The sequence below is a fragment of the Schistocerca serialis genome, chromosome 8 (assembly GCF_023864345.2).
Source record: "Schistocerca serialis cubense isolate TAMUIC-IGC-003099 chromosome 8, iqSchSeri2.2, whole genome shotgun sequence".
Lineage (NCBI taxonomy): Eukaryota > Metazoa > Arthropoda > Insecta > Orthoptera > Acrididae > Schistocerca > Schistocerca serialis.
Window position 1 is genome coordinate 160,903,933 of NC_064645.1, and position 144,179 is coordinate 161,048,111.

The 144,179-nt window shown below is 42.4% G+C and overlaps 1 protein-coding gene and 1 pseudogene across 1 annotated transcript; both read right to left on the reverse strand.

Annotated features, from left to right (window-relative positions):
* Positions 1–28,409: 28,409 nt before the first annotated feature.
* LOC126416900 (uncharacterized) lies at positions 28,410–96,910 on the reverse strand. The gene is made up of 4 exons (XM_050084783.1): positions 96,893–96,910; positions 90,147–90,340; positions 28,705–28,990; positions 28,410–28,538 (listed from the first exon to the last, which is right to left on the reverse strand). Exons 1-4 carry the CDS (start codon positions 96,908–96,910, stop codon positions 28,410–28,412), a joined length of 627 nt encoding a protein of 208 aa, XP_049940740.1.
* Positions 49,449–49,566, reverse strand: LOC126417354 (5S ribosomal RNA; annotated as a pseudogene).
* Positions 96,911–144,179: the final 47,269 nt, after the last annotated feature.

Sequence of the window (144,179 nt, forward strand, 5' to 3'; positions counted from 1 at the left end):
GTAATTCGGTACCTGTCTACTTTACGTGTTGTACTAAACAAAAAATGCCCGCAAGTCGTGGTCGTGCGGTAGCGTTCTCGCTCCCCACGCCCGGGTTCCCGGGTTCGATTCCCGGCGGGGTCAGGGATTTTCTCTGCCTCGTGATGACTGGGTGTTGTGTGCTGTCCTTAGGTTAGTTAGGTTTAAGTAGTTCTAAGTTCTAGGGGACCGATGACCATAGATGTTAAGTCCCATAGTGCTCAGAGCCATTTGAACCATTTGAACTAAGCAAAATTAAATTGCTGTATAATTGGCTTCATGTGCACGTACATTTTTTCGTTTCAGCGTAATACGAAATTACCTATCGTCTTTCTTCGTATTTCAGTCCGCCCCCGGTAGCTGAGTGGTCAGCGTCACAGAATGTCAATACTAAGGGCCCGGGTTCGATGCCCGGCTGGGTGGGAGAGTTTCTCCGCTCAGGGGCTGGGTGTTGTGTTGTCCTAATCATCATCATTTCATCCCCATCGACGCGCAAGTCGCCAAAGTGGCGTCAAATCGAAAGACTTGCACCCGGCGAACGGGCTACCCGACGGGAGACCCTAGTCACACGACATTAACATCTTCGTATTTCAGATAAATATACGCCAAAATAAAAAAATATCGAAAATATCAAAGAAGAATTGACTAGCGAGGTGCCTGTGTAAGTTTCTTAGAACCGAGCGTGGAGTACGGAAAAACGGAGGTAGTTTGGTTCAATGGCTCTGAGCACTATGGAACTACTTAAACCTAACTAACCTAAGGACATCACACACATCCATGCCCGAGGCAAGATTCGAACCTGCGACCGTAGCAGCAGTGCGGTTCCGGACTGAAGTGCCCAGAACCGGTCGGCCACAGAGGCCGGCCGGAGGTAGTTTCGTTATACAGACAGTTCAGATAACTTTGTGGTATTTTTTGTTAACTCACTGCGACATCACGTGTTGGAGGGGCAACGCGCCACTTTGGCGTGTAGTATCTTGGAAACCATTGTTGGTAGGTATTGTTGACTTAGGTTCACTCTACTAACCGCCTTAGAATTGCCACGAAACTACGTTACAAGCATCACGAAATCATCTTATACTTATCACGAAATTTTCTGGCCACATCACGAAATTAATTACACTATTGGCTATAAAAATTGCTACACCACGAAGACGACGTGCTACAGACGCGAAATTTAACCAACAGGAAGAAGATGCTGTGATATGCAAATTATTAGCGTTTCAGAGCATTCACACAAGGTTGGCGCCGGTGGTGACACCTACAACGTGCTGACATCAGGAAAGTTTCCAACCGATTTCTCATACACAAACAGCAGTTGACCGGCGTTGCCTTTTGAAACGTTGTTGTGATGCCTTGTGTAATGAGAGGAATGCGTACCATCACATTGTAGCCTATCGCGATTGCGGTTTATCGTATCGCGACATTGCTGCTCACGTTGGTCGAGATCCAATGACTGTGAGCAGAATATGGAATCGGTGGGTTCAGGAGGGTAATACGGAACGCCGTGCTGGATCCCAACGGCCTCGTATCACTAGCAGTCGAGATGACAGGCATCTTATTCGCATGGCTGTAACGGATCGTGCAGCCACGTCTCGATCCCCGAGTCAACAGATGGGGACGTTTGCAAGACAACAACCATCTGCACGAACAGTTCGACGACATTTGCTGCAGCATTGAGTATCAGCTCGGAGACCATGGCTGCGGTTACCCTTGACGCTGCATTACAGACAGGAGCGCCTGCGATGGTGTACTCAAGGACGAACCTGGGTGCACGAATGGCAAAACGTCATTTTTTCGGATTAATCCAGGTTCTGTTTACAGCATCATGATGGTTGCATCCGTGTTTGGTGACATCGCTGTAAACGCACATTGGAAGCGTGTACGTGGACGTTGCATTTCAGATGTGTTACGACCCGTGGCTCTACCCTTCATTCGACCCCTGTAAAACCCTACATTTCAGCAGGATAATGCACGACCACTTGTTGCAGGTCCTGTACGGGCATTTCTCGATACAGAAAATGTTCGACTGCTGCCCTGGCCAACACATTCTCCAGATCTCTCACCAATAGAAAACGTCTGGTCAATGGTGGCTGAGCAACTGGCTAGTAACAATACGCCAGTCACTACTCTTAATGAACTGTGGAATTGTGTTGAAGCTGTATGGGCAGCTGTACCTGTAAACGCCATCCAAGCTCTGTTTGGCTCAATGCCCAGGCGTATCAAGGCCGTTATTACAGCCAGAGGTGGGTGTTCTGGGTACTGATTCCTCAGGATCTGTGCACCCAAATTGCGCGAAAATGTAATCACATGTCAGTTCTAGTATGATATATTTGTCCAATGAATACCCGTTTATCATCTGCATGTCTTCTTGGTGTAGCAATTTTAATGGCCTGTAGTGTACCAATGTCTGTGGCACTTGATCATCATTTAAAATTCCAATTGTTCTTGTAACATAACAACTGTTGCATATAGTTGATCACGTTAATATGATAAATATATAACTGTATAAATTGTTACATGTCGGAGAGTGGAAAAATGTTGTATATAAAAAAACTACTACAGATATGTCTCCCTTTACGTTATAGGCGGATCTTTTTTATAATTATCCAGGACCCATGTTAAAATCCACTCCTTCTTCCAATTAGGTCAACGCCGTCTTCCCGTCTGTCCGTCTTCAACTGGGAAATATTCGTACGATATCGTGATCTATTAGGCTTCACAAACACATCCAAGGAGGTAGTGTTATACTCCCAGCCCATGAAGTGGAATGAAGCTAACTAGGACTTGCCACATATCACTGGTGCATAGTTTGGTAATTTAGAACTTCACAGATCCGCTCCGTTTACCGACCACATCTGAGTTATGTAAACTCAGCCAGCGACGTAACACGAATCGGTTACATCCGGATCGAGACCCTTGCATTTGTGTATATTTCAGCGTCCTCGACAACAGAGGTAGGTACAAGAAGGCAGATAGTGCAAATTAATTACTAAAGACTGGATTACTCATTAGCGTTATCTATTATGTCTATTAGCTATCCAGCTGAGGATTGTTTTTATTCACGGTTTAGTTGTAGGCTGTGCCACTGGTAAGAGTTAAAAATCATATTAACTCAACTATATTCTCAGCTCTTCCAACGTCCTTGTAACCAACTTTGGCGTATAACTATGATAAACCACCAGTGCGAAGGTTGTACTGCTATTTAGAAAATGTTAGTAAAGTGACTACAACGCTTCACGAAATATGTTTACCCAATGACCACCCTCACACCCCCAACCCTGTTTCTTTAACGAATCGATCTCCCATGTATAAGGTAGTTCCACACGTGAGATTGCTTTACATATGAGTTAATGTGTTGCGTGTTTGAGGTTAAGGATGTAAAATCTTTATGACTGAAGACGCAAGATATGTTATAAATAGAGTTACTAGAAAAGAATTAATAAATTTACACGTCATGTCTGAAACTGAAGTGTTATCGCATAATCAGCGAAAATGTAGTTAATGAAACTTTATTTCTTATGTTATTTGTGGGTGATGTCAGCGAGAAAAATTTTCAGAAAGATTTGAAATTGTGTGTACAGTTTTTTGGCAGTCGATAAGTGCTCTCAGTCTGAAACACTGGATGAATATAGTCTGGGTAAGTTGTGCACCATGACTCACACTGCCACAGTTTCTAACTTCAATACTTGACTTTCTGTGTTAAACATTTAACGAGTAGATTATGATAGCATTTTAAGATCATTCTGTGTTCATTTAATATCCTGTCCTAAATTACACAAAAAAATTGTGTACTTCGCGAAGAAAGTCGATTACAGACAATCAGACCTGTAATTGTATTAAATATTGTTTAGACTGATGGGATTATGTATCGAGGTAAAGTTCAGCAGTGCTGAACGTCATATTTAAGGACACACATGTTGTTCTGAAGTGATACATCCCTTCCAGAAGCTGTCAGCGATCACAACTTCGTGTGCAGTAGCAACACATGAAGAACTGTTGAATAATACGGTATCTTAATGCGGTTCGAGTTCACAGGGCATTATCTGTATGGTATCATCCAACGATCATGGAGCCACATCAGCGTGGGCATCATGCATCAGTTTCACAGACATTAGTGACGTCTCGTTGCAACCCACAACAACGAATTGGATGTTCCTGGAGACACGTCCTCTCTCTCAGCACAGCAGCAGCATCACACGAAGGTCAACATAGAGATATGCATGGAAGCACTATGGCCCAGTTTGTGACCCCCGATGAAGCAGTCAGCATCATCTAGTTAGGACACCAGTGCTGTTCATGTCTCAGATGGAACTGTACTTTTGTAAATGTTGACCTCGTACTTAAAGAGAAGAGTTTGCAATTATGTGAATCAAGTGATGCTTTACTGTTCAAAGATAGCCATAAATATTCGGCTCGTTCCTACAGTCTCCCAGAGCAATCGATTGGCCATAACTATCTCAAGGGGGAGGTTACACCGACTTTAGGACTGATTCAAATAATTTTAATAAAACAGCATTACTAGGGCTTTCCCTTGTTATATGGTCTCATGCTAATGGTCAGAGTTCAACATGAATATGCATGCCTTTACAGAGTAAACTGATGACACAGTAGATGCTTCAGATCGTACTTACTGTCCATCAGAGTGACGAACTGGCACAGGCCCTTTCACAGGAACTGAATAGACCGCAAAAAGAGGTCTTGACCAACATCCTAGAATTAAAAAAAATCACTAACGAGCGTTTCTGAAAACTGGTTATTACGTCCACTGTTAACTGTTGTGTTGCTGTGGAATATTTTTGCCACGTTCTGTTTCCAATTTTTTTCTTATTTATATGAAGAGCGCAATGCTGTCTGTCGAATGTCTTGTGACATAGTATCATCTCATTCTGTAACCATTCTGATAAGCTGTTAAGGAAATACGTTCTTATTTCTTAGTTACACGACAAAGTAGTTAAATACCGTCCTCTACTTGTTTCTGTAGAAACTGCATTTCCTTCATTGTTATATTCTGTACTTATATTTGCTACAAATCATGGTGGGAAGACCCGCATATCAATCAACGCATAATCATAGACGGTTCTCTAGCAAAGAGATTGATCAGGAAAGGGTATGTTCCCCAACTGAGACATTGTAACACATAGACAGGGCTAACAGATACAGCTACACTGTTGTCTTCTAGGAAGACAGTATCCCTGTTCGGAAATAACATTTGCAATGTAAACCGAGCTCATCTTCGGTAAAACCTGCAAATAAAAAGTGGAAAAAACCAACGCACAATAAAATGGAAAATCCAAAATTTGATGTATCAGACTGAAACTATAATATTAAGTCGTGTTAGAGAGAGAGATTACGGAAAGATTAGTTGTTCGCCTTGCCTGCTTAGCTTCCTGTACTGGTCTTGATAGACAGTTTCGTTAACGTATTTTGCTGGACTGAAATTCATTTCAAAAGCAGCTCATTCGAATCCTGGTTTGTTTCTGTCATCGGCGTTAGTTAAGTCCTGTAATAGTAAACAACTCAAAATAGGTATTTACTAAAGTTCCAAATGTGTATTTTTAAATAGTAGCTTACGTACGGTTCATTTATCGGAAACTGTATTAGTCTTGTAAGAGGTATTATTATTAGTACGGAACTTACATTTCGGAAAGTGGCACATTTTCAACTCTTTCCCTTTTTTCCATTCTCTATCGTATAGTAGATCCACAGCAGTTCATATGCAGGATGGATTGAGATCTCAGACATTCTCATTAGAATGATATGAAATATCCAGAATGAGATTTTCACTCTGCAGCGGAGTGTGCGCTGATATGAAACTTCCTGGCAGATTAAAACTGTGTGCCCGACCGAGGAAGGTAGGAGACGAGATACTGGCAGAAGTAAAGCTGTGAGGACCGGGCGTGAGTCGTGCTTCGGTAGCTCAGATGGTAGAGCACTTGCCCGCGAAAGGCAAAGGTCCCAAGTTCGAGTCTCGGTCGGGCACACAGTTTTAATCTGCCAGGAAGACTGATATGAAATATCTCCAGGACCAGACAAATGTTATGGACATGATTTGCTGGGGCATAATTTACAAATAAGCAGTGCGCATCAGTTGCGTTGTTTTAGCAGCTAAGAGCACTCTATAAGGGGCCGTGAGATTGTTATACAACCATGTAAATTATTCTGAACAAAAGAACGTCTGTTTGGGCTGTACAAATTTCAGTTTATTTTCTATTGCTCAGTTTCAAGTTTTTAGTCATCATCAAAACATTCTGCTAAGCTCTATGCTTCACATGGCAACTTATAAACATTAATATGATCTGCAGTAAATAGGAACAGAATGCTTGTAGTAAATGGAAGAACGTGTGTGAAATCTTATGGGACTTAACTGCTAAGGTCATCAGTCCCTAAGCTTACACACTAATTAGCCTAAATCATCCTAAGGACAAACACACACACACACACACCGATGCCCGAGGGAGGACTCGAACCTCCGCCGGGACCAGCCGCACAGTCCATGACTGCAACGCCCTAGACCGCTCGACTAATCCCGCGCGGCTTGTAGTAAATGGGAACGGCCAGGTACAAAATAACTTACGTAGATATTTAACATACAACCACCGAGAATCAACATCATCATAGTCATGAACATCAGCTTATTCTCTCGATAATTCCGCAAACAATACATACGGACGCAAAACCCACTGCGCTGAAGGACTAAAATGCTGTTGCAGACTGTTGTAGCTGTGTCAGATTCGGGTCTGTTATGCTTTCCGACTATCATCGCGAGGAATGGGAAATGTTTTAACAGTTTCGAGAAACTTAGTCAAAGAAAGTCGTGGCAGGAGAGACAGGAATCTCTTGCCGCTTTAATTTTGGATCATAGATTCATTATGGTGGAAAAACTTGATATCAACGTTCCTATTGGAATATTTGTGCCTTAAGCAGAAACATCTGTAACTATTTTATATTATTGCTTGAGACAAGGTAACATTATCTCCAGAAAACAACTCCCGTGAGTCTAAAGGGAGATGTCGAACACTCGCGAGCGAAGAGAGCGCAAGGGTCTTTGTTCTGTCGGATTCGCACCTATCTCAATTGCCACTCGTAAAAAGGCGCGAGTCTACACAAGAACACAAGGCGTACGTCATCCATCTATCTCTGTGATAGCGTATGTTCTTTGAGAGCGAGTGCATGAGTATAATCAACGATTCCATGTGTGCGTTGGCTCTTTCCCTTTGGTGGATCCCTTTCAGACACGCAACATCGGGCGGACGGAGATACATTGTTGTAAATTGTCACATCGTTTCTTCTCTCGGACAGAAATAAAGTTTTATCTCATTTTTAAACCTTTTCAATTCTTTTGCATCTCATTTTTACGCTCAGATAGCTCGGATTTTTCTGAAAAATAAGTGGGACAACCACGCTTAGAGAATTTGTAGCCGCAATATAAAACGGTATTAGTCTCACAAGGAAGATCGAGTATTTTTTTGTTTTGTGTCACATGGAGCAATATCTAATGAAACAGGTTATGGAAGGGCTTGCATTATCAAAATATCTTATGTTGACACGCAGTGTCCGTACAGAAAATGTTGAACATTACTTGAAAGAGATCGCATGTGATATAGACCGTGCCTTACAGTTCATAGAATTACCACAAGCGAACAAAGGGAAAGGGTGGAATAGCGGGGAGTGAAAATAATGATTGTACTTCACGTAGTATACATAATTCCAACTCAGTTTGTAACACATAGCAGGGGATTAAAAAGCGATTCTCTTGAGTATGATATTCATTTATTGACCGATAAATTTTACGGCTTTGTTGTACAAAGAATCTGATAGTCCTCCTGTTCAAGAAAAATTCTGGAATAACAACTCATGAGTATGTAATCATTATTCTTGCGCGAAAAACTGAATAACAAAATAGTCCAGGAACTCAGTCTTACAAAAGTGAAAACAGTCCACTGAGCATTCATAAGTTTGTTTACATCTGTCCAAGACTTATGACAAGAAGGCCGTTGAACTAAGTCGTTAATTAATATCCAGGTGGGTTTCTTTTTCAGTTTAAATCCGTGCAAAGAAGAAATTAGAAGATTCCACCTTTATTATTAACTCTCCCTCTTTACATCGTACGGAATCCGTTGTTTCTGTAGCTTGGATAAATTTATACTGCTTGACAATTGAAGTGATGGTCATAGGTCACAGGGGTCAGCACCCAAGGCTGTGGAGTGGGAAGTTCAGGCCAGCAGCAGCAACGTCCTTCACAGTTTGCAGCATGAGAATTTATTTGTACAAGTTTAACCAGTGAATGCATGAACATAATTACGCAAATTTCTTCCTGTATGAAATACTCGAATGAAATGCTGATTACACGGTAAACAATGTACAGTTAAGAAAAATGCACCGCAACACTCAGTAAAGCGGATGTTCGTAAGAATTTAAATAAATTTCAGATTTTAGAAAACCTGCACCTAGCACTTACTAAACTGTCAATAACAATTTATCTTTTCAAAACAATTTGAACCAAATGCTCAATCTTAGAAAAACAGACACCTGGTGCTTAACCATCTATCAACAACAATTTATCTTACTAAAATAATTTGAATAATATCTGCAATTTTAGAAAGATGCGCACCTGGCGCTTACCAAACACTGTTAACAACCTTACAGTTAACGATTGCGATTACGCAACGTGCGCCACCTTGCCCACTAAGTCTTAAACTGTAGCAATTCAGGTTACAAGATATTTAGCATCAAAACGCACCACGGCCGTCAATAAATGATTAATTACATATCACTAGGTCACTGCTAAGTAGGTTCGGAATTTAAATGTTAACAGCCATCACAATAAAACCAGGGTGTCTTTAAGAAAGTAAGATACTTATAGTTAAGTTATTACTGCTTTACAGCTCCGGCCTCGAACCGTCAACAGACCGACATGAGATGGCTCGGCCTTTTCTAACAGCGGCACACCGATCTGTCGCTAAGAGAGCGGCGCCAAACCCGTGGCCGACCAGGGCAGCGGAAACCTGCCCTAAGGTCTCGCCTGTTAACTTCGGAGACTACACAGGCCATGGATGGACTGAACCATACCAGAGTAAGATTCTAAATTAACAAATTGTTAAACATGAGGATGAACAAATACAAATGAAGAACAAACCAGTTCCACTCAGTGGAAGTGAGAGTGGGGTTCCTACATTGGCCAGCACGCAAACAGTGTCTATAAACGTTAGCAGTGGCTTTGAATTTAAGCTACAATTGAAACCTTCCCGTCTCCTCTATATCTCTTTTGTTACGCAACCTTCCCTTCTACAACAACCTATGAAACCTTCCCTCAGGATTTCTATCTCTTGCTTAATAATAACAAATTAAATCTACCCTTTGAAATTAATTCTCTTTCCCAATAATAATAAGTGCAATCTTCGCATACAAATTTAAATGCTGCTTATTAAAAGTGATTTGCTGATTATTTCGACGAAACATAGAATGTGTCGTCGCCGTAGCCCTCAGTCGTTACCTGCAATAAACCAAAACTGTTCCTTACCTTTTTTACTGTCACTGGATCGCCATCTGACTGCTACATCGAACTGCGACATAAATATACTTACTCTGTTTTACTATACTGTATCAGCTGCTGGTGGGTTGTCATAATAAGTGGCTGTATTTATTACCAAAGCTGACGTTATTCTTTAATGGCAAAGCTGACGTTATTCTTTAATGGCAAAGCTGACGTTATTCTTTAATGGCAAAGCTGACGTTATTCTTTAATGGCAAAGCTGACGTTATTCTTTAATGGCAAAGCTGACGTTATTCTTTAATTAATTTGACTGAAGTTACGTAATTCATAATTAAACTATTTCTTGACAACAATAAAATTTTGCAAAGTTTTACGTTGATGGTTTTTGGGATGGATTATAATCAGTAATGCAATATTGCTGGCAAAAATTAATTATATTCTGCGAACGATGCTTCAAATATTTACTGTTGGTAATGAAATGATTTTACAAACGTTAAAATGTGACTTACTTTTTACAATAATCTTACAACTAGAGTTGCGCAAACATACCTTCAGTAGTCTTGAGTTTCTCAAAAATAAATAAATAAATATTAGTTCCTCTTATGATAACAGTTAGCTGATGTCTCTGTACATCCGTTTATAATCTCTTGTAAATCATAGCTGGCGGCTGGCAGGCACACCGCTCCTCTCAACCTCTCGCTTCAGACCTGCTACCGACTCGCTTCACACCTCACTTACTACTGACTTCCTACGAACGCTAAAGTGCGGTCTCTCCCGCCAACAATGGTTTCTGGTGCAGACAATCCCTGCTACCATTACAAAATGTATCAATACTCGGTCTTTCCTGCTCTTTTCTTAAAATGTATCCATACGTGGTCTCTGCCGCCCTTTTTAAAATTATATCAATGTGCGGTCTCTCCCACCAACAATACTTTGGTGCAGACATTCCCCGCTACCACAATTATTTTCAAAATGACAAATATTAATTCTATTAATAAAATATAAACATCTTTCATAAATTGTGGCTTGACGATAGACGATAGAAATATACACGTGTTACACAATAAATTGGGAACTCAGGCACAAGTCAGGCAATTAATGCTGCTCCCGTACCACTGGTCACCGCACTCAGGGTAGAATATTGGGCTTTAAGGGCACAGCGATCTGTCTAATAGTCAACACTAACGTTTTGACTGTCACATGTTACACTGCTCCGGAAAATTGGCTGTCTTAAATGGAGCTTATTGCACCTCAACAAATGGTACAATTCTTGTACCTAAGCTCCACTAGAACTTCCAAGCAGTGCAAGACGTTGTCCTTTATGTGTAAACACACACTTATCTGACGAAATGTCTCACCATATTCAGAAATCGCCACACTGCCGTATCACCCGGCGTGATGGTATGGGGTGCCATTGGTTACACGTCTCGGTCACCTCTTGTTCGCATTGACGGCACTTTGAACAGTGGACGTTACATTTCAGATGTGTTACGACCCGTGGCTGTACCCTTCATTCGATCCCTGCGAAACCCTACATTTCAGCAGGATCATGCACGACCGCATGTTGGAGGTCGTGTACGGGCCTTTCTGGAGACAGAAAATGTTCGACTGCTGCCCTGGCCAGCGCATTTTCCAGATCTCTCACCAATTCAAAACGTCTGGTCAATGGTGGGCGAGCAACTGGCTCGTCACAATACGCCAGTCACTACTCTTGATGAACTGTGGTATCGTGTTGAAGCTGCATGAGCAGCTGTATCTGTACACGCCATCCAAGCTCTGTTTGATTCAATGCCCAGGCGTATCAAGGCCGTTATTACGGCCAGATGTTGTTGTTAAAATGTAATCACATGTCAGTTCTAGTATAATATATTTGTCCAATGAATACCCGTTCATCATATGCATTCCTTCTTGGTGTAGCAATTTTAATGGCCAGTGGTGTAGCTCACATATGTGATGTCCAGCTTACTGTGGGAGCCACTGGAGCGAAACGTGTTAATGTCAGTTTAGCGCCTGAAACAGACCTCGAAGTTACAGTGAAAAGCAAAATGCATGGTGGTGTACAAAGCTGTAGTCATACGCTTATTGGATGTATAACAGCAGAAAAAAAACAATGTATCAAGCTGCTTGTGAAAGAACAGCTCAGAGGCTCTCTCTTGCGATTGATAGTCTGTGGGATATGGTCCACTTACTGTACAGGTGACGAAACTTTAAACTGGTCTGTGCAAGCGACTTCGATGACTGCCCTCCTGCTCCAATGGACCAATACCTGTATATTTAATAGGATGGCAACATATGCTCGATGTCTGCACGCAGGTGGTATTTGTTTTCGATATATTGGAAGAGAGAGACGTGGTAATATCTTACTGACTTCTCTACCAGCTGGCGTTAGCAGAGTTTTCATAGTTCACAGTTTTTCTCTGTTGGATGCTACAAAATAACGAGGATAGGGACAATATTTGGGCGACAGACATGAATGCACCCTGAGAGATGCAGATCTCCTTTGGACTGCAGTACCTGTATGTAGTTTGGAGATGCACTACAATGCAGTAGCAAAATCCTCATCCTTCTTCCAGTTGTCATATGATGTGGAGTCTTCCTAATCTTCCAAAAAGAAATACAACTGTAAGTGCCTATGCTGTCTTTTCTACTACCTCGTTTTGCAGGAGAAAGCTTAGTATGGCGCTAGCCTTACACATTGTACATGATTGGTGGAGCTAGGACCGGCTCACCCTGTTTCTCCACAGGATGCAGAAGGTCTTAGATATAGCGCTGTCTGACTTCCACTCACTTCCGACTTAAATGAGACCGATCACAAGGACAAAACTTCAGGTAGGGCGGGGCAGAGACTGAGGGAGAGTTACAAGATGCAGACACTCTAAATCTACGCTGGAGTTCTGCTGGATGGGGTCTTTAGCAGTCAGGTTCGAAAAAGGTGACTCCTATCGAGATATGAGAGTGCCACAAATGTGATTCACCAGTGACTGTAATCACTAAAAGATATCTCTATAGGATCCAACACAGGTACATGTTTGAATGGAAAGACTTGATTCCAAATCGCTGACAGCATCTGTACCAGAAAGCCTAACTCTTTAGATCTGAAAATCCAGTGTAGTGGTCTAGGATTTTGTACATATTTACGACTTCAATCTGGCGTTGCATTTTTTGATTCCTCACATAGCACACCTTCTACTGTACGTGGTCATTCTCAATCAACTATCATCTTCCCTCGCCTATAACCCTGTGGATATATCGTGTTAAACCGTCTACAAGATAGAATAACCTAAAATACTGCTTGTTAGCGGGTCTAGACGCTACAGTCTGGAACCGCGCGTCCGCTACGGTCGCAGGTTCGAATCCTGCCTCGGGCATGGATGTGTGTGATGTCCTTAGGTTAGTTAGGTTTAAGTAGTTTTAAGTTATAGGGGACTGATGACCTTAGATGTTAAGTCCCATAGTGCTCAGAGCCATTTGAACTATTTTTTGTTAGCGTGGGAAATATCTGTCAGCAGTAAGAGGGAATTGCAAATATCGGCCTAATACCTCATTCCTTAACCGAATCACTTTCTAAATTCTGTGATAAGGATGATTATATTACGAGCTTACACCTCTGGCGACGTGTACACGCACTTTCGATCTGTTAATATAAACCCTGCGATCACTATATTCGGTGTCGCAGGATCTGTGTGGGAGACCTCTTCATTCGGAAGCAATACCATACCTCTTATAAAGCATGAATATTTTTAGCATGAAGATCATTAGTGACACTTGCGTGTGTCTATAGAACCAAGACCGCTTTTTTAATGCAGGATGACAGTAACATCGTCCTTGCGATCGTCTTTTTAGCATCCTGTCGCTTATAAGACGATTACGTATCTCTTCCTAAGTCACACTGGTACCACTCATAAGAAAAGCAAATGAAGCATGTCCATCCATCGTGAATTCTCGCCCAATATCGTTTGGTGCCAGCACCATTCAGTTATTGGTGAAGTATTATACTTAGTAGATGATTTGTAAAGTTTGTATTGGGGTGTAAAGTTACTCTGATCATTGTGCCAACATGTGCAAAGAAAATTACTACGTCCGGCCGTAAGAGAGGTATAGATTTGAAGTGGGAGAATGAGATTTCAGTGCACCGATAGCCGTAAGGAGGATGAAGGATTTTGTGTGCGAAATTATGTCCAGTCGTAACAGGGATATAGATAATGATATTTCCAGTGCCACAGCTGTCAGGAGGAGGTGTTTTCGATACTTTGCTCATTGTCGACTGTCATAATTTGTGGTTGCAATCATAACATTTAATTGTGATTACAGTGATAAATACTTGCCTACTTTCCTAGGACGACACCACTTCCATGTAGGGCGCATGGCTGATGTAGCCTGTGGCTGGAACGAATGGGCATTTCCAGCTTAAGGCTCTCCCAAGCTGCAGGTATAAAAGAAAAGTTCCAGTCAGGCCGGCTGGTCGGTTCTTGTCTGCAGCTGCAGGGAGCAAGTCACAATGGTGGAGCCCTCTCGATAGCTAAATAGCGAACTAATACTTAGTATGCATTGGGCGGTCTCTGCAATCGCGTGTGTTGCATGTATTCTCCATGGAAAATTGAGCGATTCAATATCGATCACTGCCAAGTGTTGGTGCTGGACATATTGACAACATCCGAATTCCTACCACTGCAGTCATCCCCAACTTGAGGTGCACTCTGGCATTATCAAGCATCCATGACTGGTGCCATGGTCAAGGCAGCTGTTTTCTCTCACCTCTGAGTGTTGGCACTGACAGTGTATGAGGGGATATGCACGCTGCATGTGGACATCGGTCCATGGTATGCAGGATATTTGGGTATTTCAAAGATCTCCACCTAGCCATGACAACTACTGCTATGGACTGGATCTTGGTTTAGTGCGTCGTGTTTAGTGCTTCTCAGTACGTCAGTGTGGACACTGTCTTGCAGTGGTAGTTGCTGTTGTCTCTACCCTCGTTCTGAATGTAGAGAAGAGAATCGATTTAGGAATTCTATAGCACTTCAAAAAGCCAATCGCAATTCCCGACTGATCAAATTACTGTTTCCAATAGTGGTAGTGCGAGCACGTATCTGTCGAGCCACTCCCGCAAATTGTTTAAGGATGTAGCATGCAACTGAGCTGAAATTTGAAATTTTCAGCTGTCTCCAACATAATGGACTCCCTACCAAATGACCTAACTCGTCCAGTATCCACCAATAGGAGGCAAGTGAAAAAATCCGGATGGATGTAAGCGTAGGCTTCCGCGGCCGTTGTCTTCTTCAATAAAATTCTTCAGGGTATCAGACCGCATCGTCATAATTTAAAATGCGCCAACGTTTCGGCCAGCGTTGCAGCTAGCCTTCATCAGGGCCTTACGTTAACCAACGTGCCAACGTTTCGGCCAGCGTTGCAGCTAGCCTTCATCAGGGCCTTACGTTAACCAACGTGCCAACGTTTCGGCCAGCGTTGCAGCTAGCCTTCATCAGGGCCTTACGTTAACCAACGTAAGGCCCTGATGAAGGCTAGCTGCAACGCTGGCCGAAACGTTGGCGCATTTTAAATTATGACGATGCGGTCTGATACCCTGAAGAATTTTATTGAAGAAATCCGGATGGATTTGGAAACTGGGTAGTTGTGGGATCATATCCCCCAAATATACCAGCTCTTAAATCCACCAATAGGATGCAAGGAAAAACTGGCTGTACGCAAAGGGTATAAATTTAATTAATTAGTCAATCAGTAGAGTGAGGTAATATTTCCAAGACATAAACAGCTGGGGATTTACCGGGTATCAACTACTTTGTTCAGGACAAAGATGGGGTTAGTGTGGCACATGGTAGATGCTGCCTACTCCTTCTTGAATGTCTTGTCCCATCCGCTACAGATTTCCATAGCAGTGGAAGTGTGAGAACAAAGGGAAGTACTGACTACCAACACCAGGTCTGCATGAGTGTTGAGGGGGCATGGGGGGGGGGGGGGGAGGAATGGAAGGGAGGAGGGGTGGGTGGTACATCTTGGTCTGTGTGTGTTTGCATATGTTGGTTCACACAAACAGAAAAAATGCACTTGAGAGAGAGAGAGGGGGAGGGGTGGAGGGGGGGAGAGCATGTGTTTTGGCAGGCGTTTCTCAGGTACCAGTACCAAAGGTATGCTGCTACCAGACACTTTGTTCAGGGATTAGTGAAGCATCCGGTATGTGGTGCACCCAACAGCAGTCATGGGGCCTGGGTGGTAGTAGCGTGGCCTGCCTGTGCAGGAATACATGAGGCAGTAGGCGCAAGGTGCAGACCGGTGAACAGTGTGTGCTTCATGATACAGCGATTTTTAACAGAGTGTGAGTTAGTTTTAACAGTGTGATGAATCATGTTGATGGTCCCTTGTGTGCTCAGAAGAAGAAAGCGCCACAATTGAGAAGAAGAGGACTTTACGACGACAGCAACTGTGTGCCACACATGAGGCATCCTTCTGGGTTCTCTGGTGACGATGACCAAGATCTAAACAAGTGGCTGAAGGTATATGAGCGTACAGCCAAATTTAACAAATGGAATGACACCGTGTGTTTGGCTAACGTATTTTTCTACTTGGAGGGCACTGCCAAGCAATGGTACGAAAACAACGAGGAGAAGTTCACAAGCTGGGAAGTATTCCAGGCGGAACTGCTCAAGTATTTCGACGACACACAAAGACAGAAGTGCAAGTCTGAAGATAAATTAAAGAGCAGGGCAGAGCATCCAGGAGAAGCTACAGCATCCTATATTCAAGACATCTCGGAGCTGTGTAAAATAATGGATCCTAGAATGAAGGAGGAAGATAAGGTTGCACATCTCATGAAGGGTGTTGCTGAGGACATGTATCAAGCCCTACTCCTGAAGGAGGCTTCGAAAGCAGACAACTTCATAAAATGGTGCCAGTATATCGACACAATGCATCAAAAAAGAATTACATGCTAGAATTTTGAAGGCTTCCAAAGGTCGTATCGATGTCTGTGATAGAGGAAGCAACTGATTTCACAGGCATTTTTCGTTAGATAGTGAGAGAGGAAGTTCAGAAGGCACCTGGATTGCACGGCGAGCAAAACACCGAGACGCTTCAAGAGGTCAAAGGGAGGAAGTGGAACAGACATTGAACACAATCTCTCGTCCTTTATTTCCCTTTAAAACGGTGAAAAAGTCGAGACCCAGGCGCAGTTACGTTCCTGACATTTGGAGGATCCAGGATAACCAACCAGAATGTTTCCACTGCGGACGACCGGGACATATGGTGCGCTATTGTCGAGAATTGCGGCGGATATTTGATGACGCCCGCGCCAGAAGACAACAGACCGATCTTAGTCCAACGCCAACTCCGGGACGAATAATATGAACAAGAAGATGGGGGTGCAGGACGACGTAGGTACCCATCGCCGCAAACTAGCCGCTGAAGAGGACGCTTCCAAACACGCCGATCGAGGTCTCCATCGCTGTTAAGAATCTCGAGTCGGTCATCTAGCCGCCGCAACCTGGAAAACTAAAGGGTGCGACTTTCCTTGGAAGTGAGACCGACGAAGAGAAAAATCCTCCGCTGTCGATCACTACAAAAATGATAGGAAACTACGTCGATATCCTCATGAATGGCCGACCAGCCCAAGCTCTTGTGGACTCTGGAGCATCATATTCAGTCATTTCGGAGAAGTACCGTTGCCAGTTGCAGAAAACCGTATTCGTCGGCAGCAAAACATCTCTTCCGAAGGTGGCTAATGGGAAATATGTAAAAGTGGCCGTGCGGTAGCGTACTCGCTTCCCACGCCCGAGTTCCCGGGTTCGATTCCCGGCGGGGTTAGGGATTTTCTGTGCCTCGTGATAACTGGGTGTTGTATGATGTCCTTAGGCTAGTTAGGATTAAGTAGTTCTAAGTTCTAGGGGACTGATGACCATAGATGTTAAGTCCCATAGTGCTCAGAGCCAAATATGTAAAACCTACAGGAAGATGTATCATTCGTGTGGGTATAAGGGGCCCAACACAGCCCTTAGAATTCATCATCTTACAAAAGTGTAGTCATGATGTCATTCTCGGATGGGACTTTTTGAAAGCTTCTCACGCAACTATAGATTGTCGTCGCTCGACGATAATGCTAGACGGGATGAGATACTGTGGACAGGAAGACGTGCATCCGAGTCCGTGGAGACTGCTGGATGAAGTGATCATTCCTGCAGTGAGCGCTAGAAAGGTAACTATCACGTGTCATGCCATGCATCAACCCATGGATCTTGTACTGGAATGTAAGAAAAGCATTCCAATGAAGATTAACTTCGTCATCCCAGCCTCTGTCGTCTCGTTTAAGAACGGATTCGGTGAATTGTGGATAGTTAACTGTCGCCGAGAACCGCAGATCCTTCTAAGACGCTGTGCATAGCAAACGCTGAGCAGTTAATTGAAGAACAGCTGAGCCTAATAGAAACCTCCCATGCTGAGTCTGCGGGCGAAATTAGCGCTACCACTACGAGACAAGATCTTCTAACTCGACTATCACCAGATCTCACTAAGGAACAACAGAAGAAGCTACCTGCCATTCTTCAAGAGTTCTCTGAATCCTTCAGTCCTCAGGTGAAGAGCAAATTAGACAAATCGACGGTGAAGCACCCGATTAGCACTGGAGACCATCAACCAATAAGCCAGAGAGCATACCATATGTCAGCAACCGAACGTCGAATAATTCTCGGCGAGGTAGAGAAAATGATGAAGAATGCTATCATTCAGCCGTCGCAGAGCCCAGGGTCGTCACCATTGGTCATCGTCAGGAAGAAGGATGGAAGCTTAACGAGATAACTAAAAAGGACGTTTACCCTCTTTCACGAATTGACGATACACTAGATTGTCTGAAGGGGGCTAAGTTTTTCTCAACCATTGACCTGTACTCAGGATACTGGCAAATCGAAGTAGATGAGGCTGATCGTGATTAAACTGCATTCATCACCCCCGAGGGCCTGTATGAATTTAAGGTAATGCCGTTTGGTTTGAGTAAAACACCAACAACTTTTGAACGGATGATGGATAATCTTCTACCTCACCTGAAGTGGACGATGTGTCTTTGTTATTTAGAGGACATCATAGCCTTCTCAGAGACATTTGATGAACATATAAAAAGACTGAAGGCCGTTCGTAAGTGTCTACAACAAGACGGATTGAAACTTAATCCAAAAAAGTGTCTCTTTGGAGCAAAAGAAATCAAAATACTTGGACACCTTGCGTCAAACGAAGGTGTGCGGCCAGAACCAGAAAAGGTGAGATCTATAACGGAATTTACTATTCCTAAAAGTATTGGAGATGTTAGAAGCTTCCTCGGATTATGTTCTGATTACCGTCGTTTTATCAAAGACTTTTGTATCAAAGCCAGACCACTCCAAGAGTTGTTAAAAGCTAATGCTAAATTTATCTGGGGTGGTGCTCAACAAGATTCTTTCGATGTGCTGCGAAAAGCTCTGACGGCTGACCCTCTACTTGGTCTGTACGATGAGAGAGCACCTACAGAACTACACACAGATGCCAGTGGGTATGAGATCGGTGCTGTTCTGGTGCCAATTTCGGATAGGAGAGATAAGGTTATAGCCTATGCTTCTAGGACACTTACAAAAGCCAATAGAAACTACTCAACTACAGAAAGAGAATGTCTTGCTGTGATCTGGGCCGTGTGCAAATTTCGACAGTGTCTCTATGGAAGGCCATTCACAGTTGTTACAGACCATCATTCACTTTGTTGGCTGACAGGTCTTAAGGATTCAACAGGACGACTCGCCAGGTGGGCACTACGTCTTCAGGAGTATGACATTACCATAGTGTACAAAAGTGGAAGGAAACACCAAGATGCCGACTGTCTCTCAAGATACCCTGTTCAAGACCATCACGACTTTGATGAAGATAGTGACTGTCTCGCTGCACTCCAGGATCTCTCTGCTGAGCAGAAGAAGGACGCCAAGATATCTCAAATTATGTTTGCCTTAAATCGGTCAGAGGATGTGAAAGGACAATTTAAGATAGTTAATGGATTACTTTGCAAGAAAAACTTTGATCCGTTTGGAAAGAGGTGGCTACCAGTGATTCCTAAACATATGCGCTCAGATGTTCTACAGAAATTCCATGACACGCCTGAGGCTGGACATTTAAGCTTTATGAAGACATACGATGCAATCCGCAAGAGATTTTTCTGGCCAGGTTTATTTAGGAGTGTCCGTCACTATGTGTCGCACTGTTGAGAGTGCCAGAGGAGAAAGGCAGTTCCACAGAAACCACCTGGCCGACTCATACCAATTCCACCAGCCGAAACACCTTTCCAGGGTGTTGGGATTGACCTCCTCGGACGATTTCCAACGTCTGCTAGTGACAATAGAGGGATTATTTTTTGCACTGATAATCACACGCTATGCCATTACAAAAGCCATGAAAACAGCCAAAGCATTCGAGGTAGCCAAATTCATCGTGGAAGACATTGTATTAAAACACGGTGCCCCAAGGTCGTTATTTACGGATCGAGGGAAAGTTTTTCACTCGAATCTTGTGAGAGAGATAAACCGTCGGCGCAACATTACTTATCACATGACGACTGCCTACCATCCGCAAACTAACGCGCTTACTGAACGCCGTAACAAGACCTTGGCCGACATGCTATCAATGTTCGTCAGTGTTGAGCAGAGCAACGGGGATGAGGTGCTATCTTTCATGATCTTTGCCTACAACACCGTCAAACAAGGCACCACAGGATTTACGCCATTTTTCCTGGTGCATGGGCGTGAGGCGACTAAAACGATGGACACTGTGTTTCTGTTACATCCTGATGACGTGGACGAAGACTGCATCGGCCAGATGTTAACTAGAGCTGAGGAAGCTCGGCAGTTAGCTCGACTCCACACGCTGCGGGCTCAAGAAGACGATCGCCGAAGGTATGATGTGAGCCACCGCCCTGTTGTCTACCAGCCTGGTGACCTTGTCTGGATCTTCACTCCTGTTCGGAAGGTTGGTCTCTCTGAGAAGCTCCTCAGGCGCTACTTTGGACATTTTAAGGTTGTAAGACAGTTGTCTGATGTTACTTATGAAGTTGAAGATTTCGAACCCGACGCAAGACGACGAAAGATCAGAGATAAGCTCCACGTCCTTCGAATGAAGCCCTACAAGGATCCTGCCACCCAGAGTAAATTCGAAGCTCCAGCGGCAGGCAACAAGCGGAGAGGTGACGAAGAGCGTAGCGGCAAAAGAAGTTGTAAGCAGATCACCGCCAGGGCGAGTATTAGTCATCGAGGGTCGGAGTATGCAGGACCGATGACTCATTCCAGGACTAGGACGACATAACACCGAGACGCTGTTCTCTTAAGGAGGGAGCAGTGTCGCAGAAGAAGCGGAGTAGCACCGTGGTGCAGTAGTTATGATACAAAACTGTTACGTGGAGGGTTGTGAGTTCAAAGCTTACCTGGACTCTACAATTTTAATTTCTATATTCAGTTTGAGTACATTCTAGAAGTATCCAAAAATGTCAAGAATCATTGTACTGGAATGTTTTGCAGCTGTATATACACTGTATGTGTTCTGGTCAGAGGCAGTTTGCTCCGCGCTCTTGTATGTGCAAGTCATTCATCTAATTACACCTTCTTCTACGTAACAATATTCCACATATTGCCTTGTCTGCCAGAAATTCTTTAAACGATATTTCATACACTGCAATCGATTCCCTGCCAAATAGCCAATCACCTGTGTCTTTTTCCCGCCAGTTTCCAGGTGGGGGATTTCGCAGAGGGAGAGGTGTTGACATGGAACACCACTTAATAAAACTATTGGTTAAGGGGGATTATAAATTTGGTAACCAAGCAGAGTTTAATGAGTACTGAACAATGGGTTTAAGGGGGAACTATAAATTTGGTAACATGCAGGGTGGCGTGATACCGAAATTCCATCTTGAATAACTTTGGCAACGGCAAACAGTGAGGTGATGTCCACTTTGCCCTCCTACCTGTACTGACCTAGAAATCTTTCAGCATGGGTTAGTGAAAGGTCACTGTTACTGTGACAAAGCAGTCCTTCCCATATACGTCTTTTCAGAGGTGCAATCGATCTTACATTCATTTTTTTGGATGAAAATGTGTGATCGCTTTGGACAATGTTGGTGTTGGTGGAGGAGAGACTGCAACGATAGAATATTCGTCGAATGGACTGGCCTGCCTATTTCTCCAACTTAAATTCAATAGAGTAAGTGAGCGACGTATAGGTGAGAAATATTTCAGAGCATCCACAAACACCAACGGCCATCCAACACTTCTCAATCACACTTGTTGAGGAATGGAATGCCTGGCACAAGAACTCCTTAGACTTGTGGCCAGCATGGGAGGAGACTATTATGATTGCACTACCGTCTGTGCTGATTACCCATCCTATTAAGAGCCACTTCCCACCTTTTGTAATGCCCAGAGGACTATCATGAATCCCAGAGACTTCAGTGCAATTATAATCTTTAATTTCTCTTCTTTAAGGCCAGTAACATAATGTATGTCAGATAATGAAATGATTATTATTAGAAAGGTACACCAGACTAGCTACTTATAATAACTAATCTTCATTCATGACAGACTGTCTCAGCATTTATCGCCATTGTCAAGTACCGGCAAATACAATTTTGGAGAGAACGTATATAAATGTGAATTTATCTCAAATCTAGACAGAGGGGACGTGCATATTACGTGGTTAGTAAACTGTCTTATTACTGTCACTGTTTTAATAAGATGGTAAATGACATAAAAATATTGAACATAACTTGTTAACTATGGTTTGACAGTAGTTTGACTGTTCCATCCTTTTGAAGTTATAAGTTTACAAAGATTATACATATGAACAGTAATATTATTTTACTAACTAAATTTTGCCAGATAAATTATGTATGCTCGTTTAATATTCCTTGTGGGTATTTTGTCGTGTGTATATGCATTTCCAGTTCTTCTGTAATGTTCACTGCAAAACCGTTTGGTATTCTGTGCAGAATTTGTAGTGTATTTTCTATTGTATCAGCAGTGTGGTTTCGATTTTACAAATGTAGAAATAAGTTCAACTGATTATTCTTCCTGTCTCCAATGTATTCCTTATTAATGTTCACAAATTTATTCCTTTTTTGCCAGTGTAAAACCTCTTACAGCTGCCACATGTGAATTTATATGTATATGGGTTATCATATTGGGCTGTTCTGTTGGTGGTGAAAAGTAATTTTATTGAAAGGTTATTATTGGTTTGATAGGCTAATTGACTATCTGTGGCTTTAACAAGTGCATTAATTCTGGTATAGATTCTACCAAGGCAGACTGTTGACACGTAAATTATATTTTGTTTATGTGGTGTTTTTCGATTAATGTATATGTCGCTATGCATTGTGTTCTGCTTTGGTGTTTTACAGTTGCAGGATAATTTTCTATGTTGGAGCCAAAGTTATTTGTATAGGCTATATAATGGAATGTGTTAAGTTCTTTTTCAATTCTAATGATACGTTGAAAATATCTAACCAAAATTGTTTCCTTTTTAATTCGTGAAATATCAATGATAAGATTCTTCCAAATTAATTCAAAAATGGTTCAAATGGCCCTGAGCACTATGGGACTTAACATCTATGGTCATCAGTCCCCTAGAACTTAGATCTACTTAAACCTAACTAACCTAAGGACATCACACAACACCCAGTCATCACGAGGCAGAGAAAATCCCTGACCCCGCCGGGAATCGAACCTGGGAACCCAGGCATGCAAATTAATTATTCAACAAACCTGCATCTGACTGTGTCTGTGAATTTGTTTTGTCGTACTCCTCCTTTTTGCCAGTAATGAAACATGTATTTGACTCAGCTATCAAGTTTAAGCAAATAATGCCGTTTGTGCAATGGCATAAGTATGGTACTGAAAAATTAACTTTTGGCCCTGATTAATGAAATTATATCTTGACTTGAATAATGCCAGTTGTGCAATGGCATAAAATTAGATATTTGAAATAACTTTGCTCTGATAACTTTAGTTATACCAAAATCGATTTCAAACCATGAACTGCACATATATATTACATAGAGGCCTCATTTTCTTTACGTTCTTTCATTGGTGGGTAACTTAACTTTACTACTCATTTTCACATTCAGTACAAGCAAAGGATGTAGATTGTGATTCAGGCTGTTAGATTTAAACGCAATGTTGATCTCTCATATATATATATATATATATATATATATATATATATATATATATATATATATATATATTATTTATCGCGAATGGACCCAGAAGGATCACGCAAAGCTTTCTGACGTCGTTTCTTCCATACTTCTTTCATTCGTTCTCCATGTTTTCTTTTTCTTTCTTCTGTCCATTTTGTTCCTGGTCTCTTTAGTGCTTCCTTCTCCGACAATACAATCCACTTTTCCACCTTATTTCTAAAAGTTTTTCTATCTTTGACATCTTTAAGTTCAATATTTGCTTTTTGTAAATCTAATTTTACTTGGCTAATCCATGGTGTTGTTGATTTGACTTTTTCTATGTAAGTGAGAATTCTGTTGGTGAGTCGTGTGGGGGGAAGTCTAGTGACATGTCCATAAAATTTTAATCTTCGCCTTCTTATGTCTGCTGCCAGGTTTGATATAGTTTCTGTGGTTCTTCTTGATTGTATCCGGTATCCTTCTTCTGTTAATTTTGGACCTAAAATCTTTCTCATAATTTTGCGTTCTTCTTTTAGTATTTTTTCTAAATCACATTTTGTGTGGAGTGTGAGCGTTTCACTAGCATATAGTGCTGCTGGCTTAATTACTGCGCAGTAGTGTCTGATTTTTGTGTTCGAGGAGATGCATTTTTTATTGTATATTTCATGTGTCATACCATATGCTCTCTTCATTTTCTGTTGTCTGATCTTCTGTGCAACTTTCTCTCCTCCGGTTGGCTCCAAAATTTCACCTAGGTATTTAAAATATTTTACTCTATTTATTTTTCCATATTTTGTGTTCAAACTGTGTATATGGAATTTCGTACAGAAAAATTCTGTCTTTTGAAACGAAATTTGTAAACCTACTTTATCCGCGCATTCCTTAAGGATCTCTATTTGTTTGGTGGCGATTTCTTCATCATCTGCAAGTATGGCCAAGTCGTCCGCGAATGCTAAACAAGATATCTCCACGTTGTCTTTGGTTCTACCAAGATGGATTGGTTTCCAGTAGGATTGATTTTTTAATTCTTTTTCCCATTCCTTAATGACTTTATCCAGGACTATATTAAACAGAAGTGGAGATAGCCCGTCACCTTGACGTACTCCAGTTTTTATGAGAAAAGGTTCAGAGATTTCTCCCCTGAATTTAACTTTAGATACAGTGTCTGTCAGTGATTCTTTGATAAGCCTTAGTGTTTTGGAGTCAAGTCCAAGTTCCTCTAAAATGTTAAACAAAGATTGCCGGTCAATTGAGTCATAGGCTTTCTTAAAATCTACAAATGTACAAATTATGGGGGCATTTCTAATTGCTTTGTGTTTTAATATTGTCTTTAAATTAAATATTTCTTCTATGCATGAGCGACCGGGGCGAAAGCCTGCTTGATAATCACCAATTTGGCGTTCCAGCTGCTCTTGTGTTCTTTTCAGCAGGCATGTTGAGAGAATTTTGTAGGTGACTTGTAAAAGTGAGATTCCCCTGTAGTTATTGACATTTGTTCTGTCTCCTTTTTTATGTAACGGGTGAATAAGGGCACATTTCCAATCCTCTGGTAATTTTTCTGTTTCCCATATTTTTGTTATTATTTTTGTGAGCTCTTGCAACGTCTTTGGTCCTAGGTGTTTTAATAGCTCTGCAACAATGCCATCTTCGCCAGATGTTCTATTAATTTTTAAGTTTTTAATGTGACATTTGATTTCTTCCTGTGTTGGTGGTAATGAATCCGGTTGAGCGTTGGCACTGATTTCTTTGGGAAACCTTAAACTAGGTTCTGGGCAATTTAGTAGGTTAGAAAAATATTGAGCCAATACTTGACAGTTTTCCTGGTTTGTTAGGGCTAATTTACCATCAGGTTTTCTGAAACATAAATTTTGAGGGATATATCCCCGTATTTTATCTGCGAAAGTTCTGTAGAAGTCTCTTGTATTATAGTTTTGGAAATTTTCTTCTATGGCATCCAGTTGTGCCTTTGTGTACTTCCTTTTTGCTTGCCTAATGGATTTTGAAACCTGTTTTCTAACCTCGTTAAATAAATGTAGACTTTCTTGTGATTTTTTACTGTTATATTCTTGAAATGCCTTTTTTCTCCTTTCCAATGCATTTTCACAGTCTGAATCCCACCAAGGGTGTTTGAATATCTTTTTCAAGGGAATAGTTTCCTTAGCTATTCGCGTGATTTTAGAATGAAATTCTTCCCATGTGTTTGCCTTTTCCTTCTCCCATTCTTCTTTTACTTTAGATTCTTTAATCTTCTTGGTGTCATATTTCTGTATTTCTGTTTTCTTCTGATGACTTCTTCGTGCTGTAAACTTGATTTTAATTCTAGTTAGGTAATGGTCTGAATCAATGTTTGCTCCTCTGCGTACTTGGACGTCGTAAATTTCTTTTTGTACTGGGTATGAAATCGCCACATGATCTATTTGAAACTCGCCAATTTGTTGTATAGGAGATCTCCATGTCTTTTGTTTTCTTGGACATTTTCTTAGAGATGTTGACATTATCTTCAGGTTATTCTGCTTACATAGTTCGACGAGCCTTGCACCATTTTTATTGGTAAATTTATGTGCAGGATATTTGCCTACGGTTTTTTGGTGGATTTTCTCTCTACCAATTTGGGCATTAAAATCGCCGAGTAGAACTTTTGTATCATCTTTTGGAATCTTGGCCATTATATTCTCCAAATTTTCCCAGAACTTTTCTGTTTCTATGGGGTTTTTCTTGTTGTCTCCGTTTGTGGGAGCATGAACATTAACCATTGTGTATGTTTTGTTGGCACATTGTAAGCGCATCGTCATTATCCTATTATTTACGGGAGTAACTTCCTTGATGGAGCTGAGCACGCTCTTGTGTATGATAAACGCCATCCCGAGATGGGGGGCTCCTCTTCCGATTCGTTTATCCGTCTTGCTCTTAAAGATGCGATAGTTGCCATAATCTGATGTTTCTTCATCTGTAAAACGTGTCTCCTGTAAAGCTAGTATTACTATCTTTTGCTTTTCAAGTTCTGTTGTAAGGTTTAGAAGTTTTCCTGGTTGGATTAATGTATTTATGTTAAAGGTTCCAATGTATGTAGGTGTTTTAAGTGGAAGTTTGCCAGAGAGCTCCGACTTTCTCTGGTGTAATCGTGTAAGTCCAGGTTCCCCAGAATCCGAATTCCTGGTTGCCATCTGTTGATGGGTGGATTGGTTACCACCTGGGGTAATGTTGTTATTACTTGCACGAGTCATACTTGCTTGTAATCAAGTTGGTCCAGTGTTTCCACTGGGTGTTTAGAACCAGGGATTGTTAGTTCCTGGCGCATTATGACCAGCCGCACATTGTGTGAACAGACGCTGACCAGGATGCCGATGGTTCCCACTTCAGACGCGTCCTGGATTTGGGTGTTGACAGTGCTTATTGTAATGGCGGCACTTACTCGCCATGACACAGCAACGTCTTCGGGTTCTGTGGTTTTTGAATGAGTGTGACCCTTGCCAAAAGTCACCCTCCCACACCCTCGTGATGCTGCCGCCTCGGTCCGGGACTGCTTATTTGGGTTTCCCCTTATTCGCAGCTGTCCACCATATCTGATGGATCGTTCGCTATCCGCCACCTGCGACCCGCCCTGTACCTGAGGCTCGGCTAGGGTATATATATATATATATATATATATATATATATATATATATATATATATATATATATAAAGTCATACACAAAAACTACCATTCGCAACATTTTTGTAGCACAAATTACTCTTACAAAATATTTTACAAAACGCTTACTGTTCAAACCTTGGACATACAAATCCTAAATCTAAACCATTTTGAAATCATTATATATCTTCTCTCACTTAAGTGCTAAAGTTAGCTGAAGGTAACTGCGCAGCGAGCGTGAGTCCCAACTTAAAGCTGTCACCACACGTCTGCTTCCTAGCTGCGACTCACGAGTTTTTTACTGCGCGCGCCCGGCTCTCTTAACCATCAAAGATCCTCCTACTCAAAGATATTATACTCATTCCACCTTGCGGTTGGCAACTACTGACTCCATTTTCTGGATCGACCCTGATCAGACCTTAGCACATACCTTTCAACGTTATCTAATCTCTTAATCATTGAATAGAAAAATGTTACTTATGAGACATTGGATGACAGGAACTGAGATTAATAATATTATCAGAAATGGACATACTGTCTTTGAATGAAAGCGTCATTTCTGTTCGTCTCATTGCTTTTTTCGGTTACCGTCTGTACTACCTTCTAACAGTTCTTTCTATGTAAGGTCCAAGTTTCATCGAGCTGTTTTACTTGGCAATAACACATAAAGCGAAACCTGCTTTCGTCTTTAAGTTTTGCATACCCGTGTATTATAGCAATGAACCTAAGTCTACCACGAGTACCGGCCGCGGTGGCCGTGCGGTTCTAGGCACTTCAGTCCGGAACTGCGTGACTGCTATGGTCGCAGGTTCGAAACCTGCCTCGGGAATGGATGTGTGTGATGTCCTTAGGTTAGTTAGGTTTAAAAGTTCTAGGGGACTGATGACCTCAGATGTTGAGTCCCATAGTGCTCAGAGCCATTTGAACCAATCTACCACGAGTAGTACACACGACTCAGCCTGTGCGATCGTTCTATTTCGTATCCTCACTGATGGTTTCACCCAGGTATTTGTATGACTTTACCGAATCCAGTTGTGACTCGTTGATGTTGCAAGCACTGGATACAAAATTATTTTGTTATTCAGCAGTAGTCGTTGTGGCGTTCTGCTGTTGCATACAGGCGTGAAACTAACTTGTCACCTTGTATATGGTGGAAGCCACATTGTTCGCAGTTTTGAACTCCTGAAGCAGACTTGAAGAGCAATGCCGTCTGTTGTGACAGGAGAACTGGAGTACTCAAACTCTCTTTTCAGTATAGCAGTACTGCAGGGCAACGTGACTTCAGCGGAAAGTACGGTAAAGATTTTCCATACGCAGTGAGTGAAGACGGTAGATTGCGGCCATTGTAGCAAATACGCTGTCCGGGCGGCACCTACCTTTAAAGTATCGCCGCGCTGTTTGCCTGTGTTTGTTTGGTTTGACAGCGGTGGCCCGGAAGAAGTCCGCCCCCGCCAGAGCCGCAGGTCCGCTATTTGCATGTAAAGAGGGCAGAGGGCGCCCTCATCAACATCCTCTTGTCCCGCCGTGGGCTCCGAGGGGGGCCGCGTCGAGTCTGTGAGCCCTCTGAGGAACCGGCTGCGTACAAATGACAGCCGCCGAACTGGAACGGCCCGCCGCCCTCCGTGGTCTACTTTCTCAAAACACCCAGGAAGGGGAAGAGAACTGCAAAGAGCAGATACAAATTTGTAGAGAGCACTGCGCCGTCTCCGTAAACACGAGAAAACAACACACGTTCGCTGTCATTAGCCAACTGAATAAAATGAAATGACAGGATACAATGAGAGACGAGACCAGTGAAGATGCAATGACCTGAAGTGATATTAGCGCAAACTGTGCAGATATTTATTATTTATGAATTTATTACACTGTAGCCTCTGAACTACTCTACTGGCTATTAAAATTGCTACACCAAGAAGAAATGCAGACGATAAACGGGTATCCATTGGACAAATATATTATAATAGAACTGACATGTGATTACATTTCACGCAATTTGGGTTCATAGATCCTGAGAAATCGGTACTCAGAACAACCACCTCTGGCCGTAATAACGGCCTTGATACGCCTGGGCATTGAGTCAAACAGAGCTTGGACTGCGTGTACAGGTACAGCTGCCCATGCAGCTTCAACACAATACCACAGTTCATCAAGATTAGGGACTGGCGTATCGTAACGAGCCAGTTGCTGGGCCACCATTGACCAGATGTTTTCAATTGGTGAGAGATCTGGAGAATGTGCTGGCCAGGGCAGCAGTCGAGCATTTTCTGTTCCAGAAAGGCCCGTACAGGACCTGCAACATGCGGTCGTGCATTATCCTGCTGAAATGTAGGGTTTCCCAGGGATCGAATGAAGGGCAGATCCACGGGTCGTAACACATCTGAAATGTAACGTCCACTGTTCAAAGTGCCGTGAATGCGAAGAAGAGGTGACCGAGACGTGTAACCAATGGCACCCCATACCATCACGCCGTGTGATACGCCAGTATAGCGATGACGAATACACTCTTCCAATGTGCGTTCACCGCGATGTCGCCAAACACGGATGCGACCATCGTGATGCTGTAAACAGAACAAGGATTCATCCGAAAAAATGACGTTTTGCCATTCGTGCACCCAGGTTCGTCGTTGAGTACACCATCGCAGGGGCTCGTGTCTGTTATACAGCGTCAAGGGTAACCACAGCCATGGTCTCCGAGCTGATAGTCCATGCTGCTGCAAACGTCGTCGAACCGTTCGTGCAGATGGTTGTTGTCTTGCAAACGTCCCCATCTGTTGACTCAGGGATCGAGACGTGGCTGCAAGATCCGTTACAGCCATGCGGATAAGATGCTTGTCATCTCGCCTGCTAGTGATACGAGGCCTTTGGGATCCAGCACGGCGTTCCGTATTACCCTCCTGAACCCACCGATTCCATATTCTGCTAACAGTCATTGGATCTCGACCAACGCGAGCAGCAATGTCGCGATACGATAAACCGCAATCGCGATAGGCTGCAATTCGACCTTTATCAAAGTCGGAAACGTGATGGTACGCATTTCTCCTCCTTGCACGAGGCATCACAACAACGTTTCACCAGATAACGCCGGTCAACTGCTGTTTGTGTATGACAAATCGGTTCAAAACGTTCCTCATGTCAGCACGTTGTAGGTGTCGCCACCGACGCCAACCTCGTGTGAATGCTCTGAAAAGCTAATCATTTCCTGTCGGTTAAATTTCGCGTCTGTAGCACGTCATCTTTGTGGTGTAGCAATTTAGTGGCCAGTAGTGTATATTTTGCGGAAAAAGTCTAGATACAATAAAAATTTTCTTTATTTATTACGTCTTTCTGCTACTGCTAAAAGGTATCCTCGTACTTGAATATGAAGAATAAACTATTATGTGGGGTATCTTTACACTTCATCACGAATGGTAGACTTTTGCGCCAACATAACTGTCATGCAAAAGGAATGCAGTAGGATGTACCCCATATCAGACCTGGCTGAAGACTGGAGTAGAACTTTAGCAGTGAAGGCTCAAACACAAATTCTGGCAAAAGAACATTTATCTGATTCGGTAAATTTAATTCCACACATGGGTATGTATAGCAAGTAATATGATGGTCGCTGTTCCCTGCGACCTATTACGTTGCATACTAATGAAATCTGAACTTTACTTCGGAGTCGCTCACAAGGTTTACATTCTGTAGAAGAGGAATAATCAAAGGATGGTTTAATCACGAACAATTATATGCACACGCACTTGAGAGACTAACAGGAAGGAAAAGAACTAAAACCCTTCACCACAGCACACGTGGTTAGCAAGATGGACTGATCCCTTGATTTTAAAAATCAGGATAAAAGAGCAAAAATGCTACTACGAAGGATTTCTAAGAAAGTAAAGCATAAATGAGAATCACAAATAAATTAGGTATTCTTTGGGGGGAACAATTACAGACACTGTGGAACTGTAGACTTTGTCATTAGAACATGACCACGTGGTCCTCATAAACAAAGCCGTGCACAAAATAAGTGTGGGATTTTAAATGAAGGAATGAGTCTGCACAGAATTCAGTATAACGAAACGAGATCTACGAGCTTCATGCTCTTAGGTCTAAGTGCTGACGCGTGATGATCAGAACAAGCAAATACCGAAGAAGTAAATTATCAGGTGAGACGAACTGCAGAAAATTCAGACACAATATCAAGGAAATCATACGCAATGCAGATACACACGCGAAAGGATCAATGAACTGAATCAGAGATACAATAAACAGTGCTCCACATATTTAAGTAAACGGTTGAAATGAACCTTAGCCTTCACAGCCCCTGGATTCTAATGCATCTGATGCTAACGAACTAGAAAGTAAAATTTCTCACACGAGGAAATAAACTATGAACGATGAAACGAATCATTAACGTTGACTGGATCTGAAAACTTAGATAAACACAACATTAACATAGTACTGAAGAGGAACTCTCAAGCGCACCCAGACTTACCCATCTCTCATCCCTCCGAACAGTGGCGAGCTCCGTCTGCGAAAAACGGGATTTGTTTTCCAGCGAAAGAAACCAGAGAACCAGCCTTCTGTATTGTTTCAACCTACACAAAAGGTTTGACCAAGGTAAACAGAAACCTCTTTGCTTCCTACTACGCTACCCACTACGTGTCTCATGAAGTTGGCTACACTGTCACAGGAGCAGACTACATTACTCCCGCGAATAACCAATTGAAATCTAATTTCCACACTCTCATTTACCGAGCGAGGTGGCGCAGTCTTTAGCACACTGGACTCGCGTTCGGGAGGACGACGGTTCAATCACGCGTCCGGCCATCCTGATTTAGGTTTTCCGTGATTTCCCTAAATCGCTCCAGGTAAATGCCGGGATGGTTCTTTCGAAAGGGCACGGCCGATTACCCTCCCCGTCCTTCCCTAATCCAATGAGACCGATGACCTCGCTGTTTGGACTCTTCCCTCAAACAACCCAACCCAACTCTCATTTATACTTCAAATTATTCAAATAAGAAGAAAAAAGGGAATGTGCAGTGGGATATAGTACGTAAACAGCTTAAACACGTGTTTTGGCCTCCGAGGATCAGCAATAACGTACTGAACTTCTCACTACTTCATCAGGATCGGACGATTACCAGACAAATATAATATGAAATATTGAAAATATGTACTAGATTGTCGTCGATGTGAATACATTCAGCTCCTCAGTCTTTTTTTATATTGGAGACAATTGACCAGCTGCAACGAGAACTGAGGTACGAGAGCTATAGAAATGAAGTTATTTTCACTGCGAAATCATGAAGATGCTCACATAGAGACCCTTTACTGTCACCATCAGATATCTGAAATGATGAGTAGAGGAACGTTTGTTATATAACAACAAGCTACAAAAGAATGCAAAGGTAAAATTTAAAGAATATTTTTGAAAGTTCAGTCACGAAAGAGCTTATAAATTGCTGAATAAGGTTCATTGTCAGTACTGAAACCTGTATATAATTGGGGTATGAAATAACAGCTGGTCCAAGAATTTGTAGAAAGGTATAAGTTCTAGCCGCCAGATGGAGCCAGCGTAGGGGATGATGCCTTCAAATGTCGACTAATCAAAAAAATCCGTGGTAAGTGCCACAACTGCTGTTTTGAGGAAATCGCAAAAAAATCTTCCAGAAAGCATTCCTTTTTGATATCCTTATTTTTTGTAGCCTAAAAAATGAAGAAGTTGATCTACAAACATTTTTCAGAGTAAAGTTACTGTAAAACATTTAACAACAAAAACAAAAAATTGTTGATGGAACAAAATAAAACCGGGTTATGTGCCAACCCCTCTAACGTAAAAACTAGGCTAAGTCTACCATTTATATCTGTAAATAAAGGGGTGTGGGAAGGATAATAACAATAATAATAATAATAATAATAATTATAATTTTACTATTATAAAAACCTGGAAACTACTGTTTACAGTTTTTCTATAATAACTGTATTACTATGAAAAGTCAGTTGAGGGCAGTGTTAGCAAACAAACTGGTTAAAGAACAAAGACAAAAACCACGTTACTGTGTTCTTACAAGTTTTGCTTCAAAATAAATGCCTTTTACAGCGTTTAAAAAGTTGAATTTTGTATTAATTTACCACTATTTTACGAACAAAATATTACAATGATGCAGTCTATAAACAGCAGCTATGTTTACTCAGTCAGATTTTGATAAAACAGTTTGCTTTCTTGTTTGAGATAAGGTATCATCTTTTTTAAGTCCTCCTTCTTCTCAGTTTTCGCCGGCTGCTGTGGCCGAGCGGTTCTAGGCGCTTCAGTCTGGAACTGCGCGACCGCTACGGTCGCAGGTTCGAATCCTGCCTCGAGCATGGATGTGTGTGACGTCCTTAGCTTAGTTAGGTTTAAGTAGTTCTAAGTTCTAGGGGACTGATGACCTCAGATGTTATGTCCCATAGTGCTCAGAGCCATTTGAATCTTCTAAGTTTTCAGTCTGTCTGTTGGTTCAAGCTGGGGTGGGTCTAAGATTTTATGGTTTCCTTCTTCACACCTTTTTTGAATAAATTCGTTTGCGTCTACGTTTCAACTTCATTGGATCTTTTTTTTTAAAACACTTCTCATGGGTTGGTTTTGGAAGCTTTGTGCCAAACGGCCTTCGAAATTTGTAACTTTTTTGTGATGAGTGATTTCAAAAACGCTAGCCCAATGCAATGACACGGCCGAACCATGAGTTGAGACACACACTGCCAAACCATAAACGACCCGACAGAAAAGATGAAACAACTCACAGACACTCTCGAAAAATTTCAAATCAAAGTATGTGCACTGCAAGAAACACGATTCACAGACGAAGACCATTTCAACATGGAGAACTTTAGAATATACTAACGAAAACCTTCGAGGCAATCGAAAAACCTACGGCTTTTTGGCACAGGATTTTCAGTACACAGGTCCATCACGGATAGCATAATCGACTTTTCGTCACCAAACGAAAGAATCAGCACCATCACAGTGAAATCAGCCAACAAATCCTACACAATAATCAACGCACGTGCACCGACCAGTGACTACAACAGAAAAAACCCGGACGAAATTGATGACTTCTGGACGACAACGGAAGAACTATCAGGAAAAGTCCTGCACATAGAGTCAAAATAATACTGGAAGACTTCAACGCTAAACTCGGAAAAGAAAAGGGATACAGACATAAAAATCTTTCAAATGGCCCTAACCACTATGGGGCTTAACATCTGAGGTCATCAGTCCCCTAGACCTAGAACTACTTAAACCTAACCAACCTAAGGACATCACACACGTCCATGCCCGGGGCAGGATTCGAACATGCGATCGTAGCAGCAGCGTGGCTCCGGACTGAAGTGCCTAGAACCGCTCGGCCACAGCCGCCGGCGAATACAGACATACCACATGAAACCATCCTCCACACAAGGACACAAACAAAAAATGGAAAACACCTGATAGACTTTTGCAAAAAACTCGCCACTATGTCAACAAAATTCAAGAAACCAACAAGGAAACTTACCACATGGAAATTCTCCAGCGGAAAGAAGAAACCACAAATCGACCACGTAATAGTCCAGAAAGACTCACATAAAGGAATTTTGAACATAGACACACGTAAAGGCTACTTCGACTCAGACCACCACCTACTACAGATCATGATTCGTCTTTTGCCCAAGAAAAATCTCCGAAAGAACAAAATTGTTAGACCAGATCCAGAATACCCTACTTTAAACCAGGTACAAATATTTTACAAAATTAAAATGGGGAAAACGACAGACTGGACACAACTTTCAGGAAGAATCCGAGAGGCCATGAAACTAGCAGGAGCACTACGCACAAGGAAACACCGTTGGTGGAACCACACATGTGACCAAGCTATTGACCAACTAATCAGTGCATGGAAAAAATTTAGTAGCCATAAATCCACAGAAAATTGGATGAACTTCCTGAAAACACAGAAACAATCAAGCAAAAATATTCGCAGTGAAAAAAGACAATATGATAATTGGCGACTGACGGAGATCGAATCGGCCTTCACGAAGAACAATACAAGAAACTTCTACAGAACGTTTCGAGAAAATATGACTGCATATCAACCACCTAACTTGCGCTTCGGAAGACGGGATGGAACCCTAGCAACCAGTACCAAAAACAATTGTGACATTTGGCGAAGTACTTTGAAAAACTCCTCAACATGGACCCCCCTATGGAAAAACTGATGAAAGAAACGAACACGTACATTCCAGATACTGAACCTCTAACTCGAGAAGAAGTTAAAGAAATAATCAAGAATCGTAGAGCACCAGGAGAAGACAGCATCATCGCAGAAATCTGGAAGTTACAAGACCCAGAACTCATCAAAGACATCCACAGGATCTTGGAAGATATCTAGGAGACATGAAAATTCCTGACGGCCGGAAAACTGTCCTGATACACCCACTACACAAAAAAGGTGATATGACTCACCCGAACAACTACAGAGGAATATCCCTACTACCGATCACCTACAAGATCCTCTCTAAGGCTTTACTAAACAGACTAGAATGCCAGACCGACAACTTGATTGGGGAATACCAAGCAGGCTTCCGTAAAGGGCGGTCTTGTGCGGAACAAATTTGGAACATGTAAATGATTTTACAACACAAACAGAACCTGATCATTACCTTTGTCGACTTCAAAAGGCATACGACTCTATCGACTAGAAAACTCTCTTCAAAATTCTAGCTGAATACAAAATAGACAACAAAACACGGACTGTCATAGAGCAAATCTTGACCAACACGATCTCCAAAGTAAAGTTCTGTGGGGAACTATAAGAGACCTTTGAAATTCGCACAGGTGTCCGACAAGGCGATGGCCTCTCACCTCTCCTTTTCAATCTAGTGTTAGATAAGTTAATAAAAGAATGGGAAATATCATATCAGGGGATAACCTTAGGAAAGCTACAGATTAAATGCCTGGCTTTTGCAGACGATTTGGCGATTGTCACGAAAGGTATAAGCGAAACAAAAGAAGCTACTGAAAAACTACACGAAATCTCTTCCAAAACTGGACTACAGATCTCTCACGAAACGACACAGTTTTTGAGCACAAAGAAACCCTCATCTCTAAACACAAAGTACGGCACTGTTTACAAAACGGCAAACTTCAAATACCTCGGTGAAACACTACAAATGAGCGGACATAACAGAGACTCAAACGAAGAAAGAAAAACTAAACTGGACAAGGCATACAAAGTAGTGTGGAGTCATTACAACAAGAAGTCTATCGCACAAAAAGCCAGATTACGCCACTCCGACACGGTGGTGCTCCCCGAGGCACTATATGCAGCAGAGATCACACTAATCCTAGGGCATACACGTACCAGACAACTAGAAAAAGTAGAACGGAAAATACTTAGGAAAATATTTGGCGCAACAAACAATAATGGAATATGGATCAAGAAACCTACAGAAGAACTATACAAATATACGGAGACAATCACAGAAAAGATTAGAAAACGCAGACTACAGTTCTATGGACACCTATACAAAAAAACATCACACAGACTGACGAAACAGATCTTTGACGGGGTAACCACTAGAAACAACAAATGGGTGGCATAGGTAAAAAACGACCTGAACCGACTCAACATCACACCTGACACAATAAACGACAGAATAAAATTAAGAAACATCATCAAGAAAAGTAAACTACATGAGATACACTGTGACAAACGAACAGGCGTAAAATGGACCAAAGAACGCAAACAAGATCACAGCCGGGAATTGAAAGAAATATGGGCAACCAGAAAGGCAACCAAGATGAAGCCGAAGACACGAAGCATGGAAAGTGGACCGGAAACAGAAACACAGCGAGCGAAAGAGGGACGTTTGGGCAGCAAGGAAGGCAGCAAAAGAAGTTGGCGATGTAGTTTAGTCCAGTTGCGCTCTTTAAGGGCAAAACACCAATAATATATATACAGGGTGTTAAAAAAGGTACGGCCAAACTTTCAGGAAACATTCCTCACACACAAAGAAAGAAAATATGTTATGTGGACATGTGTCCGGAAACGCTTACTTTCCATGTTAGAGCTCATTTTATTACTTCTCTTCAAATCACATTAATCATGGAATGGAAACACACAGCAACAGAGCGTACCAGCGTGACCTTAAACTCTTTGTTACAGGAAATGTTCAAAATGTCCTCCGTTAGCGAGGATACAACCATCCACCCTCCGTCGCATGGAATCCCTGATGCGCTGATGCAGCCCTGGAGAATGGCGTATTTTATCACAGTCGTCCACAATACGAGCACGAGGAGTCTCTACATTTGGTACCGGGGTTGCGTAGACAAGAGCTTTCAAATGCCCCCATAAATGAAAGTCAAGAGGGTTGAGGTCAGGAGAGCGTGGAGGCCATGGAATTGGTCCGCCTCTACCAATCCATCGGTCACCGAATCTGTTTTTGGGAAGCGTACGAACACTTCGACTGAAATGTGCAGGAGCTCCATCGTGCATGAACCACATGTTGTGTCGTACTTATAAAGGCACATGTTCTAGCAGCACATGTAGAGTATACCGTATGAAATCATGATAACGTGCACCATTGAGCGTAGGTGGACGAAACTAAAATGAGCTCTAACATGGGAATTAAGCGTTTCCGGACACATGTCCACATAACATATTTTCTTTATTTGTGTGTGAAGAATGTTCCCTGAAAGTCTGGCCGTACCTTTTTGGTGTGTGTGTGTGTGTGTGTGTGTGTGTGTGTGTGTGTGTGTGTGTGTGTGTGTGTGTGTGACATTCAGTTATGACCTGAAGATGGCATGAGAAGCCGGAAGCTGGCCGGCCGGGGTGGCCCAGCGGTTTTAGGCGCTACAGTCTGGAACCGCGCGACCGCTACGGTCGCAGGTTCGAAATCCTACCTCGTGCATAGATGTGTGTGATGTCCGTAGGTTAATTAGGTTTAAGTAGTTCTAAGTTCTAGGGGACTGATGACCTCAGAAGTTAAGTCCCATAGTGCTTAGAGCCATTTGAACAATTTGAACCGAAAGCTGGTTCGAGACCAAATAAATGTAATTTTGCATATCATTAGATGTGTTCTCGTTTTTTAATACCATTATCATGTTCTTCCACGTACCGACAGAACATTCAGTTAATGTTAAAAACATTAGTGTTGATTCAGGGAATTAAAGTCTCTCAGAAAACTTCAAGGTCGATTTTTTCGAGAATTTTTGAAAATTCGATGGAACTGCCTTAAAATATTGATATTTGACTTCCAAACTTCACGTACCATATAACCGCTCTCTTAATTAACAACGTTATTTTCAGGCTTATGCTTATATAGGGGAGAGGTGATCGATAATATCGGAAATAATTAATAGCATTGAAAAAGTTTTAATTAAAATTATTGAGATATAATCTCTCATCAGAATAATGCCCGCAGCAAAGTAGAGCTTCAGGAAAAACAAACAGGGTTGCACGCGGCTACTTCAGTTTTTAAATTCTACTATATAAACCATGCGCGGATATTGTTAGTTCTCTTGTTTCCTACGTTCTGAATAAGCTACGAAGCTGCGGCGTGCGATATAGCGGGCATTTTCGTGTGATATGCTACGGAAGGCATCAGGGCACTTTTGTTAAACTGCAAGAAAATTTACTATAGCTTATACGTGACAGACTTTTGCCGTAAGGTCACGGACTAAGAGTATCTGAGGAACTGTGTGCGCGAGAAAATTAGCACTCAGTATTAAATTCTATTACATGCTGAATAACTGATAATAGAATCTGTGTACTATACGAAGGGACGTTAAATTGAATAGAAGAACGGAACTGGACACTTAGCTTTGTGAAAGTAAAAGCGTACGAAGTCTGAATGACTGTATCGATGTATAGTAATGGACCATAGTCCTTGCTATAATGTCTTTGAGTGATGAACTATAAAAATCACGGACATTTTAGTTGCCGTAATTACTGAGAGTAATCGTAGCGTCAACCCTCCTTTTCCCTCTATACAAAACGTAATCATCCATAATCATTTAATTATTATTGAATGTTGTTAATAAAAAACTAAAGTGATTTTCATAAGTACGTGTTTATTAGTAAATAATAACTAACATCCAAAGACGTTGTTAACTATCTTGTCTTCGGTAACGCAGCAACAAATGAAGGGTGATCGACTGAGCAAAAATTTAACATTATTATTATTATGAAAACTTGAAATTTAGTCGCCGTTACAGTGAAGATGTTTGTGTCTGCTCCATCTGAGGTATAGATACAACGAACAGTCGGGCATATACAGCTGATAACAACAGCAGTAGCTTACGTCAGTGAAGTCGACGACAGCAAATCGACGGAGGGCGGCTACAACCATAAATATAAACAACTACAAAAATCCGATTGCCGTGTTGTCTCCTTGCAAGTCTGAACAGGCTTAACACATGTAAAATGCAGGTTCTACTGAACTACTGACCACTTGTCCATTAATCAGAGTTGAATAAATCATATTTTTATTCCAACGATCAGTTACAGTCTTTCCTCTTTGCATCTTTACTAATTGTGTACTCACACGTATGGCGCCTCTTTCTTACAGTAAATGACCTGCTCTTTCACGTATCTCTATCCATATTTTAATTATGGGCAAAAGTATGTCAAATATTGAATAATTAATTAAAACTGACAATTAAACATACAGTTTATATACTTAATCTAAATATTGTAGCTGAAGCGTGTGTACGTTCCTCAATACACTTCGCCATGATGGTCGTGTACCTCTTTTTGCATATTAGTTAAACTGACTTTAAATGAGTATCCACTTAAATTGCTTCTCACTGGTTGATTACATATGCAATCAGACGCGAATGTATCTAGTGCATGTCGATGAGCGCTATGAAGTCAAGAGTAGATGTCTATTACGGATATAAAACTACAATTGTTGTTAATTATTTACTGACAATTCTTACAGAAACCTACTTTGCTCCGTATCTAAACATACACATTCCTTGCATAATATATGTCCATATCTGCTGAATCATCTCTTTCTCCACTTTAACCATGTTGAGCAAACCGTCCACTTCTTCGGGGTTTTCAGTCAGTGGTGAGGCTGCAAATGCACACTGATGTTGAGCTCTGCTTGGATTTGCAGCCTCATGACTGATAGAAAGTGCCAGACAGGTGACCACTGAAAGCTGTCCACTGTATTGAGAATCATGCCCCGCGAGGTGAAGATGGTGCTTCGAGCTTTACGAAAGTACAGTGATTTGCGCCACAAGCGTGCAGGTATGTACAATGCCACATAGTTCTTCGTGAGCATTGAATCATAGCGAGGAACCACGACGCCTCTCCTGCATGCCGTGAGTGCAGCAACAGCCGGCCCCTGCGCTAATGGGTGCGTAAGCCAAACGAAGCTCACTACTGAAATCAGTCCCATCTGCTCTTTACAGTTCTTCGTGTCTCAGTTGATTACTAGCAAAAATGTTTGGAGCCATTTCTTTCGATAGTGAATTTTCTGAAAGCGGGCTGGTTTTATTCAGGATTCCAATACTCCATATTACACTACTGGCCATTAAAAGTGCTACATCACGAAGATGACGTGCTACACACGCGAAATTTAACCGACACGAAGAAGATGCTGTGATATGCAAATGATTAGCTTTTCAGAGCATTCACACAAGGTTGGCGCCGGTGGCGACACCTACAATGTGCTGACATGAGAAATGTTTCCAACCGATTTCTCATACACAAACAGCAGTTGACCGACGTTGCCTGGTGAAACGTTGTTGTGATGCCTCGTGTAAGGAGGAGAAATGCGTACCATCACGTTTCCGACTTTGATAAAGGTCGGATTGTAGCCTATCGCGATTGCGGTTTATCGTATCGCGACATTGCTGCTCGCCTTGGTCGGGATCCAATGACTGTTAGCAGAATATGGAATCGGTGGGTTTAGGAGGGTAATAGAGAACGACGTGCTGGATTCCAACGGCCTCGTATCACTAGCAGTCGAGATGACAGGCATCTTATCTGCATGGCTCTAACGGATCGTGCAGCCACGTCTCGATCCCTGAGTCAACATATGAGGACGCTTGCAAGACAACAACAATCTGCACGAACAGTTCGATGACGTCTGCAGCAGCATGAACTATCAGCTCGGAGACCATGGCTGCGGTTACCCTTGACGCTGCATCACAGACAGGAAAGCCTGCGATGGTGTACTCAACGACGAACCTGCGTGCACGAATGGCAAAACGTCATTTTTTCGGATGAATCCAGGTTCTGTTTACAGTATCATGATGGTCGCATCCGTGTTTGACGACATCGCGGTGAACGCACATTGGAAGCGTGTATTCGTTATCGTCATATTGGCGTATCACCCGGCGTGATGGTATGGGGTGCCATTGGTTACACGTCTCGGTCACCTCTCGGTCGCATTGACGGCACTTTGAACAGTGGACGTTACATTTCAGATGTTTTACGACCCGTGGCTCTACCCTTCATTCGACCCCTGCGAAACCCTACATTTCAGCAGGATAATGCACGACCGCTTGTTGCAGGTCCTGTACGGGCCTTTCTGGACACAGAAAATGTACGACTGCTGCCCTGTCCAGCACATTCTCCAGATCTCTCACCAATTGAAAACGTCTTGTCAATGGTGGCCGAGCAACTGGCTCATCACAATACGCCAGTCACTACTCTTGATGAACTGTGGTATCGTGTTGAAGCTGCATGGGCAGCTGTACCTGTACACGCCATCCAAGCTCTGTTTGACTCAATGTCCAGGCGTATGAAGGCCGTTATTACGGCCAGAGGTGGTTGTTCTGGGTACTGATTTCTTAGGATCTATGCACCCAAATTGCGTGAAAATGTAATGTCAGTTCTAGTGTAATATATTTGTCCTATGAATACCCGTTTATCATCTGCATTTCTACTTGGTGTAGCAATTTTAATGGCCAGTAATGTATTCCCCACTCTTTTGGCTATAGTAGCCTATTTTTCAACATAACCACCGTTCAATGTGACGGCCTTACTCCACCTAACTGAGAGGGTCTGTATGCCCACATGGTAAGACTCTACTGGTCAAAGGCCGCGGCCAACCATGAGGGAGAACATCAAACAGTATAACCCCTTCAGAGTCCCAAAAGACAGTCACCATGACTTTACCTGCTGAGTGTGTGGCTTTGAACTTTTTCTTCGAAGGATACGTGGTGTGAGGCCACTCCATATATTGCTGTTTTGTCTCCAGTTCAAAGCGATGACTCCATGTTTCATCGCCTGTGACGATGTTCGACAAAAATTATCGCGATCAGCTTCGTAACGCGCAAGCAGTTCCGCACAGATGGTCCTTCGTTGCACTTGACGGTATTCTGCTAGACGGCGGGGAACCCAGTGCGCACACACCTTTGCGTACCCTAGCTGGTCGGCGACTAAGTCAGCGCTACCAGCAGAGACGCCCTACCGCACAGCGAGGTGTCTGGTTGTGATCCGACGATCAACTCTTCTGAGAGCGTCAGCGCGCTCCAGCATTGCGGGAGTCATACCTGCAGCAGTTGGGACAGGTTTGCACGACCTTGTTGTAATGAAGACAGACGCTTCGCTCAACGACTCACCCTGCTTTTGTTCACTGCCAGTACGGCGTAAATATTCCGCACTGGCCTATGACTATCTGCGATGCTCTGGTATTCCGACAGAACAAACTCAGTGACAGATCTCTACCTGAAAAGCATCTCCGTTGCAGACGCTATTGCGAAAGCTACATGTAGCGGCGCCCCCTTTCGAAAATTCACGAAACTATAGAGGTTGATGGCGGAATATTGCACGATGTCTGGCGTTAGGAACTTGCTTATTAATAATAGCTGTGACTGTTGGTTGGTAATATTTACTGGCAAAATGCAACCTAACGCCAGATTGCGTACTTACGGCTATCCTGTGTGGCCGTTTTTCAGTACGACTTAAAAAGAGAAAGACATTATTAATTGACCGCCGATGCGTCGGTTCTCGATTGTGTTCAGGAGACGTACGGATTGATTGCGCGAATAATTGACCTTTTGACTCGGATAGCCTTCACGCAATCAGAATCTTCGATGAAATTACCTAAGGGACCTATTTGAATATAAAAATGGAAATGAAAGCAAATTAGTGGAATTTCGTAAGAGAAAGATTAACAGATCGGAAGCTGAACACATTAGTGGTCTCCCAAATACAATCGAGACACCGCGATAAAGAGCGAACCTGTAACAAAGCTCATATACAATTTGAACATCATTTTTGGTTAGTGAAAGAAAAGAATAAGAAGAAAATTACTGCATCCTAAAATATTAATATATTTTGTACAAATTGGCTTTAAAATTCTACACATTGACAAATACACAATAAATTCATGACTTACATCTGATATTTCTTTTGTAAATGGCGCAGTCCAAAAATCGCTGCTTTGTCAGTCCGCTCCTTCTTAAAACTAAATGTCCTTGCGTGTGAGTACGTACATTGTATCCACACCCAAGGTTACCGAAATGTTTGTTTGTCGTTTCACATAGTTTTTACACAAAATAAAAAATACAACTTGTAGCAATGCTATGTAGTACGTCTTAACACGTCGGCGACAAAAAGTACAAGGGATAATGAAGACTCCAGAATATTTCTTAACAAAAGATAGATTGTTCTTTCTTCTGTCTCGCAGCTTCTTGCTATCAAGCGCTGCGGCAGTGATTTTAAATATCTGCGCCCAGCGGGTCATAGTGTTTATTTAGAGTACTTAAACGCTGGACGCTCGTTTGGTATAGGCGTACATTAAAAAAAGCCACTCTCGCGCTGTGATGCTTAGCATCTTTACGAACTACAGCTCGTTGGCTGTCCTTTTCTTTTATGGCAAATATCTCATATGCAAAGTACATGAAATCCAGTAATATTACAGATGTCAGACAACAAATTTCTCCGAAAAAATGCGTTGCATTATTTGTTGGCTGCCCCTCGTTTAATGCCTCAATTACGTGGTTTTAAAACAGTCATGCTGTTCGGGGACAAAAGTATAAGCTTATAGCTTTTAATTTTCGAACGCGGTGTGTCGGATAATGTTAATAATAACTCTTACATTAGGCTTTTTTTTTCACGAGAATCTCTCAGCAAAATTGAGAACTCGGTCGGTGAACATTGCTGCGCACCTCTCACGCTTTTTGTTCGCCGTATATTCGGCTGGTCACGTTCTCAAATTTTTAAAACACCACTCTTACAAACATTTTCCCACGAAAAAATAAGCGTAGCTTTTCAGATCCATCCGAATCACATTCTACCAATTCTGTAATTCTTTCCTTCAGACGTATTCCCTCCACGCGACTCTCCCTTAAACGATAAATTTTCGTTAAATGCGAAACGATAAGCAAGTGTCGTCGGCAACGAAGACTTCTCTCGCATAATATTGCTATAGTATTGAAGGCAACGCAGAATATAACCAGTTTGTAGTCACAGAAAAACTGGATAGCTTAATCGCAAATATTTTTGACACTCTACCATTCCTTTTGTTCGATCCGTCCACCAGTTTGAAACTGCAGAAAAATCAACACCTAACGGTTCTGGAAATTCATCGGGGTTTTCCCAGTTGCACAGACGCTGACATGGTAGTATTTCGTAACCTACTTTGTTTGAACTAAACAAGGAATACAGTCGCCTCATATTCATGTTTGCTAGCCATTCTCTTGCTTATTCTCTCTGGTTCGAAAATACTGTGCTCAAGCATAGCTGTTATTTGATTTCTATTCCTAATTATTTTCAATACTTTACAGTTAGCAAGGACAAACTCTTTACAGCTTTCTGTTTTCAACCTCCGGTTTTCATCAAATGCCTTAAGCAGCTCCATCTTCATTTTATATGAAAAAGCTATTTTTTCCGTCTCGATTTCTCTGCCATTACGCGTGATACAAGTAATACGAACAATATTGACTCTAAATTCGCTGATTTTGACGCATGATTCATTGACTTCAACACACCATCCCGTAATTCTACATGCTGAAGTGTTTTGACAGTGGCAGTAGCCAAAGAAAAGCTGTAAGAAAACCAAAAGATGCAGCAGCAACTATTGTTTACTTTGTTCGATCTAAGAACAAAAAATAGAAGCTACTGAAACTGTATGACGACGTGGCTGCAGAAAGTAGGCATTTTTGGTCGTTCAAGAGGCAAAATATACGAAGGGTCTTCAATAAGTAGTGCAACACATTTTTCCCTCGATCAATTTCGTTTGAAAAAAACGTGGAATATTCCTGCTATAGTTTCATGAAGTTCCTGGTGATGGTAGCGCTACATGTACCCTTTTGGCGGAGGACCAGAACATCAGAGATATTCATAGACGCTTGTATAATGTCTGCGGAGACCTGACAGTTAACAAAAGCACGGTGAGTCGTTGGGCGAGGCGTCTGTCAACATCGCAAGAGGGTCGCGGAAATCTATACAATTTCCCGTGTGCCGGCCGACCACACACAGCAGTGGCTCACGCGATGTTGGAACGTTCGGACACTCTCATTTGAGGTGATCGACAGATCACAATCAAACACTTCGCTGCTCTACTGGATTGTTGGGGGTACGAAAAGGTGTGTGCTCGTTGGGTTCCTCACTACGCAAAAGAAGACCATAAAGACCAACGACGAACCATCTGTGCGGAGCTGCTTGCGCGTTACGAGGCTGATTGTGACAATTTTTTTATCAAACATCGTGATAGGCGATGAAAATGGTATCATCATTTCGAAACGGAAACAAAAAGGCAATTCGTGAGATTCTGTTAGAGCAGGAAACACACAGGGGATGTACTAAAAACCGTCCAAGAATTGCTAGTATGGAATTAATACTGTGAAGGTCTAACGACAAATACGGCAGTGCCATCTTTGGCAGATCTAACGTGAATATCGCATTAGCCTCACTGACTGAAGACAACAACATCGAGCTCCTCACAAAGTGAACTCCATTCTTCTGTGAAACATCGGTCTACAAACCAACCGATGCCATTTTCAGCATTAAAATACCAGTCAATTTCAACGATCAGGACGTGAAGTTTGTCATAGACGATTTCAATTGTAGAAGCACATCATGGGGATACCCAGATACCGACACAAAAGGAACGAGTCTAGAAACTTGGGCTGAGGCTCATGACCTACATCTGATCCATGATCCGAAGCTCCCACCTTCTTTTAACCGTGGCAGGTGGAAAAGAGGGTACAGCCCAGACAACATCTTTGTTTCTTCAAAGGTAGCTGTACAATGTATGAAGACTGTAGGAGAGCCCATCGCCTGTACCCACCATAGACCTGTGAATCCTGTAGCAGCGCGTGAAAAGGTACCATTCAAGAGGAGGTTTAACTTCAAGAAGGCTGACTGGCAGAAGTTCAGTGAAGAGATGGACTCAAAAGTGATGAACATTCCACCGCAATCTGAAATGTACGAAACCTTCATCAAATGCGTCCAACAAGTTTCATGTAAAACCATTCCGAGAGGATGCACAACTCAGTATGTTCCAGGCATGTCCAGTGACGACAAAGCGTTGTTAGAAAGATACCAAACTCTCTATGAAGAGGATCCATTTCTGGAAGAAACGCTCCAAACTGGTGAAATATTGCTGCAAGCCATTTCAGCAACTCGCAAGGTCACGTGGAGTAACTTGGTAGAGAACCTCGACATGAAGCTGAACAGTAGACAAGCCTGGAAATTGCTTAAAAACCTGAGTGGCGACCCTGTAAAATCACAAGACAATTTTACGGGTGTGACTCCTGATAAAGTGGCAACCCAGCTCCTGCAGAATGGCTAAATAAAAGTAAGGACGCCCAAAGAAACTCTTCAACGCGACCCAGAAACAGAGCATTATTTTCTTAGGGATCCCTTGACCATGGCTGAACTCGAAGCTGCCATCTCCAGCTTGAAGTTGCATAAGGCTGCAGGTGTCGATGACCTTAGAGTTGAACAGATAAAGAACTTCGGCTGTAAAACGATGGGGTGGCTACTAAGCCTAATGTGTCGCCAAGCTACACATCCGCAAAATGTGGCGTAAGTCTCGAGTCATTGAAATACTTAAGCCTGAGAAGCAACCAAACGATCTAAAAAATTTTCGACCTATCTCCGTTTCATGCCACACCTTCAAGATATTAGGACGGCTGGTACGTAACCGAAGCGGTGCCACCCTCTAAGTGAAGTTTATCCCACAACAAGCAGGCTTTCGTGCTGGCAAATCATGCAGTAGTCAGATCTTGAATCTAACCCAGCATATCGAGGACGCCGGCCGGGGTGGTCGAGTGGTTCTAGGCGCTACAGTCTGGAGCTGCGCGACCGCTATGGTCGCAGGTTCGAATCCTGCCTCGGGCATGGATGTATGTGATGTCCTTAAGTTAGTTAGGGTTAAGTAGTTCTAAGTTCTAGAGGACTGATGACCTCAGAAGTTAAGTCCCATAGTGCTCAGAGCCATTTGAACCATATCGAGGACGGTTTTGAGCGTGGTGAGATTACTGGAGTCGCTTTGTTGATCTAATAGCTGCATACTACACTGTGAATCATAGGAAACTGTTAAATAAAGTGTATGACCTTACTAAGGACTACCAATTAACATCCCTTATTAGCACCTTCCTTCAGAAGATTCTAAGTTTCATTACAAAGTAAGAGGAGTAGACGGCGAATGCAGAAGAACGGTGTCCCTCAAGCAGTGTGCTCGCTCCAGCACTGTACAATATCTACACAAATGATCAGCCAATACCAGCAAGTACTAGGCTCTTAATCTGTGCCGAAGACACAGCAGTAGCTGTTAGGGGCCAATCTTCAAAGGAGGGAAAACTGTCTCTAGCAATGGATGAACTCTCCAAGTACTATGACGCGAACCACCTGAAGCCCAATCCCAGTAAAACTCATGTGAGCGCCTTCCACTTACGAAACAGGGAAGCGCAGCAAAAGCTGGACATCAAATGGCGAGGAGAGCAACTGATACATTGCCCGACACCAGTCAACCTAGGTGTGACACTGGACAGGGCTCTAACGTACAGGCAGCAACGTCTGAACTTGAAACAGAAAGTCATTGCTCACAGTGGGGTACTTAAGAAGCTGATTGGCAGCAGCTGGGGAGCCAACCCGCACCTCCTAAGGACTTCTGCACTTGCGCTTTGTCTATCAGCCACTGAGTATGCTGCTGATGTGTGCTCGTGCTAAGCAAGTCGATATTGTGATCAATGATACTGCAAGGGTCGTCTCAGAATGCTTGAAGCCAGCACCAGTGCAGAAATTGTATCCGATTGTTGGAACAGCCCCACACAACATCCGGAGGGCATTGCTGCAGACAATGAGAGAACAATGCAGGAGACTGACCGCCAACATCCTCTGTGTGGTCATCAGGTAGCAATATACCGCCTTAAATCCCTCAAGAGTTTCCTTGCTAGGACTTCGCCACTGGAGGGAGCACCAGAGGCAGTTCTTCTTGCAACATGGAAGAGCTCACTGCCCGTAGACTTCTCACCCAAAGAAGAACTAGCTCCTGGCGCAAACCTACAATATCCTGTATGGAGGTCCCTCAACAGCCTAAGAGTGCGCGTCCCCTGATGTAAGACCAACCTGAAGAAATGGGGAATCCTTCCAGCGAGCGCTGACACCTTTTGCGACTGCGGGGCTGAAGAAGATCCAAACCACCTACTTGTATACCCCCTCCTGGACACAACACGTGCACAATAGAAGATGTTTACATAGGAAGTGAAAAAGCTATCACAGCTGCTATTTTCTGGAAATGCTGACCGGACACAGAAATGAAGTAAATGACCTCTTCTCCGAAGAAATAGTTCAAAGCCGCACCATCAGCCGGTAAAGTCGTGGCGACGGTCTTCTGGCGCTCTGAAGGATTATTCTGTTCCGTGTCCTTCCTCATGGTGCAGCGATTAAGTCTGAAGTGTATTCTGCTATCCTCAGGAAATTGAAGAAACTTCAAACGTGGCCTTCGTTACAAAGCAATCTGAAGGCCACAAGTGGCCCATCGGGACCATCCGACCGCCGTGTCATCCTCAGGTGAGGATGCAGATAGGAAGGGTGTGAGGTCAGCACACCGCTCTCCCGGTCGTTATGATGGTTTTCTATGACCGAAGTCGCTACTATTCGGTCGAGTAGCTCCTCAATTGGCATCACGAGGCTGGGTGCACCCTGAAAAATGGCAACAGCGCATGGCGGTCCGGAAGGTCACCCATCCAAGTGCCGACCATGCCAGACAGCGCTTAACTTCGGTGATCTGACGGGAACCGGTGTATCCACTGTGACAAGGCCGTTGCCCTCTTCGCTACAAAAGTGCCAATGAATTTGTCCTTCTGATTGAGAACGCAATGCCTCACACAAGTCCGCGCATCCTAGAGGAGCTCACAAATCTTCCTTGGACCGAATTCCACCTGTTTGGCCCAGTGAAGGATGCACTCCCGTGGGAAGAAGTTCGTGGATGGTGGGGAGGTTACTGCTGCAGCGAGACGTTGCCTGCGACGTCGACCAATGGTACCATGAATGCATACAGGCCCTGCCATAAGGTGGCGTAAGGCCGTCGCATTGAACTGAAATAATGTTCAAAATCAGGGTGTTGTAGCCAGAACGGTGGGTAATAATGTGGTGTATTGGAATCCTGAATGAAACAAACAGGCTTTCAAAATAAAAATGCATTACTTATTAAACGCCCCTGGTAGTAGAGGAAGGGCGGGCATAACACCACCCCAAAGTTTGGCGATTATTTGTGATAAGTTCCAGTCGACCCAGAAATTCCGAAATCACGGGATGTACAGTCAAACTATCCTCCTACCTTCCTGACTTATTCATTCTTTTAGGACAAAAGGAAAGTACCTAAATAATCCATAATCTGAAAAATACGTGATTGGCGATTGTGCACGACGGAGTAGGGCACGGAGTAGGGCATAGTGGCCACATAGGTGAAAAGGGCTGAATAAAATGAGAAAACAGTTTTAACTTTGAAAAACTGTACTGAAAGAAAAAGCTAATTTACTGTACGAATTACGCCATGAGAGTAAAAAACTAGTTACGTAATATATACTACTTGCCATTAAAATTGCTACACCAAGAAGAAATTCACATGATAAACGGGTATTCATTGCACAAATATATTATACTAGAACTGACATGTGATTACATTTTCACGCAATTTGGGTGCATAGATCCTGAGAAATCAGTACCCACAACAACCACCTCTGGCCGTAGTAACGGCCTTGTACGCCTGGGCATTGAGTCAAACAGAGCTTGGATGGCGTGTACAGGTACAGCTGCCCATGCAGCTTCAACACGATACCACAGTTCATCAAGAGTATTGTGACTGGCGTATTGTGACGAGCCAGTTGCTAGGCCACCATTGACCAGACGTTTTGAATTGGTGAGAGATCTGGAGAATGTGCTGGCCAGGGCATAAGGCGAACATTTTCTGTATCCAGGACCAGCAACATGCGGTCGTCCATTATCCTGCTGAAATATATGGTTTCGCAGGGATCGAATGAGGGGTAGAGCCACAGGTCGTAACACATCTGAAATGTAACGTCCACTGTTCAAAGTGCCGTCAATGGGAACTAGAGGTGACCGAGACGTGTAACCAATGGCACCCCATACCACCACGCCGGCTGATAACGCCAGTATGGCGATGACGAATACCCGCTTCCAATGTGCGTTCACCGCGATGTCGTCAAACACGGATGCGACCATCATGATGCTGTAAACAGAACCTGGATTCATCCGAAAAAATGACGTTTTGCCATTCGTGAACACAGGTTCGTCGTAGAGTACACCATCGCAGGCGCTCCTGTCTGTGATGCAGCGTCAACGGTACCCGCAGCCATGGTCTCCGAGCTGATAGTCCATGCTGCTGCAAACGTCGTCGAACTGTTCGTGCAGATGGTTGTTATCTTGCAAACGTCCCCATCTGTTGACACAGGGATCGAGACGTGGCTGCACGATCCGTTACGGCCTTGCGGATATCTTATCCGCCTGTCATCCAGACTGCTAGTGATACGAGGCCGTTGGGATCCCGCACGGCGTTCCTTATTACCCTCCTGAACCCACCGATTCCATATTCTGCTAACAGCCATTGGATCTCGACCAACGCGAGCAGTAGTGTCGCGATACGATAAACCGCAATCGCAATAGGCTACAATCCGACCTTTATCGGAAACGTGATGGTACGCATTTCTCCTCCTCAGACGAGGCATCACAACTACGTTTCACCAGGCAACGCCGGTCAATTGCTGTTTGTGTACGAGAAATCAGTTGGAAACTTTCCTCATGTCAGCACGTTGTAGGTGTCGCCACCGGCGCCAACCTTGTGTGAATGCTCTGAAAAGCTAATCATTTGCATATCACAGCATCTTCTTCCTGTCGGTTAAATTTCGCGTCTGTAGCACGCTATCTTCGTGGTGTAGCAATTTTATTGGCCAGTAGTGTAATTATTAGTTTTTTTCTTTTAAAAAGCTGCAATTTCTATTTCCTGCCATTCTTATATCGTTATTAAAATCATGCGTACGATTCCTGCTCTCGCACAGTTCAAATACTGTGCGTCGCGTATTCGCAAGTCCCATGTTGAAAAATTTTTCCTTCAGCAACAAAGATGATCGTAAATTTCCTTTTCTTGAAATCATGCAGCTCTGGAAATATGTACCTTCTTGTTGTTAGTAGCATTTAAATTTTCCTTCATATCTCTCCTGTTCAACATATTCCGTAGAACTCGATAGGTGCTTGCAGCAGTTCTAAAAGCCAGGCCCACCATCAAAGCCTCTATTGCTCTCTCCACATCGTATCGATCGCATGAAAGACTCTTTCTTCTGCGCTTATACTTGTACACCATGGCTGAATGAATAACATAAACTATTTTTTATTTAGTATTAAAAAAATCCTCGGTTCAGAGTTTAAACACAGCCCCTGTTTAAATTTTGAATAAAAAGAAATGACAACCGAAGACTTCTGGCACAGGCAGTCACCCTCATTTAGCCAACGGCCTTGTCAAATAGGGCGGACGAGTAGACGCAGGTGCAGGACACTCTCTGGCCCTTGGGATAGGAAACTTCACTAAATTGCGGAAGAGTTAGCAATGATCAATGGTAGTGAAAACTGCTGTATTAAAGACATAATATGTAACCACAGGACAGATGGCATGTAATTGAAAAGTGACATGATAATCTTTCCATAGGCAAAAGATTCCGGACTAGTCTCACATTCGGATCTCCGCGAGTGGACTGCCAGGGGGAAGGTGAACATCAGAAAAAGATGGAATAACCAACGAAAGGATAACATTCTTCGAGTAGGGCCGTGGAATGTCAGTAGTTTGAACGCAGTAGGGAGGCTAGAAAATCTGAAAAGGAAAATTCTAAGGCTCAGTCTAGATACAGTCGGCGCCAGTGAAGTGAAATGAAAAGTAGACAAGGATTTCTCGTGAAACGAGTATAGGGTAAAATCATCAGTGGCAGAAAATGGTAAAACGTGAACAAGATTCTTTATGAATAGCAAGGTAGGGCAGAGAGTGAGTTACTGTGAACAGTTCAGAATCGACAGCAAACCAACACCGACAACGATAGTCCAGGTATACATGCCGACGTCACAAGCTGAAGATGGGGAAAGTATAAGATTGGGAAAGTATAAGAAGGTATTGAAAGGGTAGTTCATTACGTTAAGGGAGGTGAAAACCTAAGGGCCATAGGGGACTGGAATGCGGTTGTAGTAAAAGGAGCAGAAGAAAGGATTAAGGAAGAATGTGGGCTTGGGAGACGGAATGAGATAGAAGAAAGACTAATTGAGTTCTATAATAAGTTTCAGCTGGTAACAGCGAACGCTCTGTTCAAGAGTCACAAGCGGAGGAGGTATGCTTGGAGAAGGGCGGGAGATAAAGGAAGATTTCAGATAGATTACAAGAAGGTCAGGCAGCGATTCTGAAATGAGGTGATGGATTGTAAGGCACACCCAGGAGCAGATATCGATTCACATCACAATTCCTTAATGTTGATGAGTAGGCTGAAGTTTAAGAGACTATTCAGGAAGAATCAATACGCAGAGAAGTGGGATACGGAAGTACCAGTAATGAAGAGATACTCTTGAAGATCTCTGAGGCTAGATATACTGCGGTACTGAGTAGCTCAGCAGGCAGTTCCTTTGAAGAGGAATGGATGTCTCTAAAAATGGCAATCACAGACGTTGGAGAGAAAACCATAGGCACAAGGAAGGAACTGCAAGAAAATCATGGGTAACAGAAGAAATACTTCAGTTGATCGACAAAAGAAGGACTTACCAAAATGTTCATGGAAATTCAGGAATACAGAAATACGAGTCACTTACGAATGAACAGAAAATGGGAAGTGCAAGGGAAACTAAGAAGAAATGGCTACGTGAAAAATGTGACGAAATCGAAAACGAAATGATTGTCGGAAGGCCGGATTCGGCATATAGAAACGTCGAAACAACCTTCGGTGAAATTAGAAAAAATGGCGGTAACGTTAAGAGCGCAATGGGAATTTCACTGTTAAATGTAGAGGAGAGAGGGAATAGGTGGAAATAGGGCTTCATGAGGGAGAACACTAGATCTGATGACGTGATAGAGGAAGAAACAGGAGTGTATAGCGAAGAGATAGCGAATCCAGTATTTGAATCAGAATTTAGAAGAGCTTTGGAAGACTTAAAATCAAATAAGGCAGAGGGGATGGATATCATTCCAACGGAATTTCTAAAATCATTGGGGGAAATGGCAGCTAAACTACACTCCTGGAAATTGAAATAAGAACACCGTGAATTCATTGTCCCAGGAAGGGGAAACTTTTTGACACATTCCTGGGGTCAGATACATCACATGATCACACTGACAGAACCACAGGCACATAGACACAGGCAACAGAGCATGCACAATGTCGGCACTAGTACAGTGTATATCCACCTTTCGCAGCAATGCAGGCTGCTATTCTCCCATGGAGACGATCGTAGAGATGCTGGATGTAGTCCTGTGGAACGGCTTGCCATGCCATTTCCACCTGGCGCCTCAGTTGGACCAGCGTTCGTGCTGGACGTGCAGACCGCGTGAGACGACGCTTCATCCAGTCCCAAACATGCTCAATGGGGGACAGATCCGGAGATATTGCTGGCCAGGGTAGTTGACTTACACCTTCTAGAGCACGTTGGGTGGCACGGGATACATGCGGACGTGCATTGTCCTGTTGGAACAGCAAGTTCCCTTGCCGGTCTAGGAATGGTAGAACGATGGGTTCGATGACGGTTTGGATGTACCGTGCACTGTTCAGTGTCCCCTCGACGACTACCAGTGGTGTACGGCCAGTGTAGGAGATAGCTCCCCACACCGTGATGCCGGGTGTTGGCCCTGTGTGCCTCGGTCGTATGCAGTCCTGATTGTGGCGCTCACCTGCACGGCGCCAAACACGCATACGACCATCATTGGCACCAAGGCAGAAGCGACTCTCATCGCTGAAGACGACACGTCTCCATTCGTCCCTCCATTCACGCCTGTCGCGACACCACTGGAGGCGGGCTGCACGATGTTGGGGCGTGAGCGGAAGACGGCCTAACGGTGTGCGGGACCGTAGCCCAGCTTCATGGAGACGGTTGCGAATGGTCCTCGCCAATACCCCAGGAGCAACAGTGTCCCTAATTTGCTGGGAAGTGGCGGTGTGGTCCCCTACGGCACTGCGTAGGATCCTACGGTCTTGGCGTGCATCCGTGCGTCGCTGCGGTCCGGTCCCAAGTCGACGGGCACGTGCACCTTCCGCCGGCCACTGGCGACAACATCGATGTACTGTGGAGACCTCACGCCCCACGTGTTGAGCAATTCGGCGGTACGTCCACCCGGCCTCCCGCATGCCCACTATACGCCCTCGCTCAAAGTCCGTCAACTGCACATACGGTTCACGTCCACGCTGTCGCGGCATGCTACCAGTGTTAAAGACTGCGATGGAGCTCCGTATGCCACGGCAAACTGGCTGACACTGACGGCGGCGGTGCACAAATGCTGCGCAGCTAGCGCCATTCGACGGCCAACACCGCGGTTCCTGGTGTGTCCGCTGTGCCGTGCTTGTGATCATTGCTTGTACAGCCCTCTCGCAGTGTCCGCAGCAAGTATGGTGGGTCTGACACACCGGTGTCAATGTGTTCTTTTTTCCATTTCCAGGAGTGTATTATTGACGTTGGTGTGTAGAATGCGCCACACTGGTGATATACCATCAAACTTTCGGTAAAACATCGTCCACACAATTCCGAATACAGTAAGGGCCGACACGTGCGACAATTATCGTACAATCAGCTTAACAGCTCAAGCTTAACAACTCATGCATCCAAGTTGCTGATAAGAATAATACACAGAAGGATTGAAAGGAAAATGGCCCACCTGTCAGATGAAGATCAGTTTGGCTTTAGGAAAGATAAAGGCACCAGAGAGGCAGTTCTGATGTTGCGGCTGATAGTGGAAGCAAGAAAAATCAGGACAAGTTCAAAGGATTTGTTGACCTGGAAAAAGCATTCGACAATGTAAAATGGTGCAAGATGTTCGATATCCTGAGCAAAATAGGGGTAAGATATAGGGAAAGACGGGTTATATTCAATACGTACCGGAGCCAAGAGGGAACAATAAGAATAGAAAAACAAGAACGAAGTGCTCGGATTAAAAAGAGTGAGAGACAGAGAGGCAGTCTTTCGCCCCTGCTATTAAAACTATACATCGAAGAAGCAATGACGAAAATGAAAGAAAGGTTTAAGACCGGGATTAAAATTCAAGTTGAGAGTATATCAATGAGAAGATTCTCCGATGACGTTGCTATCTTCAGTGAAAGTGTAGGACTGCAGGATCTATTAAATGGAATGTACAGTCTAATCAGTTCAGAATATGGATTGAGATCAAATCGAAGAAAGAGAAAAGTAATAGGAAGTAGCAAAAATGAGAACAGCGAGAAACTTAACATCATAGTAGGTGATCATGATATAGACGAAGTCTAGGTATTCCGCTACATAGGCAGCAAAATAATATGTGGCGGACGGAGCAAGTAGGACATCAAAAGAGGACTATCACTGGCAAAAAGCACATTTCTGGCCAAGATAAGTCTACTAGTACCAAACATAGGTCTTAATTTGAAAAAGAAATTTCTGAGAATGTTCATTTGGAGCACAGCATTTTATGGTAGTGAGACAGGGACTGTGCGGAAAAGCGTTAGAGATTTTGTGCTACAGAAGAATATTGGAAGTTACATGGACTGATTAAGTAAGGAATGAGGAGGTGCTTCGCAGAATCGACGAGGAAAGCAATATATTGGAACACTGAAAAGAGGAATGGACAGGATGATACGGCATCTGTTGAGACATCAGGGAATAACTTCCATGGTATTATAGGGAGCCATAGAGGATAAAAAGTATAGAGGACGACGGGAATTGTGATCTATCCAGCAAATAATTGAGGGCATAGGTTGCAAGTGTTACTCTGAGATGAAAATTTTGGCAGTGGCGCACCCAATTGTGACAATGTCATATTTACAGAATATGAAATCGATGTGTGCTCTCACCATAATCAGTATTTCGCTTCGGACAACGGTTGTGAACTAGCAGACTTTGGCTATGAGACGGAGTAAATGGAGTGACGAGCATGTAAAGTGTTGTGACTTGGCAAGACAGCCAAGTCACTATGAGGTGAAGCCGAAAGGCACGCGTTAAGCTCACGCAGGCTGGCGTGAGGTCTGGAAAATGACAAGGTGTTTATAGTAGCAAAAATAGTACGTAGCTTCTGGAATACTTAACTTTAATCCATAATTGGTGAACATCGGTCTGACGGTACATGCATCACAAAATTGATAGCAAATGATAATGGCGCCTTGCTAGGTCGTAGCAAATGACGTAGCTGAAGGCTATGCTAACTATCGTCTCGGCAAATGAGAGCGTAATTTGTCAGTGAACCATCGCTAGCAAAGTCGGCTGTACAACTGGGGCGAGTGTTAGGAAGTCTCTCTAGACCTGCCGTGTGGTGGCGCTCGGTCTGCAATCACTGACAGTGGCGACACGCGGGTCCGACGTATACTAGCGGACCGCGGCCGATTTAAAGGCTACCACCTAGCAAGTGTGGTGTCTGGCGGTGACACCACATAAAGTGTTCTTCCTCAGATGAACGTTGCGAAGCTAGACTATCCTCATGCACATCACGGTCTGTTCAGCCACAAATATCTTAAAGCATACACTCATTTTTTCGTGTACACACTAGCTGTTTCAAGCCAACACTTTGTTTTGCGAAAACAAACAACAGCTCCACGCAGTCCTCCAGCTCTCTGACCGGTGCCTATTTCTGCTGTTCCGGCCAGCACACCAGACACCTGTGTCGCGCGGTTTTCACGGCCGCTTCTCATCGACTTCTCGAGTCGAAGTACAGGGTTATTACAAATGACTGAAGCGATTTCACAGCTCTACAATAACTTTATTATTTGAGATATTTTCACAATGCTTTGCACACACATACAAAAACTCAAAAAGTTTTTTTAGGCATTCACAAATGTTCGATATGTGCCCCTTTAGTGATTCGGCAGACATCAAGCCGATAATCAAGTTCCTCCCACACTCGGCGCAGCATGTCTCCGTCAATGAGTTCGAAAGCATCGTTGATGCGAGCTCGCAGTTCTGGCACGTTTCTTGGTAGAGGAGGTTTAAACCCTGAATCTTTCACATAATCCCACAGAAAGAAATCGCATGGGGTTAAGTCAGGAGAGCGTGGAGGCCATGACATGAATTTCTGATCATGATCTCCACCACGACCGATCCATCGGTTTTCCAATCTCCTGTTTAAGAAATGCCGAACACCATGATGGAAGTGCGGTGGAGCACCATCCTGTTGAAAGATGAAGTCGGCGCTGTCGGTCTCCAGTTGTGGCATGAGCCAATTTTCCAGCGTGTCCAGATACACGTGTCCTGTAACGTTTTTTTTCGCAAAGGAAAAAGGGGCCGTAAATTTTAAACCGTGAGATTGCACAATACACGTTAATTTTTGGTGAATAGCGAATTTGCTGCACGAATGCGTGAGGATTCTCTACCGCCGAGATTCGCACAATGTGTCTGTTCACTTCACCATTAAGAAAAAATGTTGCTTCATCACTAAAAACAAGTTTCGCACTGAACGCATCCTCTTCCATGAGCTGTTGCAACCGCGCCGAAAATTCAAAGCGTTTGACTTTGTCATCGGGTGTCAGGGCTTGTAGGAATTGTAAACGGTAAGGCTTCTGCTTTAGCCTTTTCCGTAAGATTTTCCAAACCGTCGGCTGTGGTACGTTTAGCTCCCTGCTTGCTTTATTCGTCGACTTCCGCGGGCTACACGTGAAACTTGCCCGCACGCGTTCAACCGTTTCTTCGCTCACTGCAGGCCGACCCGTTGATTTCCCCTTACAGAGGCATCCACAATCTTTAAACTGCGCATACCATCGCCGAATGGAGTTAGCAGTTGGTGGATCTTTGTTGAACTTCGACCTGAAGTGTCGTTGCACTGTTATGACTGACTGATGTGAGTGCATTTCAAGCACGACGTACGCTTTCTCGGCTCCTGTCGTCATTTTGTCTCACTGCGCTCTCGAGTGCTCTGGCGGCAGAAACCTGAAGTGCGGCTTCAGCCGAACAAAACTTTATGAGTTTTTCTACGTATCTGTAGTGTGTCGTGACCATATGTCAATGAATGGAGCTACAGTGAATTTATGAAATCGCTTCAATCATTTGTAGTAGCCCTCTACTTAAGTGCCTCACGATGCTATCAGATCTTCGAAGGCGACAATGGATTTTCTCCTGTCCTGTTAGCATGACGAACTGTAGGACTGAACTGATGGCAAGTTACTTTCTCTGTTCCCTACGAACACCCAAACTCGTTCTAGTCCCAGAATCATGCTTGAAGATAATGACTGTGAGGTATTTGGCTCCTGCTTTTGCATTTAACTATGGCTTGTCTTGAAATTCGACGAAATATGGATAAAGATGACAAATTTGAACAAGTAAGTCAGCAGCTTGCATTTATTTTACATTTATTTAAACGCGAAAACTCAGTCTTCAAACATCATTTTATCTTTTATATTTAGTCTTGGATCATCCTTTTGAGTTTTATTAACCCGTAAGAGAGCTTCACGTCATAGAGGGCTCAACTGGAAGATTATTTTTGATCACTACACTTTTCATTCAGCTATTTGCACAGATAAAATAAGCAGTGCATCTGAATGCATGGACAAAACTCTACGACTCACCGAGTATGCTGTAACGCTTACAGGCGATTGAACAAGATTGGACAAGATTCCAGCAATAATTTCACCTGTAACTGACAATCCTCTACATTTACTGTACAAACAACTATTTTCTCGTCGTCTAAATTAAGAAAAATTTTCAAATGTGTGTGAAATTTTATGGGGCTTAACTGCTAAGATGATCTGTCCCTAAGCTTACACACTACTTAACCTAAACTATCGAAGAATAAAACACACACACACCTATGCCCGAGGGAGGATTCGAACCTCCGCCGGGAGCAGCCGCTAAATTAAGAGGATGCCTTTTAAAAGTTTGGACCTGAGGGGAAAACCGCCACTTTCAATTACCTCCAAGAGGATGTTGCCTGGATCAGTCTCATTTCTGTATTTGGTTCTCTAGACTGTTAATATGTAGTGTAAAGTGCCATCCACTCTTTTCTGGTTGTTGAGACACATTACAGTGGAAATCTTCACTGATCCTGCAATATCTGTTCAGAAATGTTTCTTCTAGGGCTTCGAAATCTCTCGACTATGTGTTAGCATAAGTTCGTCATATGGTTGTTACCGGGCAGACTCGGCGTCTTCACTACAATGAACTGTGATCCGTTTCAAAGGTCCCACTACGAACGCACTATTCGTTAGAAGCACCACCTGAAACATATGTTCAAGATGACAGATATTCTAGTAAAATACCTGAAAGGGTCCTTTAAACAGTGTGAACGATTGCAAATGGGGAATTGGAAGTCATAACGGTACACGGATAGTTATCCTGCTGGAAGATCTCATCGCTGTCAGGGAAGACATCAAGCATTGAGGGACGCAGGTGCTCTGCGATAATGTTCACTTATTTGTCAGCTGTCACAGATCCCATGGAAGCCCCCATACCTTGATGCAGCTCCCTTTGGCCGGCGCTGTTCATGTTTCGCTCACCCATTCTGAGGGATTCCGCACATGGCCACAGACCAAGTGTAACCAAAAACGTGATTCATCCAGGCGACACGTTCCCAGTGAATCACGGTTCAGTCTCGATGCTTCCGTGCCCACTACAGTCGTAACTGACGAAGTCGTTCTGTCAACGTGGGAACACGTGAAGGTCGGCTGCCGTGGATGATGATGATGATGATGTTTGGTTTGTGGGGCGCTCACTGCGCGGTTGTCAGCGCCCGTACAAAATCCCAATCTTTGCTCACTCCAATCTCGCCACTTTCATGAATGATGATGAAATGATGAGGACAACACAAACACCCAGTCATCTCGAGGCAGGTGAAAATACCTGACCCCGTCGGGGATCGAACCCGGGACCCCGTGCTAGGGAAGGGACAACACGACCGCGAGACCACGAGCTGAAGACGTCTGCCGTGGAGCCCTGTACAACAACAATGTGTGCTGAAGCGGTCTGCACCTAAACAGATTTGTACTCTGCCCTCAAATCAGCCACATATCGACGCCTGTCCTACTTTACAGTTGTATAATGAGGCGTGACCGTCCAAAACCTTGCAGCCCACTCGTGATATCACAATCTTTCAGTCACTTTTCACAGATTCTTGCGACAGTTGCACACGAACCGCCAACCGTTTCCGAGGTGGCAGGCCAGAACAACCTGCCATTAGTGAAAATCGATTGTGTCAGTGGATATACCCATTTACGGCCCGTATCGTCGTTATGATCACTCTACATTCGTCTCCTCTACGTTTATGTACTTTATTTACGACGTCAGATGAACATAACTGCACCAAACAGCATTTCGTCTTATTGTTGTCGTTGATAATAACGTTTTGGCTCTTCGTTTAGCTCAAAAAGCGCCACACTACTTTGGACAGAGTGATGGGACACACTCGGATCAAAAGCATACACGAAAATAATGACCGCTGATGAGGCGCTTGAGACACCTGAGCATTATTTGTGGACAAGTTATGTTCTCGGAGTTTAATAATTGTTTCATCGGGTTCATTGCTTAGCTCAGAGGAGAACTCTTGTTATAACTCAATAAACAGACACCTTTAGGTCATCATCCTATGGCTGAATCGATTTAACTTCAGTGCTGAACAGTAAGGTTATCAGCATTCATTCTCAATATAGGGGAAAGACTTGTAACAGAATTTGTGAAAACTAGATGTAAACACTACCCATGTATAACTCTTGTTGTACGTGAAATAGTTAGTATCTCCGAACGTGCTGTTGTCAAGCATTCAAAATACTAATCAAATAGTTATTGAGTGGTTATGTTGGGCTACTTGAATACCACTTGGAGCTATTCATGGACTTCATGTTCCCAAACAACGATGGAATTTGCACCAGGCCACAACTGATTCGCGATTGCTTTGAAGAACATTCCGGAGAACTCGAGCGAATGATTCGACCATTCAGATCGCCCGACATGAATCCCCTGTAACATTTATGGGACATAATGGAATGGTCATTTCGTGCACAAAATCCTGCACCGACAACACTTTCGCATTATGGACGGCTGTAGAGGCTTAGCTCAGTATTTCTGTAGGGGACTGCCAATGGCTTGTTGAATCTGTGGCTCGTTGATTTGCTGCACTGTGCCGGGCAAAAGCACGTCCGACACGATATTGGGAGGTATCCCATGACTCTTGTCACCTTAGTGTATACGAGGTGCGACAATAAAGTAATGAGACTGATGTGAAAAAAAATTTTGCTTACGGTTTTCGTCAAGTTTAATGTTGTCTCCAAATTAGTTCGCAGGCTAGGGTGGCCGAGCGGTTCTAGGCGCTACAGTCTGGAACCGCGCGACCGCTACGGTCGCAGGTTCGAATCCTGCCTCGGGCATGGATGTGTGTGATGTCCTTAGGTTAGTTAGGTTTAAGTAGTTCTAAGTTCTAGGGGACTGATGACCTCAGAAGTAAGTCCCATAGTGCTCAGAGCCATTTGAACCAAATTAGTTCCCTTCTGATTGCACACACTTTTTCCAGCGCTTCTGCCATTGGTGGTAACATTTCTGGAACTCGTCTTCTGTAATATTCACCAAGACCCTCGTCACAGCTTCTTGGACATCTTGTGTTGTTTAAAAATGGTGTCTCTTGACCGCCGTTTTGACTCTTGGAAATAGAAAAAAGTCGCACGAAACAATATCTGGTGAATAAGGTGGCTGTAGTAGTACTGAAATTTGTTTTTAGGATAAAAGTTGCTGTACTGACAGAGCATTATGGGATGGCGCTTTATCGTGATGCAGAATCCAATTATCAGCAATGTTGGCATGGACACGAAGAATTCTTTTACGAAGTCTATCTAAAATTTCTTAGTAGTAATATTGGTTAACTGTTTGTCCAGGAGGCGTCCACTCTTTATGAACAATTCCCTTGGAATCAAAGAGGTTGATGGTCGTCCACTGCGGTGTTCGTCTTCAACATTCGTTCTGCCTTCACTAAAAATTTTATGCCAACGAAAAACTTGAGCTCTTGGCGTAACCTCCTCTCTAAAAGCCTTCTGAAGCTTACCGTAAGTTGTCGTCGCGCTTTCACCCAATTTCATCAAAAAGAAATGGCATACCGTTGCGCAAACTTATTACAGCACAACTCACGACTGAGTAGTCGCATCGATATGCCGCTTGGAGTAGAAGCAGTTTATGGACCTAGGTCAAAGATATTGTGCCTATGCAAGCCTGCAGGGTTGCCACATCTTGCAAAGAAAATCAGTCTCATTAATTTATTGTCGCTACTTGTATGTTAAAGAAACAAGCGTTTACATGCGTATCTGTGCATGATTCTTGTATCGTGACTGAACTACTCACTGCTATGAGCATAGAACAACACGATTTTTTTTTTGACACAGTACTTTGAATACGATAATACGTTTGTCCTAACAACTGTAATTGATAGACATACAGAATAAACATATACTGCAGCAGAAAGTAATCTGAAGCTGCGCTAAATGAATAAACACTCACTGTTCTCTCAACGCACTAAACAATTTCTGAACCTGACTCTTAAGAAATGCCATTCACTAACAAGCTGGGCAACAACGGAAAGTTCCATGCCTACTTTCATCTCCAACAGGAAGAGCTGGAAGAAATCATGCTGCTTTAAAAAAAAATGGTTCAAATGGCTCTGAGCACTATGGGACTCAACTGCTGTGGTCATAAGTCCCCTAGAACTTAGAACTACTTAAACCTAACTAACCTAAGGACATCACACACATCCATGCCCGAGGCAGGATTCGAACCTGCGACCGTAGCGGTCGTGCGGTTCCAGACTGTAGCGCCTTTAACCGCTCGGCCACTCCGGCCGGCCTGCTGCTTTAAAAAACTAAAATAAATATCGCTAGGTGCAATACGAGTTAAGCCAAGCGCCATTCACTAACAATCGGATCACACAAGCTGCAATGCGTGTCCAGATAGTCACGCTTAAAAACTTCTGAATAAGTAAGTGGGATGTGGAGGTTCAGTAAGGAATAACGTGAGTACTAGTGTGGATTAGTTGTGTAGTAATCATAAACGATTAACACGAACAGAATTAGAAGATATAAACATGTCAACATTGATGACAATTGTTTTAAACAATCTCTGTAAGTTGCAAATAAAACAGATGGCTCACGAAGTGATGACTTTCGACAAAACTTCCTCTTCAATTCAGTACTTTAAAAGAAAAGGGTGAATAGTGATGTGACGCCTTCCTGAGCTGATACGTATTATGAAATGCTTAACTGATTACGTTCTGATAGTCAAGAAACAAGTTTCAATACTTAAAAAGCTTAAACTGAAATCGCTCCCTAAACAGAACATTTCGTTTCCGGCACTTATGCAATTTAGGGGGTACATGCGCTGATCACGAGAAAAGTACCTGTTTGTGAAGGAAACGCGTATTTCTGAAGATATAAGCATATATATGCACGGAATACCAAAAAAGTACTTATTTTCATATGGATGAAAAAAAAAGATCAATTAACTGTCTGCTTTCACCAACTTGTTCATGTTGCTATGCCAATATGCTGCAGACACTTAAATATATTTCTTCAGAGAGTTCTTTACCCATAGGTAATGCTCACAGTTTCATATATCCTAACCATGATAGCTGTTGTTGGCTTTGCATATTGTTGCATATGGTATGTGTCCCTGTTGCTCACAGTTATGTATCTTGATCAGTGCGCCCAACAATCTATATTTTTCTGTCGAGGCTGTCTGTTTTGAAGTATGGTATATTACTGTGTGTGCCAAAATGGGGAGAAATTTTCCAGATTTGGGTGGCTTTGTAATGGAAGATTTATACCGTGTTACGTAGAACACACAAAGCTCTATAAAATGGGCTAGGCAACAAGGTCTTTTGAAGAAAGATTTGGTGTGTGAAAATGGGAATTGTGTTGGATACAACGAGATGAAGCTGGAGAAAACTACAGGGAAAGATGGCGAAATTTGGCGCTGCTCCGTTGGCAGGGACTGTAGAAAGAAATGTTCAATCAGGAAAATGTCATTTTTTGCTGGCAGTCATTTAGGCATTTCTAAAATTTTGCGACTGTCTTACATGTGGGCTTTCGAACTCAATAAGCAAAAGTTTTTAATGAGGGAGCTCAAAATTGGCAGCGAGCACACTGTGGTCGATTGGTGTCAATTTTGTAGGGATATCTGCCATGAATATTTCTTAATTGAGCCAATAGTTTTGGGCGGCCCTGGCCATACTCTTGAAATAGACGAGAGTTGCTTCGTCAGGAGAAAGTACCATCGAGGTCATACGGTGCGGGAGGAATGGGTCTTTGGTGGTTATGACGTTGAGACAAACCAAAGCTTTATGGTTGCTGTGCCACGATGTGATGCTACCCATTTGCTGCCAATTTTGCAACAGTATGTTTTGCCTGGAACCACAGTAGTTTTTGATTTGTGGCAAGCTTACAACACCATAGGTAACTTGGGATACAATTATCTGACTGTTAATCATTCGCTTTATTTTGTCGATCGCTTTACAAACGCAACCACAAATCATGTGAAGTCAGTCTGGCAAAAAGCTAAAGAAAAAAATAAAAGGCGTTTCGGAACTCACCGTGCTATGCTGAATAACTACCTGGCGGAATTTCTCTGGCGTCAACGTTTTGGGGAAAATCCATTCCACAATTTTATTGAGCATGTTCGAAAAATCTATCCTAATGCTGCAAATTAACTTGAGGTAGCTGTTTTTATCTTATTTGTGATTCGAGCTTTAATGTATATCTGTGCAAAACAAATAAATATGATTTTTTGAGAAAATTTTGTTATTAATTCTATCTTTTTTGCAAAAAAAAAAATGTTTTTGAAATTCCGTGCATACATATGCAATACATCATTTTTGATGAAAAACATTTTTGAGACAGTTAATTGATTTTTTTTTGCATCCATATGAAAATAAGGACTTTTTTGGTATTCTGTGCACATATATATGCTTCTATCTTCAGAAATACGCGTTTCCTTCAAAAATAGGTACTTTCCTCGTGATCAGCGCATATATCCCATAAACTGCATAAGTGCCTCATTTCCTTCAATATTATTGCACGCGTATGCACATCCAGATATTACCTCATGTAATGTGTTCCAATCTGCTCTATAGCAGCACCGCCAAGGCAATTCATCCGATTCTACTATCATTCGACAAAGAAGTGCTAGCTAGTGCGGATTAACAACACGACAACAGTATGAACTCTGAATTCCAAAGACTCTCGTCTATATATGTACTCGTGAAATGCGCTATCTGTGGCAAATATTATAAACCAAACTGCCACCTCTCATAATACATAAAACTTACATACATGGGGAAAATAGCGGAGCACCCGATATTATGCTCCTTCTTAGACCCCTCTGAAAAAATCTTTATTTAGTTGCGATATCCAAATAGAACACTGTTAAAAATCTAAAGCCAACAGGTTGAGTGCTTAACATGCTATGCTCCATCATGTCCAAGTTTAGTTTGGGACAGACATTGAGGGAGCATATTTATTCCATCCCCATTTAAGGATTCGAATGTGTGCTTACTATACCAATTTCCTACAGGTATTTCTTTTGTCGGACAGAAAAGAGCTTTGTTACACGGGGGATGTTAAACCTTCCACGGTTAAAATTTCTTTTCGCATATTTGAAAAATAGGTCAAAATTGTCTTACTTTGTGATAAACAATACACTTTCACTACCAAAAAACTGTGTCACGCTTACGTAACTAGTTCCATGTTTTCACATGAACCGAGGATTTTCAGAGTTAAAATTTTAATTTCAGAGTTATTTTATCAAGATGGCAATTGTGGAAAAAGGTATAGCAAATCAGTTTATCAAAATTTCTTTTCCCATATTTGAAAAATAGAAGGTCAACTTTGTCTTACTTTGTGATAAATAATACACTTTCACTACCAAAAAACTGTAACTCTTACGTTACTAGATAGATGTTGTCAACTGTGTCACACGCACGTGACTAGTTCTGTGTTTTGATATGAACCTAGGATGACTTTGGAAAGGACCATAACATATAAAGCCCAATTACGTAAATCTGCTGCGAAACTGAAGAGCCGTAATAACCTTCTTCAGCGTCTAGCTGGTACATCATGGGGAACTGACGCCAACACACTGAGAACATCTGCTCTAGCACTCGTCTACTCCTTAGCAGAGTACTGCTCTGCAGTATGGCCTAATAGCTGCCATACTCGCCTTGTGGACATTCAACTTCGTCACACTATCCGTGTCATATCTGGAACATTACTTGCTACTCCAATCCAATGGCTGCCGGTGTTGTGTTACATACCACCTCCTCACATCAGAAGACAAAAACATCTTGGTCATATGTGGTCAAGAATACTGAATAACTCGTCACTCCCAATTCACGAAGATGTGAGACAGATAGAATCACCAGGTTGAAGTCCCATAAACCGGCATGTAAAACGGCCATGGAATTGTTAAGCAACCATTTCGACCCCAAAGACAGCTGGCGGAAAGAATGGAGATCTTCTACTCCACAGGGCATCTTGAAAGTTGAAGATCCAACAGTAAGGCTCAATGGTTTCAGCTTGCCAAGATACACTTGGAGCAGGCTTAACCGTTTCAGATGTGGTACTGGAAGTGTTTCGATTCTTCATAAATGGGGTTGGGTGGACACCCCATACTGTGACTGTGCTGACGTTCCACAGAGAATTAAGCATATAGCAGTGGACTGCCCCCTCCTTACCTTCCCTGGAAATCTAGTGGATTCGAACCTGGTTACTTCCGGAGTGGTTGATTGGATCAATGGCTTAGATATAAAGATCTAAACCGTATTTTAATGTAATGATAATTAAATGGACACCCTAGCTGCAAACAGGCGTTGATGTACTTGATTGGGGACATGTTGAAAATGTGTGCCCCGACCGGGACTCGAACCCGGGATCTCCCGCTTACATGGCAGACGCTCTATCTGGGTTCGAGTCCCGGTCGGGGCACACATTTTCAGCATGTCCCCAATGAAGTACATCAACGCCTGTTTGCAGCTAGGGTGTCCATTTAATTATCATTTCATTTCTAGCAAAGCTGCATGGTCATCCACGGTAACTGTTCTTTCGGGAACAGGTACTACCGTCATATATAGTATTTTAATGTGTCTGTGGTACTGTATTTTATGTGTTATAGTGATTGTTATGTATCATACGCTAAATAAATAAATAAGTACCAAAATACATTTATTCTCCTGTCAACGAAAAACATGTAGTATCACACACAAGTTTTCAACATTACATTTGATGGTGGTTTTGACATATTATTGGACTGACGGTTTTCCAGAAGTTTAATAAACGAGACAGATACACATAAGAGAGACTTTATTGATCAGTTATATACTCTCCTTCATTATTTACAACAGCCTGCCAAAGCTGGGGTAACTTTTCTATTCCGTGAATATAGAAATCATGTGGTTTTGAGGCGAAGAACTCACCAACCCATGTTCGGAGAGCATTTCCTCCGGGAAGGAAGTTCCTTGAAGATTGTCCTACGGAGAACGGAAAAGGTGAAAATCTGAGGGTGCAAGATCAGGTGAATAAAGAGGTTGCGGAATGACTTTCCAGACCAACACCTGTTTAGTGTCTTTTGTCAGTCTATCCTAATGCGGGCCGGCATTATCGTGGCGTAGCATCACTTCACGCAGTCTTCCTGGTCGTTGCTCTTGCACTGCGTCTGCGAGACGTCTCATAGTTGACAAACGTCAGCAGCGACAGTTACACCTCGGGGAAGCACACCCACAGCGTGGCTGTTCACCATTATAATATTATCTTTTTCGGATGCGAGGTCTTTGTACGGAGAGTTCTTGCTTTGTTTGCGAGCAACCATTGCCTTCTTTTCCTTATGTTAGCGTAAAGGCAACGTTTCTCATCACCAGCAACAATACAGGATAGGAATGGTCATTGTTGTTCAAGAGCCAGTCAATGACGAGCAAGCAGAAATGCAGATATTGTCACCTACCGATTTTTGTCATTTTGACTCAGAGTACGCGGTACCCATATACTCGATTTTTTAACCTTCCCCATTGCGTGCAAATGATGCACGATGATGGAATGATCACAGTTCTCGAGTACACTGACGTGGATCATTGTGAATTAATGCATTTAAACGATCTTCATCAAACACGTAAAGTCTTCCTGCCATTCTCTGTCCGCATACATGGCGTAAATTTTTCTGGCTGCACCCGCTGCTGCCAGCCCTCTGCTGGACTAAAACAGAAAAGTAGGTAGGAAATGTTCCGCTTTCTCCACTTGGCACTCCATTTTCTGGAGTTCACAGCTCCACTCACTATCTCCAAATGCCAAAATGACAAGGTGTAAACTGAAATACTAACAGTGAACTACAAATAAAAAATGTGTTGACCACAAAATATTACATTAACAGAATCTTCCGTCGGTTCTTGGTAGAACAACATTATAATAATAAATGAAAAGCACCAGTTTGCTTTTGTTCTACAATATTATTTTTATTGCTAACCGGTTTTCGGCTTACAAGGCCATCTTCAGGCATCATGCCTGAAGATGGCCTTGTAAGCCGAAAACCGGTTAGCAATAAAAATAATATTGTAGAACAAAAGCAAACTGGTGCTTTTCATTTATTACAAAATATTACTGCAGAAGTTGGACCATTATGGAGTAAGGGGAGTAGCTTACAGTTGGTTCGCCTCTTACTTTAAGAATAGAAAGCAGAAGGTAATTCTCCGCAATATTGAGAGTGGTAGTGATGTTCAGTCCCAATGCGGCACTGTTAAGTGGGGCGTTCCCCAAGGGTCGGTGCTGGGGCCACTGCTGTTTCTTATTTATATAAATGATATGCCTTCTAGTGTTACAGGTGATTCAAAAATATTTCTGTTTGCTGTTGACACCAGCTTGGTAGTGAAGGATCTTGTGTGTAATATTGAAACAGTATCAAATAATGTAGTTCATGAAATAAGTTCGTGGCTTGTGGAAAATAATTTGATGCTAAATCACAGTAAGACTCAGTTTTTACAGTTTCTAACTCACAATTCAACAAGAACTGATATTTTGATCAGACAGAATGGGCATATTATAAGCGAGACGGAACAGTTCAAGTTCCTAGGCGTTCAGATAGATAGTAAGCTGTTGTGGAAAGCCCATGTTCAGGATCTTGTTCAGAAACTAAATGCTGCTTTATTTACCATTAGAACAGTATCTGAAATTAGTGACACTACAAGACGAAAAGTAGTCTACTTCGCATATTTTCATACGCTTATGTCGTATGATATTATTTTTTGGGGTAATTCTTCTGATTCAAAAAGGGTATTTTTTGCTCAAAAACGGTCTGTTCGCACTATATGTGGTGTAAGTTCGAGAACCTCTTGTCGACCCCTATTCAATAGTCTGGGAATTCTGACATTGCCCTCACAGTATATATTTTCTTTAATGTCGTTTGTTGTTAGCAATATTAGACTACTCCCAAGAGTTAGCAGCTTTCACTCAGTTAATACTAGGCAGAAATCCAATCTGCATGTGGATTGCACTTCCTTGACTCTTGTGCAGAAAGGAGTGCAGTATTCTGCTGCATCCATTTTCAATAAGCTACCACAAGAACTCAAAAATCTTAGCAGTAGCCCAAACGCTTTTAAGTCTAAACTGAAGAGTTTCCTCATGGCTCACTCCTTCTATTCTGTCGAGGAGCTCCTGGAAGAGCTAAAAAATTAAGCAAATTCCAGTGTTACATTGTTGATTTTCTTTATTTAAACTTACAACTTGTCACCTGAATATGTTTTTTTGTATTTCATTTTATCTGTTTCTAATATCATGTTATAATTTCATGTATTAACTCTCCTTAATTTGGTCCCACGGAACAATAAATAAATAAGCACATAGCAACCAGAATACCAACGCGCAAAACAAAAACGCTACGAACTTATGCACCAACCTAACGCACCTCAATGTTTTCTACTTTCTATGAAGCTTTCTACGTGGGTCATCCAAAAGAAATGCACACTATTTTTTTAAAAAATCCATCTTTTATTCTACATGTCTGAAAGTTTTACAGTGTGTAGATACATCCTTTAGGAACAATATTTTCGTTTCTCCACATAATTTCCACCCATCTCAACTGCCTTACGCCATCTTGGAACCAGCGTCCGTATACCCACATGGTACAATTCTGGACCAACCTGTTGGAGCCATTGTTTGGCAGCGTGCACAAGGGAGTCACCATCTTCAAACCTTGTTCCACGAAGAGAGTTTTTCAGTTTCCTCAAGAGATGATAGTCACATGGAACCAGGACAGGACTGTAAGGCGGGTGTTTCAGTGTTGTCCATCCGAGTTTTGTGATCGCTTCCATGGTCTTATAACTGACATGTGGCCGTGCATTGTCGTGCAACAGCAAAACATCCTGCTTTTGCCGATGTGGTCGAACACATATGCATCAGAAAATATGGTGGTTCCACTTGGCATGATGTCCACAAGCAAGAGTCCTTCGGTATCGAAAAACACCGTAGCCATAACTTTTCCAGCACAAGGTGTGGTTTTGAATCTTTTTTTTTTCTTGGGTGAATTTGCATGATGCCACTCCATTGATTGCCTCTTCGTCTCTGGTGAAAAATGATGGAGCCGTGTTTCATCGCCTGTCACAATTCTTCCATGAAATTCATCTCCACCATTCTCGTACTGTTCCAAAAGTTCGCTGCATACCGGTTTTCTTGTTTCTTTGTGAGCCACTGTCAAGATCCTGGGAACCCACCTGGCACAAACCTTTTTTAACGCCAACGCTTTCAGTATTCTGCAAACACTTCCTTCCCCTAACCCAATGTAGCGTGACAATTCGTTCACTGTGATGCATCAGTCAGCAGTCACCAATTCGTTAACTCTCTTCACGTTGTCTGGAGTGTGTTCAGTACGAGGCCTGCGGCTGCGAGGACAATCCTCGATATTGCCGTGCCCGCTTTCATCACGTAACCTGCTTGCTCACCGACTAACTGTACTGCGATCGACAGCAGCTTCTCCATACACCTTTTTCAACCTCTTGTGGATGTTTCCCACTGTCTCGTTTTCACAGCACGGGAATTCTATGACAGCACGTTGCTTCTGACGAACGTCAAGTGTAGCAGCCATCTTGAAGACATGCTGTGACGGCGCCACTCACGGGAACAGGTTGAACTAAGTTTTAAAACAAGCGGGAGGGATGTATCTAAACACTGTACAACTTTCACACATGCAGAATGAAAACTGTATTTTTACAAAAATAGTGTGCATTTCTTTTGGAGTGACTCTCGTACGTATACACGTCCCACTACATACAAATTATACACAAATCAGTAGAATTACTGAGGTGTGTAATAATGTTTCAAAACGATGTCTATGATACATAAGAAAAGACTTCAGACGTTCTTGGAATGGTGAAGATTAATTTGGTTCTCGTGAAACACATACACTGCGCCACCCATAGATACAAGCCGCCACATTCGATCGCTCACACGGCCTTCTGTATATTTATGCCGCGGTCCGCAGTATTTTTCTCCAAGTTTCGAAAACACTTCACTACGTGTTAGCATTAGCAGATATGAGATATAGACGTCCCAACGCTCAAAACTGCGTATTACTTTACTGAGACATATGTATCCCAGCAACCACGAAAGGTGCGCTACCATAGATTCTCCAGTCTGAGTGCCTGCAGTGGTCAACTCTCGCCATGTACGCACGTCGCACCGCTAGCAGATCTCGTGGGATGATGAGAGGTGGCTCGTCATCGTCATAGCGTCATGGCTGACGCGGCATTCGTTGACAGTAGATACTCTCGTTTATACCGACAGACATGTTTGTGTTTCTTTGCTAGTGATGAGTTTCAGAAGCTTCGTTTTTCACCCGTCTGGTAGAAAACATCTCCGACGCGGCCCGTTGCGAGACGCCGGAACTCTAGGCCGTACGATGCGCGCTGCCGGATGTCGTCAAATCTGAATGACCACAAACAACTCGCTTTCTAGGAAATGGGACACTTATTGCGAAATTCGCTATCTTTTTCAAATCGTACGCATGTATTACGACACATCACGGACACATAAATAGTGAACTCCAGACTACCAGCTACAATTCAGTGTCTGATGCGAACGTTAACTGGGTTTCCTTTCGTGTCGGTGTGTAACTAACATCCTGCGGAAGAAATAGTTTTTCTCCTTTTCAAGTACCTGTTCATCGGTTATGGCTATCGTTTGTAAATGGGAGACATCAAATGTTGTTTGTGATAAATACTTCTTTTACGCGGCAGCGCAACTACTTGGGATTCAGAACAGTAATCCGAATGCCGTTAGTTTGTTAACAAATTCCTCAGATGTTCCTACTAACCAACTCTATAATTACATTTATGATTTATTAAGTAACAGAACTGGCACAGTGACAACTGACCAGACGAGTAGGGAGCAAGTTGACGCTCTTCAATATCAGCTGGAAGTATTGTGACTGTTTCATTCCAAGGACACAGTGATTCATAGAAACAAGTGAAACCTACCATCACAAACATATTATTGCGTGCATGTAACAAAATATAGTTCTAGCCACAGTTCACCTCCACTCATGATGTCATCCACGATGTATTCTACAGTGCTAGCGACATCAGTATATTAATTTTGGCCCCACTGAACCTAATATTGCCGCGCGGAGTGGCCGCGCGGTTAGAGGCGCCATGTCACGGTTTGTGCGGCCCCTCCCGCCGGAGGTTCGAGTCCTCCCTCGGGAACGGGTGTGAGTGTTCTCCTTAGTGTTAAGTTAGTTTAAGTAGTGTGTAAGTCTAGTGGCCGATGGCCTCAGCAGTTTGGTCCCTTAGGAATTCACACACACTCACACATTCAACCTTATGTTTTATTTTGTTGGAAATGTCAAAGACGCAAGACGTCAATATCCAGGCACAGATTAAAAAAATGACTTCTGTGCTGATATACGGGCACTCGCACTTCTATTGAGAATCACGCATACCACATAAAAGAAAATGCTGAATCACTTTCGCATTTTGTACGTGAAAGATTGTAGGTTTTCTACGGCTGTACTTTATTGACGCTCATTATTCACGCGACATAGATGATCGGTTTAGGAATACAGATCTCATCACAGACTATCTGGAAAATGAGTCACATTTCTGACAATTTAATGAAATACATCCTCGGTGTGACAGTTAAGAGAAGACCAGACGGATCACTGGGTCACGCAGAGATCCCACGCATTCTGGCGTCTATCTCCACTACTTAAGCCATCACCATCCGTTACAAAGAAAGTGGAATAAGTACTCAGATTATCAGACTAAGAGGGCGTTGTAGTTTAAATCAAGAACGCCTGAGAAAGAGAAACCAATGATTGCTTATCTACCCTCTGCTGGTCCAGTATATCCGGAATAATCACCCGACTCCTACGGAAAAATGGCATCCATTTCTTTCACACCAATAAGAAACACAAAAAATTCTTCTTTGCAAAGAAGATCTAGGTCTCCAAAAACCAGATGTGTATCGCAATCCATGCGAATGTGGGCTGTTTTACCTGAGACAATTACAATAGCTGAAGACAGAAAGTATATCAGAGACCCACCGCACAAAAACAACCGACTCAGCTGTCACTGTGTATTGTCTCGAATACAGTCATGAAATGAAATCTTGGGGCAAACGTCAAGTTTTTGCGTAAGCCTAAAGAAGGAATCTGCCGAAATAAAGACGTCGGAAAACATAATAAATGGGAATGTGTGGCGGAGATTTTATCCTTTGTAGTTAACACTGATCGGTTCCAAAAGATTTCTTTGCCTATTTCATGTCTGTGGATTAAATGTTGATTTAATTCGTCTTTTTATTAATTTTCTTTGCACAAATGCACAAATGGCACATATAAGTGTTTCAATTAAGTAAATCTGTCTGTAAATGTATGCTGTTTATGGAATTTTGTCTAGTAGTAACTTTGTTCATTTATGTAAATGAAGTGCAATGCCCATTAGAACAAAATTTATACTTGTGTAATTAAACGAAGGAGGAGACAATTATTTGGATTTTTGAATGAAGGGACATTTGTGAAAGTGCGGTTCCTGCAATTATGGCGAAAATAAGATTTTGAGTCGAGTGTAGGACAGTGATGCGTGGAACAGAGGGAGAAAGAAGTACGGTTACGAGAAGAAGTTAAGTTGAAGCAGTTGTGGAAGATTCTCACATGCTACAAAGAGTTTGTCACAAACGGAGTAATGGCGCTTATCACAACGTAATGCGAGCTTGTAACTGGACATCCAGTATATGAAGTACACAGAGGCGTTGACGACGGCTCAAGAAGAGAAGACGGCTGATCTACTTACAGAAGAAGAAGAGATAGTAAGTATTTTGATGAAGAGTTTCAAGACAAGAAGAGAAGAGAGAAAGAATCAGGATGCATTTAATGGTGGACGGCAGATGCGGAGCGGATATGAAGAATTGAGTAACTAAAGGGACTTGAATGGGAGCGAATTGCATTGTAATGACAGTGTTGTTACGTGTACTTTACAGTTCAGCAACGTGAAAGCCTGTTGAGTAGAGACGAGATATAGTCAGTTTACATAGTGCATACATCGGAATCTGTGAATGTTTGACGGACCTTCGTTTGCAACTTCAATTTTGATCAATTTAACTCGGTTGTATGAGGACGTAGTACGTTTGAGTGGAACATTAGAATAAATGTACATTTCGCTCATCATATATAACTATTACGCGAGTGTACTGTTGCCAAAAAGCTGTGTTTGTATTCTGAAATACCACATCCCAATTCTGACCTGGAATTATCCCTGCAAAGATAAAATGTCGTATTACCGAATTTATTTCTGAATTTGTGTGTTGCAGAAAAATACACCGACGGAAAAAATATTGAAACACCAAGAAGGAGTTGGTAGGCGTGATTCTACATCTGAAAGTCTCCACTATGAGGATGCAAATCAGGTTTGCTTTAAATACAGGATGGTCCATTTATCGTGACCGGGCCAAATATCTCACGAAATAAGCGTCAAACGAAAAAACTACAAAGAACGAAACTTGTCTATCTTGAAGGGGGAAACCAGATGGTGCTATGGTTGGCCCGCTAGATGGCGCTGCCACAGGTCAAACGGATATCAACTGCGTTTTTTTTTAAATAGGAACCCCCATTTTTTATTACATATTCGTGTAGTACTTAAATAAATATGAATGTTTTAGTTGGGCCACTTTTTTCGCTTTGTGACAGATGGCGCTGTAATAGTCACAAACATATGGCTCACAAGTTCAGACGAACAGTTGGTAACAGGTAGGTTTTTAAATTATAATACAGAACGTATGTACATTTGAATATTTGATTTCGGTTGTTCCAATGTGATACATGTACCTTTGTGAACTTATCATTTCTGAGAACGCATGCTGTTACAGCGTGATTACCTGTAAATACCACATTAATGCAATAAATGCACAAAATGATGTCCGTCAACCTCAATGCATATGGCAATACGTGTAACGACATTTCTCTCAACAGCTAGTAGTTCGCCTTCCGTAATGTTCGCACATACATTGACAATGCGCTGACGCATGTTGTCAGGCGTTGTCGGTGGATCACGATGGCAAATGTCCTTCAACTTTCACTACAGAAAGAAATCCGGGGAACGCCAGATCCGGTGAACGTGCGGGCCATGGTATGGTGCTTCGACGACCAATCCACCTGTCATGAAATATTCTATTCAATACCGCTTCAACCACACGCGAGGTATGTGCCAGACATCCATCATGTTGGGAGTACCGGTACATCGCCATCCTGTCATGCAGTGAAACATCTTGTAGTAACATCGGTAGAACATTACGTAGGAAATAAGCATACAGTGCATCATTTAGACTGCCATCGATAAAATTGGGATGAATTATCCTTCATCCCATAATGCCGCACCACACACCAACCCGCCGAGGTCGCTGACGTTCCGCTTGTCGCAACCATCGTGGATTTTCCGTTGCCCAATAGGGCATATTATGCCGGTTTACGTTACCGCTGTTGGTGAATGACGCTTCGTCCCTAAATAGAACGCATCCAAAAAATCTGTCATCGTCCCGTAATTTCTCTTGTTCCCAGTGGCAGAACTGTACACGACGTTTAAAGTCGTCGCCATGCAATTCCTGGTGCATAGAAATATGGTACGGGTGCAATCGATGTTGATGTAGTATTCTCAACGCCGAGATTCCCGATTCTCTCGCAATTTGTCTGCTACTGATGCGCGTATTAGCCGCGACTGCAGCTAAGACACCTACTTGGGCATCATCATTTGTTGCAGGTCGTGGCTGACGTTTCACACGTGGCTGAACACTTCCAGTTTCCTTAAATAACGTAACTATCCGGCGAACGGTCCGGACACTTGGATGATGTCGTCCAGGATACCGAGCAGCATACGTAGTACACGTCCGTTGGGCATTTTGATCATAATAGCCATACATCAACACGATATCGACCTTTTCCGCAATTGGCAAACGGTCCATTTTAACACGGGTAATGTATCACGAAGCAAATACTGTCCGCACTGGCGGAATGTTACGTGATACCACGTACTTATACGTTTGTGACTATTACAGCGCCATCTATCACAAAGCGAAAAAAGTGGTCCAACTAAAACATTCATATTTCTTTATGTACTACACGAATATGTAATAAAAAATGGGGGTTCGTATTTTTAAAAACGCAGTTTATATCCGTTTGGCCTGTGGCAGCGCCATCTAGCGGGCCAACCATAGCGACATCTGGTTTCCCCTTCAAGATAGACGAGTTTCGTTCTTTGTAGTGTTCTCGTTTGATGCTTATTTCGTGAGATATTTGACCCGATCACTATCAATGGACCACCCTGTATACGCTGTAACGGCCGTGAGCGTTAGTTACCTTTGAGATAGAAGGAGATGACTTGACGTTAGTGAAGAATGCCCTTAAGGCGACAAAGACGCCATTATCAACACCTACCTGAGTTTGAACGAGGTAATGTAATAGTGTTACGAGAAGCTGGATGTTCATTCTGCGATACTGGAGAAAGACTTTGCAGGAATGTAACCACTGTACATGATTGCTGGCAGCGGTGGTCACGAGAATGTACTGTTGTAAGAATAGCGGGCTCCGGACTGCCACGTGGCACTACCGATAAGGACAACCATCATAGTCGGTTCATGACTCTGCCGTATCGTACTGCACCTGCGGCAGAAATTTGAGCAACAAGTGGCACCATAGTGAAACAACGAACTGTTATAAAACGCTTACTTCAAGGACAGCTCCGTGCCAGACGCCCTGTAGCCGCAATTCCACATCGCGAGCTGTGACGTAAGTGGTGTCAAGCGAGGGCTCTTTGGAGGGCACGGTAGAGGTCTGATGAAGGCTGGTTGTGTTTCGGTGCCAGTGAGGCCGTTTGCTGGTTAGGAAGAGCCCGCGTGAGGGCTGCAACAAACCTGGTTTGCAGCCTAGACACTCTGGGTCTACACCTGGAGTTACGTGGAGTTATGGCCCATGCCAGCAGTAGCACTCTAGCGGTTATCCCACACATCCTGACTGGAAAACTGTATGTCAGTCTGATGATTCGACCTGTTGCGCTGCAGTTAATAAACAGCATACCGAGGGTATATTCCAATAGGATAACGCTGGCCCACATACTGTTGTTCTAACCCAACACTCTCTACAGATCACCAGATCTGTCTCCAATCGAGCACGTATGGGACACCATCGGACAACAACTCCACAAAAATCATTAACCGTCCATGCACTGCCCGACCAAGTGCAACAGGCATGCAAATCCATCGCATAAATTGACATCCGGCACCTGTGCAGCACAATGCATGCACCTTTGCATGTTTACATTCAACATTCTGGCAGTTACAGTAGTTGTTAATGTATCTGTATTTCACATTTGCAATGGCTTATCTCACGCTTACACTAATCTGTGATCTTGCAATGTTAATCACCTAAGTATGTTATCTAGACAAATGTGTTCCCGAAATTTCATTACGCTGCATTAATTATATTTTGATGGTGCGGTTTTTTCCGTCTGCGTATTTTTTATTGATTTTGTATGGTCGCTAATTTGCCCCAGCAGAATGTAGGCGGTCAGAGATCAGAGCACACAGTTTCTATCGCAAACAGGTTCCTCATTCTACCTCCAGCAACTACGACGATCTCCCGTATGAACCATAGAGTAGAAACATCTCTGGAACAAGCATTACTTTCTGCGAATGTCGTCAACGGTAAGCTGCAATTGTCATGCTACCTCGGGACGACGCTTCTTCTTATTTATTTTTTTAAAAGAAAAAAAAAAAGAAAGCAAGTTCACATTGGCCATCACGTCACGTTACGTCAAAACATACCACAATGCATTCCAAAAGGCAGAATTCACACAGGTCGCCATCTTCCTCCAGCAGAATGTAGGCGGTGAGAGATCAGAACATCCAGTCTCTACTGCAAGGTTCGAGTCCTCCCTCGGGCATGGGTGTGTGTGTTTGTCCTTAGGATAATTTAGTTTAGTAGTGTGTAAGCTTAGGGACTGATGACCTTAGCAGTTAAGTCCAATAAGATTTCACACATATTTGAACAATTTTTTTTTTCTACTGCAAGTAAATGTCGATGTTTTGAAATGTTTCTCTTCTCAGCACTTTGCCACACAAAACTGCTCAAGAACGTAGGTTATGAAGTTTGTTTTGTCGTTGTTAGTTCCTTAGTCCCAATGGTACACTAAGACTTTTTGTACCACGGATTGTGATACACTTTCGCCGTTTGGTACTGGGCTAAGCGAATTGATGTGAATTGACATTACGTGACGGACAGTGTGAATACACATTAACGTGACAGTGTCGTGACGCGAAGCCCGTTCATTTGGCTCTTCAAAGCTAAGCGTCCACTTTATTCCAGGTTGTTGTTGTTGTTGTGGTCTTCAGTCCTGAGACTGGTTTGATGCAGCTCTCCATGCTTACAGTAAAGCTGCATGTCCTCGGGAAAAATTACGGCTGTAGTTTCCCCTTGCTTTCAGCCGTTCGCAGTACCAGCACAGCAAGGCCGTTTTGGTTAATGTTACAAGGCCAGATCAGTCAATCATCCAGACTGTTGCCCCTGCAACTACTGAAAAGGCTGCTGCCCCTCTTCAGGAACCACATGTTTGTCTGGCCTCTCAACAGATACCCCTCCGTTGTGGTTGCACCTACGGTACGGCCATCTGTATCGCTGAGGCTCGCAAGCCTCCCCACCAATGGCAAGGTCCATGGTTCATGGGGGGTTATTCCAGGTATCAAATGCAAATTGTTATGATGTCTACAATACGCCTGTACCAAGTCCACAGCACCTATGAAAGAAATGTGTCTAAGCTAGTCGTATAATGACATTCACAGTTTATAGGACGCATTATTGACAAACCTACACCATTCTGAGATCACCTGGCCATTGTGGAATACAAAATCAATTCTGGGCATCTCAGTGCTCACTCCACAGATATTTCTACTCTCTGGTGTGAAAACATGGAGGTAAAAAAAGAAGGGAGTTGTCATTACGTCACAAACTTTACGCCGACGCCCGCCATCTTATATTGCTCAAAACATTCCGTTCACCGCATTTATACCTCCATTATTCACCACGGTGATACTTCAGCGTCATGTCACTCTGATGCGCCCGTACCCAGTTTCGACTTTTGGGGATTTCTATCGACTTCTGTGATGGTATCACAAATTTTGATTGTGCTGGAGACTTACTTGGTCCACCAAAATTGCCAGCTTGTGTTGTTTGCGGGTGTACTGATCAATTCGATTGTAATCTAAAGTTTGAAGGAGTCACATTCCATTCATAAATGGAGCCATTCAAGCAACGTTTTCTTCTGTATACATGCAATATCGTTGCCCTGTTTATTTTTATTCTTTCTTGTTTTTTTTCATTGCCTTCCAAACTGCAAACGCTGCGACGTACGAGCCACACTGTATTAGCGGTCTCGTCGCTGCCCAGCACATGGCTATATGGCGGCGCTGGTGTAGCATCTCATGCCCTAAATTTCTCCTGCAGATAATTATTCATTGTCTACATTTCCTCACTCTTTAAAAAAGATTCAAGGTAGAACGGGCAAACAGCAGTCACGTGTGTATGAGTTTTGTGCGTATGAGTGTGTCAGTTTTGTCTATGAGTGTTTGACAGTGTGTGTGCTACGCTTCGTTTCTGAAGAAGGCTTTGCCGAAAGCTTATGCAAACACTCTTTTCGTCGTGCCTGCCTGCTGCTCTGTTTGCTTCACAGCAAAGTTATTCCCTTATGAAGTTTGCTGTAAATAACCCTCTGCACTCCAGCAGGAACAGTGATTTACATAATTACAATACCAGAAGAAAAAAATGACGTGCATTACACCACGTTGAAGTCGTATGTAGCACACATAGGGGCTCACGATGCCGCAACCAGATGCCTTGATCATTTAATCAGTGATGTAAAATCCCTGATAGACAACAAAGTAAAAGTTCTAATTATACTGAAAACTTTTCTCTTTGGCAACTCCTCCTACTCCACAGAAGACTTTCTCTTATTGTAATGCGTAAATGGTTATGGGTAGGAATTACTCAATAACATCTGTCTGTCCTTAATTAAAAACAGAAAACTAACAAATGATCAGGATGGAGGCATATTTACAAACAAATTGTTGTTAATGTAAAATAACTCGTTCCATATCATTAAGATTTATTGTGCAAATTATACATGGAACACGAAACTAACTAACTTACTATTGGTATATCACAAAACATGATGAAGACTCATATAGTACTTTGAAAATCTCAAAATGAAATTCATAAATAAAATGAATCAGATAATCAAAGTAGACGTACATTCAAATTTTGATAAGTTTGGTTATTCCTGAGAAACTGACAGAGCTACTGGCGAGAAATATTTCGAGAAAAGAAGCAATAGGGCTATATGTTACACAGGTTAGGCTATTGTTACTAAAAAAAATAACTTACATAAACGTTAAAGGAAAATATCCAATTTAAGGGATCTAAGCTTTTGAGACGATTCCCTCAGTCACATTTATAGCATCGCACAATGCAATATACCCTGTAAATAACTTTTATTGGTCACACACTGAATGACATATCATAAGTAAGATTTCAAAGTAAGAAGACGTGGTAACTGCAGTCAAGCTAATCCACTGAGAAACTAATAAAAGAAGAACTCTATTTTGCATGGAGGTATACATCTATGGAGTTCTGTTTCTTTGACATTTCAGTAATCGTTCACTCTGTTGACATGCACAAGATACGAAAACATGCCTTGCTTCTTTCCTCGTTGGACACAAAGGCTATCAAAGAACACGTAGGTAAGTCTTTTTGCTGACATGTACATTAAAAATATTGTACATACGAACTGAAAGCTGAAAATGTAACGAACAAGAAGCAGTATCACTAAGCAAATAATCATTTGTTTCGGAGTTCCGGCATTTGCTGTCGATAGAAATACAGTGAAAGTGGAATTAAATGGATTACGAACGCATACTTTTCTCGTCACTGGCTTATCTTTTTGCTTATTCGAAATACATCACCAACAGAAGGTTACATTAACGAGGCCAAATGTGTCGTATTACCACAGCAAATACACACTCAAGAACAGAACAGATTTCGAAATTGCTTTCTTGACACTACATTATTCATGTAAGACTGTAACTTTTAGTATTTGAAGCAGTTGTTGCTAACACACGACAGAAATAACGAACAAGAAGCAATCGCAAACAGCAGTCTGCGAATATTTTGGGCTATTTAAGATGGCGGCAGGCCCCGCCCATTCTAGCTTCAACAGAAAGTACACCGTACGTCTGACAGACATAGATTACTAGACTGGCAAAGATGCATCTTTTACTGAAGCTTAAAGTTTGGTGAGGTAAGATAGCAGAGTCAACAGATTTGTGTGTTGTACTATTACGATTTTCTGAACCCAGATGATGATGTAACGTTTACGAGGTGGTCTAATCACGTTCTGCAGATGAGCAAATATTTGCGTACTAGTTGAGGTTAACTCATACATTGTAGAATTGTGTTTTGAGAAGAACATGAAGTTACATATACACACGTTTAAAGCAGACTTAGTTTTCGTAAGAACATTTAAATGAAGTAAAACACTTGTTTGAACGACAAATAGCGCGTTCTACTTATAGAAGCACTTTCATAACAAGCATACTATTCGAAGAAAAGACAAAGTTGATCCAATCTGGTTTAAAATACATCATTAAGCTACGTCTGTTAATATTAGATTTATCAAACCCCGTAAAATATACATAAACTATTTAATCACTGCCCGTATTTCAGATGAGAGAAACTGCAATGTAATTAATCTGGATTACGTAGAGCACGAAAGCAAAAATTCGAAGATGTCTCATGTTATTCTTGCACTGTGACATGTTCCTTTCGTTATATCTTCCGTCTGCTGTACGAGAAATTACAGCCAAACACGATGCATTTTTTTAACCATTTCGTCAAAACTCTAACGGTAAAGTAGTTACACCAAGTTATCCCCATTTCTTACGACTGTTTTATGAGTATATAAAGGCGTGTTTACAAGTTATTTGCACTCGCCGCCATATTGCTGTACTAAAGTGTTTGCTTCAGTGACACCACTGATACTGTATACGTTGTTGCAGGTCTAGCAAAGTACGTCTACAGTAAGTCTATAGCGCCATCTCCCTGCTTTTTATACCTCCATGTATGAACAACGCAGAAGTTTATCTTTGAGTTCACACCCAAAACAGCAACAATGATTTACCAACGTAACTGAACAGTTTTCAAAGTTAAGAAAGTAAATACTACAACTTTTTTGTATTACTAAAGATGTAGGAATAAATTGAGACATTAGTATTGAGCCGAACTGTTACTGTGTGCACAGCAATAATCCTTTCTTTCGCATATGTTTGATGTCTAGATACTGTGTATATACCGCCATGACAGATGTTACAGTATTGTAACTTCGTGTTGGATCATTCGCATAGCAACACCAATGTGATTCTGCTCCAACTTTAAACACAGACAGTGTTCAGTAATTAACTAGACCTACATTATTTAGTGAAGTAATTATTGTTATTGTATTTTACTATTCCGTTTCATGATTTTGTTGTATGGTATGAATGTGGATATATGTGACTACTTTTTTTCTTGTATTAGCAAGGGAAGTCGTGTGGCAGTGCAGTAACAGTAAGTTTCTTTATCAGTGCAGCTAATTCTAAATTATTGAACAAACGCAAAGAGAGTTGACAGCAGCGTTTTGGAGTGTGCCAGATCAGTAGCAAAGAGGACTTCTCATCGAAGCAGTAAAATATTGCTAAGAGTTTCGAGCTGAATTTCGGCACAAGTTGGTAAACGGTAGTAGGTCTAAGACAGGGGTGCTCAACCAATCGTTCGCCATCGACCTGTCGATCGCAATAGCTTTATGCGTAGATGTTTCAAACCCTTGTCCAAAATACGTTTCAATGAGCTGTTTTCGTAAAATATCAACAAAAAAAATGACTCTGAGCAGTATGGGACTTAATTTCTGAGGTCATCAGTCCCCTAGATTAGAACTACTTAAACCTAACTAACCTGAGAACATCACACACATCCATGCCCGAGGCAGGATTCTAACCTGCGAACTTAGCGTTAGCGCGGTTCCAGACTGTAGTTCCTAGAACCGCTCGGCCACTACGGCCGGCAGTAAAGTATCAGTTTATTGACAATGAGTGCTCGCACGGTGGTTGTGGGCGGTAAATCAGACAACACTGACTGCTCCTCTTTCTTCTCCATATGCATCGTGTGTTTTACAGTTTTTTATCTACGTAAGTCAGCGTTTTCAGTGATGAACATAGTGAAATGTAAGAGCAGAAATAACTGACGAATCCTTATCTTACGGATTGTGCAAAGTTGGCTCTGAAAAATTATTCACGAAATTAAAGTTGCCAATGATATGCAAAGCCAGATATCTCACTAAACTTCTTTCAACATTTATGACGGAGGGCTTTTTTCACGTGTCTAATATCTTAAATATTGAATAGTAGGCCTACTATCTTTGATGGAGAGATAATAACATTTTATGTATTTTGAGTAATTAAAATGGTCAGTTTTGGCTTTGATGTTGTTTTTTGTCTAAAACTTCATGAATTTTTACGTCAGTAGATCTCTAAATAGTCTGATTGCTTGTAGTAGATCTCAAGTCTAAGATGGATGAGCACCCGCGGTCTAAGACCAGTCATTTGAGTCATTCACGTTGTAGCGTATACAGGGTGTTACAAAAAGGTACGGCCAAACTTTCAGGAAACATTCCTCACACACAAATAAAGAAAATATGTTATGTGGACATGTGTCCGGAAACGCTTAATTTCCGTGTTAGAGCTCATTTTAGTTTCGTCAGTATGTACTGTACTTCCTCGATTCACCGCCAGTTGGCCCAATTGAAGGAAGGTAATGTTGACTTCTACATCTACATCTACATTGATACTCCGCAAGCCACCCAACGGTGTGTGGCGGAGGGCACTTTACGTGCCACTGTCATTACCTCCCTTTCCTGTTCCAGTCGCGTATGGTTCGCGGGAAGAACGACTGTCTGAAAGCCTCCGTGCGCGCTCTAATCTCTCTAATTTTACATTCGTGATCTCCTCGGGAAGTATAAGTAGGGGGAAGCAATATATTCGATACCTCATCCAGAAACGCACCCTCTCGAAACCTGGCGAGCAAGCTACACCGCGATGCAGAGCGCCTCTCTTGCAGAGTCTGCCACTTGAGTTTATTAAACATCTCCGTAACGCTATCACGGTTACCAAATAACCCAGTGACGAAACGCGCCGCTCTTCTTTGGATCTTCTCTATCTCCTCCGTCAACCCGACCTGGTACGGATCCCACACTGATGAGCAATACTCAAGTATAGGTCGAACGAGTGTTTTGTAAGCCACCTCCTTTGTTGATGGACTACATTTTCTAAGCACTCTCCCAATGAATCTCAACCTGGTACCCGCCTTACCAACAATTAGTTTTATATGATCATTCCACTTCAAATCGTTCCGTACGCATACTCCCAGATATTTTACAGAAGTAACTGCTACCAGTGTTTGTTCCGCTATCATATAATCATACAATAAAGGATCCTTCTTTCTATGTATTCGCAATGCATTGCTCTACAGTACCAACATCAAGCACATCAGTACGTAGCATCAACAGGTTAGTGTTCACCACGAACGTGGTTTTGCAGTCAGTGCAATGTTTACAAATGCGGAGTTGGCAGATGCCCATTCGGTGTATGGATTAGCACGGGGCAATGGCCGTGGCGCGGTACGTTTGTATCGAGACAGATTTCCAGAACAAAGGTGTCCCGACAGGAAGACGTTCGAAGCAATTGATCGGCGTCTTAAGTAGCACGGAATATTCTAGCCTGTGACTCGTGACTGGGGAAGACCTAGAACGACGAGGACACCTGCAATGGACGAGGCAATTATTCGTGCAGTTGACGAAAACCCTAATGTCAGCGTCAGAGAAGTTGCTGCTGTACAAGGTAACGTTGGCCACGTCACTGTATGGAGAGTGCTACGGGAGAACCAGTTGTTTCCGTACCATGTACAGCGTGTGCAGGCACTATCAGCAGCTGATTGGCCTCCACGGGTACACTTCTGCGAGTGGTTCATCCAACAATGTGTCAATCCTCATTTCAGTGCAAATGTTCCCTTTACGGATGATGCTTCATTCCAACGTGATCAAATTGTAAATTTTCGCAATCATCATGTGTGGGCTGATGAGAATCCGCCTGCAATTGTGCAATCACGACATCAACACGTATTTTCTGTGAATCTTTGGGCAGGCATTGTTGGTGATGTCTTGATTGGGCCCCATGTTCTTCCACCTACGCTCAATGGAGCACGTTATCATGATTTCATACGGGATACTCTACCTGTGCTGCTAGAACATGTGCCTTTACAAGTACAACACAACATGTGGTTCATGCACGATGGAGCTCCTGCACATTTCAGTCGAAGTGTTCGTACGCTTCTCAACAACAGATTCGGTGACCGATGGATTGGTAGAAGCGGACCAATTCCATGGCCTCCACGCTCTCCTGATCTCAACCCTCTTCACTTTCATTTATGGGGGCGTTTGAAAGCTCTTGTCTACGCAACCCCGGTACCAAATGCAGAGACTCTTCGTGCTCGTATTGTGGACGGCTGTGATACAATACGCCATTCTCCAGGGCTGCATCAGCCCATCAGGGATTCCATGCGACGGAGGGTGGATGCATGTATCCTCGCTAACGGAGGACATTTTGAACATTTCCTGTAACAAAGTGTTTGAAGTCACGCTGGTACGTTCTGTTGCTGTGTGTTTCCATTCCATGATTAATGTGATTTGAACAGAAGTAATAAAATGAGCTCTAACATGGGAAGTAAGCGTTTCCGGACACATGTCCAAATAACATATTTTCTTTCTTTGTGTGTGAGGAATGTTTCCTGAAAGTTTGGCCGTACCTTTTTGTAACACCCTGTATAAAGGTTCAAATGGTTCTAAGCACTATGGGACTTAACACTTGAGGTCATCTGTCCCCTAGACTTAGAACTACTTAAACCTAACGAACCTAAGGACACCACACACATCCATGCCCGAGGCAGGATTCGAACCTGCGACCGTAGCAGCAGCGCTGTTCCGGACTGAAGCGCCTAGAACCGCTGAGCCATAGTGGCCGGCTGTATGTAAAGGAAACAGAAAGGACCGGTTTAGACATTGGTTTCATTTTAAAAAATGCTTGGTGTCCAATACTCAGTTTATTACGGCCTAGCCGCTAGCCAAAGGTTTAACAGCTGGGAATGTGCATTTCACGAAATATCGCTGTGGGGTCTGAAAACCAAGAGGGCAACCAAAGGCGTACTGGGCTTCGAGAATTGGCTATCAGTAGCAGTGTGGGTCCAGCAGTAGTTCACACTATGGTTGGAGTCCAAGCAGTGCGTACACGGAACAACTCAACTCACAGCACCTGAAGAAGTCGTATGGATCGGTCGCCGATATATTACGCATTAAATGGAAACAAAACTGGGCTGTGTTGTGATGAAGACGAACGTATCGTCACCAATGTTGAATGACTGGTGGCCAACGCTAAATAGAAACATACAAATCTCTACTTTGCATATACAGCAGGTTTGTCAGTGAAGTCGATAAGGGTTGGCTCCATGGTCTGGGTCTGTAACGACTAAAATAATTAGAAGTCGTTGGTAAAAAATAATATATTGCACTTAACTGGTGGTACAGGAGTCTTCATAGTGAGGAGGAGTGTAAGTACAAACAGAGAGCTATAGAGGCATCACGCAGGGTATACTTTAACTAAGCGCCTTGTTAGAGGTGGCTTCCTGTCAGCTGAAGGCTATATTACTTTCCTACTTGACGTCTACATCTACATCTACATTTATACTCCGCAAGCCACCCAACGGTGTGTGGCGGAGGGCACTTTACGTGCCACTGTCATTACCTCCCTTTCTGTTCCTGTCGCGTATGGTTCACGGGAAGAACGACTGCCGGTGAGCCTCCGTGCGCGCTCGAATCTCTCTAATTTTACATTCGTGATCTCCTCGGGAGGTATAAGTAGAGGGAAGCAATATATTCGATACCTCATCCAGAAACGCACCCTCTCTAAACCTGGACAGCAAGCTACACCGCGATGCAGAGCGCCTCTCTTGCAGAGTCTGCCACTTGAGTTTGCTAAACATCTCTGTAACACTATCACGCTTACCAAGTAACCCTGTGACGAAACGCGCCGCTCTCCTTTGGATCTTCTCTATCTCCTCTGTCAACCCGACCTGGTACGGATCCCACACTGATGAGCAATACTCACGTATAGGTCGAACGAGTGGTTTGTAAGCCACCTCCTTTGTTGATGGACAACATTTTCTAAGAACTCTCCCAATGAATCTCGACCTGGCACCCGCCTTACCGCCGGCCGGAGTGGCCGAGCGGTTAAAGACACTACAGTCTGGAACCGCACAACCGCTACGGTCGCAGGCTCGAATCCTGCCTCCGGCATGGGTGTAAGTGATGTCCTTAGGTTAGTTAGGTTTAAGTAGTTCTAAGTTCTAGGGGACTTATGACCACAGCAGTTGAGTCCCATAGTGCTCAGAGCCATTTGAACCATTTGAACCCGCCTTAGCAGCAATTAATTTTATATCATCCTTCCACTTCAAATCGTTCCGTACGCATACTCCCAGATATTTTACAGAAGTAACTGCTACCAGTGTTTGTTCCGATGTCATGTAATCATACAATGAAGGATCCTTCTTTCTATGTATTCGCAAAACATTACATTTGTCTATGTTAAGGGTCAGTTGCCACTCCCTGCACCAAGTGCCTATCCGCTGCAGATCTTCCTGCATTACGCTGCTATTTTCTAATGCTGCTACTTCTCTGTATACTACAGCATCATCCACGAAAAGCCACATGGAACTTCCGACATTATCTACTAGGTCATTTATATAGTGAAAAGAAATGGTCCCAAAACACTCCCCTGTGGCACGCCAGAGGTTACTTTAACGTCTGTGGACGTCTCTCCATTGGGAACAATGTGCTGTGTTCTGATTGCTAAAACCTATTCAATCCAGCCACACAGCTGGTCTGATATTCCGTAGGCTCTTACTTTATTTATCAGGCGACAGTGCGAACGGTATCGAACGCCTTCCGGAAGTCAAGGAAAATGGCATCTACCTAGGAGCCTGTATCTAATATATTTTGTGTCTCATGAACAAATAAAGCGAGTTGGATCTCACACGATCGCTGTTTCAAGAATCCATGTTGATTCCTACAGAGTAGATTCTGGGTTTCCAGAAATGACATGGTACGCGAGCAAACAACATGTTCTAAAATTCCAGAACAGATCGATGTCAGAGATATAGGCTAGAGACTTGTTGCAAGCCGCGGAGCGGCGCTAGTCTCGACTCGTGCGCCCAGCGATACTAGTACGGACCGCGGTCGATAACTGCAAACCTTAACAAGTGTGGTATCGAATGTTGATACCACAGACAGAATACTCGGATCACGCCGAAGAGACCTGAGAAGTTAGTTCACAGCAGCATATTGTTTATTTAGCCGTGATTTCTAGTCCTGGTTGTTGTAGCGTGTTACTTTTGCTCAAAAGATTCATCAGTTCAAAGGTGTCCTCTTGTCTAGCAGTCGCATTTGCACGACATTCCTCTTTTGCGAGAGATCGTAACTTGGCGGAGTGCTACCGCGTTTCGGTGGGAGGGCAGCTTGTCATTAGCAAACACGCTACCTGTTGCTGACGTCTCTGCAGCACGCGAAGCCATCTGTTGCGTACAGTGGGGCCGGCGAAGCCCCCGAGCAGACAGCGCTATCACAGCACCACGAAAATAGCGCGCCGAGCAGCAGCCGCGCGTTTATTAATACTCGTAGAGACGCATCAACGACTGCGTCATTGACCCCCACTATCCTCTCTCTCCGGCCAGCCTCCGCGGCCGGTCAGAAGCTGCTTGCGATAATATTTATAAGCGCACCGAGTGCAAGACCGTGTTTGTGTTCGTGGTGGTGATGCGACCCACGTTTTCAGGCGGCAGGCACTCCGATTTGACGTGGGTCGAGGCGGCCACCTGACAAAATATTCTCCGCAGGGTCTGTTTATTTGCGTGGGGGGGACAGTAAATGCTCTCTATGTGTCGGCTACACGGAGACACATTTGCTGCTGTTCGAGCTCCAGTTCTACACTCTACGTTGACTACTGCCTTACTTTAAAGCCCTTTTTACACGAGCGACTTTCTGGCTAAAACTGTTATAGGTGAGTGTCACATGCTTGCTTGTGAATCTGGCGTCAACTAGTGGATCAGTGACGTGCGTGATCAATTGACTCCGTCAAGGGTGGAGTTTTAAAGCTTGAGTGTGCTGCAGACTGCGTGTGCGAGGATGCAGGGGACTGTTTCTTCGACTGCTAAGGCGAGTATTACACTATCAAATTTCTTTGTCTAAGTTGCTATGTCAAATATTTTTGTCAAAGAAGTTTGATGGTGTATAGGGCACTTTGTCAAATCTCGTCTGTCGTCAAATAAATTTGATCAAATTTAGGGCCTCACTATAGATTTGATCATAAAAGTCGCTTGTCTGCTGTTCACTGCAATGTGACATGTTACTACGTGGAGCCCTAGCATCGCTGCAGCGTTCTGTCATCTGTAATGTTTTTATAAACATTTCCTGTAAATACAATTGGTGTGTACGGATAACTACAGAATTAATAGAGATGTATGAAGCTGATGAGGCGCTTTACAACGTGGGGTACCCTGAATACAAAAATAGACTAAGAAGATTGGAGACCTAACCTAACCTAACCTAACTCTCTTCTGTAGCAAAGAATCAGAATGTTACGGTGTGCCTGTCTTCTGCAGATACAGCAGTTCTTAAGTGAGTACTGTGCTTTGTGATATGAGGATACACTCCACTGGGCAATTACTGAAATGGTTCAAATGGCTCTGAGCACTATGGGACTTAACATCTGAGGTCATCAGTCCCCTAGAACTTAGAACTACTTAAACCTAACTAACCTAAGGACATCACACACATCCATGCCCGAGGCAGGATTCGAACGTGCGACCGTAGAACCGCTCGGCCACTCCGACCGGCTGGCAAATACTGAAATGTATGCTCATCCATTCTAAGTAATTTATGTATGACTTGATGTCCTCCACTACAAGCTCACATAACAAGTTTTGTTGAATGCTTTTATCATCTCGTTGTAAAACCCATGGCTTCACCCAGGTACGTTTCCTTTTTTCCCCCACTTCTCTTCCACATGTGCACCCAGTGCAACTGTGGTAGATGCCACTGCTGCGGTTAATAGCAAGTTGTTGTTGTCAGTCATCTTGAACTTTAACGAAAAATGTGATGACAGAGTAATACCCCTGTTTAGTGCCACGTCAAAGATCTTTGTCAAATAAATTTGACGAATATTTCATCAAATCTTTGATCAAATCTTTGACAAAGTAATTTGATAGTGTAATATCGGCCTAACACAGGAAATGAAACTGTTCTCGGCGAACCCACTTTTGTCATGGCAAAGGTTTTGCGCCTTGTTAATTTTTATGTTTTCCCTTGTTTTCGAGACACGATGCGAAGGTTTTTCAGTAGCCTGAAATTTTTCCTCCTACTGTTCTTTCACAAGACATTCGAAATATCTAAGACATTTTGCTTTACATTTTACACTTTACATTTCGCAATACCATGACAAAGAAAAGTGTACAATATGCGCAAATAAGAATGTAAACTGGTTTAACATTTTTAATGAAAATTATTTCAGTAGTGAAGAAGTCAAATTTATTCAACCAGGATTATAATTTTCGATGTTTTAGACGTTTCGAAAGTATACAAGAAACTAAGGTTATACCAAGAAGGTGCTATTATCTGCCTTCTAAATATTGTTCGATATGTTTGTACGTACGAGGAGCATTGAATACGTAATGCAACACATTTTATTTTCTCGGCCAGTTTCTGTTGAAATAATGCACAATATGTTATGGGACACCGTGGAAAACTCTCGCTGGAGCCCCTATAGTTTCATGAAGTCCAGATAGGTGACGGTGCTTCACGTAGTCTTGAAAATAGCGTCTGTAACGGGGGTGTGTTCCAAGCAGAGAGCTGTCGCTGAGCTTCTTTTGGCGGAAAACCAGAACATCGCAGATATTCATAGGCGCTTGTAGAATGTCTACGGAGAGCTGGAAGTGAACATAAGCACGATGTGTCATTGGGCAAGACGTCTGTCATCATCGCAACGAGGTCGCTCAAAACTGTGCTACCTCCTGTGTGTCGGCCGGCCTCACACAGGTGTGGCTCTGCAGTTTTGTAACGTACGGAATCTCTCTTTCTAAGTGAACTCCTCTCGGAAGTGAAGATTTGTGTAATGTCCAGCTAATGTGATCTGCTGATCACTGGACTGTTCTTCCTCATCCATCCTACTGCCTGGATCTCGCACCTTCCGCCTTCCGTCTGTTTGGCCCAATGCAGGATGGGGAAGGTACTGATGCAGCAGGACGTTGGCTCCCGACGCCGACCAGTAGAGTGTGTGTGTGGGTATACAGGCTCTCCCAGTAAGATGGTGTAAGGGCGTGACACTGAACAGAGATTATGTTGAGAAATAGGGTTTTGTAGCCTAAGGAGTGGGAAATAATATGGTAAATTGGAATCCTGAATAAAGCCAACCTGCTTTCAGCAAAAGTGTGTTGCGTCACTTACTGAAGGTCCCCCGTATGTATTTGAGCCGTGCGTGGCTCGTGTTCCCACCATCATGTATTTTACACCCTGTTTTTAACGTACTTCCACCTCACTACGTTAATTTACATTACTACTGTCACTGAGTTGCTGCTTTGCCTGACCGTGAGCGGCGCTAGCAGCGCGTATCGATATACCCACTCTCGTAGTATCTTTGCTTGACTGCTATTACTTCCCCGTTGTTGTCTGCCGGAAGGCAGCTCAGGTCGCGACTTCGGGTCTGGCTGTCGGGGAGTTGCAATTTGACACTCGTGCAGTCGGGTTGGAGCAGCAGTGACGTCTGCTTCGACATGGCTCGCCCGACCACTGCCGCCACGCATCACTTGAGCCGGGCTGCGGTCTTGGTGGATCGTCGGTCTGTCGTCCACCCGAACGACACGTTTTGGCTCGCCGATCGTTCATGAGTCGGCTGTGTGTGTGTGCATCGACTCCCGATTTGTCTTAATGCATGCCTACAAGGGGACCTCCCCATTGCACCCCCCTCAGATTTAGTTATAAGTTGGCACAGTGGATAGGCCTTCAAAAACTGAATACAGATAAATTGAGAAAACAGGAAGAAGTTGTGTGGAACTGTGAAAAAATAAGCAAAATATACAAACTGAGTAGTTCATGGGAAGATATGCAACATCAAAGGCATTGGGAACGCAGGAACGCTGTGGTCTCGTGGTAACGTGAGCAGCTACGGAATGAGAGGTCCTTGGTTCAAATCTACTATCGAGTGTAAAGTTTAATTTTTTTATTTTCAGTTTATGTGACAAACTCTTATGTTTTCATCACTTTTTTGGGAGTGATTATCACATCCACAAGAAAACCTAAATCGGGCAAGGTAGAAGAATCTTTTTACCCATTCGCCAAGTGTACAAGTTAGGTGGGTCGACAACATATGCCTGTTACGTGACACACATGCCGTCACTAGTGTCGTATAGAATATATCAGACATGTTTTCCTGTGGAGAAATCGGTTGACCTATGACCTTGCGATCAAATGTTTTCGGTTCCCATTGGGGAGGCACGTCCTTTCGTCTACTAATCGCACGGTTTTGCGATGCGGTCGCAAAACACAGACACTAAACTTATTACAGTGAACAGAGACGTCAATGAACGAACGGACAGATAATAACTGTGTAAAAATAAAGAAAGTAAAATTTTCACTCGAGGGAAGACTTGAACCAAGGACCTCTTGTTCAGCAGCTGCTCACGCTACCACGGGACCACGGCGCTCCTGAACTCAGACGGTCATGATGTTGCCTATGTTGCGCATGGACTACTCAGTTTGTATATTTTGCTTATTTTTTCACAGTTCCACACAACTTCTTCCTGTTTTCTCAATTGATCTGTGTTCAGTTTATCAAGGCCTATCCACTGTGCCAACTTATAACTAAATCTGAGGGGGGTGCGATGGGGAGGTTCCCTTGTTAGTTACTGTCGGGTATCGTTCAGGTCTTCGTGCAAGTGTTTGTCAGGTTGTGTGTGCAGTTGGCGTTATTTCACCCGACGACTAATTTAGATGTTGGCGGCATTCTGAGAGGGGTCGGTCGGTTGTTGCGGACCAGGGAAGTTATCTCCGCGCAGTGCAGTCGGCTTGGTCCGCTGGCGGTCCCTGCACAGTGTCGGAGCGTGTGTGGAGCTGCCCAATCGCTATGAGCTTCGTGGTTCACCGACCCATGACGTCAAAGTTGAATAGTGGTTTCAACTACCCAAGCCACGTCCATTCATGTTGTGTGGTTCGTTTCGGTAGTTTGCTGTAGGGGAGGTTTTCTTTTGAGCAACACAGAGTGTTTCTATTGTTGAAATTTAGCCGCCATGCGGTGCAATGAACTATACTGGTTAGCTACAATTCAAGCGCACCAGCGGAATTTTCTGCCTTGTGGCCGTTAGTGTTCTGGTTACCTGGCCTGGCTACTGGCGTAAATTCAGGCAGTGTTCCTTTTGGGTGAAGTTAACTATATTACCGTATTTAAAATTCAGGTGTACCAGCGGAATTTTCTGCCTTGTGGCCATTAGTGTTCCGGTTACCTGCCCTGGACATTAACGTAATTTCAGGCAGCGTCCTTTCCTCACTTGTTGTCGCTGTCCAACATGGTGTGTAGTTTTGACAGCTAATACAAATTTCATTGTGGATAATCACGTTCGTAACCTTTTGTGTTTGAGTTCTCATGTGCCGATTGGTGGCAAGCAAGTCGTTATGCCGGTCGGTCCGAGGCTGTCCCCTGGGGCCCTATTCTGTATCGTCCATATCGATCGGTATAGTTGGTTCGTTTCGGTAGTGACGTCGTTTTCGGTTCTTTACCCTATTCAGTAAGCTTCTGAGACCTGTTACCGAACAGTCCTCCCACCGATTTTACGACAATTGTACAGAGAGGTTTTGGATTTCGGTGTGGCCCTGTCAATCGGTGAGCTGTGGTTTATGTACACCTATAATTTGTTATTTCAAACATATTTAGCGGTTTTAGCTTTGGATTTAGTTATGGTGTTACTAAAGAATCATCAGAGGACGCATTTGGTTGGAAAGTGAGTTCATAATAGACTGTTTTCGTTTCTTAGAAATATGTTTAGGTTAGGTTGTTACTGTGAATGATTACATCCAAACAGAAAACGTTTTCGGTCAATTTTCTCTCAAAATACGTGTTATTTTAAAGATCATTAAATAGCAAGACATCGGCTCTGCTTACGTATATTACAAGAGTGTGAACCGACATTACTAATGACTTTATGTACTTTTTCCCACAAATGGTTTAGTTAGTAATTATCGAAACGCTTTTACAACTTTCAAGTAACAATGGAAAGCAATTATGTGAAGCGTGATACTAGAAACCTTCCGAACTATTACACATTTCTGACTTACACAGCATCGTTTGGCAACAAAGTCAGCCTACGTTCCTCCGCAATAGTACAAGAATTCAGCCACGTGTAGTTAGCGCGCGGGATTACTACACGTAAGGACACGGGTTCGCGCACGGATGGGTGTAAAAGTTTTTTTTCCTCTTAATATATGCTACACCTTCTGAGACATTGTTATGAGTGTAAGTTAAGATTTTCTGCAATATTCCTTACATGTAAGAGCGCACTTCCTCAGTAATGATTTCGTGATTTCTCTGTGTTTAAAATACGAAATATGAAATTGTTGTAGATGAAATTGTTGTGAGTGAAACAACCGACAGTGACCTTTATATTTTTTTCTTGTCAGAAATAATTCACTATTTTTCCGAATATATAGTGATTTCCGAGTATGCAGTTAGACAGGAATCTAAGAGCACAACTTAAATTACTGGGAATGTAACTAGCAGCAGTCATGTTGATAATCTTCCTTGTCACAAGTCTTTATCTGCGATCGAATCCTCAACAACAGTAGACAGAGATGAAAGATCTCCGCCGCAATACTTTTAGACGGTAGCACCATATACGAAACATTTTCATTCATGAGATGCATGTTATAAACTTCGACGAACTGCAGGAGCTCTCGAAAACGCGTTGTTTCAATTTCATTTTTAAGAGGGAAATCAGTGACGTATCATATAGGGAAATGAGCTACTTAATCATTTGGATCTCTAAGAGCGAGCAATAACCACATTCTGTTTATCTTCTTATTGTTTTAGCACAGGCTATAAATACTGGCCAAAACAGTTCAATAATAAGTGCCTCTCAATACCCAGGGCTGCAGTTTTTGTTTCAAATAAAATACCGATAAACGACAATCACATGAGCAATCTGAAACACTCTTTCAGTGTCACTGAATTGTGAACCTACTAACCTTATTTTCGTCCGACATTTCCGCTGGTATTTTAGCAACACTTCGTACTGCGAAACCACAAGTTCGGTACTTGGAAGAATGGCGCGCCTGTGTCGTCTGCTGGCCGCTTTGTGTTCGTGGAGCTGTGCGCGCTGCAGTGCGCATGCGCGGATGTGCGGCCGCTTGCTTTTGATTGGCTTGCGCGACGCGAACGGACAACAGCGCTTCGGTTCTATAGACCCGAACGGTATCGCTACCGAAATGCATACTGAATAAAGATGGGACTCTAATTCGAGTACTAGACCGTTCGGTGCTCTTGAGTACCGTAACAATCGGCACAATGGCGGAAAGATACAGAATAGGGCACCTGGTTGGTTTCCGACGGATCAAGTGTAATTGGCCTGACCACCTGTCTCATCTAAGTGAACGAGGGCAGACCGACCTCCCTGGAGGCTTCTGAGTGCCATTTTATTTATTGTCCTTCTCACTGGTGTTTAATTGCCTGTTTATAATCTATAATAGCCAATAATTTAAAAATTTCTTGCTTTTACTGGACTTTGTGTGGTTTTGAATTTTGGAAAATGAATTGTGGGCCTTGAGCCACTTAAAATCTTATTCTTGAAATTACCCTTTAAGCAAAAACATTGCGGCCTTCTGCCTTAAAAGATTAGTATAATATATTTTAAAATTTTGAAATTTAATTGTGGCCTTCAGCCGCCTGTATTGCACCTTGGATATGTTTGTTCTATCTACTTTTGTCTCGATACTTCCCAGCCTAGCTGTGATACCATGTATATTTTAATTATTTTTGATGTGTCGACAGAAGTGCCGACACAGTGTGGTTTGAGGGGACCGCAACGCACTCTATAAGCTCACGAAGGATGGCGTGAGGTCTGAAACAGGATACTTAATGAATGCTATGAAGAAAAGTACGTAGCCGCTGGAATACTTAACTTTAATCCATCCTTGTTGTACATCGCTATTGACGATACAAGTGAGACTCTGTAGATTCAGGCAATAAACTACTAATGGCGCCTTGCTAGATCGTAGCCATTGACTTAGCTGAAAGCTATTCTAACTATCTGCTCAGCAAATGAGCGAGGCTTCGTCAGTGTGCATCGCTAGCTACGTCGTCCGTACAACTGGGGCGAGTGCTAGTCCGTCTCTCGAGACCTGCCGTGTTGTGGCGCTCGGTCTGCGATCACTAACAGTGGCGACACGTGGGTCCGACATGTACTAATGGACCGCGGCCGATTTAAAGCTAGCACCTAGCAAGTGTGGTGTCTGGCGGTGACACCACAATTTTATTTTCTATTTTAACTGCATTTTTTATTTTGTTGATTTTTTAATATTTCTTGTTTGGAGGCCTTCAGCAGTGAAAATATTGCCTTTTTGAAAATCATAGTTCTAAAGATTCGGCTATGTGCCGTTTTGGTCTAAAGGTGTTATTAAATTACAATAAATTACAATTTTGAGTGAACCTGACTGCCGCCTTATTTGGCCCTTTCCACAGTCCTAATCACCTGTTCTGCCCTGCGGGTTTAGCGGGTGTTTCAATATTATCTCGAGAAAATAAGTTTAGATGTTTTTTAAATAAACGAACGACTCTTTTCCAGTTCTACCAGTTCCCGTGAATGTGGAGAATTTAGCGTAGGACTTTTGTCAAGAACATTTTGCTTATGTGTCAGTAAACTCCGTTATCATCATAGTTCCCTCATTCTGTTTCTATATTTCGAATTTTTTTGTAAAAAGGATTGCCCCTCATGAACTCACCCCATTCAGGTGCCAAACTGCACAGCAGGCAGCTCTGACAACGTACGCATTTATGGCTTCCCGTGTACACGAAAACGACCACTGGTGATAGACGAGATTCAGCGCATAGCGCAGTCACCCAACACCAAAGAAGGTCAAATAGGGCAAAAAAAAATCGTGCAGCCGTAAATTTTTGTAGAGGGATAGGAGGGAGTTTCATGAACAACATACTAGAAATCCGCACCACTGTGATGTGAGCTTGGTGCTGGCGGGGAAGCGTTTAAGGGTCAACTTTTAATGTTTTCGATTAATAACTCGAAATCAGCAGCTTTTATTGACGATGTTTACCGCTGCAAAATTAGACTACATTAAACTTCCTACAAAAATGGGCAGTTCGTTTTTCCCTGGGACTCATAGTTTCCGGGTTGCAGTGAATGGAAAAATTTTCATGTTTGTTGCAGTTCACGCTTAGCCCTGCTACCAGATCTGGTAGGATATACAAGAGGCGTGAACAGAGTCAATATACTGAGTGATCATAGTGAAGGATGCAGAAATGCTGTGTACCCGTGTGAGACGGTGTTACCAGAAACTGACAGTTTTCGAGGAGCTTCATTGTGGGTCCCCATTTGGACGGCTGTTCGAATCGTGCCACACACGGAATAGTGGGGCATTCAGACGTGACAGTGCCCCAGTGTTGGGCTGAGTGTGAAAATGAGAACAGGTATGCTCATCATCAAGCTTCCGGTCGACCACGCCTGACCAACGCAGGGGAGAATCACACTATAACTCCTTGGCATCTGTGCCTGTGATGCGAAAACAAGTAATGGACGTCCTGCAACATTCTAAGCCATCTCGAACCATTGGTCGGAGACTAGCAGCAGCTGTACTAAAGAACGTCGGTCCCATGCGTAGGTTGCCGGGAACACCACAACACAAACGGCTGCGTTTGTAAATCTGCCGTGGGCTGCTGATGAATGGCGTAGTATCGTATTCAGTGATTAACCGCGGTTCTACTCTGCCCGGACGACCGTTGTCAGCGACCTCGGGAGGAGATCCCATTCTTCGAATGTTTTGGTGAGGCACAGCGGTATCATTCCTGACGTCGTAGTGTGGGTTATGAATTAGCGTCACGGTTTGTAGTCATTGAGGGAACTCTGACGGCACAACGATACGTCACGGACATCCTTCGTCTCATAGGCTGAGACATCGCGCAAATGAAACAGTGGCCCGAAAATGCAGAATAAATTTCTTTTATTTCACGTCTATTGTCATAAACTTGTACGTCCTCAGACTACCGGTTTCGGTCAGCAATGATCATCTTCAGATCTGCTGCAAAATATGGGAAAGAAGCAAATACTACCAGTAGATTGCCTACAGTTTGAATCAAAATAGGTCATGATGAAAAGTATTTCTGATATACACCAGAAAATCACGAGCTTTAAGGGGAGGTTTACTATCTTTTGGTTCAAAATATCGATTTTAACTGCATTTTTGGATCTATGAAAGTGTTTAGAACCCACCCCTGAAAAGGGTTTTCCGAACGCGGAAAGGAAATGTTTGTTATTCGCGGTTGAACAAAAGAATGCACCTACCTGAAATCGGCCTTTTTCACGCATCAGTTTTTTTTCTTTCGGAATACGAGTTATTGTACCGGTGCTTGGGAGGAAACACACAAAATTCAAATGAAAGTTTGAACGCGTGTGTTTGGAAGTTAGTCCCCAAGCGTTTGCATTCTGGTGCGAAGACTGTGGAGATCGCGACTTCCCTGGCAGTGAGCAGCTTCAAGGAAGGGTATTCAGCAATTCTGACGACCATGACAACGATGGACGTCACCCTGGGACTCTATTCGACGCAGTTCGCCAAGCATTCGGACGACCACCGGATTCAAGCGGCCGAAAACCGCTTGTCACCGGCCGTACGAGCGGCTCTGGAGCAGTGCAGCGTGGCCCAGTTCGAGCAGAACGCCCTCTTTGAGGAAGAGGAAAGACTAGTTTATGGGCCCGGAATACCAGATTGAACGTACGTTGCATAATATTTCATTTATATATAGCCAAAACTTCAAACGAGTTTTTCTCGAAATGACGTTTCTTTATCGCGCGGTATGGTAACTTCAAATCTACTGAACCGATTGGCTTGATTCTTTGTTTTCGACGAAGCTAACTAAATGGTCTAGGAGTTGTACCATTTTTTTCCGATCCATCAACTATAAATATTTTTACTTGGCCGACGAAGTTTATTTTTTCAAATGGCCGCCATTTTGTTTCCTATGTTCCAAATAACTTAAGCGAGGTACAACTCCTAAGGAATCTTATATACTTCGCTAACGTCAACTCAATTTTGATTTCAGACGAGCCGACTGACCCATGACATACCGCGCGTGGAGGTCTACATCGAAATTTTGTTTCGTTCCGCCAGCACTTCCGCCTTTGCTCCTCGACATTTCCTGTCGAAAAAATTCCAGTTTTTAGAGGAAATATCAATAAACATTTTGACCAAATTTGACATTGATACCTATAACGCAACCCGAGAAAAAAATTCCCAAAGAACATGCATTTTTCGGGCGAAAGATAGTAAACCTCCCCTTAAATATGATGAGGCATACCTGTTTCTTAAAAAACATGTCCTAATAACTGGAGCCATTGTGGCATCGCCAAATGCAAACACAAAATCGGCACCAGCATCGTCACATATATATAAATTATAGTATATTACATACAAGAGCCATCTTGTCAGCAGCGCTACTGTTCAAAACGTACTGCCGTACAGGAGCCACGAAATGTTTTTGTCACAAGCTCGACAGATGTCACTACAGTAGGCCTACACATATTCTCCAGAGCTAATTGTACGACGTAAAATAAAAAGAGGGATAGAATCAGTAAAACCAGTAGTGGGCTTATAGGGTGTAAAAGACGTTACAGTAATAAAATGCAATAAATTAAAACATGACAAAAGTTAGATTGTTAAAAAGGAAAAAGTTGAGTGACATTGAGTCTGAAAGGGCTGCCCGCTGTGGCTGAGCGGTTCTGTCCGGAACCGCGCTGCTGCTACGGTCGCAGGTTCGAATCCTGCCTCGGGCATGGATGTGTGTGATGTTCTTAGGTTAGTTAGGTTTAAGAAGTTCTCACTCTAAGGGACTGATGACCTCAGATGTTAAGTCCCATAGTGCTTAGAGCCATTTTTTTCTCAAAGGCTCAAGTGCAGATATTTTAGTTCATGACATAAATAATAAACATATTTCGGAATACGCAGAATAAAATAAAAATTACATAACAAATAGCTAAAGAAGCCCAATGAATGAGAATGTGATCGCCACTGGGCCCCTCATACCTTGCGGCACGCCAATCCAAGAAAAGTACAATAAAACTCTGTACCAGTGCTTGAAGAAGATTATCTAGGTAATCAAGCTTTCGTGGCAACTCTACGACAGTCTGTTTTGAACGTTAGCGTTGCTGACTAGACGACTCTTAAATATACTATAATTTATACAGGATGAGTCATCTAACGTTACCGCTGGATATATTTCGTAAACCACGTCAAATACTGACGAACTGATTCCACAGACCGAACGTGAGGAAAGGGGCTAGTGTAATTGTTTAATACAAACCATACAAAAATGCACGGAAGCATGTACTTTAACACAAACCTACGTTTTTTTTAAATGGAACCACGTTAGTTTTGTTAGCACATCTGAACATATAAACAAATACGTAATCAGTGCCGTTTGTTGCATTGTAAAATGTTAATTACATCCGGAGATATTGTAACTTAAAGTTGACGCTTGAAACCTCCGACGTTCAGTTGCGTATTGTAACAAACACGGGCCACGGTCGGCGAGCAGCATCTGCAAGGACATGTTTACGATGACGACCGTGTTTACGAGTGTGGCTGTAGTGCTCTGTTGTGGTTTGGTCTAGCTGTCGCAGTGTCCGCATGTAGCGCTTGCTGCTATTGTTATGCTGCATTCGTCTGCGCACGCAGACCAACTGTTGTACACCGTGTTACCAGACGTCTGTGATAGTGTAGTGTTGTAGGAACTGTGACCATGGTGTATTCGAACTCTGAAAAGGCGGAGATGATACTCATCTATGGTGAGTGTCGACGAAATGCAGCTGAAGCCTGCAGTGTGTATGCAGAACGGTACCCGGACAGAGAGCATCCAACGTGCCGCACATTGCAAAACATCTATCGCCAACTGTATGCAACAGGTATGGTCGTAGCACGCAAACGGGTCCGTAACAGGCCCGTCACAGGAGAAGCGGGTGCAGCTGGTGTGTTAGCTGCTGTTGCCATGAACCCACACATGAGTACACGGGACATTGCGAGAGCCGGTGGACTGAGTCAAAGTAGTGTCATGCACATACTGCATCGTCACCGCTTTCACCCGTTTCATGTGTCGCTACATCAGCAATTACATGGTGATGACTTTAATCATCGAGTGCAATTCTGTCAATGGGCATTAATAGAGAATGAGTTGCAGTTCTACCTGTTTACCGATGAAGCGGGTTTCACAAACCACGGGGCAGTGAATCTACGGAACATGCATTACTGGTCCGTGGACAATCCTCGCTGGCTCAGACAGGTAGAGCGATAGCGACCGTGGACCGTAAATGTATGGTGCGGAGTCATTGGCGACCATCTCATTGGTCCTCACTTCATTGCAGGGGCCCAAACAGCTGCAACATACATCGCGTTTCTACAGAATGAGCTGACAACGTTGCTCGAAAATGTCCCACTGGAAACGCGTCGACGTATGTGGTATCAGCATGATGGTGCACCTGCGCATTCCGCAATTAACACTAGGCTGACCCTTGACAGGATGTTCGACGGACGTTTCATAGGACGTGGAGGACGCATAAATCGGCCAGCCCGTTCTCCTGATCTTACACCTCTGGACTTCTTTCTGTGGGGTACGTTAAAGGAGAATGTGTACCGTGATGTGCCTACAACCCCAGAGGATATGAAACAACGTATTGTGGCAGCCTGCGGCGACATTACACCAGATGTACTGCGGCGTGTACGACATTCATTACCCCAGAGATTGCAATTGTGTGCAGCAAATGATGGCCACCACATTGAACATCTATTGGCCTGACATGTCGGGACACACTCTATTCCACTCCGTAATTAAAAACGGAAACCACGTGTGTACGTGTACCTCACCCCTCATGGTAATGTACATGTGCGTCAGTGAAAAAGACCAATAAAAAGGTGTTAGCATGTGGACGTAATGTGCTGTTCCAATCTCTTCTGTACCTAAGGTCCATCACCGTTCCCTTTGGATCCCTACGTAATTCGGTGCTCTCCGATACACACGATCGAACAGCGGAGGAGTGGTACTCAAGCGTCAACTTTAGGTTACAATATCTCCGGGTGTAATTAACATTTTACAATGCAACAAACGGCACTGATTACGTATTTGTTTATATGTTCAGTTGTGCTAACAAAACTAACGGGGTTCCATTTAAAAAAACGTAGGTTGTGTAAAAAAACATACTTCCGTGCATTTTTTTATGGTTTGTATTAACCAATTACGCTAGCGCCTCTCCTCACGTTCGGTCTGTGGAATCGATTCGTCAGTATTTGATGTGGTTTACGAAATATATCCAGCGGTAACGTTAGGTGACTCACCCTGTATATGTGTTACGATGCTGGCGCTGATTTCGTGTTTAGCATTTGACGATGCCACTATGGCTCCAGCATATTGGGACGTGCTTTTTATAAAACAGGGACGCCTTGTCATATTTGAAGCGCATAATTTTCACATGTATGTAACATTTTTCATCATGGCCTTTTTGTTTTAAGCTGTAGACAAGCACTATCTGTATTTGTGTTTCCCCTTTTTTTTTTTTTTTTGCTGCAGATCTGAAGATGGACATTACTGACCAAAACCAGTGGCCTGAGAACCTACAAATTGTGACCATAAACGTGAAATAAAAGAAATTTTTATTCTACATCCTTCCTCTAATGTGACAGTACTGCGAGGCCATTTTTGCAATAGGACCTCGCGAGAGCATACAACAGCTTTGTGACACCGCTCCCAACCGAATCAGTGCATACATCCAAACCGAAATGATGCAGCGTCACACTGATAAGTGGGCCCATTCTGCCTACTTCCTTGTAAATTTGACTCATTTTTTTGATCACTGAAAAACATCACGTACCCTCTCAGTTTCGTTTCGTGTCCTCCTCTCCTTCATGCAGTGTCTGAACCGTGAATAAAGTAATGGATACTTGTCGCATTAGTTAGTCGGTTACAAACATCATAATATTACCGTCACTCTTTCCCTCAACAAATGTGGGGAAGTAGAATCATTGTTTTATGTAATCCATTAAAATTTGCTGATCCATTTATGCAAATTACACCTTCCACTCATATTTCAGCAGAATTCGTTCCGGTAATCCTCGGAAGGAGCCAAGACGTCAAGGTGCCAAGGGTAGCTTAATATGCTCCAACGCGGTGGCCGAATAGGAAGGCCTTTACCTTGCTGAATACTTCTTGTGTTCTTCTGTGATAATTTCCAACACGTGAAAATGATCTGATGGGTAAGTAGCTCAATCCGCAACTCGTCCTGAGAACAAACAACTTATACTGTAAGGGACTCATGTTACTTAAAAGCAAATATACTGTGGTGTCACCGCCAGACACCACACTTGCTAGGTGGTAGCCTTTAAATCGGCCGCGGTCCGTTAGTATACGTCGGACCCGCGTGTCGCCACTATCAGTGATTGCAGACCGAGCGCCGCCACACGGCAGGTCTAGAGACTTCCTAGCACTCGCCCCAGTTGTATAGCCGACTTTGCTAGCGATGGTTCACTGACAAATTACGCTCTCATTTGCCGAGACGATAGTTAGCATAGCCTTCAGCTACGTCATTTACCACGACCTAGCAAGGCGCCATTATCATTTGCTATTTATCTTGTGATGAATGTACGGTCAGACCGATGTTCACCAATTATGGATTAAAGTTAAGTATTCCAGAAGCTACGTGCTTTTTTTACTAGACTCAACTCCTTTAACTGTTCCAGACCTCACGCCAGCCTGCGTGAGCTTAAACGCGTGCCTTTCGGCTATCTCATAGTGGCTTGGCTGTCTTGCCAAGTCACAACATATACAATTTGAAGAACTGCAATAAAGAACTAGCAATAAAGAAATGTCTCTCACAAAAATTCGTCCCGAGCAAATTTCCGCCAGTAAATGGACGTAAACGTTGGGCATCTGGCAACACTGTAATCACATGTACGGTAAGCAAATTGCAGTAGTGCTGTGCAGTTGGTGCAGTGAATAGCGTTTTGGGTTGGTATGAAAGAGGCCCAGGGTTCGATTCTGGGCACAGGTGTATTTGTTTTTATTTTTGAAATGTAGTTTGCGTGGTACGGTGGTCTTAATTATCATACAGCGACTGCAGTGGGTCTTCTACAAAACATTTGCGCATTTTCACACAAATGGAAGTACAACCGTTTTCGTTGGTCAGTTTTTAATGAAATCTTATGCACGGCGTGGACGCGAATTGTTTCACATCACTGTATTGTTGTATTTCAAACCTGTTTTCTATGTACCCTCCCTCAATGGTCCCATCGATTAGTACCAACTTTTACTCTGGTCACGTTCAGGTCCATTATATTTCGTTAGGGCCTTATGTCAACAGTAGTAGCAACATGCTCTGCAAATAATTTCCAAACTGGGTTGCCATTTGCATATATTATCACCATGGAACCATTAATTATGCCTTTCAACATGAGTCTGATAAGCGCATGCCGTTTAGTATCTACAGATGTTACTGTTATTGTTATTATTATCGATGGAAATGCGGCACATCACATTCATTACCGTTAGGGAAACAAATGTAATTCGAATACGAACATTTCACAATTAGCAGTGTCGGGAGGAATTGTGCAGAACAAAAGCTGTAAGAGAGGTGGAACAGCCCGCTGCGAATAATGACCTGTTTATACTATATGCGCTGCTCACCGGATAGAGACTAGTTGCTAGCGGAGTAGCGCGTTCGTGATAAGACTCCATGTACATTCATATAAATATCATATTTTCTTCTTGTGTTATTCTAAAACAGAGTGTCAGACTTATGGTATACACAAACAATGAATATGTGGATATACGTCTGGTCCTCGGTGCGTGTGATAACCGGAGTGGTGTTGCCGCTCGTGAATAGGCAGCTGGATATTCTGGTCGACGTCATCCAGATAAAAATGTCTTCCGTCGCCTGGAGCTTTTCCTACGCAACACAGGTTCTACCCTTCCCTCAATCGCGTGACAAAGGTCGTCCACGAACTCACCGTACTCCAGTTCAAAAAATGTTCAAATGTGTGCGAAATCTCATGGGACTTAACTGATAAGGTCATCAGTCCCTAAGCTTACACACTACTTAACCTAAATTATCCCAAGGACAAACACACACACCCATGCCCGAGGGAGGACTCGAACCCCCGCCGGGACCAGCCGCACAGTCCATGACCGCAGCGCCTTAGGCCGCTAGGCTAATCCCGCGCGGACGTACTCCAGCTACTGACAAGGGAACATCCCCATTGCACCCCCCTCAAATTTAGTTATAAGTTGGCACAGTGGATAGGCCTTGAAAAACTGAACACAGATCAATCGAGAAAACAGGAAGAAGTTGTGTGGAACTATGAAAAAAATTAGTAAAATATACAAATTGAGTAGTCCATGCGCAGCATAGGCAACATCAAGGAACATGTGACATCAGGAGCGTCGTGGTCCCGTGGTTAGCGTGAGTAGCTGCGGAACAAGAAGTCCTTGGTTCAAGTCTTTCCCCGACTGAAAATTTTACTTTCTTTATTTTCGCAAAGTTTTGATCTGTCCGTTCGTTCATTGACGTCTCTGTTCACTGCAATAAGTTTAGTGTCTGTGTTTTGCGACCGCACCGCAAACCCGTGCGATTAGTAGACGAAAGGACGTGCCTCTCCAATGGAAACCGAAAACATTTAATCGCAAAGTCATAGGTCAACCGATTCCTCCACAGGAAAACACGTCTCATATATTCTATACGACACTGGTAACGGCATGTGCATCACATGACAGGAATATGTTGTCGACCCACCTAACTTGTACACTTAGCGAATGGGTAAAAAGATTCTTCTACCTTGCTCGATTTAGGTTTTCTTGTGGATGTGATAACACTCCCAAAAAAGTAATGAAAACATAAGAGTTTTTCACATAAACTGAAAATAAAAAATTAAAATTTTCACTGGAGGGAAGACTTGACCCTAGGACCTCTCGTTCCGTAGCTGCTCTTACTAACCACGGGACCACGGCGCTATTTGACTCCCACCCTCCTTGATGTTGATCTTCACATGGTTTGTATAGTTTACTAATTTTTTTCATAGTTTCACACAACTTCTTCCTGTTTTCTCGATTGATCTGTGTTCAATTTTTCAAGGCCTGGGGGGTGCGATGGGGAGGTTCCCTTGTGAGGAAGCTATTCTGGAGGTCATACACCAAGAGCCCCAGCGAAGTACACGTGAATGGTTCCAACAACAACAGAAAGCTAATGACGACTTCTTAAATATTGTAATATGGTCGGATTCAAATAGCGTTCACTCCTGAGGGGGTCTTCAATATGCACAACGCCTACCATTGGTGTGACGTTAACCCGCACGTCACCTGCGACCGTGGATATCAAGTTCGCTTTGGCATCAACGTCTGGGCCGGAATATTGGGAGACAGGAGTTTGAGTCCCTACTTGTTGCCTTGAAACGTCCCCTTTGAACAATTATACATGACTGTGCTTAAACTGACCCACAATATTTTGTTAGCGCAACGCAATCTGACATTCAAAATTCCCTACAAAAGAATGGCCCTGACTAACATTAAACTATACCTTTCACAAATCACTTACCTCACAAAAATCTTCGCTGCTCAAGCTACTGCAATACAGCGAGCGCCACTACTGCCAGCTAAATAAAAGATTCAAACTATGGAAGGCACTAACTACTGATAGGGATAGTTAGCAAATGAAAGATATTAATAGAGAACAAACAATGTATTTACCTTGATATCATCATATATAAATATAGCAGTTCATGACAAATTTCAAAACTCCGCCGTCTCTCTCCCCACATCCACCACTGCTGGCGCCTCACCTCCAACTGCCAACGCTACGCGCTGTTCACAGCCAGCTGCCTAACACTACAATGGCGAGTATTACAACAATGCAAAGCAGACACAGACTGCACACAGCACAGCCAGTGATTTTCATACAGAGGTGGCGTTACCAATAAAAAACCTAAACAGCCTACTTACAGCCTGACCGATTGACGTACGAAGGTATCATGCATTCCTCTCAAACTATTTGCCTGATGCGCTGGAAGATGTTCCACTTCATGTTAGGCATAGGTTACGGTTCAAACATGATGGTGCACCTCACAATTTGGAATTAATGTGCAACAGTAGTTATACCGAACATTTCCGGGAAAATGGCTCCGATGTGGAGATCCAGATGTATGTTCTCTGCGTTCACCTTACTTGGAATTCTTCCTGTGGGGGCTCTTGGAGGAGCATGTGCATTCTACTCAGCCGACACATGTGGAAGAACTGATAGTGCGAGTTCTGACTTGTCTGACCACGTCTTTGTCATCTTCACCATTACAAAACACAGTAGATGTCGGACACGTGTGGCTTAAGAAACAGGCAGAATCGGCAAATAATAGAAAACAACCCTCGATCCAGAATCGAACCTTCGACTTCCTGCCGACTATCCCGATACGCCATCCACTGCACCAACTGCACAGCGCTACTCGAAAATCCTGACAAGGATAGTTACCGCATATGTAATTATAGTGATGCCAGACTGCCAATCTTTAAGATTCATTTACGGGCGGAAATACGAGTATGTGCGGGCCGAAATTTTGTGACAGACAATTTTGTATTGCTAGTATGTGAGGAACTGCGCTTCTCCCTGTATAATACACATCATCTCGGTTCCGAGAGTTTCAGAAATTGTATACAAAATTGGAATAGAAATCAACATAAACATAATTTCCGTCTTTTTTATTGCTCATGAAAACCACAAATTGCGTGTTGTACCACCATACAGCGAGACCTTCAGAAGTGGTGGTCCAGATTTCTGTACACACCCGTATCTCTAATAACCAGTAGCACGTCCTCTTGCACTGATGCATGCCTGTATTCGTCGTGGCATACTATCCACAAGTTCATCAAGGCACTTTTGGTCCAGACTGTCCCACTCCTCAACGACGATTCGGCATAGATCCCTCAGAGTGGTTGGTGGGTCACGTCGTCCATAAGCAGCCCTTTTCAATCTATCCCAGGCATGTTCGATAGGGTTCATGTCTGGAGAACATGCTGGCCACTCTAGAAGAGCGGTATCGTTATCCAGCAGGAAGTCATTCACAAGATGTGCACGATAGGGGCGCGAATTGTCGAATACGGAGACGAATCCCTCGCCAATATGCTGCCGATATGGTTGCACTATCAGTCGGAGGATGGCATTCACGTACCGTACAGCCGTTACGGCGCCTTTCAGCGGCGCACGTTGGTCGCACGTAATGCCACACCAAAACAGCAGGGAACCTCCACCTTGCTGCACTTACTGGACAATGTGTCTAAGGCGTTCAGCCTGACCGGGTTGCCTCCAAACATGTCTCCGACGATTGTCTGGTTGAAGGAATATGCGACTCTCATCGGTGAAGAGAACGTGATGCCAATCCTGAGCGGTCCATTCGGCAAGTTGTTGGGCCCATCTGTACCGCGCTGCATGGTGTCGTGGTTGCAAAGATGGACCTCGCCATGGACGTCAGGAGTGTAGTTGCGCATCATGCAGCCTATTACGCACAGTTTGAGTCGTAACACGACGTCCTGTGGCTATGCGAAAAGCATTATTCAACGTGGTGGCGCTGCTGTCAGGGCTCCTCCGAGCACTAATCCGTAGGTAGCGGTCATCCACTGCAGTAGTAGCCCTTAGACCGCTTGAGCGAGGCATGTCATCGACAGCTCCTGTCTCTCTGTATCTCCGCCATGTCAGAACAACATCGCTCTGGTTCACTCCGAGACCCCTGGACACTTCCCTTGTTGAGAGCCCTTCCTGGCGCGAAGTAATTATGCGGACGCGCTCGAACCGCGGTATTGACCGTCTAGGCATGGTTGAACTACAGACAACACGAGCCGTGTACCTCCTTCCTGGTGGAATGACTGCAACTGATCGCCTGTCGGACCCCCTCCGTCTTGTAGGCGCTGCTCATGCATGATTGTTTACATTTTTGGGCGGGTTTAGTGTCATCTCTGAACAATCAAAGGGACTGTGTCTGTGATATAATATCCACAGTCAACGTCTATCTTCAGGAGTTCTGGGAACCGCGATGATGCAAAACTCTTTTTTGTAAATATGTGTATTATTGCTTTACCTATGATCCACACATGTTTCCACCTTCCTAATATTTATTTTTCACATTATCTGTCATTTCGTCGCAGCCATTCGTCAGATAATTCATAAACTGGTGTAACTATTAAGGTCCTTGTTGAAGACGGACGTTATACTCACAACAAGGCCAACAGCGAGAGACGCAAATAATTAGGGATACATGTCTTTTTCCTCCTTTGTTGGCATTAATCTCTTTATTTCTGTGCAAGGGACTGCAGCAATTAGTCGCTATTTATCGGAACAAATTTATTTTATTGTCCATTATAGGTTTTGGGGTGCTTTCTAACCCATATGTTTAAGGTTCTCACTTGTGTTACTGCAGAAAACCGTAGTTTATGTAAAAAACTAAGTGTGTACCACCCGTTCATTCTGTGAAAAATCTCCAAAACTGTTGAAAGACGATAAAGACAATTTGTTATCGTAAATAGTCGCTGCAATCCATTCCACAGACATATACCGTACAGTCACTGTGCACCTTCACCCATTTTGGAAAAAAATCGCAGTAATCCAATGCTTTAAAAACCTTCGGGCTGTTATTTGATATTATTCTATTGCTGTGGCCGAAAGCAATTTATTTCGTTGGGCTGTCGCTTTAAGATAAAATACAATAAAGTAGTAATGGTGTTTAAAAAAAAACACAACTTAAGCAGTTTCGTGCATTTAAAAATGCAGTACCTTCAAGTAATGTACTATTACAACAACTTGTAATAAACTGAGTAGGCAGGATCAAGTAACTGAACATGTATGTTGATGGAACCTTAAATGAAATAAATTGTAAATTATATTTAATAAGTTGAGACGAAAATCATCAGATTCCCCATGCCACCATTACATCGAAGTTTGTTAAAAATGACCTACATGGGTAACGCATCTAATAAAAGAAATAGGTTTTTCAAAAATACAGATATAACTCTGGATTACTACCAGCCACCTACTCCAAAATAAATTGAGACATATTGTTGGTAGTTGAGACAACAAATTTTTGAATTCAGTTGTGTACAAGATTTTTTTGTAATGATTCCAATAGTCGTTATGTAGGACAAACAGTTAGTAATTCTCTTAGTCGCGTCAAAAACCACTCAACTGGCGTAGCCTATACTAAATCAGTTTTCAGGCTGCATCTCATATTTAACAAACATTCAAGAGTTCTTATCCAGGAGAATTTAAAAATCCTACTTAACGCCCCGAAAGGGCCCTTATTAAACGCCTTGGAAGAGATTGTAATCTGTACCCTTTCGAAAAAACTGTTATCTACCCTACTGAATGAGCAGTTAGATTTTAGGGAGAGATGTTCCTTTGATCTTTTTGACGATCTGCAGTAATGCATGTCTGTCCCTTTGCTTCTCTTATTTTTTAAATTATCTGTAATTTTTGTCTTCCTCTCTTTTTATAAAAAATATATACTTCTTTTCTGTTTTGTACTTGCTTTTATATGACTGATTTTAATGTGTAAAGATGGTAATGATAACGTTTTCTCACGAGTCAAGTCCTATGCCTGTCGCTGTACATATGGTGTATTTTGTATAATTGTCAGTGCATTTACTTTTATCGTTTTAAGTTTAACCATTCTAACATGTGTTCAGACATTCTTTTACCACTTATATTGTTTTACTACCAAGTTTTAGCTTTAGTACCTCTTATTATTTAATTTTGATCGCCATTCATCAATCCTTGTCTCCATTCATCGATCTTTGTCTCCATGGTGACCGATGGCGTAGTTCTGCTGTTACATCCCTCACGCGCCATATTCCTCGCCATCGACGCAAGAGGTTCCAAGCTACTGTCTCCAAGGCAACGGTCGGCATCCCTAAGCTTATCTTTGCTTCTGTATTTGGGTCTGAACTTGCACTTAACGCCCGTAGATGGGGGTTTTGCGTTTTTACTTTTATTGCTGTTAGTTGTTTACGAATGTTCGCAATTATGTGACCAATGTAAAATAATTACTATTGCGTCCTACTTACTTTACATAATCCTTAATACTTTATTTTATTTATATCGAGATAGATGTTTCATACTTTATATATGTTACCATGGTATGTTAAGTCCTGTTGGCTCTCAATGACATCATGCAGCAGGCGAGAAGTGGAGCTTCCTCTTTATAATGCGCAGCGTTTTGTTGCTATTTGGCAGTTACCAGTGGTGTCCTTCGACACTTACCAATGCTCCACCCATGGTCTCTGTTCATCATCTGATGATAAAGTTTGTCTGTCAATATATGTATATGAACTGCGTGATTTCGATGTCTGTTTCTCTACAAAGAATATTAATCTGTAAGACTTAAGAGAGGTGGTCTGAAGATCGAAACCGGTTATCGTTTTGATGTTTGATTACACAGGCCAACGAAAAAATTTTTTTGAAAAACTTTTTTTTCCTTTGGTAACTGATTATAGATTTTTATCAGCTGAATCCAAATCTAGCCTTAGTTTTATTTGTGTCACCCATAGTTCTCGAGCAATATGCTTTTTATTATATAGTATAGAAATTCTAAGCTATACGGTAAAGAGGTAAATTATGAAACGCTTTGTTATAACATAAGCATGGTTTGTATTCACAGTAAACTATTTAAAACAATGATATGTGTTAACAGAGATTTCACTTGTCGGCTAGACTTGGATTGTATTTTCTTACTCTTTTTCTTTGAAGCTTCTTGTGTAGCTTTTTCTACGATGAGTCGCTTGCTGAACTTCTTGGTGAAGTCACCAGTAGTAGTCCTCGATCATGTTGGTGTTCCAGCGGCCTTGGCAGCGTTTTTCCATCACTTTAATATCCTGGTGAAAAGGCTCCCCATGCTCCTCACTAACATCTCCCATATTGTCAGGGAAGTAATCAAGGTGACTGCTCAAAAAGTGAACTTTCAGGCTCATTTAACATCCTAAAGTTTTAAACTTTTTTAACATTGTAGCTATAAAGGAAACATATTCTGGGTCATTTTCATGTCCTAAGAACTTGCTTGTATGATGCACATGCTTCTTTCTCATTTAAGATCATTCCAGATTCAAAGTTAACATCAAGCATCAATTTTCTAATGTCAGGTCAGACAGAGACATCTTCTTTTAGTTCAGCTTCTGAAAGGTGTGGAAACCTTTGGCAGAAATACTTAAAACATGTCCCATCTTTAGGCAAAGCCCAAATCACTAACCAAATCGTTAAGCTCGGTCCGAGTAAACAATTTGGGCTCTAGACTTTCTGTATTTCAGTGGAATTCATCGTCATCTGGTATATCTAAATCACACTGCACATCAGAAAATACTTCTGTTGCAATAGAATTTAAATCATCTGGTGGTTCAGGGCCCGGCAAATCTACACCATGCCCTATTGGTCGGATGGCGGACGGAAGGTTAGAGTAGTTTATTACCTTCTTGTTTTTCGAATTGTGACCATTAATATCAACACTGCAAAAGTAGCAATCACCGGAATGATTTCTTGGCTCCCTCCATATCATAGGAACAGCAAATCTAAAGGCTTTATTCTCCTTTTTGGACCATTTTCTCAGATCTTCAACACACACTAACATACCTTATGTGGCGCCCAAGATTTATCTCGATCACCAAGTTTATCTATCATACTTTTGATTTAAACTTTTTTCACAAAGTCTGTAATGTTTCTTTGGTGTTTTTTAATCACAAATTCACCACAAATATAACAAAAACTGTCAGCAGAGTTTTTCCAACCACGATTAGACGTTGTACTGAGCACATATACAGGACACGGGAAACTGAGGTTAGGTTGACAGTAAACAAAATACCATCTGTTAACAGAAAAATAGAATCGACCTTTTTTTGCCAGCAAATCTTTTTCAGCAACCAACGTCATCTACATTTATTACACCTGCTTTTTAAATTATTTGAACTATATAAAAGCTGTTAAATTCTTTAAAAATCGCTTAATTCAATAAATTTAAATGTAAAATGTGAAGAAATACTGGGTGATACAGTATCATATTTGGATTTACCACCGTAAACAACATAAGAATAAGGTATTTTGAGCAAAAGTTTTTCCACCGTTGGCTTGTGTTATTAATAGTAATACAGCCTTGCAATGACGATTGATAAGCATTTTTATTGTTGCCAATACTGCAGAGTCAGACAACTGTGAATTAATATATTGTTATTATTAGTATTATTATGCTACCTCATCTACATCTACATCTACATGAATACTCTGCAAATCACATTTAAGTGTCTCTCAGGGGGTTCATCAAACCATACGATCAATTGAGGTAACTCCTCGCATATGTAAAAATTTACTTATTTAGCGTATACAGAATGTTCGTGTGTAGGAGCGTTCACATATTTACATCTTGTAGATGTTTGTGTAAGTCCGCAGTTCGTGGTCGTGCGGTAGCGTTCTTGCTTCCCACGCCCGGGTTCCCGGGTTCGATTCCCAGCGGGGTCAGGGATTTTCTCTGCCTTGTGATGACTGGGTGTTGTGTGATGTCCTTAGGTTAGTTAGGTTTAAGTAGTTCTAAGTTCTATGGGACTGATGACCATAGATGTTAAGTCCCATAGAGCTCACAGCCATTTTTGTTTGTGTAAGTAATTGTGTTTATTTTCTGTTAAAGTGTCGTCAACCACACATCTGGATTTGAAAGCAACAAGGATATTCACAAGTACATAACTGGAAGAAAAAGAGATTACTACTACTGTACATAGAATATAAACTGAAGTGAAACAGTCAGCTATAAAACTTCTTGATAATGTAGCCACGAAATGAAATTTTGCTAGGTGACAGCCACTTGAAGACACTCTCCAAACATGGAGCAACTAATATTATAAAAGACTTTTTCCTTAACTTAATACTACATAGGAATTCTTCAAGGGCAAAAAGTACCTTGTAAATAATGAAAATACGAAATTTTCTTTTATTGGTGATCATCTACATCTACATCTACATTTATACTCCGCAAGCCACCCAACGGTGTGTGGCGGAGGGCACTTTACGTGCCACTGTCATTACTTCCCTTTCCTGTTCCAGTCGCGTATGGTTCGCGGGAAGAACGACTACCGGAAAGCCTCCGTGCGCGCTCGAATCTCTCTAACTTTACATTCGTGATCCCCTCGGGAGGTATAAGTAGGGGGAAGCAATATATTCGATACCTCATCCAGAAACGCACCCTCTCGAAACCTGGACAGCAAGCTACACCGCGATGCAGAGCGCCTCTCTTGCAAAGTCTGCCACTTGAGTTTGCTAAACATCTCCGTAACGCTATCACGCTTACCAAATAACCCTGTGACGAAACGCGCCGCTCTTCGTTGGATCTTCTCTATCTCCTCTGTCAACCCGACCTGGTACAGATCCCACACTGATGAGCAATACTCTAGTATAGGTCGAACGAGTGTTTTGTAAGCCACCTCCTTTGTTGATGGACTACATTTTCTAAGGACTCTCCCAATGAATCTCAACCTGGCACCCGCCTTACCAACAATTAATTTTATATGATCATTCCACTTCAAATCGTTTCGTACGCATACTCCCAGATATTTTACAGAAGTAACTGCTACCAGTGTTTGTTACGATATCATATAATCATACAATAAAGGATCCTTCTTTCTATGTACTCGCAATACATAACATTCGTCTATGTTAAGGGTCAGTTGCCACTCCCTGTACCAAGTGCCTATCCGTTACAGATCTTTCTGCATTTCGCTGCAATTTTCTAATGCTGCAACTTCTCTGTATGCTACAGCATCATCAGCGAAAAGCCGCATGGAACTTCCGACACTATCTACTAGGTCATTTACGTATATTGTGAAAAGCAATGATCCCATAACACTCCCCTGTGGCACGCCAGGGGTTACTTTAATGTCTGTAGACGTCTCTCCATTGAGAACAATATGCTGTGTTCTGTTTGCTAAAAACTCTTCAATCCAGCCACACAGCTGGTCTGACATTCTGTAGGCTCTTACTTTATCAGTCGACAGTGCGGCACTGTATCGAACGCCTTCCGGAAGTCAAGAAAATGGCATCTACCTGGGAGCCTGTATCTAATATTTTCTGAGTCTCATGAACAAATAAAGGGAGTTGGGTCTCACACGATCGCCGTTTCCGGAATCCATGTTGATACCTACAGAACAGATTCGGGTTTCCGGAAATGACATGATACGCGAGCAAAAAACATGTTCTTAAATTCTACAACAGACCGATGTCAGAGATATAGGCCTATAGTTTTGCACATCTGCTCGACGACCCTTCTTGAAAACTGGAACTACCTGTACTCTTTTCTAATCATTTGGGACCTTCCGTTCCTCTAAAGACTTGCGGTACACGGCTGTTAGAAGGGGGACAAGTTCTCTGTGTAGAATCGAATTGGTATCCCGTCAGGTCCAGTGGACTTCCCTCTGTTGAGTGATTTCAGTTTCTTTTCTATTCCTTGGACACTTATTTCGATGTCAGCCATTTTTTCGTTTGTGCGAGGATTTAGAGAAGGAACTGCAGTGCGGTCTTCCTCTGTGAAACAGCTTTGGATAAAGGTGTTTAGTATTGCAGCTTTACGCGTGTCATCCTCTGTTTCAATGCCATCATCATCCCAGAGTGTCTGGATGTGCTGTTTCGAGCCACTTACTGATTTAACGTAAGACCAGAACTTCCTAGGATTTTCTGTCAAGTCGGTACATAGAATTTTACTTTCGAATTCACTGAACGCTTCGCGCATAGCCCTCCTTACGCTAACTTTGACATCGTTTAGTTTCTGTTCGTCTGAGAGGTTTTGGCTGCGTTTAAACTTGTAGTGAAGCTCTCTTTGCTTTCGCAGTAGTTTCCTAACTTTGTTGTTGAACCACGGTGGGTTTTCCCGTCCCTCACAGTTTTACTCGATACGTACCTGTCTAAAACGCATTTTACGATTGCCTTGAACTTTTTCCATAAACACTTAACATTACCCGTGTCGGAACAGAAGTTCTTGAAGTAGAAGTTTATTTTGTGCAGATATAAAAGTATTTTAGGCCAAACCCTTATTTAAGGGCCTAAATGGCAGTTTAAAAGTCAGCTTGCACAGTCAAACACGTCCACATGTTGCACTGTGACTTCTCATCTTTGAATTCATAAGCTTAGGGACATTTGTTCCGTTGCTATTAGCTTTCAGTTATAGGATACATTGTTTGTTGTATTAAGTTGTTTAATATAATAATATTGTAACATACATATTTTTGTTGTTTTCCAATGGGATCGACCTCCAAAGTTATCAAGAAAAAGTCTGGAGAACCTGGAATAAACAAAATAGTGAATGTCATGAAGACACTTTTAGGTTTGTGTATGGCATGTGTATTATTGGAAAGGGGTGAACAGCAGGGAAAACATTCTATGTCATTATGAACGCATAAAGTCCTGTTCCAAAATTTGAGAAATCTAATTCTTTACTGCTTGCTCCTTGAAATCTGTGGCAGAGGAGTCTGACAGATGCAACGAAAGAGGCATTGTAAGGGGAATGAAACTTTAAACACAATTTCTAGCCTAATGTACCTTTCCTCTTAAACCATTTAACCCAGAGCAATGGAATTCTAACAGGTAGTTGTCTTAGCACAAGTGCATGAAGTGACTTTTTTCAGCTTTCTAGCTATATTATAAAGGACCCTATGGCCTGTTTTATTTTACAAATTTGCCAAAAAAGGGACATTATTAAAAAATTTCAGAACTAATGTTTCAATATATTATTCATAAAAACCAGCTTGTATCAAACAGTGCAAATCTATGTGAAAAGAATCAGTATTTTACGTCAATATTCCTCAGAAAAGGTACAGTGAAAAAGGTCAAGTTAACATGGCGGACATAGGAAATACATTCTCCTCTTAACTGTATTCTGTAATCAGTCACATGCTTCTTAATGGGCAACATGTAGCTCTATACCGAGACGTGTGAACTTTCATTCAACTTATTCGTACCAAATCAAGTGATGAACTATGTTGTGTTTGTGTTTTACAGAATACGTAACTAAACTAGAAAAGAAAAACGTGTGCACTGTACCTAGACCATAATGAACTCGTACATGCCTCATGTCTTCTAGTCTGTTCACCGTTGTGATGTCGCTCAGGTCAAGTTAACATGGCGGACATAGGAAATACATTCTCCTCTTAACTGTATTCTGTAATCAGTCACATGCTTCTTAATGGGCAACATGTAGCTCTATACCGAGACGTGTGAACTTTCATTCAACTTATTCGTACCAAATCAAGTGATGAACTATGTTGTGTTTGTGTTTTACAGAATACGTAACTAAACTAGAAAAGAAAAACGTGTGCACTGTACCTAGACCATAATGAACTCGTACATGCCTCATGTCTTCTAGTCTGTTCACCGTTGTGATGTCGCTCTGCTACCTAAAGTTGTAAGATGGTCATGTTATGTTGATTTTTGTATGTTATCGATGTACACATCAGAGATAGAGCAAGTTACCTTGCTGTTAAGCAATCTTTGGTCTTGTTGTGGCACAGTCTTTGCCTCTGGGCAGTATGATACATTCTTGGTTGAAGTTTGGTAGGTAATGCTGTGTGTAGTGCTGTGTGGACTTGTGATTCTATCTGTTAGATGAAGAAAGATTGATTCTATAAGATTAATTCTATCTGTTAGATGAAGAAAGATTTATTGTAAAGGACAGCAAAAGTGAATAAGATATGTTAGAAAGCGAAGAGAATATAAATTTTGAATAATGTTATTATTTTTTAAGAAACGTTTGATGTAAGACTGCAGCACTGCGCAGCTAGTTTGTCGGAATAATTATTGTCAGCTAGTGGACTTGCTCAGAGCTGACAGAAGGACCACTCCCCTTCCCTGAGTCATGCATTAACATACGGGTATTAATTGATTAAGCTACTTGATTTTTATAGAAATTCTCTGTTGATGCTGTACTCTTTTTAAATTATTGTTCACTTTCATAAGCATAGCACTGTTCAGACCTATGTTATGTGTGAAGATCATTCGAAGTTTGTCTTTTTGAATACATACTTCATTCTAAAATGTCTTGGAATATTATTTCATAGGAATAGCTACTCTTCCCATCCCACTGTTTATCATTACGCATTACCACAGTGTACCATGCAGTATGAAACAGTTTGAGTATAGTTTGGAAATTTTATTTAGAAATAGAAATTTAGCATAGCCTCTGCCTGCTTGCTGTTAGCTGTTGTGCTTCCGAGAAATCTGCAACGATGTCGTCAAGACGCGAGGTAAGGCCATATAATTGTTTTACTTCAGTTCCGCATTTAATATAAAGACAAGTTGCATTCAGGTCAGTTACAGTTTAGTTCAAATTAAGTTCTGTGTAGTCAAAGCTTAGCATACGAGTTCAAGCTGGATGACAGTTTGTGGGGACATAGTTTAGGTAATACCCAGATTTTATACAGTGGGAGGTAAAGTTGGTCAAAATTTTATACAGAAATATAGCGGGGAGGTTACAAAGTGCCTATTGCCCAGTAAGTAGTAGACCTCGCTTCCGTTCACTGACATAACAGTTGTAATACGTTTCCTTTGTTTGCATGTTTCTCCGTGTGGCGTGTGTAGTTTACGCGACAGGATATCTTAAACTAGTTGTGAAAGTGCGCAGGAAAGGGATAAGACTCTTTATCAGCCTCCTAAGCAAATCCAACACTGCAAGTGAAGGCACAGCGCATGAATTTATCCAGAACAGTAACGGCTAGCTGTTACTGCTGCAACCACATCGCTTGCAAGGTAAATAGAAATTTGAACGTGAATCCTCTCATGCTCGATTATCATTCGATTTGTTATTTTGATCGAGGTGTAGTTTTAAGCTAACCCCCTAAACTTTTTGTGATCTTCGTATTTTTCAAATGTCTGTGTGTTTTATTTCCATACAACCAGTTATTTGCCTCCAGGCATGTGGAAAGTCGACCAAACATCCCACTTATGCTGGCCAGTGTGCCACAACACTGGTTGTCAATCCTAAGCGCTTACATGATGAAAATGTAACTAAAAAATGCCACAACAGTTGTGAAATACGTGACAAAGAGAAGGTTGGAAACTGAAAATGCGTTACAGACACGTTAAATTGTAGGTGGAATATCTTTTAGTGGCGATTTCATGAATATGTGAGGTTATATAGTGAATCTGAATATCTCGTTATTCATCCTATACGAGTAGGACTGGGAACAACTTAGCGTGAATAGAAGAAAAGCTTCGTTATGCTGATAGCGTAATTCCCAATTTGGACTCTTGCTATGAAGTCGTCAAGTCGTTTGAAGAGTCTTCTGAGTAAAGTACTGACAGATCTGAGACCTTTCCCTCTTGTTTCGTCCCTGAAAACACGGGACGAGAAAATTCTGGATTAATTACGGACTGCCAGTATTGACTGGGAAATCGGATATCAGAGTTGGTCGACTCAACTTCGCGGAGCGTCCTTGCAGCGAATTCTTCTGGAGTACTTTAGAAACTTTCAGTGTCTGGCTCAAACCTCGCATTTCAGGCGCTCTAATATGAAGGAACTTTATGTTAATAATCGAAAAGTGCGTTATTAAAGTCCATGTCCGCTGATATCAGCAGAAAACTGGAGAACAGTAGATGTGAGATACTCTCAAACAAGTACTTCGAAAACTATCCTTATTACTTGTAATTTCCGTGCACATCGCTGTGAAACAAGATGCATTCCCTAACACTTGTAACGGGGAGTTCTCTCAAGTGGTCGCTCATTCGTCATTTCCTTCTACTTTCTCTTTGGTCTCTGTAATATTCTCTAGCCTGATGTCTGATGTTGTGTCTTAAGTTCACTGCAGATTTCAACTGATGACCGTACGGTGGATTTCTGGGATCTGCTTTCACATTCAGTTCTAATAACAAAATCATTAGCCAACTATAACAGCAAAGACTCAACGCATGTCGAATGAAATAGATTCTAACGCTGGAGACGAACACTGCTTCTTCACATTATTAAAGTGTGTAGACAATGTTATTAGCCATCTTGCTTCATTTGTTGCAATGGTTCTTAATGACTGGCAGGAATTTTTAGAGTTAAAAGAAAACAATGGAGTGGGTGTAGAGCGGAAACCTCATTTGGTTACAAGAGACATGGATAAAAATGTTAATGAAGAACACAACGCGTGTGCACCCAAACACCACACACGCACACACACACACACAAACACACACACAGAGAGAGAGAGAGAGAGAGAGAGAGAGAGAGAGAGAGGGAAACTAATAACCCAACAGAATGCGACCACAACTACAATGTGAATAAAGAGTACATATTACTTTGACTTTGAGAAATGACAAACAGTTCACATCCTTATTAGGTATGTGTCTTCCATGAAAAGAACATACAGCGTGTTTATAAAAATTCTTCACAATTTTAGACTGCAAAAAACTTTAAAACAATCCTAGATAATAAAGACTAATTTTCAACATGTCACAAAATTTTGTTTCCTTATTCATAGACGTTAATGAGGACCATTATTGATGTTGTGGCGTAGCAAGACAGCCACGCCACGGAAGTAGCCGAAAGGCACTCGTTTAACAGGCAAGAGATAGGTCTGTAACAGGATACGTAATGAATGCTATAAAGAAAAGTACGTAGCTTCTGGAATACTTAACTTTAATCCATCCTTTTGGTACATCTGGAGATTGTGGCGATAAAAGTGAGACTCTTTAGATACATGCAATGTTACTAATGGCGCCTTGCTAGGTCGTAGCCATTGACTTAGCAGAAGGCTATTCTAACTATTGGCTCGGCTAATGAGCAATGCTTCGTCCGTGTAGTCGCTAGCAAAGTCGTCCGTACAACTGGGCGAGTGCTAGTCCGTATCTCGAGACCTGCCTTGTGGTGGCGCTCGGTCTGCGATCACACAGTGGCGACACGCGGGTCCGACATGTACTAATGGACCGCGGCCGATGTAAAGCTACCACCTAGCAAGTGTGGTGTCCGGCGGTGACACCACAATTGACCCAGAAAATTCCCGGTCTGTATTCAATTTCTTTCGCGGTACGCTCCAGAAACTCTACAGCGACAAGTTACAAATGTGCAAATGTGTGTGAAATCTTACGGGACTTAACTGCTAAGGTCATCAGTCCCTAAGTTTACACACTACTTAACCTAAATTATCCTAAGGACAAACACACACACCCATTCCCGAGGAAGGAATCGAACCTCCGCCGGGACGCGACAAGTTAAAATGCATTGCGAATGTCTGTCTTCTATTCATGTAGATCTGAACCGTGGTCCTGTACACCTGATCCTTTACAAAACCCCGTAGGAAGCAGTCTAGTGGTGGAAGACCAGGTGTTCGCGGAGGCCACGAAGTCGGTCTACCTACCCCAATCCACCTCTCCGGAAACGTTTCATCTAGAAATCGACAGATATTTGAGGACCAGCGAGGAGTGGCCGCATTTTGCTGGAATATGAATCAGTTTGTAGATGTTCCAATTGTGACACGGCAAGCTCTTGTAATATGTCGAGGTAAACACCTCTGTTGACAGTAGACCCGCTGAAAAAGGATGGACCAATGATGCAGTTGTGCTGAAGACCTCACCACACAGAGACACTGGGTCTGTCTCTTTCCATTTCACGTTTAACAAGAGGACACTCTGATCCCCTTTTGTAAGTGTTATGACTGTTCTGTTTACCGGAAGCATTAACAGTCGGCTCAAAGGAGAAACACATCTTTTCTAAAAAGTCATTGTTTCCACGATTTTTGGCTAGCATATCTACATCTACATCACCACTCTACAGTTCACACTTAAGTGTCTGGCAGAGAGTTTTTCAAACCACCTTCGGACTATTTCTCTACCGTTCCACTCTCTAACAGCGTGTGAGAAAAATGAACACTTAAAACATTCTATACGAACTCTGATTTCTCTTACTTTATTATGGTAATCATTTCGTCCTATGTAGCTTGGCGACAGTAAAATATTTTCATATTCAGAGAAGAGAAACGGCAATTGAAATCTCGTTAAAGATCTCACCGCCTTTGTTTTAATGATTGCCATCCGAACTCGCTTATCATATTTGTGGCACTCTCTCCCCTACTTCGCGATAATACAAAACGAGCTGCCCTTCTTTGAACTTTTTCGATGACCTCCCTCAATCCTATGTGGTAAGTATCTCCTACAGCTCAGCAATATTCTAGCAGAGGACGAACAAGCATAGTATAGGCAGTGTCTTTAGTAGACTTGTTGCATTTCCTAAGTGTTTTGCCAGTAAAACGTAGTCTTTGGTTTGCCTTCCCCACAACATTACCTACGTAATAGTTTCAACTTAAGTCGTTCCTAATTGTAATTCCTAGGTATTTAGTAGAATTGACACTCTTTACATTTGTGTGATTCATCGTGTCATCGAAATTTAACGGATTTCTTTTTGTATTCATGTAGGTGACCTCACACTTTTCCATTTTGAGACACAGGTGTCACTTTTCCCACCATTCAGATATCGTGTGTAAGTCATTCTGCGTTTGTTTTTTATTTTTTGATGACTTTACTAGACAGTAAATCACAGCATCATCTGCAAACCACCTACGAGGGCTACTCAGATTATCGATTATCTCCTAAATCGTTGACGTGGGTTAAGAACAGTAGAGGGCATATCGGGGAACGACGGATACCACATCTGCTTTACTCGATGAATTTACATTGATTAGTGCCTATTGTGACCTTTGTGACAGGATCCAGTCGCACAACTGAAGCGATACTCCGTAGACAAGAAATCTGATTGGAAATCTCTTTTGAGGAACGGTGTCAAAAGCCGTCTGGATATCTAGAGATATGGAATCGAGATACCCAGTCGGTAGCACTCATTACTCCATGCAGGTAAAGAGCTAGTTGTTTCTTACAAGAACGATATTTTCAGAATCCGTGCTGACTGTCTGTCAGTAGATGGTTACCTTCGAGGTAATTTATAATGTTAGAACACAGTACATGCTCCAAACTCCTACTGCAAATCGACGTTAGCGATATGGGTCTGCGATTCAGCGAGTTACTGTAACTTTCTTTCTTGAGTGTTCGTGTACCACTGCAACCTTGCAGTCTTTTGGTATGGATCTTCCCTCAAGTGAGCAATTATATATTATTGCTAAGAATGGCGCTATTGTATCAGCATTTCTCTGAAAGAAACCTTATTAGTATGCTACCAGGACTGGAGGACTAGCCTTTATTACGTGATTTACGTTGTTTCTCTACACCGAGGATATCTGTTTCTGAATTACTCATCGTTGCAGTTCTTCTTATTGTGTACGACTTCGTACAACTGTCATCGTAGGAGCAGAAATAATTAGTGACCAAGTTGCACAACAAACAGAAGGTTTGCTTAACTTTTATTCCTCCAAGAGTACGACGATTTAATACAAAAATACAAGAAACAGAGTCCAGCTCGTCAGTCAACAAGAAACAGCCTCATTGCACTAAGCTTGAAGTACGGTGTTGGAGCCGCGCCTAGACGGCGTCTGTGTAACATCATGTGACGATGTTGCCCAGAGCGCAAAATGGGGTCAGCAGTTGCTGCCGGCCGTCCTGCATCGTGGCGGCAGAGGGCGCTCGTGGTACGGAGCCGGGCGCCCTATTCTGTATCGTTCATACCGATCAGTGTAGTAGGTTAGTCTCCATAGTGACGTCATTTTCGGTTCTTTATCGAAATATCCTATTCAGTAAGCTTCTGAGACTTGTTACCAAACAGTCCTCCCACCGATTTTACGACAATTGTTCCGAGAGGTTTTGGATTTCGGTCTGGTCCTGTCGATCGGTGAGCTGTGGTTTATGTACACCTGTTATTGTTGTCTTCAGTCCTGAGACTGGTTTGATGCAGCTCTCCATGCTACTCTATCCTGTGCAAGCTTCTTAATCTCCCAGTACTTACTGCAACATACATCCTTCTGAATCTGTTTAGTGTATTCATCTCTTGGTCTCCCTCTACGATTTTTACCCTACATGCTGCCCTCTAGTACTAAATTTGCGATCCCTTGATGCCTCAGAATAGGTCCTACCAACCGATCCCTTCTTCTTGTCAAGTTGTGCCACAAACTCCTCTTCTCCCCAATTCTAATCAATACCTCCTCATTAGTTATGTGATCTACCCATCTAATCTTCAGTATTCTTCTGTAGCACCACATTTCGAAAGCTTCTATTCTCTTCTTGTCCAAACTATTTATCGTCCATGTTTCACTTCCATACACGGCTACACTCCATACTAATACTTTCAGAAACGACTTCCTGACACTTAAATCTATACTCGATGATAACAAATTTCTCTTCTTCAGAAACGCTTTCCTTACCATTGCCAGTCTACATTTTTTATCCTCTCTACTTCGACCATCAGCAGTTATTTTGCTCCCCAAATAGCAAAACTCATTTACTTCTTTAAGTGTCTCATTCCCTAATCTAATTCCCTCAGCATCACCTGACTTAATTCGACTACATTCCATTATCCTCGTTTTGCTTTTGTTGATGTTCATCTTATATCCTCCTTTCAAGACACTGTCCATTCCGTTCAACTGCTCTCCAAAGTCCTTTGCTGTCTCTGACAGAATTACAATGTCATCGGCGAATCTCAACGTTTTTATTTCTTCTCCGTGGATTTTAATACCTACTCGAAATTTTTCTTTTGTTTCTTTTACTGCTTGCTCAATATAAAGATTGAATAACATCGGGGACAGGCTACAACCCTGTCTCACTCCCTTCCCAACCGCTGCTTCCCTTTCATGCCCCTCAACTCGTGTGACTGCCATCTGCTTTCTGTACAAATTGTAAATAGCCTTTCGCTCCCTGTATTTTACCCCTGCCACCTTTATAATCTGAAAGAGAGTATTCCAGTCAACATTGTCAAAAGCTTTCTCTAAGTCTACAAATGCCAGAAATGTAGGTTTGCCTTTCCTTAATCTATTTTCTAAGATAGGTCGTAGGGTCAGTATTGCCTCACGTGTTCCAACATTTCTGCGGAATCCAAACAGATCTTTGCCAAGGTCGGCTTCTACCAGTTTTTCCATTCGTCTGTAAAGAGTTCGCGTTAGCATTTTGCAGCCGTGACTTATTAAACTGATAGTTCGGTAATTTTCACATCTGTCAACGCCTGCTTTCTTTGGGATTGGAATTATTATATTCTTCTTGAAGTCTGAGGGTATTTCGCCTGTCTCATACATCTTGCTCACCAGATGGTAGAGTTTTGTCAGGACTGGCTCTCCCAAGGCCGTCAGTAGTTCCAATGGAATGTTGTCTACTCCTGGGGCCTTGTTTCGTCTCAGGTCTTTCAGTGCTCTGTCAAACTCTTCACGCAGTATCCTATCTCCCATTTTCATCTTCATCTACTTCCTCTTCCATTTCCATAATATTGTCCTCAAGTACATCGCCCTTGTGTAGACCCTCTATATACTCCTTCCACCTTTCTGCTTTCCCTTCTTTGCTTAGAACTGGGTTTCCATCTGAGCTCTTTATATTCATAGAAGTGGCTCTCTTTTCTCCAAAGGTCTCTCTAATTTTCCTGTAGGCAGTATCTATCTTACCTCTAGTGAGGTAAGCCTCTACATCCTTACATTTGTCCTCTAACGTATAATTTGTTATTTTAAACATATTTAGCGGTTTTAGCTTTGGATTTAGTGATTGTGTTACTAAAGAATCACCAGAGGATGCATCAGGTTGGAAAGTGAGTACATAATAGACTATTTTCCTTTGTGAGAAATATGGTTAGGTTAGGTTGTTACTGTGAATGATTACATAAAAAAAAAGTTTTCGGTCAATATTCTCTCAAAATACGTGTTATTTCTATGCAAATAAGAGTTTAAAGATCATTAAATATCAAGACATTGGCTCTTCTTACGTATATTACATGAGTGTGAACTGACGTTGCTAGTGCCTTTGTGTACTTTTCCCCACAAATGGGTTAGTTAGTAACTATCGAAACGTGTTTACAACTTTCAAGTGACAATGGAAAGCAATTATGTGAAGCCTGATATTGGGAACCTTCCAAATTATCACGCATTTATGACGCAGCGCCGTTTGGCAATGAAGTCAGCCCACGTTCCTTAACACAGTAGTACAAGAATTGAGCACTATGTGTATGTTGTTTGGCGTGGTCAAGTGGTTAGCGCGCGGGAATGCGATACCAAAGACATGGGTTGAGCCGTGGGTGGATACAAATTTTTTTTTTTTCTCTTCATATATGCAACACGTTCTGAGACATTGTTATTCGTGTAAACTGAGATTTTTCTGCAATATTCGTTATTCCTTACATGTAAGAGCGCGCTTCCTCAGTAAGGATTTCGTGATTTCTCTGTGTTAAAAATACGAAACATGAAATTGTTGGAGATGAAATTGCTCTGAGTGAAACAACCGACAGTGACCCTTATTTTTTTTCTTGTCAGAAATAATTCACCATTTTTTTCTGAATATGATCTTGCTTGTCACAAGTATTTATCTGCGATCGAATCCTCAACCACAGTAGACAGAGATGAAAGATCTCTGCCATAATAATTTTAGATTGGTTGGTTGGTTGGTTTGGGGAAGGAGACCAGACAGCGTGGTCATCGGTCTCATCGGATTAGGGAAGGATGGGGAAGGACGTCGGCCGTGCCCTTTCAGAGGAACCATCCCGGCATTTGCCTGGAGTGATTTAGGGAAATCACGGAAAACCTAAATCAGGATGGCCGGACGCGGGATTGAACCGTCGTCCTCCCGAATGCGAGTCCAGTGTCTAACCAATAATTTTAGACTGTAGCACCATATACGAAACATTTTCATTCATGAGATGCATGTTATAAACTTCGGAGCTCTCGAAAATGCATTTTTTTTTTCAATTTTGTTTTTAAAACCCAAATCATTGACGTATCATATAGGTAAGTGGGCTACTTAATCATTTGGATCTCTAAAGGCGAGTTATAACCACATTCTGTTTATCTTCTTATTCTTTGAAACTCTCAGAATCAATTTTCGGGTGTTTTCATAGATGTATTAGTACAATGTGGTACTACACACTATTCCCAACTCATTTTCCGAAACATAAAATCCAAAACACGATGTCAGTGTGAATGAGAATAAGATGACGTAATGCGGCATTTACGACAATCTGCAGAATACAGTCAAATACGCTGTCGTTATTATGCATGCATGGAAACATGCGGTCAGGGAAACTGTAAAAATTTCTATGCCTTTCAGCTGAGAATCATGGAAATGGATATACTGCGCCTGATACTGTTAAGGAGGAGGCAAGGGCGATGAAGGCGGGCACGTCAGCTCGATGGAATGCGGCCTCATGCGTTGTGGTAACGTAAACGCAATTTTCGGTACTTAGAAGAATGGCGCGCCTGTGTCGTCTGCTAGCCGCTTTGTGTCCGTGGCGCTGTGCGCGCTGCAGTACGCATGCGCGGATCTGCGGCCGTTTGTTTTTGATTGGCTTGTGCGACGCGAACAGACAACAGCGCTTCGGTTCTCTAGACGCGAACGGTATCGCTACCGAAATGCATACTGAACAATGTAGGGACTCTAATTCGAGTACTAGAACGTTCGGTGCTCTTGAGTACCGAAACGTTCGGCACAATGGCGGAAAGATATAGAATAGGCACTCAGTGGGCATGCTCCACTGGCTCCGCTGGGACCCACACGTCCACTACTAGCGTCTCACGTAAACTTGCAGTCCTGTTGCTATGACACCCATGGAGGTGTATCGGTTCTGATACTACAGCTCTCGATTTGAGTTCTGGAATATTTACTTCGTCTTCTCGGTGAAGGAATTTGGGAAAACTGTGTTTTATAACTCCACTTTAATGGCGCTGTCGTTGGAATCACACAATGAAGATACTGATTGTGTTTTGTCACCGGTGTACTTTGCATATGAACAGAATCTCTTTGGATTTCGAGACAGAGTTTCGTTTTGGAAGTTATTAAAAGCATCTTGCATTGAAACCTACATTAAGTTTCGAGTTTCAGTAAAACATCGACAATACTGGGGATTTTGTGTTCCTTTGAATTTGACATGCTGGTTTCGTTGCTTCTGCAACCGTGTTCTGACCTGTTTTGTGTACCATTGAGGATCAGAACCATCATTTATTAATTTATTTGGTATAAATCTCTCAGTTACCCAAGATACTATTTCTCTGAATTTAAGCCACATCTCATCTACACTGTCATAGTTGGGAAGGAGTGGAGTCTGTCTCTTAGGAAGGTGCCAAGCAAACTTTTATCTACTTTTTTAAATAAACGCATTTTGTGTGTGCTTTTGGTGGATGTGGATGTTGTGGTGGTCAATCTCGCTACAACAGTTTTGTGGTCACTAAACCCTGTTTTCGTGGATATTTGTCCTTCGATTTCATTGTCTGAAGCAACTGCACCTGGTGGGTTGTGTATCTCGAGTCAGGCTTTGTGCACTGGTGGTATTTCCAACTGTCTGACCGCCAGAGGCACTGATTTTGTCTGACTTCGCCCAAGAACATGCTGTACATTACCCACGTTAGCATCTAAAACTGATGGGTGACCCGTCCCCTGCTTAGGAAGAATACTACTTGTTTCCACAGATACCCTATGCCAAGCTCGAACAGTTCATTGGGGTTTCCATTCCACAGAGTTGCACTTGGGTATTGGACTATGTTTCTTTGTATCAGGCTACACATTGAGCTTTCTCCTGTGACGTCCACAGTTTTTGTCAAATCTGTGAGACCTGAAAAATAAAAAAAACAGAAACTTAAAGTTATCTTATATGAAGATGGTATCTATTCTTTCGGACATGTCCGAACAGATATCATCTTCATATAGATAAGGCTTACCTTCCAATCACCTTCTTCAGTGCGGATGCAGTCACATTGCCCGAACTCTTACAGGAATCGGTAGATTGACCACCATGCGTAAAGAGTACAGTGGGGAGGGGTACGACAAATGTAGTGTGTGGACAGTACGTTGGAAGTGTGGGTCTCATGGGAAGCATGTCCGAGATAAGTCCCTGCAGTCGCACTATACTCCAGGTCCTCAGTGGCTCAGTCGGATAGAGCATCTACAATGTAATTGGAACTCGGTTCGAGTTCCAATTGGGCACACATTTTCAACTGTTCCCGTTGATATTTATCAACGCGTGTAGGCAGCTAATGGTGTAGATTTCATTGTAATTTCCTTACGTTATCTTATCACACGTTGAAAACCAGTTGCAGTGATCTAGTATAGTTTTAAAATTATGGAAATCTGAAGTTCTTCTCCTGCAATTAGCATATTAGGAAAATTGTGGTCTCTCATTGTTCCCATCCTTTTTTCGATTTGCCAAGATATCTGTTGCTTTTTTATTTAAAGTGCTTTATCTTACATGATAGTCTCTCTGAATCCATTTCTTGTAGATGGTCATTCCATTTCTTTTTGTTTTCATCTAGTTTTTCGTTCACATTCCAAATTTTTAACTCTTTTCGAATATCTTCATTGCGTATTTTGACTATACTTTCACGTCCCTTCACTCATCTAAGAAATCCCATTTCTATTTCTTGTATTTTTTCTTTTATTCAGCATCCACCATTCATTTCCATATAACGGGGTTGGTACTGCAACTGTTTTGTAGAATTTCGGTTGTCTTCTTTTCCCTGTTTTATGCTTTAAAGTTCTATTAATAGTTCCACAGCTACTCCCAGGTTTATTCAACGTAATCTGCTTATCCTCTTGTATTCATACGATATTTTACATCGCACATAGTTAAAATATTTTACCTATTTTATAGTTTTTTCATTAGCTGTTATCTTAGTTCTCAGTGAATATTTTTCACAAAATACCGTTGATATATATTTACTAGAAGATATTTTCAAATTATATTCTGTATGTATTTTATTTAGTCCAAATTTCCTTTTTGTTAATCAGCTTCGTTTGAAAATATCAGTGTAAGATCATCATTATATAGGAGTGATTTTAGCTTAACTGAATTGTTTGGTTCTACCCCATTGTTTATCCCAAAATTCCTTCTGTGAACGGCATTGTCACTGTAAATGTTGAATAACGTAGGAGATAACTACAGCATTGCGTCACCCCATTATTTGTTTGTATCGATTCCGTATATACGCCTTCTTCATCTACGATTACTCACGTTTCTTTATACAGTTGTGATACCCAATATAAGCTAAAAAGGCTAGCCTCCTGCTCCACTATTCTCCATAACTTTTCCCTAAACACAAACACATTATCAGAAGTATCAGAAACCTTCTAAAAATTTAAGTTGTAAAAGAAAAACTACAACAGTCGTTGATCATCTTCACTTTCTATACCTGACCTATGTATATGCTGTGTCAAGTAAGTTCATTCCTCTACAGTTTTCATATATGTTTTTCTCCTTTCTTATATACGGATATTACCTTTGCATTCTTCCAGTTTTGTGGTACATCGTTTTGCTTCCCACAGAAGTTAAACAAACGTAACAGTTTAACTTGTAGTGATAATCCTACATATTTAGTTAATTGTGCATTAACCCCATCTAAACCTGTCGCCTTTGACTTTTTGTGGTTTTTCAGAGCTGCTGTGAGTTCTTTTATTACTGTGCCATCCAGGCCTTTTGCTCCTATTCCTAGACTTTTGCTTTATTTTCTTTCCTGTTAGCATCATAGTTTTTATAGTACTTAATCCCCTCTTCTTCTGTAATATTATTCAAAAGAACTTTATTATTTTCTCTTTTATTTAATGTTTTCAAATCTTTATACGCTATATGCTGATGGCCATGAATATCATGTTCTATCATTACTAATACATTTGTCTCTGATTTGTTGGTGTGCTCTCTCGCTTTTTCTTTTACTTTTACGCAGCAGATTTGTTTATTCCTAGGTTAGGCTGTGAAACGTATTTTTGTGATGTTTGTTTTTCTTTTGTTGCTTCTGCTGTTTCTTTTGTCCAAATTTTTTATCCAGGCCTCCAGCGATATTTCTCCTTCTTTCTAACGGACACAATTGCAGCTTTTTTATTGCATTTGTCAATGTTTGTACTTTCTTCTTCAGTGATGACCCAGTTAGTTAAGTATTCTTTCCTCGCTTTCTACAGATATGGGCCCTTAATACTTTCATTCTAAAGTAGCGAAAGATTTCTTCTGTTTCTTTTTACCACTTTCTGTGACGATTCCAGCTAGAGAAAAAGATAAGAGAAAGTGGATACCTGGAAAAGTACGATTAGCTACACGGAATGCAAGAGGAATTTCTTACAAAGAAAAAGAAATAACAAACATATTTTCATAACAACAGCTTTTGCAGCTGTCTCAGAGACTAAGAAGAAGCTGAAAAATATTAAGTCTTAAGTTGCAAAGATAATTTATGAAAATCATGTATATAATACGAGGGTGATTCAACTGAATGAATTAAAAGTTCCATAAAATTCCGAAATGCTGTGTGACGGAGTTGGTAGGTGACAGTAGTGTTCCTAGAGGTTCATAAAGTAACTGACAGGTGGCCGAGTGATGCTGTAAACGTACACCGCGATTGTGCAGTGAAGGTGTCAAACCAATCGAAATTAATCGCAGAATGACAGTGCAGTACGATGGTTTGTGTTTGTCGTTGCAGCAAGTGTACAAGTGGTGTAGTAAACTTAAAAGCAGTGTAACTTCCGTAAAGGACCAGGGCAGGCTCACTGTTTAGTTTGAGGCAATAAAATGCGTTAGTGGAGGAAATTGTAAAGGAGAACAGACACATAACTCTCAACGAAATAGCCAGAAGTTTGCAGATTAGTATTGGTGCAGCACAGAATATTATTCACAAAGTACTGCACTTCAATAAGGTGTCTGCAAGATGGGTGCCACGTCAGTTGACTACCAAACTGAAAGACTGCCGCATTGATGCCTGTAAGAATTTTGCATCGCTTGCACGTCGGAGGCGACGCATTTCTGCAAAAATTTGTTGCATGCGATGAGAGTTGGGTCTGTCATCACCAAGCAGAAACGAAAAGGTCAACCAAGGAATGTCACTACAATTCACTGTCAAAGCCAAAGAACTCCACACTCAACCATCTACTGGAAAAGACATGCTCATTATCTTCTGGGATGCAAATAGGGCAATTTTGGAGCGTTACATGGATAGGGGAGTGACATTAACCAGTACTTCTTATTTAGACATGCTGAAAAATCGACTTTGCCCTACAGTCAGGAGTAAATGACAAGGACGTTGACTTCAGGAGTATTGCTACAGCACAACACCGGACTACCGGACTGCATACAGCCTGTAAGGCAGTTGAGACTATTCATAAAATTAAATTTGAATGTCTGGTACACTCTCCATACCTCGCTCTTAGTGACTTTCATCTGTTTGTTGCACCCAAAGAAGCAATTGGAGGCAGGCATTTCAGAAGTGACGAAGAGGTGAAAACAGTAGTGCACGGCCTGCTACATACGACCAAAAGAATTCTTTCATCGTGGTATTTACGCACTTCCAGAGCGGCGGAATACGAGCATTCAACGACAGGGAGACTACATCGAAAAATAACTTGCTAGTTTTTTGTTCACTGTTACAGTTAAAAATATTACAGCACTTTTAAAGTGTTCATTTGAATCATTTTTGTATATCCTCAAGAGAACTAAAAATGTGGATTATCTTTTAAAAGTTCTTAGTCAAGCTTAACAATAAGAGTAGTCGGTGAGTGAGTTGCCGCTCTTAACATGTACTGATTAATAGTGTAAGTGCATTCAGCTGAGATGGACAGTTACGTTGTGTAATAAGCTACTAAACAACTGTAACCAACATAAAACATTTAAAATGAATCAATAGTTAACTAACAGAATATTTATTTTTGTGGAGATTCCGTCGTTAATGTGTGGAAGCGTCCAGCGACTGCATTACCAGCAGTATTTGTTGATTGGTTGATTTGGGGGAGGGGACCAAACAGCGAGGTCATCGGTCCTATTGCATTAGGGAAGGATGGGGAGGGAAGTCGGCCGTGGCCTTGCAAAGGAACCATCCTCGCATTTGTCTGAAGCGATTTAGTAAAATTACAGAAAACCTAAATCAGGATGGCCGGACGCGGGTTTGAAGAGTCGTCCTCTTGAATACAAGTCCAGTGTGCCAACCACTGCGTCACCCAAGTCGGCACCAGCACTATTGTTGCTCGTTAGATTTCACTGTCAGTACTCCAACTAAGCTCATCAAGACAGCGCTGGATTAAAATTACAAAAATTATCTACGTTCAGTCACAAATATTTTCTATAAAAATGTCCAGAGTCTAACTGATGTGCCTCCTGCAATGAGTAAAATGTTTCCAGCGGAAAATACCATTAGGTTCACCAGTGCGTACAGCTAACGATGCGGCTGATCCCGGCGGAGGTTCGAGTCCTCCCTCGGGCATGGGTGTGTGCGTTTGTCCTTAGGATAATTTAGGTTAAGTAGTGTGTAAGCTTAGGGACTGATGACCTTAGCAGTTAAGTCCCATAAGATTTCACACACATTTGAACATTTGAGCTAACGATGAAATGCCTTTTCTGCAGTGGTCTTTGTATGATGTCAACTTCTGTGAAATTCTACAAAAGTAAAGTGGACCAAATGCAGTTAAACAAAAAGTGGGTTCCTAAAAGAAAAAAGGGGGAGAGAGACAGAAAGGAATATCGACAGTGAAATCAAGCTTTGTTCGACTACAACCTTTGTTAGCAACGAGAATAAAGGCCACTTCTCATCAAAACATGTAAAAAGGATTAGTACATGCCAGTCACCATTGTCGGTACTTTATACATAAAAGTGAAACGCGTCAGGTGGAAAACTTTCTGAGATTTCAGTGCCTTTAAGACAGGTTATTATTGTTATTATGTGCGTATGGACCCTGTCGGATCACGCATTACATTTATGATTCGCCTTTCTAATAGCCCATATAGCTTTCATTCGTTCGCTATGGGCTTTCTTCCTTTCTTCTGACCACTTGGTCCCTGATCTTTTAGGGACTCCATTCTCTGGCTTTATTACCCATCTACTTATCTTCTAATGGTGAAGTTTCCTGCCTAGTGTGTCGAATGTTCCAAGGTTGTTATTATATATTCATTCAGTTTTGCACAAACGAAATCTTCTTCTGTGAGGGTCATCTCCCCACAGAAAGTTGGCAACCATCAAGGGTTATTCTTTTGTTCTCAGCTATTCTCATCAATATAAAGAGAACACTCGGAAGCTCTGCGACCATAAAACTCTTCTCTGATCAGATACTCGTTTCCCTTCTTCTTTCCCTTAGGATACACACGGAATATTCAATTTAATGGGCGAAATGAGAAAATATAAAATTGCAGCAAATGAAGCAGACAATTGGCAATGTAGACGGCTAATAAATAGGTTTGCAGAAATAGTATAATGACAAACCAGCAATGGTTAAAGGAGAAGTGAAAAGCTCAAGAAGCAAACATGAAATGGCACAGAAAGATGCTATGTATAGGAACATTTTAGAAACCTTGGTGAAAAGAGGAATCAGCTTTGTGAACGCCAAGACCTTACATGGTAACCTAGTATTGAGCAAACAAGAGAAGGCTAATAGGTGGAAGGAATATATAAAAGATCTACACAAACGGATCGAACTTGAAGGCAGTATTGCGGAATGAAAAAGAGAAAGCACATGAAGATGAGTTGGGGGATAAGACTCTGCGAGAAGAGTTTGACAGAGTACTGAAAGACCTCACTCGAAAGAAGACACCTTGAATAGACGCCACTGGTTCAGAATTATTAAGGTCTTTCAGAGAACATACTACACCAAACTATTCCTCCTGATATGCGGTGGATATGAGACGGGCGGAATACCTTCAGACATCACTAAGCACGTAATAATTCCAATTCCAAAGAAGACAGCTGCTGACAAGTGTAAATGTTATCCAACCATCAGTATAATAAGTCTTTTTTCCAAAATTCTGACGCTAAATATTTAGAGAAGGATGGAAAGAGTGGTAGAAGCCGACCTCGGGGAAAATCAGTTTGTGTTCAGAGAAATGCAGGAAACACGCGAGGCGATACTAACCCTACGACTTATCATGGAAGATAAGTTGAAGAAAGGTAAATTTACTTTCATAGTATTTGAAGATTTAGAGGGAGCTTTGCTCATTGATGATTGGAATACACGTTTCGAAGTTCTAGAGGTAGGAGAGATATATACAGAGGGCGAAAGATTGTCTACAAACTGTACAGAAACCAGACCGCAGTTATAAGAGTGGAACAACGTGGAAGAGGACCAATAGTTGAGAAGGAAAATGCGATTAGCATTTTGTCGTTCGCCATCCAATAAGTCGTCTTCAATCCCTGTTATTTGTTACCTGAAATAAAATTCTAAAACCACAATGGAAGTTATTGGCATGAAAAGACAACGAATAGGTAATGGAACCAAAATTTCGCCCACGGTTATATATCATATAATACAATAATTATTCATTTTAATTTAACATGCAAATCGCACTTCTATTTTTCCCACAAAAAATCAGAGAAGAGAGAAAAAGCTTGCAGCTCCAGACAATAGAAGCGTGGCTTTTCTTCCTGTTTCCCTGTGATATTACGGGGGTTGGAACTTAAATGGTGGTGTAGGAGTAGCGTCTTTGATTCATAATCAAAACGTCTTCGGTCCCGGGTTCGATCCCCGCCACTGCCTAAATTTTGATAAATAATCAGCATTGGCGGCCGAAGACTTCCGGCATAAGAAGTCAGCCTTATTCTGCCAACAGCCTTGTCAAAGAGGGCGGAGGAACGGATAGAGGTTCAGGGCACTCTCTTGACCTAGGGGTGGGAAATTGCCACTAAAGGCGGAAGAATCAGCAATGATCAACGACATGAGGATGCAGAAGGCAATGGAAACCACTGCGTTAAAGACACGTAACGTGTATCCACAGGACATGTGGCCTGTAATTGAAGAAGTGTCGTGATGATCTCTCCATTGGCAAAAGATTCCGGAAAGGTCCCCCATTCGGATCTCCGGGAGGGGACTGCCAAGGGGGAGGTTACCATGAGAAAAAGATTGAATAAGCAACGAAAGGATAACGTTCTACGAGTCGGGGCGTGGAATGTCAGAAGCTTGAACGTGATAGGGAAACTAGAAAATCTGAAATGGGAAATGCAAATGCTCAATCTAGATATAGTAGGGGTCAGTGAAGTGAAGTGGAAGGAAGACAAGGATTTCTGGTCAGATGAGTATCGGGTAATATCAACAGCAGCAGAAAATGGTATAACAGGTGTAGGATTCGTTATGAATAAGAAGGTAGGCCAAAGGGTGTGTTACTGTGAACAGTTCAGTGACCGGGTTGTTCTAATCAGAATCGACAGCAGACCAACACCGACAACGATAGTTCAGGTATACATGCCGACGTCGCAAGATGAAGATGAACAGATAGAGAAAGTGTATGAGGATATTGAAAGGGTAATGCAGTATGTAAAGGGGGACGAAAATCTAATAGTCATGGGCGACTGGAATGCAGTTGTAGGGGAAGGAGTAGAAGGATAGGTTACAGGAGAATACGGGCTTGGGACAAGGAATGAAAGAGGAGAAAGACTAATTGAGTTCTGTAACAAGTTTCAGCTAGTAATAGCGAATACCCTGTTCAAGAATCACAAGAGGAGGAGGTATACTTGGAAAAGGCCGGGAGATACGGGAAGATTTCAATTAGATTACATCATGGTCAGACAGAGATTCCGAAATCAGATACTGGACTGTAAGGCGTACCCAGGAGCCGATATAGACTCAGATCACAATATAGTAGTGATGAAGAGTAGGCTGAAGTTCAAGACATTAGTCAGGAAGAATCAATACGCAAAGAAGTGGGATACGGAAGTACTAAGGAATGACGAGATACGTTTTAAGTTCTCTAACGCTATAGATACAGCAATAAGGAATAGCGCAGTAGGCAGTACAGTTGAAGAGGAATGGACATCTCTAAAAAGGGCCATCACAGAAGTTGGGAAGGAAAACATAGGTACAAAGAAGGTAGCTGCGAAGAAACCATGGGTAACAGAAGAAATACTTCAGTTGATTGATGAAAGGAGGAAGTACAAACATGTTCCCGGAAAATCAGGAATACAGAAATACAAGTCGCTGAGGAATGAAATAAATAGGAAGTGCAAGGAAGCTAAGATGAAATGGCTGCAGGAGAAATGTGAAGACATCGAAAAAGATACGACTGTCGGAAGGACAGGAAAGTCAAAACAAACTTTGGTGACATTAAAAGCAACGGTGGTAACATTAAGATTGCAACGGGAAATCCACTGTTAAATGCAGAGGAGAGAGCAGATAGGTGGAAAGAATACATTGAAAGCCTCTATGAGGGTGAAGATATGTCTGATGTGATAGAAGAAGAAACAGGAGTCGATTTAGAAGAGATAGGGGATCCAGTATTAGAATCGGAATTTAAAAGAGCTTTGGAGGACTTACGGTCAAATAAGGCAGAAGGGATAGATAACATTCCATCAGAATTTCTAAAATCATTGGGGGAAGTGGCAACAAAACGACTACTCAGGTTGGTATGTAGAATATATGAGTCTGGCGATATACCATCTGACTTTCGGAAAAGCATCATCCACACAATTCCGAAGACGGCAAGACCTGACAAGTGCGAGAATTATCGCACAATCGGCTTAACAGCTCATCCATCGAAGCCGCTTACAAGAATAATATACAGAAGAATGGAAAAGAAAATTGAGAATGCGCTAGGTGACGATCAGTTTGGCTTTAGGAAAAGTAAAGGGACGAGAGAGGCAATTCTGACGTTACGACTAATAATGGAAGCAAGGCTAAAGAAAAATCAAGACACTTTCATAGGATTTGTCGACCTGGAAAAAGCGTTCGACAATATAAAATGGTGCAAGCTGTTCGAAATTCTGAAAAAAGTAGGGGTACGCTATAGGGAGAGACGGGTCATATACAATATGTACAACAACCAAGAGGGAATAATTAGAGTGGACGATCAAGAACGAAGTGCTCGTATTAAGAAGGGTGTAAGACAAGGCTGTAGCCTTTCGCCCCTACTCTTCAATCTGTACATCGAGGAAGCAATGATGGAAATAAAAGAAAGGTTCAGGAGTGGAATTAAAATACAAGGTGAAAGGATATCAATGATACGATTCGCTGATGACATTGCTATCCTGAGTGAAAGTGAAGGAGAATTAAATGATCTGCTGAACGGAATGAACAGTCTAATGAGTACACAGTATGATTAGAGAGTAAATCGGAGAAAGACGAAGGTAATGAGAAGTAGTGGAAATGAGAACATCGAGAAACTTAACATCAGGACTGATGGTCACGAGTCAATGAAGTTAAGGAATTCTGCTACCTAGCCAGTAAAATAACCAATGACGGACGGAGCAAGGAGGACACCAAAAGCAGACTCTCTGTGGCAAAAAAGGCATTTCTGGCCAAGAGAAGTCTACTAATATCAAATACCGGCCTTAATTTGAGGAAGAAATTTCTGAGGATGTACTGTAACAACTACAACGGCTTCTGACATCAAATGTAACGGTTATGTTACTAAATGTGACACTTCTGTCACTCAATGTAACTGGGTTTTCTCTTTTAATGCTGTCAATTGGCAGGATGAGCATTCTAAAACATTCTGTCAGGGTGAAAATATTAATTAAATTAACTTTTCTCTCTTACAACATGTGGGCAGGGTGGGTTCTCCCTTGGCTCGGGTATGAGGTCGAATGAAACATCATTTTTACATAAGATAACTTTTATTGAAAGTTTCGTACAACTGTATCTTACTGGGACGTTCTGGTTCGGAGAGCGGCAGCCGTGTCGTTTGCGTAGCCTTCTGCTGCGACAGCGGCGGCGGCGGCGGCGGCGGCGGCGTCTGATTACGCGTAGCGGTGTGAATCTCGTGTCGCCGTCTCGCCCAGCTGACCGGAGACGCGCAGCGCGAGGTAGCCCGTTTAATTATTGCGAGCGAAATCGTGCATCGGATGATACCTTGGGTGCGGCGTCCCAGTGTTTCTCGTCTCTAAGCGGCCGCGTGTGTTCTGCGTCGGCCAGCGGAGCGGTGCGGCGGGAGAAGGCCAGTGTAGCGGACTCGAACCACGGACTCCAGCTTGCCAGTCTTCGGCTGTCAGCTCTTCATCCCAGCTCACAGGTGACTACTGATGTGAGGCCGTCTCCTTCCCGTCCCCACGCGTCACCCGGGTATGTAAAAACCAGACTTCCAATACCTTTTCACTTCTGTCTTCTGGCGCCGCGGCTGCTGCTTGCTATTCCATTACAGCGGCGGACTTGGTGCGACTGTGCATGATGTAGTCTCTTCTTGCATGACGGTCTTCAGCACCGAAACTGACTGAAAACTACTGCTACTCTTCTTTTCTTCCTACGTCTCTCGTCTTCGTCTCCGTCTGTCTTCATCTGTCTTCATCTGTCTTCCTCTGTCTTCATCTGTCTTCAACTGTCGGGCCCACCGCGTCTCGCGTATTTATACACTTCAGTTTACTGGAGGTGAACGACTTCACGGCCATTGCCTCTTCTGTCACGTTGAAAAGCTTCTCGAAGAATCTTCTTGACCTGGGTCATTGGCTCTTGGAATGTAGGCGGGGCCCTCTGATCGCATGTGACGACTGAGAAACACGTGAGCCGGTCATTGCCTCTTCCGTCACGTTGAAAAGCTTCTCGAAGAATCTTCTTAACGTCGGTCATTGGCTCTTGGAATGTAGGCGAGGGCCTTTGCTCACATGCGACAACTGAGAAACACGTGAGCCGGTCGGGCGATGCCCTGACGGCTGAATCGACAGCGCCCGCTTATGTGGAACTGCTGACTTCACGGTCATTGTTTCTTCTGTTCTGCTTTTCTGCCCACTGAATGCGAGTATGTAACTCTCTAAACTAAACCAAGTTTTCCATTTATATTCTAATTTCTAGTTCACTTTGATTTCACTAATTTATTTACTTAAGTACCACTCAACATTCCTCCACCCTTCGGAGAAATTCGCCCTCGAATTTACCACTCAACATTCCTCCACTCTTCACACGGAAGAAGCACAAACACTGAAAACTCTCGAGTTAGAAGATTACACACGCTTCACATTAAGTATGTGGAAAATACTTTATCACTTTACAAAAGCACTGTACGGTCATGAATCACATAGTTCTTACATAAATGGTTGTAATAAGTGTAACAAATCTTGATGACAATGAATAAACAAAAAATAGATTTTGCACTTATAAAATTACAGAGCAACAGCTGTTTAATCTACGCTATACTAATGCAAGAATATCTATTCTACAGTATTGTTTATTTTAACAAGAGACTGTTTAATAAAGAATGAAGTACAAGAAATAAAATTAATACACTAATGCTCAAAAGTAACTGCTGAAGTACACCAGTTAAGAGTGTGGTATCCAGTTAACAGGGATTTGATGAAGTGGTATATTATTATTTGTCTTATTTTTTCGTCTTAAATAAAAGAAAACTGTACAAAGCAGAAACACCAACACAAAGGTTCCAGATATACCAGTTCCTAGCACTATAATTTTAGTTTTGTGTTCACCTTTTAATTTTAAGACATGTTGCTTCATAACATTGGCATCAATTTTGCTTTGCTGTGAGTTTATGACTTCAGAAGGGAACTGTAAAGGGAGTCATTGAGGTAGGATAGGTTTTGTGTAGGAAATGCTTGCATGGCGTTTTCTGAAAAAAGCAAACAACATGGTTATGAACCTACCAACCTAGTAAAAACAAAAACAAAGAAAAGAAGGAATACATTGTTAACTACAAGATCTACATGTTTCTACGTTCAACTTTTCTTTCTTAAAAAATAAACCATTATAATTTATTAATTATTTACATTTGTATACTGTCCACAGTCTACTAAGATTCAACTAGGACATTCGCACCCTTGAACGAAGATTGTATGGTGCCATGTCTGTATGTTGTGCTGGCGTGGCCACTCTTTTTCCTTTACGGGAACTTCCTCCACCCTTCGGAAAAGCAGACACTATTGTTGAAGGAATTACATCTGGAGCGCCCTTAAAAGGTTTTAAACGACTTGCATGGACAATGGTAGTTCGGGTGGGCAGTTGCAATTTAACGTTGACTGGTGACGTGATCTCAATAATTTGATAAGGACCTCTGTAGTTTGTTACAAATTTCTTCGTTTTTCCTTTCGCTATGTAAGGAGCTGAAAGCATAACCCACTGACCGATTTTGTAATTTGGATATTTAGCTTGGGTATTACCTAATCTTTCCTGTCGTTCCAAAGCCTTTGTATTAGATTTTTGAACCTATTTCCATACATCCTTCATCCTTCGACTGAAATCTCTTACTGTTTCTCCGACTTTTCCGTTTTTCTGCCTGATTACATCAAAAGAGGACGGCATTTTTTTCCCATAGACCACTTCATAAGGTGACATGCCAGTTGCTTCATGCATTTTGGCGTTGTATACCGACACGATTATTGGTAAATACGTATCCCAATTAGAATGTTGTTCGTTAATATAATAACTAAGCATCTTGCCAATTGTCCGATGAACTCTTTCTGTGCTCCCGTTGCACTGAGGGTGTAACGGAGTTGTGCGTAATTTGCGTATTTTTAATAAGTGGCATAGCTGTTTCATTAATTCAGACATAAAATTAGATCCCTGATCTGTGATAATAGCTTCAGGTACGCCAAATTTAAGTATCCAGTTGTTAACTAAAGCTTGGGCAACTGTATTTGCTTGCTGATCTGGGAGACTCACCATAGCTAGATAGCGTGAAAAGTGATCGATAATTGTAAGAACATACTTATTACCAGCAGGTGTTTTATGAAATGGCCCGTAGAGATCGACTCCGCAGATTTGAAATGGACATGAAGCCTCGGGGAGCCTCTGTAAGGGTATTTTTGAACGAGAAAGTTCAGCTCTTTGTGCGCACGCAATGCAATTACGAACGTACTGCGCAACATCCTGCTTTCTGGTTTGCCACCAAAATCGCTCTGCTACTCGTCTTTCGGTTGTCCGCTGTCCACCGTGTCCTGCAAGGATATGATCGTGGGCCTCTGCCATTATTTCTTGTCTAAGGTGTTGGGGAACAACAATTCGCGGTCCAAGTTTTGTTTTACGGCATAATACACCATCTTCAAAGCAAAATTGTTTTCGAGTTGCGTATTTTTTACATTCTGTATCCTCATCTTGTGCCTTTCTCCAGTCCTCAGTATCTCGGCCTGTTGCTTCCAAAAGTGCTATTTTCCGACTTAGGCAATCTGCATTCGTGTGTTTTTTGCCTGGTTTATGGATAACTTCGAAATCCATTTCGGAAAGACATAGGGCCCAACGGGTAAGACGACTAGATGGATCCTTTAATCCAAGCAACCATTTTAAAGCTGCGTGGTCTGTAACAACCT

Excerpts from the sequence above, each read along its gene's own strand:
- LOC126416900 (XM_050084783.1), bottom strand. Across the intron at positions 28,991-90,146 it reads TGCAGAGACGTCAGCAACAG|TTCTCTTCCCCTTCCTGGGT; the intron begins GTAGCGTGTTTG and ends TGCTCTTTGCAG. Across the intron at positions 28,539-28,704 it reads AGCGCGGCGATACTTTAAAG|ACGGCATTGCTCTTCAAGTC; the intron begins GTAGGTGCCGCC and ends CTGTCACAACAG.